This window comes from Ailuropoda melanoleuca, chromosome 10 (assembly GCF_002007445.2).
Source record: "Ailuropoda melanoleuca isolate Jingjing chromosome 10, ASM200744v2, whole genome shotgun sequence".
NCBI lineage: Eukaryota > Metazoa > Chordata > Mammalia > Carnivora > Ursidae > Ailuropoda > Ailuropoda melanoleuca.
In genome coordinates this window covers 78,933,148-79,077,326 of record NC_048227.1, presented here as the reverse complement: position 1 = coordinate 79,077,326, position 144,179 = coordinate 78,933,148, and the positions used below count along the sequence as shown (strand labels likewise).

Sequence of the window (144,179 nt, the reverse complement as noted above, 5' to 3'; positions counted from 1 at the left end):
ATAGTACCTCTACATATATTTAGAACCACATCTATATTGTAATTTTTGCTTCAACCATCTAACATAATTTTGAAAACTCAAGAGGAGAAGAAAAGTCTATTGTACTTACCCAGATTTTTACTATGTTCATTCCTCCTTGATTTTCTTTTTTTTTTTTTTTAAGATTTTATTTATTTGACAGAGAGAGAGAGGGAACACAAGCAGCAGGAGTGGGAGAGGAAGAAGCAGGCTCATAGCGGAGGAGCCTGATGTGGGGCTCGATCCCAGAACGCCGGGATCACGCCCTGAGCTGAAGGCAGACACTTAACGACTGAGCCACCCAGGCACCCCATTCCTCCTTGATTTTCTAAAATTCCTTTGTGTATCATTTCCTTTCTGTTTAGGGACATTTTGTTAGGCTTTTATTGTTCTTATTATATGTCAGTTGGCAGTGAAGTCTCTTAGTTTTCCTTCACCTGAAATTCTCTTGATTTTCCCTTCATTTTTGAAGGATGTTTTCACTAGACAAAGGATTCTATTTTTCTTTCAATGCTAGCAAACTGGTGATATTTTCAGATTTTTTTTTCAAAAGTTCCTTTTGAACTCTGATTTCTAATGAGAAACTCAGTTTTTTAAATTCTTTTTCCATTTTAAGTAAGGCGTCATTTCTCTATTTTTCTTCCTTCCTCACTTCATCCCTCCCTCCCTCTCTCCCTTCCTTCTTTAGTTTTCAGTTTGACTATAATGTGTCTTAGTGTAGATTTTTGGAGTTTAACTTATTTAAGTTTTGTTCAGCTTCTTATATCTTTTATCTTTTGCCAAATACAGGAAGTTTTCAGCCATTATTTCTTCAAATTCTTTTCTGCCTTGCCTTTGTTCTTTCCTCTGGGACTCTGAAGATACAAATGTTAGATAATTTGTTTTAAGTCTTTTAAGTCCCTAAGGTTCTGTTTATCTTTTTAAAAATTTTCTTTCAGGGGTGCCTGGGTGGCTCAGTCCTTAACCGTCTGCCTTAAGCTCAGGGCCTGATCCCAGGGTGCTGGGATCGAGCCCCACATCAGGCTCCCAGCTCTGCTGGGAGCCTGCTTCTTCCTCTCCCACTCCCCCTGCTTGTGTTCCCTTTCTCGCTGGCTCTCTCTCTCTGTCAAATAAATAAATAAAATATTTAAAAAAAAATAAAAAATAAAGAATAAAAATTTTCTTTCAGTTATTCAGACTGGTTAACTTCTATTGTTTTATCTTCAAGTTTATTGATTCTTTCCTCTGTTTATTCCATCCTTTTATTGAGCCCATCAATTAAGTGTTTTATTCTGATTACTGTATTTTTCAGTTTTAAAATTTCTGGCCCTTTACAGAAAAAAGTTTGCTGACCTCTGGAGTATAAAATTGATATAGTAGAGAGGGTCCACTTAAACTTAGTCAAAATTTGGTTTCTTAAAAAAAAAGTGTGTGTGTGTGTGTGTGTAATACACACGCACACGCACACACATATATATGCACACACATATATATAGCTTTGGTGAAATTGATTAAGAATAAATAGAGACATACAATTACTAGGAATAAAGATGGAGATCAAGAAATAAACACAAGAGGGGCACCAGGGTGGCTCAGTCGTTAAGGTTCTGCCTTCGGCTCAGGGCGTGATCCTGGACTTCTGGGATTTAGCCCCACATCGGGCTCTTCCCCTGGGATCCTGCTTCTTCCTCTCCCACTCCCCCTACTTGTGTTCCCTCTCTCGCTGGCTGTCTCTCTCTCTGTCAAATGAATAAATAAAATCTTTAAAAAAAAAAAAAAGAAAAAAAAGAAATAAACACAAGAGAGATTTAAAAAATAAGAGGGCACTATAAACGACTTTATACCAATACATTACAAAACAGATAAAGTGAATAATTTATATGAAAAATGCAAATTGCTAAAATTGACTAAGAAAGAAGTAGGTGATTTCTGCTAGTGGTGTTATGGTTGGCTAGATATGCTCAATGATCCTTCCACTAATATAAGTTATTGGATAAAGTAAAACATAATATTTGGTTCATTTTTTGGCTCATTAGAAAACAAGATAATCATTAAAAATGAAAGTGAGTTAAACCCAAAGTAGTTGGAAAATAGGAAAAGGCTATGATTCTGAGACAAGTTATGGATTTCAGGTAAATAAAGTTAAGAAGCCGAACCTAAGACTCTGGCATAAAACCGGGAATCTTTAATGTATGGAAGTAGTCCTACCTAGGTCAGTAAATTCTGATGGTTGCTCTAAGAAGTGAGTGAAAATCCTCTCTGGAGGAAATCCTTCCTAATTAATGCTTCTGGATTAATTAATCAAACACATGGGGAAATAAGCCATTTTGATTGAGAAACTGATTTTATATTCAAGGACTTCAGATATTAGAATTAGCGGGAATGGAATGAATGCTATGAAATGCTTAAAGAAATAACTATGAATTAAAGTGATACATAATAAGAAATATGTAAAAAGATATAAGGCAGGGGGCACCTGGGTGGCTCAGTCAGTTAGGAGCCTGCCTAGGGCTCAGGTCATGATCCCAGGGTCCTGAGATCGAGCCTGGCATTGGGCTCCCTGCTCCATGGGGAGCCTGCTTCTCTCTCTCCCTCTGCAGCTCCCCCTGCTTGTGCTCACTCTCTCTCTCTCTCTCTGTCAGATAAATAAATAAAATCTTCAAAAAAAAAAGATAAGGCAGATAATAACCTTAAGGAGCTATGAAATACCATTATTGAAATATATAACTCAATGAATAGTTCAAGAGCATGTTAGTTACAGCTAAAGGAATCATTAGTTAACTGAGGAAATGACATGTATTTTGTCAAAGACAGACAAGGACAGAGAAAATATAAATGACAGATTATGAAACCTGAAAGATTGAATGATAGTATCTGATATATGTCTAACTGGAGTCTCACAGATGGAGCAAACAAAAAACAAAGAACCAAACAAAATCCTACAGTTGGGAAGCACAGTAACTGAACTGAGGAATTCAGTAGAGAGTTTCAAAAGTGGACTCAACCATGCGGAAGAAAGAATCAGCAACCTGGGGCTGGGAAATTACCCAGAGGAGCAAAAAGAAAACCAAAAAGAAGAAAGCCCTTGGGAATTAAGGAATATAATGAATAGAAATAATATTCTCATTATGGGAATTCCAGAAGGAGAAGAAAAGAAAAGGGACAGAAAATATATTTGAAGCAATATGGCCAAAAACTTCCCAAGCTTAGGGAGAGAAATGGACATCCAGATCCTTAAGGGCCAAAGGACCCCAAATAGCTTGAATCTGAATACGGCTACACTGGCACACATTATGATTAAATTGTCAAAGTTCAAAGACAAAGAATTTAAGGGCAGCAAGAGAAAAGAGAGAAGTTGCATGCAAGGGAACTCCCGTAAGACTATTGGTGGATTTCTCTGCAGAAACTTTTCAGGCCAGAAGAGAATCGGATAACATATTCAAAACAGCAAAGAAATGGAAAGCACAGTAGATCAATAGTTGCAATAAATATAAATGGCCTACTCCATCAGAGAAAAGAAGACTACATTTCCCAATATATGCAGTTTACAAAAGCAAAAAGCACAAGGATAAACACAAAAACAGTAGGATTAAGAAAAATTATTTAACAAGTAAGTATACCACATTAGGGTAGTTATATCAATATCAGCCCTTATAAATACTAAGGTGAAAAGCCCTAATAGGGATAAAAAGTGTCTAAAAATAATAAAAGCTTTAATTAACGGGGCAGAGCTAACAAATCTAAATAGTCCTAAACAAAGTAGGAAAATTCAAAATTAACAGAACTACAGAGAAACAATGAAGAAATCTATTATACCTCCTCCTTCACTTTTTAGTTCAAGCAGCACAAAAGTAAATATTTAGAACACAATAAACAAAATTTATTTAATAAATACAGAAAGGATCAAGCACTGCAAAACTAGAGAATGCACATTTTCCTTGAGCATGCATACAAGATTTAGAGGGAAAATGTTAGAAGAATGTTTTTATGCCCTCTAATGAAATATTGCTTAGAAAATATGAAGGAAAAAAAAACCCAGCCATAGTCTACATAAAGTCAACCAGTTTTAATTTAAAACCTCTCTGGAAATAACATTGTTAACTGTTTAAGAAACACTCAAAACCAATCAGCTAATGAAGGTCTAGTTAAACTCTATAAACTCCACTACACAATAGGTGGCATCCTATCTCAGCGTTTCTTCCCTAAAAACAAGAGCACGGTGTTCAGTGCTAAAAATCTTGTAGGTTTTTTTTCTTTTCCTTTTTTTTTAAACCAATTTAAAGGAGATTTTCTTTAAATCTTAAAAGATAAGGAATTATTTCTAACACATAAGCTACATTCATCAACTTTTCATTGAGTCACAATAAAAACAGAAATTACATTGTCTGTATTTCTTAGTTGCCTGCCCATCATCCATGCTACCCTTGTCCATTCTTAATGACCCAGACTTTGGAATATTTGCTCTCCTCTATTGGTAGCAGCCATGTGCTTCAGGTGGAACTGACTCCATCCTAACTCCAGAGATGGTGGGCACGACTTTAAGTCAGTCAGCCTGATGCCATTCTTTTTGTTTCAGTGAAGGGTTCAGAAATGGGCAGAAACCCAGTCTAAACAATCAGGTGAGGACTTCCTCTCTTTCAGCCTATAATCCAATTTGAACAGCACCTGGAAGGTGGTGCCCCGGATGGGAGGCCAGACACTGATGCAATATTTTAATACTTCGCAGGATGATACAGCTTTGATACTAAGAGGGATGCCAGGAGTTTGGTTCATTCATTCATTGTCAGTCAGTCAGTCAGTCATTCAATAACAACTTGCTCAGTGCTTAATAAATGCTGAGCCTTGAGAAAGAGTAAAATCTTATTCAGCATAATGTCACCCTGAGGACGTTGAAATAGTTGATAACTTCCACACTTAATTAGAAACAAAGATCATCTCTTAAAACTTCATCCTTGTATCTAGGAAGACTTTTGTTGTTTCAGTCAGGAATTTTCATTCCAGAAAAAGAACAAGACAATGAAAACATTGTATGAAAGGTTTCTTTCAAACTTTTCTCAATTGACAGTTTTTACCCCAATCATCATAATGCTGAGAGGCTTCAGAAACACAAGTGACTCTGTGTTCAGACCAAAAACTTGGCCTCGGGAAGATGAATGATCGGACCTACTCACCATATGATTATAAGGGTCAGGTAGTTTAAAAAGAAATTACAATCTGAATTGAACCAAGGATGAACAGTATTGCCATTGAGCTACAAATCCCAGCTAATAAGCACAACCTTGTAAAGAGAGGTTAGTGTTTGGGAAACTGCATGTTCTTGAAGAAGGGCAAAGCTTTTGCAATATAAATAGTTGTAAGTGTACTAGCTTTCATCTTTGATGCCTTAACCCTCTGTATTTAGAGTTTTTGTATCCAGAGCCAGATAGAGAATTTTAGAAGCTCTAAATACAGAAAAGATTATGATGATAACCCCACATGTAATTGAAAAGAAAATTAATTTTTTCATAAGGTCATAAAACTCATGTAAATATTGAAATTAAAATTACTTTCTTCTAGATTTTCTTACTTTGAAGTGCTGTATAAATTCATCACAGTTAAATTTTTCTTAGTCATTCCTGGTTTGTCTGCTTTGCTGGCATCCTAAGCACGCACTTAACCTGGTGAGTCATAATTCAACATTGATGACATTACAAATCTATTAATCTTTCTATAATTTCTAAAATATAGATGGAGAAGAGGAATGTTAGAGAGGAATTTGATCACTCACAGCAAATAGAATTCTTTGATTTGGGTCCTTCAGACATTCTTTGTGCATAGTTCTACAAAGGAACAACATTTAATCCCAAGTATATTACACAATGACAAGGTAACATGAGTTTTAGAAAGACAAAACAGGTCTTAGTGTGGTACTATGCAATGTTTAGTTTATATTAAACGTGATTGGAAGAGACACTTACATGTGTACAGCGATCACTGAGATTCATGGGTCAGGTGTTTTCTGACTTGCTTTTCTAAGACTGGTAGTTATGTGCCTCAGAGAATGAGGTGAGGTCTAGCCAGTCATTTTTGGCTGAATAATGAATGCTTAAAGGTCCACTCTTTCCTAATCTCCAAAGCTATTATGATTTATAAAGTAGCATGAGCTAACCCTTTGTTTTATAAAGTAGCATGAGCTAACCCTTTGTTTTAATCATTGTATTAAGAGCAAATGTTCCAACAGGACATTTGTATTCTTTTTTTTAATCTAAAAACCTCTGTGGGCTCTGTGGAAGAGAGCAAAGAGAAATTGACTCTTTTGTTGAGTGAATCATTAATTGGAAAATATGTCATATCAAGATCTTAAGGCATAAGTAAATATTACCCTCACTGAAGGAAATATAAACTCTTTCAATGCTTACCCAATACATATTTAATACCTTACCTTTTCTTTCAATACTTTAAATTTTTGTTTCTCTGATTGACTGTTTCCAAATTATATAAATTTAATGGTGTTATTGTCTTTTACAAAACAATACTACTACTTAGAAGACACTATTCTTTTTTATTGAAACATACACAACTAATTATTAAGGAGAAACAAACACAGAGAGAGCAGTGGCATAATTTTATCTGTTAAATAGCATTTAAGTCACTGTTTAGTATGTGGTACTCTATTTTGGGTCATCAATTATACTAAGTTGTCTGACTTTCAGCGTCTTTGCCCTTGTAATTGTTTTAAAACTATTGAAGGCTGTTGGGAAAGCATTTAACAGGGAGAAGACAAGTACTCTTTCTTTCTTCTTTCTTTCTTTCTTTCTTTCTTTCTTTCTTTCTTTCTTTCTTTTTAAGATTTTTCTTTTTATTTATTTGAGAGAGAGAGAATATGAGAGGGAGAGATCATGAGCAGTGGGGAGGGGTAGAGGGAGAAGCAGACTCCCTGCTGAGCAGGGAACCCAATGCAGGACTTGATCTGAGTAGAAGGCAGAGGCTTAGCCTAATGGACTGAGCCACTGAGGCGCCAGACAGACTTTCAACAGCAATATTTAAGGGGGTAAAGCTAAGTTGTTGTCTCCATTTAAATTATAATATGCAACTAGAGAATCTCAAAAGGAATGAGAACACTATTATTGAGCCACAATACCTCTTAGTTTACGTTAGCATTCTATCACCCATCCCCTAGGCCACTTTCTCTTAACCTGCAAAGAGGTTATTTCTTGTTACTATAACTCTCTTCAGTGGGTATTGACTTTAGTTCCAAAGCAGAAGCCATCAGAGGGAGAACTGCACGCTCCTTTCTTGTAAAAATCATTATAATGTAAGAAAAATTGAGCTGGGTGGGTTAAATAGGCAGAGGACTTTATTCAAGACTGTTGCAAAAGGAGAGAGAAATTGAACTCAACTGTGAGGAAACAAAAGGCGGAAGAGTTTTTAAGCACTGAGAGGAGCTAGTGGAAAAGCAGTGGAGGGCATCAGCAGCGGGGTGTGGGAGGGTGGCGTAGTGGGGGGGTGGGGGTGGAGAGTGGCTGGGGGGGGGGGGGGGGTGGGGCAGAGGAGGGTGTGGGGGGTGGTTGTTGGTCAATATCATTAGGCCCCTTGTGTTTGCTAATTGTGCCCACTGAAGTTAGGCTCCTATCTTCCCACAGAGATTCGGAGATAAGGGAAATTTCTTGATGATTACATTTCAAAGCTATGACTCACAGATCCTTGAGAAAGATAATCGTGGGCTCTAAAAGATGTATATTTAGAAGGGACAGAGAAAGAATTTGGGATTAAAAGCTTGTTTGCTTGCTTGCTTGCTTTCTAGTTGGTTTTTTTGTTTTTTGGGGGTTTTTTTTGCTTTCCAGGTATGAACTTTATTTTGATTATTTATCTTTATTTTTTAATTTAAATTAAATTAATTAGCATATAATGTATTATGGGTTTCAGAGGTAGAGGTCAGTGATTCATCAGTCTTATTGATTATTTTTTAAATTGAAGTATAACTAACATACAGTGTTAGTTTCAGGTGTACAGTATAATGATTCAACATGCATTGCTCAGTGCTCTATGATTATAAGTTCTCTCAAGTAGATGCTGTATGACAAGGGATGTCAGAGGCCCACAGTCAAGAAGAAACGGGTCTACAGTTTAGTCAAGCTGAGGAGAACTATTAAACACCACTAATTGCTACCATTTGTTGAGTTCTGTGTGCCAGGTATTGGGCTCCATGTTCTACTTACATTTACTGGTAATCTTCCCAGTCTTACTCCTTACCCTTTGGAGTAAGTGGTATTATTGCCCCATTTTATAGATGAGGGATTTTAGAGATGAGGAATCTAAGGCTCGAAGAGTTTAAGTAACTTACCCGAAGTCACACAGTAAGTAGGTGCCACGGCCAGGATTTTAACCTAGGAACCCTGCCTACAGAGACCGCACATCAGCAGACCATCCCACTTCATCAGTATTTCTATTAAATCTTCAGGGTAGGGGCCCTATGATCATTAACAAATACTTCTAGAGAAGCTTCCTATAAAATATTTGCTCTTATGCAGCACCTGGGTAGCTCAGTCAGTTCAGCATCTGACTGTTGATTTTAGTTCAGGTCATGATCTCAGGGTTGTGAGATCAAGCCCCACATCAGGCTCTGCGCTCAGCATAGAGTCTGCTTGAAATTCTCTCTCTCCCTCTGTCTCTGCCCCTACTCCCACTAGTGCACATGCTCTCTATCTCTAAAATAAATAAAATCTTTTAAAAATAAATAAATAAAATATTTGCTGTTGTCAAGTCATCCTGGGAAGAATGACAGCCCTTTATCACTATGACAACACAATATTTACCATCAGGACTCTGGGGTTTGCCTACAAATGCCATAACATATGCTTCTTAGTCTCAGTTTTGGAGGAACCCCAGTTGTTCTAGCTCTATATTTGCTTGGATCCTAACTGGCAAAGATGAGGAAAGATTAGGTATAATAAGATAGACATTAAAAATGTAACCTTGGAGTGCAAGGTTGGTTTAACATCTAAAAAGCAATTAACGTAACATACCGTGTTAATAGAACAAAGCAAAAAAATCCATGATCAGCCTAATAGATTCAGAAAATGCATTTGACAAAATCCAGTCCCCATTCATAATAAAACTCCTTCATCTTTAAAAAACTCAAAGCTAACACCATCCACAGTGATGAAAGACTAAATGCTTTGCCTCTGAGAAAGATGTCCATTCTCATCACTTCTATATCACCTTGTACTGGTATTTATAGCTGTTGCAATGATGAAAAAAAGAAAAAAAAAGCATCTAGATGGGAATTGAAGAAGTAAAACTGTCATTACTTTTTACTTGCAGATAACATAACCATTGATGTAGAAAATCAGATGGAATCTACAAAAAAGCTCTTAGAACTAACAAGTGAGTTTTGCAAAGTTGGAGGATGCAAGATCAATATACAAAAATCAGTTGTATTTCTATATAATAACAACAAACATTCTATAAATGAAATTAAGAAAATAATTTTATTCACATTAGCATCAAAAAGTAAAATACTTAGGAATAAATTTAACAATTTAACAAAGAAGTGCAAGACTTAGACACTGAAAACTAGAAAATATTGCTGAGAAAAAATAAAAATAGCTAATAAATGGTGATGCACTTTGTGTTTATTGATAGAAATCTTAATATTGCAAGATGGCAATTATCTTTAAATGGATCTATAAATTCAATGTAATCTCTACCAAAATCCCAATAGGAATTTCTGTAGAAATTAGCAAGCTAATCCTAAAATTTGTGTGGAAATACAAACGTCGCAGAATAGCCAAACAATTTTGAAAAAGGAAAATAACATTGGTAGATTTATGCAACTTGATTTCAAAGCTTATTGTCAAGGCGTACTCAAGACAGAGTGGTATTGGCACACAGAAAAGGCATACAGATCAATGGAGGAGACTTGAGAAACCACATATAAATCCTCACACTGTGGTAAACTGACTTAATTCATTTGAACTTCATCAAAATTAAACACTTCTGTGTCTTCTGCACCTGTCCCTGCAGGGTCAGTTTTTGTTAAGTCACAGCCTAAATGGGAACCAGACAGTAACTAGTGTTGGACAGACTGGAGCCAGGTGGGTGGGCCTCCTTTTTTTTTTTTTTTTTTAAGATTTTATTTATTTATTTGATAGAGAGAGTGAGCACAAGTAGGCAGAGCTGCAGACAGAGCGGCAGGCAGAGGGAGAGGAGAAGCGGGCTCCCTGCTGAGCAGACAGCCCGATGCAGGGCTCCATCCCAGGACCCTGGGATCATGACCTGAGCCAAAGGCAGACACTTAACCAACTGAGCCACCCAGGTGCCATGGATGGGCTTTCTTTAAAAAACCCACAAAATTACCAGTAGAAAGCTAATTATAAAAGTGAGTATCTAGAATGAGAAAATGAATCTCAAATAAATTACAGTGTTTTTAAAAAGCTGAAAAATAGTACAAACACCAGAAAATCTAGAAAAATAATAGATGGCGATGGTAGTAAGGTCGCCGATGACCTGCCCAACACCACTATGACAATTTTTTTCCTACCTTTTTGGGCAGCACACACTTTGATGATCTCTTTATATGAAAAATTTTGTAATATTTTTTCTAGAAACTAAAACTCTAATTCCATGATTGATGGAAACTAAGAGGTGAGAAAGCTTGCTTGCAACCTCATCATTCATTACTGGTGATACCACATCTGAGGTTCTTGCTCAGGCAGGGATCAGGAAAATCACGGCAAAACTCCAGCCTGGTTCTATCATTGAGCATGGATGCTGATGACCCCGGCCATAGAAGACGGTCTGCTTTGGTTAGGTCTTTGCTGCCCTTCTTCCCACTGGGCAGCACCTGAAAAGTCATGGTGCCCCGCAGACAGGGAGACATCTCCTGGGCCCTTCCTCTTGGAGTCAAAAATAGGGCCTGAGGCTGTACTTGAAGGCACAGGATGACAAGGAGGTATGCCTGGCAGCCTACAAGGTCCACTACAGTCTTAGGACCACTTCCAGATTGTAGAGGGTGACCACCAGACTGGGCAGCACTTCCTGCCTCCTGCACATGGCTAGGGCCACTTCTTCTTCCTTGGTTACCCAGAGCACACAGCTAGCCTTAGAGCAGGTGCAACTGAGAGACTAAAGATTAAGCTTTGTTAACAGTATGGTAAATCCATAAATCCACTTCCGACCACAGCTAACATCTTTCTGGAGGGTATCTGTGTACCTTGCCAAACAGATCCTCAAAGCTTCTCTGTCAGATGATTAGAAGGCAATTAGAAGCAATTTGCTCTTATTAGCGTACATCCCTACAAAAGATGTTGAATCAGTGCACACCTCGGGTTTAGTTGAGTGGAGATAGGCCAGTGGACAGACTGAGCAGGGTGAGAGGGGTGGTGAGCGGAGAATCGAAGGAAGACAGGCAGTAGGGAGGGACAAGTGGTCCTTTGGGGAAAAACCCGCAGTAGCAGTAATATTGTCTGGCAGTTAGATTCATCGACCATCGCTCAAGTGGCTTATTTTACAACAGGAGGCTGCACTAGAAAGGAAAGAGAACAGAACAGATTGCAACAGAGCCTACTTCTCTGCTGTAAGAACTTCCTTTGAAAGAGCTGGACACGGGGAGAACCATGCTTCCTAACAGGCAGAAAGGGCAGTCGATACCGGAGATCAGGAGTCATACTGCAGACAGAGAGGGTCTCGGACAAGAGATAGAAGAAACGAGAGCATGAGAGGGGTCCCAGGGTAGCACAGGCCGGGTCCTGATCAACATGGCTGTGGGCATACCTTAGCTGAGGTAGCCAGCATCCTTTCAAGTCCAGGAACCTAGAGGCAGGAAGAAAGAGCTCTGGCAGTGAGGAGGGAGGGGGAGAACCCAGGAGATCACACTGAAGTCTTTATTACCCCAAGAGTCCCTCAGCATGCCTGTGGACCTGTGTTTAAGGTGCTGGAGATCCACGGGCAGATGGCTTTCCTGAAGGCCGAACATCAGCCGGTGCGAAGCCAGCTATGATTTGGCTCCAACTGCATGCAACACACTTTTTTCTCTTTCCTGGAAAATTCTAGACAGACACAAGAGGGGAAAGACTGAGATTTTGTTACTTGATAAATTAAAGCTATTTATCTATCCATCTATCAAATGTAAGACTAGAAGTAACCATACAAGTGAGATACTACTGTTGGTGGGATTTAGAGGAACACCGGGGGATATATTTTGAATCACCTTTACACTAAGAATTCTCCAGGAACAAGCACCTCTGTGGAGAGTCACCTGGTTCCTTCCAGATCAAGAAATGACCAGCAATATGGTCTCGATTCTGCAGTAAATAGCCTCTAGTGATGAATGAGGAGATGTTAGTGTTCTGTTTCCCACAAGGGCCTCCTAGACCTGTGGCAGGGGTGAAGCATGCCATGGCCATCCATTGGCTGGCCAGCCGAGAGAGTGAGAATAATGAAGCTCATACCTTCTAAATAACACCATCAGGTAAGTTACCACTGGGTACATAAAAATAATGGTCGTGAAAATATCTTTACTGATTTTCATGTTTATGAAGAGAGTCCATGCTTCCTTTTAAACAACATAAAAATACAGAAAGTAGAATACAGAAGGTTTCCAGTTATCTCCCTTCCCATGAAATATCGTGTGATTTATATCCTTCCAGAATTTTTTTATGTAGATAGATATTCCACATCTATATGTATGTAACTCAAATCTTTCTAAGTTTTCCAGGCTATGGGGATCACCTTTTACGTGAATAATCAAATAAGATAGCTCCAGTCCCCATCCTAAGTAGCTTTGGGATCTGGCATTTTCTCTAGTTCTTTCAGACATTCCTGAGGATGATGCTAATACAGTGGGTGGTTGTTACCTGGATCCTGTTCTGAAATTAACTGCTAATCAGTTTGTATTGGCTCCTCTTTACCGCTGCTGACATCTCCAGTTTCTCTCTGGTTTTTTTTCTTCAAAACCTGAACGTGGTCTCACCTCATTTTCCAAGACCCTCGTTGGATACTGTTGTGTGGCATCAAATTTTACTGAACGTTTGGGATTTTGGAGAAGATGCAGAAATTAACCCTCGCTCGTGTTATGCTTTTACACTTAACTTCTGCTTGGTTATAGTTCATGGTCCTGCACTATTTATGGGCAATTATGAATAATTGTCATTATGGTACACAGCATCTTTAATGGCTAAATTCATAGTGTGCTTACGAGGGGCCCCGCGTTGTGCTGAGAACCGTTGATGCGTTACCTTATTTTATCTTCACAACAACCCTGGGAAGCAGGTATTATCACCATCATTATTTAGGATAGAAAACTGAGGTGAAGGAAGGTAGCTTCTCTGTGGTCACCCAGCTAACTAACATATGGAGAAGTTTTGAATCCAGGCTGTGTGACTTACAGTTCCATGTTCTCCGTCACTGTGCTGTTCTGCCCCCACGCCTTCGTACTTATCAGAAACATTGCCCATCCTAGTGATTACTACTGTCTTTCGCAAACATCAGTTTCACTGAGATGTCACTGAGATATCTTATCCGGCAGCTCTGGCCTCTCCTCTCGTCTACATCTTCATTTCTCAAAACCTTTTTTTTGTTTTGTTTTCTTCTTACAGTCTCCCCCCAAAACAATCCCCCCTTTCTTCAATGGTCATTCCAATCTTAATAATCTTGAATGAGACTGAGTGTACCTTCATTTTCCTTTAAGACTCACCTTGGCATTAAGACACATCAATGTCTATATTAAACTCCCTCAGCTCTATGATTTCTCTGTTACCTCTTTTTTATTATTTTCCAGGCTGAAAACTTTCTGTTTCTATAAGGGCAACTCACTGGAGGACACTAGAAATCAGTCTCTATACAAAGCATGAGAAAACCCCAGAAGCCACAGAAATACCACATGGAAGACTTCACGTTTGTCGTGCTAGGCATCCTCGGCAGTGTCGTTGACTATGAGCAGTGTGTGTGCAATGAACTGGCTTAGTGTAGACTCTGGACGTGAATGCTTTAGAGCTTTGTCACAGGGCATTTGTTTTCACAAATACACATTTATCGTAAAGTGTTCACAGAGACACAATTATCTAGTGTGATAGATGCCTGCAGCTGATTGGACAAATCTTACCGGGTTTTTCCCTTCTCTTTCATAGGGCACAGGGAACATTTCTAACTTCGAGTGAATCAATAGACGTGTGGATCCAGATGGAATGATACTAGCTTTCCTCCATAGTATCCCAGATACTTGAAGATCTTGAAAAATCTATCGTAATGTCACAGATGCTTTGAAATTCGATTCTGAGACTTCTGAACCGATATCTTCCAAAGAGGCTTTTTGACACAAATGGAAGCATCTCCTTGAAAACAAGGGTTATGCGGCATTTTTTTCTAAAACAACTCTCACAATTTAGTAGTAGGTATCAAAACTGAACCAAAAGGCATGTGCTGTGTGACCAGGATCCCAACCTGTATCCTGGGACTTAGAGAACTTTAACCTGGGAAACAAGAAAAGATGCTGTATCACCAAAGATGTTAATTGCCGTGGAATAGCAAGAACTTGGAGGCGCGATATTATACCCTACACGGTGGAGCCGTTGTTTGAACTATTGAAAGCCGGCTTGATTTTACATTATGCAGAACGTAAAGATTTTATCGAAGTATGAAATGATGTTAAAAATGTGATGTAAGTAGAAAATAGGATACGAAATCGTATGTTTCCTTTGCCTACAACAATGTACATTCTGTAGGTCTATGTTCTGGAAGAAGGAATAGACCTTCTTGGAAAGGTCGTTCTCTCACTCCTATTCTTCTTCCTGTCTTGCCCCGCTGCCCTGAGTCAAGGAGTTTTACCTCAAATACTAAAGAATGGTGACAGCCACCATTCACTGTCCACGGTAACAGTTTCACAACTTCTGGGCCATGTAGACCCGTACACTTCTCAAAAGATACAGAAATTGACCACACAGTAGGACGAGGACAGAAATTTATTCCCACTCTGAAAACCCTGAAGAAAGTTCCAATCCATGCCTCGTTGCCAAAAGACGAAGGCACTGTACCTCTGATCCCTTGCACCAGGGTTTCATGAAGTGTAGTTGATAAACCCTGAGTTGGAACAACCTCTGATACTTGCTAAAATACAGATTTCTGAGCCTATGCAAAACCTACAACACTAGTTATCCCCGCGTGGCCTGGGAATCTGCATTTTAACAAACTCCCCAGGAAATTCCACTGGACTGCCCTGCACGAGACCGTCCTCCTCTCGCACTGCCATCCCTTCACCTCCTCCAGGACTCCCGAGTTACTGGCACTCTGGTGACCTCTGACCCCCGGCCCTGGGTTCCCTGGTTCTGCCCCTCAGCTCTGCTATCTGAAGCCCACGATCCTTAGGAGACCTTGAACTTCTGTTTTTTATACTTCTGCTTTTCTGCATGCTTTCTAGCGCCACTTGGCTTTCTGGGGAGAGGTGGGGTTTGTTGGGAAGCATTCTGCTATACTCTACAGCTCATCCCCTTCTCTGCCTAACACTCTCACTCTCATCCTCAACCACCAGCCCCTGGAAGAGGCACGAGGACTTGGGGAGGATCCTTAGCACTCAGCAATTCTTTCCTTGCCAAAAACCGCCATTGTCTATGTCATATTCCTCTTATGAAATATGTCTGTCATTCTATGGCACCTCTCCCCAACCCCTTTCAGGTATAGATGGTTTTATTTACTTATTTGATAGAGAGAGAGAGAGCATGAGCAGGGGGAGGGGCCGAGGGTGAGGGAGAAGCAGACTCCCCACTGAGGAGGGAGCCCAGACGTGGGGCTCGATCTAGGGATCGTGATCTGAGTGGAAGGCAGATGCTTAACCTACATAACGAATCCACCCAGGTGCTTCCCAACCCTTTTCAGGTATAGAAAAGCAAAAACAAACAGACAAATACATTAATTAATGTTAAAGGTATCTTTTTTAAATTTTAGCCTACCAAAAATGTTAGGAAGAATCATATAACCCTCAAAAAGAAAATCTTTTCCTGATTCTCTACTGAATCACCCATCCAACAATAGTATTTATTTAAAAGAGAATGCCAGTAATATTTTACAAATTCCAAATCGGCCTTGCATTTAAAGCCTCCCTAAAAAAAACAAAAAACAAAAACCCCCCACATCATTAATGATCTTTTCTATAAAAACAAAAAGAGAAAATCTTCATTTTGATTTCTACATTTATCTTCCACGTTTTCAGAAAATATAAATAAAAGTGTGAAAAAACAAGATAACATGATACACTTGGGCAAGGAAATCCACACTAGTTAGCCAGCATGTGCTAACGAGTACCACTTCCAAATCCCAGTGTAATCCTTGGTCCACTTCACCAAAAGGTAGCCCTGACCCAAAGAACTCAGTGACTAATTAAAGATGAGATTCTCTTATCTCTATCTATTCATACATATAGAAAGCAGTTCACTTGATAACAAGACTGGCTGCTTTGAGATTTCCCCCCCTGCAGGTATTCCTGGGGGTCCCCTGTGGACACAGTTCCTCAGAATATGCAGCTGCTGATCTTCCCCTGCCTGAGGAAGGGAGGTGATTCACCAGAATTCTGTCCTGAGCATTCCCCCACTACACATTTTCTTTTAAGTAAACTCAATGCCCAACATGGGGCTTGAACTCATGACCCCAAGATCAAGAGTTGCATGTCCTACCAACCGAGCCGGCCAGGTGCCCTCCCCTGCTGCACATTCTGTGAATGTTGAAGTGTGGATGTGTGCTGTTTTATGATGTCCTCCTTGTTTGTTGGTGCTTGATTGTGTTTGAATCTTCACAGGGTTCATGAATCCATCACCTCTCAAATAATAATAATAATAATAATAATAATAGCAATACTAACTGATAGCATAGAATAAAAAAAAAATCAAACACTTTGACTTGAATGGAGAATTTGACACCAAAACCTTAAACAGGAATTTCTACTATGGAACATGAATTCAGCCGAGTTCCTCAATGAGTTCTGCAGAGAAAAGGTCACTTTCTCTTCTTAGCTTCATTAGAGTTCTCCCAGGAATCAAACAGATTACGGGTTCAGTGGAAAGCTTCGGGGAGCAGAGTAATTCTCCTTTCAATCCAAAGACCTGCCTGATGACCTCAGTTCAATAGCTTCTGTGTCTTGTTGGCCCATCTTCCTTTGAATCCCTTCCAGGTGTGCTTTTTGGCTCCGGCAGACGTACGTGACCGTGGATACATCTGGCTATGCTTACAGAGATGCATTTGTAATCTTAGCATTGAAAGATCAGAAAACTTGTCTTAACTGGTTTATAGTTTTGGGGATATTTGTGTGGCATTGTAGCCCTTCAGTATATAACAGTATTCTCTGTTTAAAGAATCAAGCCTGACACAGAATTAATACATATTGTGGTTTCAAATAAGGAAGAGATTTCACAGAAAAAAAAATCAATTCCATTAACTAGTCCAGGAAATAACCTATCTAAATATTGAAAAGCACATGCATGGTAAACCAATAAATAACAGAGATTCAAATATCTAGAATAAAAGCACAAAGGATAAAATATTAGAAAATATCAGATTTGCTTTCTAAACTTCTAGTGGTTAACCTTTAAAGAGAATAAAAATAATAAGACATTTTCTGTTTGTAGCCTCAGATTTTGTTTAAAATAATATTGCACAGTGATGATTATTACTACACCATTTGGCTCCATTTGAAGAAAGAACATGATTGAATGAGCAACTTTTGACATTTGAAAATCAACACTGTTTACATTTGAGAAAATTCACCATAGGTTGTTTATAAACAAGTAAAATTTATTCTCTGTTCACATTACCTCCCTTCAATTATATTTTTTCTAAAGTTTAATAACTATAAACTCTCTAAATGAAGCCATATTTCCAGAGCAGGCAATGATCACCATTCTTTTATGTTATACTTGAGTTCAAAACATTTCCCCATTTACAAATGACTTGAAAGGCTAACAAAAGGTGAGGCAGTTGGGAGGTTCATCTTCAGGAAACAAGTTAGGAGTGGAGAAAAAGATGGTTGTGAATTTATATCCAGAAGATACAAAGAAAAGAAACACATAAAAATATCTTACTCAGTTAACCTATTGACTTTTTTTTAATTTCTTTATTCGACAGAGATAGAGACAGCCAGCGAGAGAGGGAACACAAGCAGGGGGAGTGGGAGAGGAAGAAGCAGACTCATAGAGGAAGAGCCTGATGTGGGGCTCAATCCCATAACGCCGGGATCATGCCCTGAGCCGAAGGCAGACGCTTAACCGCTGTGCCACCCAGGCGCCCCAACCTATTGACTTTCTAATATAGAACATGGTATTAAATCTTGTCCACCACAGAATACATTAGGATACAGATGTTTGACCAATCTGAACTTGGACCTTTAAAACTTCAAAGCAGAATGAGGTGGTTCCGCTGTAGACTGAGTTTCATGTTTATATTTATACCCTTCCTCCTTTATTTTTCGCCCTCATCTTCTGAAAAAAAAATTTATTGAGTAACTAGTATGTTGTCAGTTGATGCCTGTTTTATCATTTTCAGTTTGGAGAGAGCAGCTGAGTGAGTTGGTCAATGAAGGGTCTCAAACACTCATTTTCCAGGATTTTCAATTTGGAAGGGGGGACAGAGGCAGGAGTAACTCACTCCTGTTGGATGCAAATGTGAGCAGGGGTCAAGTCTTACTACTCCATGGGTCAGAAAATCAACTTCTTTCTCTTGTATTTCTGAAGATGCCCTAAGAACATACATCTGGAGCTCCTCTCTGGCTTGAGCTTGGTAGAAGCAGGGGCCCAAAGACCTAAAAGCTAGGATGTGTTGATGTTAAGCACTTGCTGTCCTACTATACCTGTGGTTTTGTCTTACAGCCTTTCTCCTCTTCAGTTGCAATACTCCATCCCTTCAACAACTTCGCTATCTTTACTTATATGCATTTTAGGGTATATTTTAGTATTTATACATTTCATATTCCATTTTATTTTATATATATATATATATATATATATATATATATATATATATAAATAGAGAATCAACACAAGANATCAACCCAAGTTCATCTTCTTCATTCAAAGTGAGGAATTCTCTAAAGGTTAACACAGTCTTTCCTTCCTCAACCCCCCTGAGACTTGAATCTCTTTGTCTTCTCTGAGGCCGTTGACTCTGTTCCCCCCAAAGCACCACTGATTGCTCTAATATCTGTATACAGATTCTTGCATTAGCTCATACAAAATTAATTTAGCTCAGATTTCCTGGAATACAATAGCCTGGGTACCTACTAGAATATGCCATATGAGGCACAGGTGCATGCGGGATCTTTTTTCCAGGAAAATGACATACATTAAGATTTTATATGAACTCAGCAAAAGATGTCCCATGTCCTGAAAAGACACAAGCCTGACAGCTTGGTCTCAGGGCTGCAGGTAGAATGACAAACGAAAGGTGTGCTGACCTACTCTCCGTCCTTCCATGCAGGTTCACATACTTACTTCCATTTGCCCCTGGGCATACCTTAAAACACTTCTCTCTAGAGAATTGGAAACAGTCTAAACTGGTCATAAAGGGCAAGCTGGTCTCCATAAAACATTATATAACTATCTCAAAGAAAGGAGAATTTGAGATTTTATATGAAATGCTGAATTGCAAACATGTATTCACTGTTCCATTAAATTAAATGTCCATTTAGACAATAACAGTAATCGTATCCTCATCCCTAGAAGATAAAATGGGAAATTGATCCATATTTTCTTTTTAAATTTTGTATCTTATTAAAATAAAAAAAAACCTTGAGAACTAAAAATGTATTCTATTTTGGTAGACTATTGATTCCAAGTGATTTTTGATTCTCTGTTGTATCACTCCACCACCCTGACAGCTGCATTAATCTAAAGCCAACAAGTCTTTTCTAGTGTAATTGGTTTGGTTCATTTGCCATGTGGAGATTCGACTTTAGTCAGCCAAATGACAATCTTATGGCATATTTAAAACCTCCATATGTCCTAAGGACAGAAATAACCTTCTTCTTCATACTCTAGTCAAATAAATATTTCCTAGTAACATTTCTCAGGACAATATTGCTTCAGTTAAAAAACCAACTGCTCTTTTGTATTCTTTTTAATACAATAAATGAGTATGCTTTGATCCGTGGTCTGGCGCAACAAAATCTGTAAGAGGGAAGCAAGGAATAAATCTAACTGGGTCACATTCTTGTTACTTAGAAACTCTAGCATTCTTCTCCACTTTAATACTTACAATAACAAACACAACTTCTCCTTTTTTAGTGAAGAATAACCAAATAAGCATCATCTTTTTGTGGAATTTAAGCTAACATAAAAAGACCATTTTGGCTAAGTATCCAAGGAGGAATAAAATTCTTAAAAGACTTTGCACTCACTCTTCTTACTGGGGTTTTCTAATGTTACTTGGTGTAAGAGTCTGGTTTTTTAAGTTTAATATTATGAGAAACGGGGTTCACAATGTCTAAGTTAAAAAGTTAAGTGAGGTTGGAGGAAATGCTGAAGGCGGATGAATGGATGGAGTTGTGAAATTTACATGCCTCTTCCCGTTTTAGAGCTCTGAAAAGGGTTAGTTTCAACATGGAGGTCTGTGATATCTAAATAAGATTTAAGTAGATAAGAGATATCAAATTTGGGTCAAAGCAAACCCAGTCTAGAAAAATGTGAACCTCAGGAACTTTTCAGTGATTTCAATGATTAAGTGATTTCAGTGATTAAGAGCCAGATGAGTGCCATAGGCATTAAGAGGAATAGAACTGAAAGGGAGGGGCACTGTGGCACACTCCAGCTCCAGATCTGAAGAAATGAGATTTCATGGCTGATACTACTGGGGATTATAAAGGCTTGGGGGAGGGGCGCTTGGGTGGCTCAGTGGTTAAGCGTCTGCCTTCGGCGGCTCAGGTCATGATCCCAGGACCCTGGGATGGAGCCCCGAGTTGGGCTCCCTGCTCAGCTGGAAGCCTGCTTCTCCCTCTCCCACTCCCCGTGCTTGTGCTCCCTCTCTCGCTGTGTCCCTCTTTGTCAAATAAATAAAATCTTTAAAAACTAAATAAATATAAAGGCTTTAGGGAGATAGCCAATGATAACAGATGAAGGTTTTATCAAGATAAAAGTGACTAAAGTTTTAGGCTAAAATTTCTTCTACTCCCTTACTAACTCTACAGATAGTTATCGAACACTTACTGTTAATTTGCCAGGCACTGTTCTTGGATCACGTGACACAGTAAATGCATCAGAACGAAATCCTTGCTCTCAATAGACTATATGTTCTAGTTGGAATATAGACAATTAAAAAAAATAAATGAAATCATCAGCATGTTCAGTGATGGTAAGTGTTAAGGAGGAAAAGGAAAAAAGAAAAAGCAGGAAGGAGGACAGGAAGTATAAGAGAGAGTCTGAAGTTTTAGATAAGGTGACCAGGGAAGAGACTAGCAAGTGAAAAATTCTTGAAGCAGGAGGCTACCTGCATATTTATTTCATAGCTAATACTTCTGTTCCTGGAAATATAATGGACTAAAAAACTGTGAACACTTCCTTTAGAAATATCTTTAAATGCTGGATATACAGTAAATGTCGCCTGTATTATATTTCTACATCTATGTAACAAATTACCTAATGGCTGAGCTTAGCGGTAAGCATTTCTTTATTTCTTACAGCTTTTGTAAACAAGAATCCAGGAGCAGCATTTCTGCCATCTGCTTCCAAGTGGCTCCCTCACATGGTTGGGAAAGTTGATGCTCGTTGTTGGTGGGAAGCCTCAGTTCATCCCCATGTGGGCCTCTCCACAGGCTGCTTGGATGTCCCTATGACATGAAGCAGGTTTCTCCTAGAGCAAACCATCCCTGAGAGAGGCCAAGATGGCAGCTGCAATGTTTTTATGACCTACCCTTGGAAGACATACATTGTCATTTCCACGTTACCTTAATGGGCACATGGTGTTAACAACCACGATTCAATGTGGGAAGGAACTACACAAAAGTGTGAATACCAGAAAAAAGGATCACTGAAGGCCATCCTGGAAACTAGATACAACACTACTATATAGGTGTGCACTCAAGAAATAAGGAAAAACAGATAGAAGAAGCTAAAAACCTTAGAGTTAAACAGCACAAAATTAAGTTACCCCGAAGGGATTTGCCTACCAGTCTCCATCTTCCTGGGTCTGAGGCGTAATCTAACCAGAGTAGTTATTAATCATTAAGGCTTACATTCAGAAAGATAAGGATTTGGAATAAGAATCTAACACTAGAGTTGGACCCCTGAAACTGTGACACACTTAGCAAAAAGGGAACTAGAAAAATCCGCCCACTGAGAAAGGAAAACAAGAAGGGCCACTTTTATTGGGCTGAGTGCGATGGAAAAAAACTTGTTCCCTAAGAATTAATAGCCACAGTCAGACCCTCACGTAGCTTCAGGCATGGACTTACACTTCCTGCAGGCACCAGGAGTCCCAGACTAAAGAACTTTTACAAAAAGTGGTCCTGAATTGGTAGCCTTGAAGTGTGCGGCAGAATCAATTATTAAATCCTCTCTAGAGAAACAAATTTTCAAACCATGGCTTCTATGTAATATATACTTATTGGATATGAGCATCCATTACAAAATTATAAAACACAAAAAAGAAGCAAAGGCTATATGGGCGAGACTCAAAGAAACAACAAGCTACAGAATTGAACACTCAGGACTTCAGATTAAAGGATTCTGAAAATAAAAATATAATGTAACTCTTTTTAAAATAGTAAAAGAAATTTTAAAATGAAACAAACATATAAAAAATGATCACTCAGATTTGAGAAGAAATAAAACAGTAACAACTATAAACTAGGGATAAATAATAATCAAAATTACAACCTCATTGGGGCCATCTATGTGTCACATGTCAGAGTGAGGAGGTAAACAAATCCTGTCCTTAAAAAGCAATTATAAAGTTGGACAAAACATATGATCATTTTAATAAGCACAGAAAAAGCATTTGACAAAATTAATATCACTTTTTGATAAAAATATCTCAAAAATTTAGAAATAGAAAAAAGTTTTTTTCTCAACTTGATAAAGGGCATCTATGAAACACCTGTGGCTGTCATCATACTTAATGGATGAAAGACTGAATGTTTCTTCCCTAAGACCAGGAACAAGGTCAGGATATGCACTCTCATTACTTCTATGCAACACTGTATTGGAGGTTCTTGCAAGAAATAAAAGACATCCAGTTTGGAAAGGGAGAAGTGAAATTGTATTTATCCAGATAACATGATCCTGTATCCAGAAAGCCCCAGGGATTCCATTAGAACTAATAAACAAGTTCAGCTAGGTTGAATACAAGATCAGTACACAAAATTCATTTTTATTTCTATACTCCATCAATAATCTGAAAATAAAATTAAGAGAATAATTCCATTCATAATATTATGGAAAATACTTAAAAGCCTAGAAATAAATTTAATGAAAGAATGCAAGATAGGTAGATAAAAAACTAAAACTTGGCTCAGAAAATATATGGAAGATCTAAATAAATGAAGAGACATTCCATGTTTATGGATTGGAAGATTCAATATTAAGATGACAATTTTCTCCAAATTCTCCCTAGCAGAAGAATTTCAGAAACCAACAACCTGATCTTAAAACATTTGAAAATGCAAAAGACCAGAATACCAAGAACAGTTCTGAAAAAAAAAAAAAGTTGGAGAACTTAGAATTCCTGATTTCAAAGAATAATAGAAAACTATAATAATAAAGACAACATAGTATTGGCATAATAATAGACCTATATAAATCAATGACACAAAATTTAAAGTCCTAAAATAAAGCTTTCCATTTATGGTGAATTGACATTCAACAACAGTGCAAAGGTAATAGCTTGGGGAGAAAGGATAGTCCTTTCAAAAAATCATGCTGCGACAACTGACTATCTACATGCAAAAAGAGACTCTAGACCCTTATCTCACACCATACACAACATTAATTTAAATGGATCACAGAGATAAATGTAAAAGCCAAAATTTAAAAATTTTGCCCATGTGTGTTGTTTGCTTAGTTTTCTATGTATTTGGCACATATCTAACCTTAAATTCTCCCAGAAGTATAAATTCCCTCTCTACTTCAAACACATCAGGTACCCCATCAATTTCAGAGTTTTGGAAGTTCTTCTGGAGCTTTCTGTTTTGTGCCAACGTGGACTGATTTCTTTCTATGACTGAGTTGTCATCTCTGGATCTCTCCATCAAATTCTTGGGGGGGGGGTTCTTCCTTTGTCTCTCCCATGTCTGAGACTCTGATTCATGGTTCCACAACCCTCTAATCTCTTGCTTTCTTCCGTAAAGAGTATTTCTGCAAAAAGATGAAAAAAAGAGACAAATTTCTGAGTTTTTCCAAGTCTGGAGATTCTTTATTGGCCCCTTATCCTTAATTGTTCATTTACTGGGTTTAAATGTTTAGGTGGGAGATAATCTTCCATAAGAAATTTGATGGCTTTGCTCTAATGACTTCAGGTTTCCAATCAGCTATTAGAAAGTTTGAGCCAGGGGCGCCTGGGTGGCACAGTGGTTAAGCATCTGCCTTCGGCTCAGGGCGTGATCCCGGCGTTATGGGATCGAGCCCCACATCGGGCTCCCTGCTCTGCTGTGAGCCTGCTTCTTCCTCTCCCACTCCTCCTGCTTGTGTTCCCTCTCTCACTGGCTATCTCTGTCAAATAAATAAATAAAAAATCTTTAAAAAAAAAAAAAAAGAAAGTTTGAGCCAATCTGACTCTCACTTTTTTTTTAAGATATATTTATTTTTTTATTTATTTGAGAGAGAGAGGGAAAAAGACAGAGAGAGAACGAGCAAGGTGAGAGGCAGAGGAAGAAGCAGACTCCCCACTGAGCAGGGAGCCCGATGCAGGGCTCTATCCCAGGACCCCTGGCTCATGACATGAGCAGAAGGCAGATACTTAACCGACTGGGCCACCCAGGCGCCCCCAGCTCTCACTGTTTCATGCGATGTTTCCCCTTTCTCTAGCAATTTTCAAATTGTTTTCACCCCATGTTTAGTAATTTCATGAAGATGTTCTCTGGTGTAGTTTTATTTTCATCCTCAGTCCAGTGAACCCACGTTTACAGTTCTGGGAGATTTTCTTCTCTTTCCTTTTTTTTTTTTCCCCTAAGATTTTATTTTTAAGTAATCTCTACACCCAACATGGGGCTCGAACTCTCAACCCCAAGATCAAGAGACCTACGCTCTCCTGACTAAGCCAGCCAGGGGCCCCCTGGGAGATTTTCTTGACCGACTTGACAACTCCTCTCCTCTCCTCTCCAGTCAAATTGCTCTGCTTTCTAACACTGGAACTTCTATTATTTGGACAGAAATTTCTTTGCTGATTTGGTGTTATTAAAATTGTTATTTAGCATTTTATTCTCATCTCTCTCTCTCTCTCTTTTTTTTTTTTTGCTTTATTTTTTTCTAGGTTTTTGTTTTCAACATTATCTTCCAAGTCTTCTTTTGAGCTTTTCTTTTATGGTATTTTATTTTTAATCTCCCAGACTCCTTTTATTATGTGATTGTTCCTTCTTAATGGCATCCTGCTATTATTCCACAGATGCTATATTATTTCTTAGCTCTCGGAGGATATTAATGATAGATTTTCGTTGTATTTTGTTTTCTCAGGAATAGTTTCAGATTCCTCAAGTTGCATAGTTGCATCGTTTTGATAATTTGTTTTATTTTTCCTTCAGTCTCCGTCTTTCATTTTAGAATAGTAGAGGATTTCCTCAAAAACTTATGATCCTTTGCAGCTCACTCATACTGAAAGCTGGGGAATTCAAGGAAAAGTTCTAGAAGCTAGTGGGACTTGTACACTTTGGTCTCATGGTGGGGTGATCTGACTGGGCAGTTTTATTAGGAGGTCCTCAACATCAATATCTTTAGGCTGAATAGATTCTCCAGTGAATAACCTTCTACCTAGAGGATATAAGTGAGAGCTCAGGGCTCTAGAAGCCAGAGGAGAAAGAAGGACTATAGTCTGACATTCTGTACTTCACTTATTCTCCTTCTTTCCTTCCAGAACTCCTGCCCTCAGTGCTGCCTAGTCCCCTCAACCCCGTCTCCACTTAGAGTTTCTCTGTTACACTTTCTGGAGAGTAAACCTGAAGTGTGGGGCTGGAACAGAAGAGGGGTCATGAGGCGCAGCTGAGTGGAAGAGACGGGGGATGACCCCAGCTTCCTAAATTTCCAAACACCCTTCATATTTTCACTGTTTTCCCCACCCATCCGCTCCACTTGCAAGGATATTGAGTCCTCAGGGCTAGGCCGTTTGGAGATTCTGGGATTTAAGTCACCTTTTTCCTGGTCTTTCTCTATTGCCAGGTTAGGCTTTAGTTTCCTCAGATTTGCTAAGTCATTAATCATTGATCCAGGAGCTTTATGGCTTTTGAAATTTGGTGCTCTTTTCCCCCTTTACATTCTCTTTTTCTTTGTGGATGTACGACTTTGAAAAATTGTGTCAGTGGGTTTCAGGAAGAAGGGACCCCAGGCAAATCAAGTGTTCAGTAGATCATCTTTACTCGGAAATGTGTTCTATTCTTTTTTTTTTTTTAAGATTTTTATTTATTTATCTTTCAGAGAGAGATAGAGAGAGAGGACAAGCAGGGGGAGCAGCAGGCAGAGGGAGAAGCAGGCTCCCGGCTGAGCAGGGAGCCTGACGAGGGACTTGATCCCAGGACCCCGGATTGTGACCCTAGCCAAAAGCAGACACTTAAACCACTGAGCCACCCAGGCTCACTGTGTTCTATTATTCTTTATGTCATTTTGTGTGCCAGAATGTTTTTGTACTTTAAATTAATTAATTGGAAAGATTTCACGCTCAGAAATAAGGACATTCAGGACAAGACTGGTGGTGGGTCATAAGGCAGGGGATTTATGTATCTCAACAGTGACACCATATTGTCAGAGCCCCCATTCTCTGCCACACAGAGAAATTATGTTTCTCCTGATTGCAAAATAAATAAATAAATAAATAAATCCCTATCCTTTTCTTGATAAAATTATATATAATAAATAAAAATACTTTTTTGAACTTTTTTTCTAACATACTTAACTCCACTTTTTTGAGAGTCAATATTGAATAGTGATTTAGTAAATTAGGAATTAAAAAGCAATAAAAAAGAACCCAAGCATTCACATTTTAAATTTTCAGAATTAATGATTAGTTCCAAAAATGACCTGCTAGGTCCACAGACTTGTGTTTTGGCTTTCTTATAAATGGATTGCTATTTCAAAACTCTCTCAGGAACTAGATCTTTCCATCAGGTCAGAGGGCAACACGACGCAGCTCATGGGAAAGCAAGTGTTTTGCAAGTGATGTTAAATGCCTTCAGGAAAGCCTGCAAGTCTGCGAGGGGCTTTATTCATGCAAGTCCAGCTCAAGGGTCTCAAGCAGTCACCACTCAAGAGACAAGGGACTGAAAGTTGTGTCTCGGATTTCAGCGTGCGCCTGGATCCCGGTAGCCGCCTTTAACTTCTGCACGCTCGTTGGCCAGCTTTGGTGAAAACTCACCCTTCGGGTCCAAGCTGCTGGTTTGGTTAGTCTGCTGGAAAATTATGTGAAGCCCAGCTCATCCAGGGAGGTTGGGTGGGGCCCCTTCGCCTTCTCACTCTTTCCCTTTGATGTTCTTTTTTTCTGGAATCTTCACCTCTGTATTTACGGTTAACGACATGCTGGAGTAGACCACTTCTCTTGTAACCGTGTTATTGGAGTCAGCCGAGGTCAACAGAACTCTTTGCATGCTTTTAATTACAGGGTTTTTAAATGGTTTTTTTCAGCTTTCCTGTACTTTACTTTCAGTCACTTCTGCTGTACTTTTCTCCATCTCCACGCTCCTTCTCCACTGACATCTAATTTAGAGGGAAGCCTCCCTTTCATTAAAGACCAGTGGAAGGGAAACAATAGATAACTTCTGGAGTTCTTACTTACAAGTGTGAATTCACTGGACAAAAGGAATCCATTTCAATTTCTTGAAATGGAATATATTTGCTGTGCAAGAACAGGTGCACTGGCGGATGCAAACAAAAAACGGCATGGCTTGACTGACATTCCACGGTTTTGTTCTAAAGAAATTATTTCTAGGAGTCAAGAACAGTTTTGTCTTTAGGCCTATTTATTTATTTTATTTAACTTGTACTTATACAGTCCTTCCTAGTGTCAGTCTTCAAAGACTTTGTAAATATGAGCTCAGTCTATGAGATAACTATTAATGTTACCCACATTTTATAAGGGATAAAAAATGAGACACAGAGAAGTTCACTAACTTCCCTAAGTTTGCACAGCTGGCAAGTGGCAGGGCTGAGATTCAACTCCAGGCGGTCTCTTACTCCAAAGTCCATGCTCTTAATTTTCTAAAAAACTGACCCCATACCGTGTTAGCTATAGGTATACTCTGCTTGTAGAAAGAGAAGGAAGAAAGACAGGGAAAGAGGGAGAAAAAAAAAAACAAGGAAGGAGGGTGAGGAAGAGACCCACACCGGGTGAGGAAGAGACTCATAAATGACAATGATGAGTCACTGTCATCACTATCATCACCAGCTGGGTTTATTTAATTGGAAACCACGTATTTAGAGAATGTACCATTTGAAAATGCTTCCAATATAATCCTATTTATGCCGCAAAATACCTGTACTTGCAGGCAGTGAAATAATGCCTTAAAATCCAAATCTGCTTTAAACCAGACATTTGAATTTGCTGAGTAGACTAAGATTGTGGGGGAATATTTCAGGATATGCAGAAGCTTCTCAGTAACTGGCTGAGGGAAAAAATGTGTGTCTGAAGAAAGGATTCCATTTCTACCATGTTCCTAAAAACTATATTTTGTTTTCAAGTGTAGCCTTGATAACTGAGTTTAAACTTTTGCAAAAATGTGTTAAATGGATATTCGAAAGATACTGTCGGTGCAGGTATGTTTTCTAGGCACAGAGAGCTATCCCATAACACGTACAGAGTCTCAAACGGGTGGTTAGGAAATGCATTGTGAAATTAGAGACGCATTTTAACCGTGTGTGTGTGTGTGTGTGTGTGTGTGTGTGTGTGTGTGTGTGGTGGAGGCAGGGGGTCTGGAAGGTAAGGTCCAGATGCAGAAGAAATCAGACTGCGGAAGTGAGGCCCGAACCCTGGGACCCAAGGAATAATTGTGTGTGAAGCAATTTGGGTAAATAGAAGACAGGAAGAGATGACAATGTTTATGTAACAAAGCTAATCATTCAAAATGTCGTACCCAAACACTCACTTGGTTGACTGAATTTACTTCCTAATAAATTAATGTGATAATTTAGACAGCTATGCTTTGGGGTATCATGTAACAAAACGCATTAGTGTTGCAGACCTCTAAGAAGATGATACCCTGGTCCTGCTCGAAACGGCACATCTCCATTTGTTTCTTTAGAGCTTAGATGCATTATTTCTTTCTGGTGGTTTACACTTTGTGTCTTGGCTCCACGAAGAGTATCTTGATGCAGTTCTCCCTTATATAAATACTCTTCCCCCAAATTTTTGCTTTGTTTTTGTTAGTCTCCATGTTCCGATAATTCTTACCACATGGAGCAAAACATTTCAACACTTTATTTATTTAGGAAAATGGAGGCCCTAATTTTGTTCTTTCATTTGGTAGAGCTCAAAATAAGAAAGTGATAGTACTTCAAAAATGGTTTTATATTAAAGGAAAATGTGTTCCATATCCACCTCAAAAGGGGGGGGAACCTGTCATGTTTTTGACTACCGAGAGTTTGATTCATCTTCTAATGCTTCCTGAGTAACTTCAATCGCTAGAATGCAAGGTCCATGAGGAGACAGATTTTTTGTTTTCTGTGAGTTTTGTTCAGGGAGATATTGCCAGTGTCTAGACTTACAGGCACACAGGTTCTCAAAAGTATTTGCCAATAAATAAACAAACTATCACCCTGGGATGCAATTTAAATTTAAAAACTCACAAATTTCAAATAAAAAATATTTCAAGAGATTAATCCCGGTGAATTAAGGAAGTGTCCTTTTATAGGGCTGTGTAAACATGATGGTTTCTTAGAAAGGTTTGGCTTCACAATATATGTGAATTTTCTTTTTATGTTTGCTTATTTAGAAGTTCTCACAAAAATCAGCTGATCTGTAAGTTTTAAACATTGGTAAAAATACCAAATCTTCCATATCCCAGTAGCTATTTACAGAAAGCTGAATTAACTTCTTCATTATAGAATCATATACATATAGAATGTATACTGTGAACGTTTCTTTCTATCAATTGGATTGTTTTTCTTAATTTTCAACTGTTCTTTCTATAAAAATCACAATTTGCTTAGACTTTCTGATTTTAAAGGTGTGGTGTTCCCCAACCTAAGCTCTGTCCCGTACATGGAGATCACCTTACTGACCAAACTGCATCAAAGACTGCTCACGAATCTGACCTCGTATCTAATACATACTTTCAAAGTTTATTTGAATCCTTAACTTTCTTTTAGATGAGCTCTGCTCCTACTATCTTTCATCTGCACTAACTTGTTTTCCCCTCCCATCAACAGGGTAGTTAGCTGGACAGAGCTGTCTTGGATAATCTAGTTAAGTTTCTGCTTTCTGTTAAAACATCCCAAGCATCTACTCTCTGGGTTTAGAAGGAGAGCTTTCTTTTTTCTTTTTCTTTTCTCTCTCTCTCTCTCTCTCTTTTTTTTTTTTTTTTGAGCGAGGTGGAGGGGCAGAGCGAGAGGGAGAAGCAGACTCCGCGCTGAGCAGGGAGCCCGAAGCAGGACTTGATTCCAGGACCCCTGGATCATGACCTGCGCCCAAGGCAGACGCTTAACTGACGGAGCCACCCAGGAGCCCCTGGAAGGAGAGCTTTCTATTTCTATTGTGAAAAACCACGAACTAGCTAAATCAGGGCAATGGCCATAATTGACGGAGAGTTACCTTGAAATGGGATATTGAGGGAGGTGGACTCAGAGCAGGCTGCGGCCACGTGATTGGTGTTGACAGGACTCAGGCATTCCCCTTGACCCTATCCCTTACTTCTCCCTCTTCTGACTCATTCAGTGGGATTCAATCCGCTGCTTTTTCTAGTTCTTTCTTTTTCCACTCTTGGACACCAAAAAAACATATGGACTTCATACCCCCTTAGACACTTTTCAGGTAATTTCTTCATATTAAAGGGGTCACTTGCTTCATTAGGTAATTCAGAATTGGCGATAAATATGCTTTAAGAAATTACTATCATTGGGTTTATCAGTTAGCCTAACTTCGCCACTCTCAAATAACATGCTGTTTATTACATGGGGTTTGCTTTTGTTCCCAGTGAATTAGAGAATTTCAATTAATGTTCTTTACTCGGCATTACTTATTATTTCCTTGGGAAATGAATTGATCCAGGAATTTCTGTAAGACCGAATTAAGGTGTCACTTTTAAAGAGAAAGGAAGAGTGGAGCAGGGGATGGTCTGTTCTGGCTGTTCGAATTGTTTCCTCTTTGTGGGAGGCAGGTCAAAGTGATCCCATAGGTCAGGACAATTCTCTTTCCTGGAATACTTAGACTTCTTAAATATTTTTTACACGGATAAACCTACCCTCCAAGGGTAGATATTTTGGAAATATTTTCAAATCAAAACACTGGTTATGATAGTGAAAAAAGCTTTTCAGCAATATGAGAGATACAGAAATAATATTTTGATTTCTCTGGTTTATATCCCAAATCATGGTATTTTTTTTACTTCCTTAGATTTTTTTTCTGACCTTACAGACCTGCAATATAAGTAGCAATAATAAAACCTTGTTAGTTTCTTTAAAAGACAAGTTTTCAAAATATTTCATACACATTAACTGGTTAATGCTTTTAGTCACAGTCAGAATTATCCAAATGTTTTCACTCTCTAATGTCACTAGCAGTCACAAAATAAACCTACAATTTGGAAAAAATGTGATCATAACTTTTTGCTGCTGTGAATTCTAGGGACTAATTATGGACTTGAGAAAGAGAGCTAGATTATTTATTTTTTCTAAGTTGTTCCTTAAAAGACATTAACTCTCATTTTATGTTGTGTGAAGTTTGAGTTTTCAACACCTCTAGTTGCGTTTCCCTAACATCTAAAAAAAGGAGAAAAATGGATTGATAATTTCCATTCCCCTTAACAGAAATAATTGAATTACCTTAAAGCGTGTATGAGGGGGACAGAGAAATAAAATATAAAAAGATGACTCACTTCCTTCAATTTCACTCCAGCTTACTTCACCCCTTCACATCGTGTCCCTCACCGTTACATTTTCATATGTTCCATTGCCGTACGATCAATTTCAGCATATAACCATTCCTCTGGGAACTCAATAACCGTGTAAAGTTTTAGAGATTTGTGTCAAAGAAAGGTCCAAACATCTGTAGCAAATTGGTTTTCTGTGGGGTTTTTTGTTTGTTTATTTTACTTTTACTCAATAAAATACTACCAATAGAATGGTTTGATAAGAGATAAAAAAAATTTCTAGGACCCATAACAGTTTGTGGTAGTAAAAAATATTCCCTATTATAAGGGATTTCTTCCTTCACGACTGAGAGAAGATTCTGTTGTCTTGCTTTTATATAAGTTGAAAAGCAATTTTCTTCCTCAATTTCCTCCAAATAGACAACACTACTGACCTCATAAAGTTACTCTGAAGCTTAAGTGAGACAGTTCATGTAACATACTTGCAGCACTCAATAAAAGTGCTATTATTATTGCGATGATCATTATCCTTATTATGGTTTTACTCCCAAGAGTTACAATACCTGGTTCTGTCCATAACCTCCCCTTAATAGTTATTCTTTAGTCTTTAAATGTCTCAAGCTCACTGTTGGAATTTGTTTTTACCAAATACTAATTTCCATAAACATGATGGAAGGAGAAAAAGTAGAGAAGAAGAAGGTATTGTGAATACAGTGGTGTTCTCCCCAACGGTGGGGCTCTTTAGAAATTACCCACTGGTCGTGCTCCTGTTTCTCATTATTACCGGTAGTTTTAATCCTGAGGCTAATTTTGTGGTGGCCTGGGGTTTTGATAGACTCTGTTTTGGTAAACTCTACTATAAGTGAGGTGACAGTAATTATCTGGTCAATTACAGCAGTGACAGTCAATCTGATTATTTAGTTCAAAATATATAGCTTTTAAAAAATTATCTAGGTGAGGGAAAAGATGACTTTTAAGACCAAATTGCATGTATGTGAGGCTAAATTAATTTACCTTTAATGTCAAAGCTAATTAATCTTTAATTTCTTTAACTTCTGATATGGATCTTTAAATGCAGAAATTTCCAAAGGATTAAGACTAGAGCTTCAAGGGATGTCTGGGTGGCTCAGTCGGTTAAGCGTCTGCCTTCAGCTCAGGTCATGATCCCAGGGTCCTGGGATCGAGTCTGGTATCGGGCTCCTTGCTCAGCGGGAAGCCTTCTTCTCCCTCTGCCTGCCACTTCCCTTGTTTGTGCTCTCTCTCTCTCTCTTTCACTTTGACAAATAAATAAAGTGTTAAAAAAAGACAAGAGCTTTGATTTACGAATGAAGGGAAATAAAAGCTTGCAGCATAGGAAACAAATACACACATTTTTCTTCTTCTTTTTCTTTTTTTTTACATACATATGTGTATATATATATTTTCCAAGACAATGATATGGTTCATAATAAATACTTTGTGTTAGTTACATTGCTGTAATGATTTTTTTAATCCTTTTGAGTTACAGTCTCTCCGAGGGCAGGCACACAGTCCCTTCCTGCTATATGGCGGTTATCATATTCTCACAGGCCCTCTTCCTTCACCCCTCACCCCAGGTACAATCTCTGCAATGAGTTTAGTTTTTCAAAAGCTGAGAGGAGCTGTAGACTTTAGGCTTTTGGTTCTTGGTCTTTGAGGACCAGGCTAAAATCTCTGTAGAATGAATTGCAATATTTCAAGGGGGTGAGGTGGTTAGAGGTAGAACAAGCAAAGGACAAACTGGGATGTCAATGACTCGTCCTGCCTCAAGTGCCATGAAGAAAAGGTACAGGGCGCCATGAAAAGCTATAACACATTATCCTTCCGACAACTCCATGAAGCAGGTATGCGATGCAGGGGACAGACGCAAGTGGACCTAAACTAGGCTTTTGGGGGTTGGGGAAGGTGGATTTAGACACACAGACTCTTTAGAATAACAAACTAACAGCAATTGTAAAGTGTAATTTTGAACATGGCAAAAACAATCCCACCAACCAAACACACAAGTATATTCCCTTTACATTCTCTCAGTCCCTATACATGGCCACATTGTGACATGATCGTAATCATGGCATACAGATTACTTTGCATGGGGTTTTTTCTTACTTAATGTATTATGATGGGCCTTTCCCTGTGTTTCCATCCTTATAATTAGCATTTTTGACTACAGCAAGAGATTCCTTGTGAAGTGGGCCATGATTGGCTCAGCTATTCTGTGGTTGGACTCTGGTGCTTTCCAGCCTTTCACTATCATAAATAATCCCGCACAGCAGCCTTCTCCAAAGAGCTCCTGACTTCCACTGAATCCAGAAGATAAATCCTCAGGGGCCAGAATTTTTGTGTTAAGAGGCAATGTAGTAGGAAGACCATAGGGCTGTGGGTCACACAGAACTGGGCTGGGTTTCCCTGTGGGGGAATCTGGCTCCATTCCCCTGTGGGGCTTGGTCTTCAATTCAGTGTTTTCAACCTCTGGCTCCAGTCAACCCCTTGAGGCAGAGCCTTTGAACTTGCTGTTCCTTCTGGAGCACGTTTCCTGCGGATATTCCTGAGTGTCTCCCAGGCAACATCCAGACCTCAGCTCAGAAGTCGTCTCCTTAGAGGTGCCTTCCGGTGCTGCCCAACTCTCCTGTGCCCAAGCTTTGGCCCATTACCTTTTTTAAATTCCCTTCTAGGTTCCTATTGTTCTCTGGAATGGTGTTGGCCCATTTCTTGTCACCTGTTCACTGTCTCCGACAGAGTTGTGGATGCAGGAGGGCAGGGAAGGGTCCTGTCCCCTCCGGCCGCAGCTTGGACGCTCCCGGGGACACTGGCACCGTGACACCTCCCCTCTGGGGTTTCCCACTTGCCCCAGCCCCACTGCTGCATCCTTCTTCTTTACCCAAGTATTGATTAGAGAGATTCAGGCCTGTATTTAACACTCATTCCCAGAATATGTCTTATATTTGCCAGTTTCCACATGGAAAAAATAATTGGTAATTATTCCACTTTTTTATTTAAGGGAAACTCTTTTTGTTACTTATTGTGCCTAGTAATGACTGTAATGACTTCAATGAACTTTTTGGATAATTATGTTTTTATATTTCTATATCTGGTCTTTATGGGTTTTTTTCCCCATTATAGTACAAATTTCTCTAAATTTTTCCAAAACCACGTGCGGAATTTTGGAATCAAGTGGTACTGAATCATCTCATCCTCAGTATGGAGCCAACTTCGTATTCAGTTTTGAACGGATACTGGTTGCTCATTTCATCTAATGGCGCAGGCTTGTTTTTTAACTGATGGCCATAGAAGTATAAGCACACAGAAGCACAAGTACTTACTAAATGTTCTGCATAGCCAGGAGGATAACATCTGGGGGCCCTAGGCTTGGGGAGAAGAACACTGTGTTCACATTGCCTTTTTCTTCTCTACTCTTTCTCCAAACAGGTTTACAGAGGTTAGAACTTGGTGAAACCAATACCAAGGTTGAGCATGAGACATCTAAAACAAGTAACTGCTAAGAGAAGGATATGGAAAGACCCCAACTTTGTTATTAATGGTGCCAGGCACCCAACCAACCTGCCTGTATCTAGTAAGACTTTGTAAAGCCAACCTGGATTTTATAGCTAGTAGTGGGGACAAGTATAGAGAGAATTCAAAATGGCACCTGTGAACAATTCGCTTCTCTTTAAGACTTATTTCTCCAGCTGCAAGATGAGAGTACTGACCAGGTTCCTTCCAAAACTGACATTTCTAGGATTAACTCAGCACATTTTATCACCCCTCGTTTCTCCTCCTGTAATCACTGACATCTAATGTCACTTCATCCCCAGAGAAGGGCAGTTTGCCAAAGTGTGAGGACATGGGTATTTTCAATAAGCTATAGATCATTCTGATGAATGGCAGAATTCCAGGGCCTATTGCTCTCATCAATACCCAAACAACTTTTTAAGCATGGCTTTACAGCAATATAGACTAAATACTAGCATAAATCAGTTTCTTCCCTACAACATTATTGATAGACATCATGGTTCCCTGTAAAGGGAAATTTTAACAGAGGGTCATTAGTGATAAAAAAAGAATACTACTTTTTTTTTCTTCCACAAACTTTTTTTAGTTGAAATAATTTTATTTTGGAGCATAGTTTATAGATTATGCAAAGTGTAGGTTTTGCGACAGAGAAATGGTTTGTCAGCTATTATTTTTATTTTCATGTGTAAGAGCCTAAGAGTGATTTCCAATGCCAACTGACACTCCATTGCAGATAACCTCAAGAAGTCAGTCAAGCCCATCTCAGATAAAAGTAAATGTACTATAGCCCCACCTTCTCCATTCACCCACAGTCATCATTACTATCTCCCATTTTTACAATGAGGAGTATATTGTTGGGCTGATAGTGGGTCATAGCATCTTGCTTATACAAAAAATATCAGCTTTATTGGAAGGAAGTGTCATGGTGAGGATTTGGTGGCTTTAAAAATTATTATTTTGGGGGTGCCTGTGTGGCTCAGTTAATTAAGTGTCCAACTCTTGATTTCAGCTGAGGTCGTGATCAGAGTTATGACATGGAGCCCTGAGTCCACCTGGGCATACAGCCTGCTTGAGATTCTCTTCCTCTCCTTCTGCCCCTCCCCCCTGACTCACTCCCGCACAAGCTTTCTGTATCTCAAATAAATAAACGAATCTTAAAAAACAAAAAAGAGGGACACTTGGGTGGCTCAGTCACTTAAGCATCTGCCTTTGGCTCAGGTCATGATCCCAGGGTCCTAGGATTGAGCCCCACACCAGGCTCCCTGCCCAGCGGGGAGTCTGCTTCTCCCTCTGCCTGCTGGTCCCCCTGCTTGTGCGCTTGCACACTCTCTTTCTCTGATAAATAAATAAATGAAATCTTTAAAAAAAGAAAAATAGTACTTTTTATTGAAGGTGAGGTAATAAATATTTTCTACGAATATTTATTAAGCATCTACTGCATGTTGGCCCATACTCTTAGAGAAGGCATTTACAACCAGGAACCAGAAGTGGTTCCTGGTCTAAAAAGGCTAATGGAGGAAAACAGTAGAAAAAATATAGAAGTAAAAGAAAAACAGGAAAGAAGGAAGGGAGGGAGGAAGTAGAAAAAGGAAGGAAGGAAGGAAGGAAGGAAGGAAGGAAGGAAGGAAGGAAATGGGAAAAGGAAAGGAAAGGAAGAAAGAAAAAAAAGAAAAGAAAAGAAAAGAGAAAAAAGAAAGGAAGAAACCAAAGTTCTGTTTTTGGCTTTTCTGTCCCTGTCTATAGTATTAACTTGAACCAGTGACCAACTTTCGTCTGTTAACTAAGCCCATCCACACAACAGTGAGAAAATGCTTCAGCTTCCCTGTTTGAATGCTGGACAACTGCTGAGATCACTTACATAAATATTTTTCTTTGAGCTCCCTAGAAGACAGGAACTTTATAAATATTTAGTATTATTGTTGCACCTTAGGTACAAGTAGACAGGAAAATTATGATACTCCTCTATTTACATAAGAAACAGCCTATTTCAGACAATTCCAGTTCATGCCAAGCAACTTTGCATCGGTTTGTTAGTGTCCCTTGGGCTTTCCTTTTTCCTTTCTCCTCCCCCCCTTGCAGCTGATGAATGTGGAAATATAAATAAACCTTCACAGCAGAGGGTAGGAAGGTGAGGAAGCTCAGCCTGGGGGTAGTCACACTCGCGGACCTCAAGCTGTGTATCAGAATGGGTGAGGATTCAAAATAAACATTAGATTTAAAATTCCTGATTGAAAAGTGTGAGAAAATGATTCATTTTAACAATGAGTAATTTGGTTGCATGTTCTGTACTTGAGTAAGACCTTGCTGAATCTTTAGTTTTGTCTGTTCTGTTTCTTTTTTGGATACACGTGGTGAGAAGAACCCTAAAAAAATGGGATTGTAACTGGCATGTTTAGAGTCTGTTTGTTTCAAGTGGAGTCTTCCAAAATTAATTTACCTGTTTCTTTGCAAATTCTTGTCCCACAGGCTGTTCCTCCAAGATTTTAATGGGACGAAGTTCCAGAATGATGTTCTCAGAATGCATACAAGGGTTATTTTTGGATGGTGGACTTTCAGGTGATCTTTTTAGTTTACTTTCTTATTCATACTTCCCCACATTTCCTGACTTTTTTTCTTCTAAATAAGGAGCAAGTTATCATTTTTACAAAAACAATAGTTTTTGTAAATAGTTTTGAAAAATAATAAAATTGAAACCCCTTACCACTGATTTCATTCTTCTCTCTGCCCAAGTTTCTAAAGGACATCTACTTTCTTCTTGCTTTCCTTGCCAATTGAAGACTAGCAGTTATGCAGTAATTCATTTCCAAATTGGGAAAGTGAGTCCTCTGTGCCATTGAGTAGGCAGTCGGTGTTGATCTAGGGAGCTCAGGCAACTAATGAACTACACTTCCATAAAATTTTCTCTTTTGTCTTCATTTATGGGGATAATTCAAACCAAAGCGGAGTGGGTCTCTTGCATATGAATTATGCTAGTAATGTTCTGTTTATTGACCTAATGTCAAGATGATTTTAATAGTTTTAATATTTCTTGAGCACTCAGGGTGTTTTAGATACAAAGTCAGTTACAGACAAACAAAAGACAATAACTCCACATTCAATGACTCTACTTAATGAAATAATAAAAACCATTTAAGACTTTCTCTTTTGTGTATCCATGTGTGGTCGTCTTTTCTATTTTTGCTTCAATACAAATGCAGAGCAGAACACTCAACATATCTGGGGGCCAAGCTTTCTCCCCACTGTCCAACTTCCTAAAGAGGATGCTTCCAGGGGGATCTGCAAAGGCATCTATTCCTTTTTCTATAAATATTTAGTAAGCACCTGTTGCATGCTGGTCCATACCCCAGGTAATGGATTTACCACTGGAAACCAGAAGGGGTTCCTGATCAGAGAGGCTAATGGAGGAATACAAGCATATCAATGAGGCCTGGATGCAATATTTCATGAACACCACTGTGGAGGGACCAATGTCATCTGGCAGAAGTATCAAAGGAAGGATCAGAAAATATTTCAGAGGGGAGAAAAGGCAAATGTAGCAGAGTGATGTGAAACGGCAGGACTCTCTTTTGAAAATTCTAGAGGTAATTTTCATGTGTCTAGAGGGCATGAGGTGAGTGAGGTGAGAGTGATGGAAGGTGGCACCAGATCATTAAATGGGGAGCAGGTTCTAGATGTGAATTTAGGACTCATAGAACCAACCTCAGGAAGCAGATAGGGCTGTGGGTTCCAGGCTCCTCCATGCTAGGAATAAAAGTAGGGTCACAAAGCAGGAAGTTTGCCTTTGATTGCTCTGGAATAATTGAGGTCCCCTGAAATCCTGCCCACCGTGGTGAGTGTGCCTCACATGGTGCCAAGACCCATTCCTCTTGGCCTCCACATCCACCGTGTTGTTCCTCTCTCTCCACATGCCTCTTCTCTTCATGGCTGGAGCCAGCGGCAATAGCCAAGACCCTGGTACTTGTAGGCACTCAACTCTTTCTTGCCTTGTCCCACAGTTTCAACAGCCCTCTTCTCTGATGCTGGCCTCTTGTCATGGCTAACCCTGTAGACTTCCGTCCCTTCTCTCCTTGGGATGGGTCCCTTCTCAGGACACCCTGGAACCCTCTAGTCAGGAGATCCACTTGAAGGTCACCTCCCAGATACGGTGACATGTGCCTGAATCTTTGGGAGAACAAAATTTTGATGCAGGCTGGTGACTTTGGAAAAGTTCTAGGAAAAGAAATGGAAAGAGAAAATAGGAGGAAGAAAACGCAGGCTGCACTATGACTTGAAGAGAGAGAACAGGATGTACATATGGGTGGCTCCAAATTCAGAGTAAAGTGTACATATTTGTAGTATTCTTTTTACCTCTATTTTTTCAACTGAAATCCTCTATTATTTTTCTATTTTGTATTGTTTGTATGTTTGTAAGCCACCTTAGAACTTTTTTTGAAACGTGGCAGAATATAAATACATGACTAAATAAATAAAGAAGGTAATTTATAGTCCCGGCATTGAGTACCTAGCGTTCTGAAGACAGGAGTGATGCGGTCAAAAACACTTTTTGCTAAAACACTTTTTGCTAAACGCGACTGTGGTCAGAATTTGACACAGCAGGAAAAGAGGATTTCAAATTATAATCTAACTTCCAAGTGATGCTTTAACACTGACTTATGACGGCAAAGTAGTTGGCAGTATTTGTCCCCTAAACACCAAACCCGACCCAGGGGGAAGGCATGCACCAGGGCGCTGACTCCTGCCATCTGGAGCGAGACTTTCCCAGCCTTGGGGCTCCCACAGGGCGAAAGGGTGGGAGAAATGTCCTGGAGGAGGTTGGATGGTGTCGCTTTCGGGGGGGTTAGGGAGATTGATGGGTACAATGGCTTCAGAAAGCCAACTGCAATGGTTACCCCAACTGGGACTTTCTTTCACGGTTCCTCCACCGAAACCCAGGATTATCCCTTTTGATCACTCAACTCCTTCCCCTCTCGGCTAGGCTGAACTTGCCCTCTCTCATCAGTTTCTCCTTTCCCCGGGGACTGCCCCCCCAATCCCGCCCCAACAAGCGCCCACGTTTTCCCAGAATTAGCGTGCTCACTCCTTTACCCTCCGCCCCAGCCCCCTTTTCTCGGCTTCTGCCTCCTCCACCCAGGACGCCCCCCTCTTGCCTCCCCATGGAGCCCAGACCTCGGGGACCCAGACCCGGCTGCGGGGCCGCAGGTGGATGGGCGGGAAGCCCGACGGGCGGAGGGTAGCCCGCGGCCGGGAGCAGAGCGGAGCGGGTGGGGCCCCTCCCCGCGGGCGGGCGCGCGGCGGGCCGAGGGGGCGGGCCCAGGGCCTTCCGCGCGCCGCCGCCGCCCCTCGAGCCGCCTCCTCGCTCCGCCAGTCGGCGCGACCCAGGTGCCGGCGGGCAGGAGGAGCCCGAGGATGTGCGGCTGGCTGCTGCTCCTCCTCTGGGGGCTACTCCCCGGCGTGGTGGCAGGGGGCTTGGACCGGGCCCTCCCTCACCGCACCCTCCTCGACTCCGAGGGCAAGTACTGGCTGAGCTGGGGTCCCCGGGGCGGCCGGCTCGCCTTCCGCCTCGAGGTGCGCACCGCCGGCTACGTGGGCTTCGGCTTCTCGCCCACCGGGGCCATGGCAGCGGCGGACATCGTCGTGGGCGGGGTGGCCCACGGGCGGCCCTATCTGCAGGTAAGCGCGTCCCCTCCCGGAGCCCGTCCCGCCGAGCTCCGTCCCGTCTCCCGCCCTCGGGGCAGGCGCGAGTGCAGGCGCTCCCGGGGCCGCCCGGTGAACTCCGCGGCCGGGGCTGGAAGCCGTCGCTACCCGGAGCCCTGCAGCCCGAACCCCGCACGCGCTCCCCTTGGAGGTCGGCTCCCGCTCCCCCGGAGCCAAAGGCGCCCGCCGCTGGGCTCCGCGCCACCGCCTCCCGGCCCCGAGTTCTCGCCCGGGGAAGCTGAGCACGGGTGACCTCGGGAAGCTTTCCGTCTCTGAACACTTTCCTGTCCCCAGCGCCCCACTTGTTAGATTCCCCTACATACACACCTGCCACACATCCCCATTCATCCCTCCTGGGAAAGGAGAACGACCCTTTGGGGACCTAACGGGAAGACAGTCAAGGTTGGAGGGACCTGTGAGCTTTAGCGCTTTGCTGTCTTGCTGTCGAGGACCAGGATCCCAGAACTCACCAAATCGTAGCTCTTCTGGAGTCCCCAGGCACGGAGCTGAGGTCAGCTGCCTCATCTGAGAGATGAATGCAAGGTCCCCAAAAATCATTTAGGACCTTTGCTATTCTGGGAGCCGGTTAGGATGCCCATTCAGAGACCCGCAAAACTTAAGAGTTCCCCAGGCAAAAACCTCTAGGAAGTGGGGAAACTTTTCGCTTATTTTAATAGCTAACAAAGTTAATTTGACGGCTGCCTATTTGCTTTGAAAGAGTCGGAGTAGATACGATACGTTGCCTGTTCATAGATACCTTTATGAACAGGAGGAGGGGGGGAAGAACTTAAGAAAACCAGAATGATTAGGTGGTTAGGTTTTCTGGACATCTTTGTTTGATCTTGACAACATTTGGACGCTTTTCCACAATTACATAACATCGTGGTGATTATACTCTGTTACTTACAAAAGTTCATCCCGAAATACTGCCCTTTGCTGAAAGTCTCTCCTTCCCAATGAAAACTCCTTGCTGTTCTGGCATTGGGTTAAGGTTTTGATGATATTAAAATCAATGCACGGGTGAATACCAAAGTGCCTTTCTCAGTAATCTTATTCCTGACTTCTAAGTTTGATTTCCACAACTTTCTGGCTGAGATGTCATCAAATTTTAACTCTGATTCTGGCACTGAGCTATCTAGAAATTAAAAAAATGACAGTAATAAAAGCTTCAAAACCATCCTGTTGTCTGTTGTTTTCATAAATTAATCTTTTTCTCCCAAAATAAGTATTCTGCAACTACAGTAAAATTAAGTTTTATGAGGATTGTGCTTTGTTGAAGTCATTGATGTATAAATTTCCTCCTGCGGCAGCATTTCAGGCATTAAATTTGTAAACCAAGAATTTTATTCCAGGCACAGGCCTTACTAGATGAATAATTTAACTCTCTAATGATAATGAAGAAGAAAATACCTTATTTAAATACCTAATTGAGCCAAGTCTTTTTGTTTGTTTGTTCACGGTGGGAGAGGCAATGTGCCCCTTAACTATCCTTGCATGTTTTGTTGAAAGGGACATGGAAAATCTTTCTGTGATAATATCATAAGACAGGGTATACTTTAAAAGATAACTTGATATTGTTTCCCCCCAAAGAGTAGCATTTCTAGAAAGCCCATCCAATTTGATATCAAATGAAAGACCAAGAGTAGAGTCCTGTTTCAACATGCCATAATTGGCCCACCACAAAAACAGACTTTGTTAAACTACAGTGTTTTCACACTGCTGGTGGTTCTTCATAAAGATTGCATAAAAATTAACTAAGTGCTCTCTGGATTGACTTTGAGCCCTAGAAATTTTCTCAAAGTAATCAGTGAATACCTATCACTATGAGATAAGCCTTAGAAACGGTCACTTTCCCAATATATTTAATGAGCAGGAAATAAGATTTTCCCCTCATTTTTATTCTAAGGAAATAAAATCCTTATTTTCATCTATAAATGATAATTATTTTCTTAGCAGATTGACATCCTTTACTGTTCCCTTTCCTTAATCTTATTCATTCTAGGACATATAAAATACACTAAAAATTATGCTAATCAGTTATATGGAAAGAAAATGGACTAAAACCTCTTTAATAAAATGAAAGACACCAAACACTAAAAATGAAAAGAAATGCATCAGTTCCATCTGGGTCATCCAAGCTAGGTGATTTTCCAAAACTTGAAATCGAATCTTCTCTCTAGAAACTATTAATTTGAGAGTGTTCACACAGTGATGTGATAAGGATATCCTAAGCAACTATACCAAAAGTTGAATAGGGTTCTTAAACAGTGTATGTGATTCAAGTAGGAGACTTTGGATTCGATGTAATTTTACTCCCAGCGAGTATGAACTTTGCAAGACAAAGCATTGGCATCCACGCACTGAGATGTCATAATACTCTACATTGACACCGAGGTCACCTCCCCTTGCTGCTTTTTTTTTCCCGTAAATTTTATGTCCTTCTTATTTAATTTTTAAAAACTTGACCTTCAGATATTTTTTCTGTCATTGCTCTGACTTCTATTTTTCTGGTTATCTTAAACTTTTATATTAACTCCTGAATAACTGTGTGAGAATAAATTCCAGCCAACCAGTAGAGAATTATTGGTTAAAATAGGTGCTACAAACCCAAATGCCTATAGAGGTCACACAGCGAGTATAAAAGACTGACGAGCTTGATCCCATGCAACAGACAGTAGAGAGGATGGAGGAAAAACGGGTTTTGTGACTGAGTTACTGTTTTGTGGGAATGCAAATGGGTATTGGCAGATCTTTTGTTTTTGTTTTTGCTTTTTTTGAGAAAGATGGAAATTTAGATGTGCGTAAATAAAACCTGATTACGAAATACTGGCCACACTTCAAGTTTGTACAAAGCACCATGTAGAGCACATATATACACAAAATTTTAGTGGAGGTGAGAGCCCATGGACAACTTAATCTGGGGCCAAGAGGGAAAAGGCTAAGGTTAGTAAAGAATCAACCCGAATTATGAAAAGCCACGAAAGGCAGAGAGGCAGGTCCCATATCTCTTCAAGCCTGGCTTATTCTGTGACAAGAAATGTCCAGTGTCAGAGGGGACCTTGCCCGTTTCTTTTCTTTCTTTTTTTTTTTTTATAATCTATTATATAACACAACACCCCAAAACATAGTCGCTTAATACAGTGACAGTTTGCTCACAAATCTGCAATTCGTGGAGAGGCTAAGTGGGGACATATCTCTGCTTCACTTGATGTCACCTCTAGGGTGAGTGGTTAGAATCATTGGAAGGCTCCCTCTGTCACTTGCCTGACTGGCAGCTGCTCTTGGCTGGGGATCTCAGTCCCCACTCCACGTTGCCACTCAGCTTCCCCACAGCTGAGTGGCCGGGTCCCCGTGGTCCCAAGAGGCCCAGGCAGAAACTGGATAGCAGCCTTTTATAACTTAGCCTTTGAGTCATGTTTGCTGTAGTCACATCTCACTGGATTCATGAGGGAACATAGACTCCACCTCAGGATTACATCATAAGGGGTTCACAGGGGAATGAAATATATGCATGTGGCCATCTTTGCAAAATACTTGCTTCCACACCCATCCCCACTGACTTGTCACCGTCTCCTTCCTATGAACACCTTTGAGTACGTGTCTACATGGGTCCACTCTCTCTTGACACTACTGAGATTGGGAGGCAATATTCACTTATTTGCCTTCTTTCGTTTTACACACACTCTCTCACACGACTCACAAGGTGTTAGTGAAGAGTTACTTCTATTCCACACTCCCCCGCCAATAAAGACTACTGAAGTTCTACAACTCCATATTTTTCAGTGGTTGCCAGTCACAGATTCAGAGTTGGACCCAATGAGAATACCTCCAGAGGGCAGTGTGACATTTGCTTGTAGGCTTGTGGAGCGAAAAATCAAATTCCGATTTTCTTGTCTCAAGGCAATAGGCTTGGCTACCGTTTAAACTATACCCAGAGGGGAGGCTTTATGTCCATTTTGTAACCCACTGACCCAGTCTGGAGACAGTTCCTCAAATGGTGTATAACCAGGTCTGATCAAATGGGAAAGAAAAGAGAAATGTGGTTGGGAAGTGAAGCCTCAATATAATCTATCAGTATAATCTATCAGATACACTGTTGTGGAGCGGCTCACACTTGGGGTAACATGACCCCTGGGATGCTGCTGAGGTCATTTCTGCACTGTCTTTCACAGGATTGCCAGGGGCGGGGGTGGGAAGCAGTCTTTCCTCTTGCATTGGCTTTTGAAAACCTCACTATTTTGTCTCAATGAATTAACTCTCACTTCCCTGATGGATTCATGTCCTTGCCTTGTACTTTGCCCCTTTTTGACACAGTGCAATCCCACCCCCACCCCAGCCACTTAGCAACTGTGAGTCCCCATTTGAGTCAAGTAATCTGGGTTGATGAATGCCTAGTTTGTGTGAGTTAGAGAAGAGGGCAGCATTGTTGGATATGCCGGTTGAATTTGCACAAAAATTGATTCACTCTTCCTTTGGGGGTAGAAATGGCTAGTGAATGGAGGCTGAAACATATGTCATCGTTTGTTACAGCCTTGCTTCTGGGCTGTCTCTAAAACTGAAACATTTCTGTGATGAGAAGTAAGTCTTCAGCAGCAGGGTAATTGCTGCTGGGCTGTTCGCTGAGGAAGTGCTTGGAAATTGTGCTGTGATTTGAAATCACAGAAAACAGTGAGCATTCTTTGTGGTTAACGATGTGCTGCTTTTAAGCGCACCCCAGCCAACGGCAACAAAGAAATGTTTGGAAAGCAAATTGAAAAAGCTGTAAGGGAGCGATGAAGAGAGTGTACAGCCCTGACACAGCTCAGCTGGGGCTTTGTTAAGAGATATTTATAAGTCTTCAGATTATGCCCCCCCCCCGAATTTCCAGATGACGAAGGGACCTCTCCAAGCTTCGTGCTTTGTGCATTAGTAATAAGGACACGTGAGCCAGTGCAATGCCCCTCACACGATGAGACTCTTCAGCTGTGTGGCTCTCCCGGGCACAGCAGATGATTTCATAATGCCAGCCCGAGGAAACAGGGCAGACCTAAGAGCCAAGGGAATAATGCACCTGAACTGACCAGCAAGTTCAAGGCTTCAAACAACCAATGGCATATTTCTGGATTCTTGGAAGGAAGGCAGAGTCCACTTCAAAGAAAGTGAATGGTGGCTTATTGATTCATTTTTTGTAATAGAGCCCTAGTACAATAAAGTTGCTGGCAAAAGGAATGAATTCATTATACACCCCCGTGTTTCTGAGAATGTTTGATCCATATGAAAAAAAAGACAAAACCGTGCATATGGTTGCCTCACAATGCTGTTTATTGTAACTTTTAAAAAAATAATCAGTACAGAATTTTAAATAGACAGTTGTTTCCCCAGGAAACTTCTTCCCAATCTGTCTTTCAAGTTTGTTACATTCTAGAGTAGACCAAAAAAAAAAAAAAAAAAAAAAAAAAAAGCTGCTCATAAGGATAGCATATAGGGAATTCTAGAAAAATAACTTCAAATGCGTAATTTTTGTTAACTGTAAAGGTAGAATGATATATTGAGTGCTATACAAATAATGGATAGAGCAGATTTAATTTGTTAGTGAGGCTTTTCGTATTCATCTCATGTAGCCAAAAATTATGAGAAAACTTTATAAACGGTTATTGCTCTTACAGGTGAAATGTTGCTGTTCTATGTATTTACTTGCTGCTCTTACGAGCTCGGAGTTCAGGGGCGCCTGGCTCGCTCAGTCTGAAGAACAGTGACTCTTGATCGCAGGGTCATGAGTTTGAGCCCCGTGTTGATCCAGAGATCGCTAAGAAATAGACGAACTTAAAAAAAAAAAGAGCTCAGAGTTCAGTTGATTCCCCTCAGGTTTTCTAAATTTCCCCACACCCCCAATTTTACAGGTGAGAAACAGAGTCTTATGTACCTATTAAATGGTTTGTTGGAGACCATGCAGATCAGCAGCCTGGATTCGTTTCCTCTGAGTTCTGGTTTGCTGTTCTTTCTTCTCCTGCAAGTAAACAGTAACTTACATAAAAACATATGCCAGTTTTCTTCCTTGATAGTAAAAGAATATGTATAATAGAATACATTTTAAAAGTGATTGGTAAAATAAAATCATAGCACTTCTCTTACTACTTTTTTCCCACTACAAATGTCATAGACATTTATTTCAATGATACGATTTTTCATTCATTAAGTTCTCAATATATGCCATACATTATGAGAAGTCCTTAAAGTGTGTACTCTCATGTAATTCCCACAGTAGTCCTGTGAGGTCAACGTCTTATTTCTCCCATTTTGTAGATGTACAAACTTGAGGCTCCAGGTCACACAGCAGGGGAATCATTTGTGACTCTCATGAGTGAGTAAAACACTTACCTATGAGCAGTGAACGTTGGAATGTTCATTCTTTCGTTTAACCAATATTGACTGAACTTTTGTTGACCAGTTCCAAATCCTAGGGACATAGCATTGAGTGAGATGAAGCCAGTGGTGTCATGGAGCTCAGATTTTGTTGGGGGATAAACAAATACATAAGAAAAATATCAGAAAGTGCTGAGGTTTAAAATAGAGTGATGTGATAAGGGGAAACCATGTGACTGTTTCAGATTAGAGTGCTTATAATCAAGACCCGAAGGAAAACAAATGTCCCAAGTCTTAAAGGTTATCTTTGGAGATTAATCATAGTGTTTACAACTCAAAATATTATATACTATGAAGAAGATTATCTGGCATGTGCATCAAAGAAGTTAGTAGACCTTGAATATAGGAAACTGCTTACCTGGAAGAAATATAATTAATGTTTTAACAAATGTGTCTGAACCACATGAGCTCTCTTTTCTGTTTCTGTGGCATTGCTACACAGAAACTGTAAGCTCCTCTAGAGTCTTTCAGGCTTTGATCTAGAGACTTGGTGATTTTATAGAACTTTCTTTCTTAATTCTAGGTGTGAATGTTTTTCTCTTATACTCTGTGTTCTTTCTCATCTGCCATAATATTAGAGAGCTAAAGAACTTGAAGAAGCCAGATCAGCAAAACACACATGACTGTGGCAGATTTCCAACTTTTGGGCAATTTTTAAATGAAAACACGGAAATCTCAGTTTGTTAGAGAAAACTAAATTGCTGAGAAACTGAGAAAGATACTTCCTATGCCAGAAGTCCCCAAACTTCTCTGCACATTAGCACCACTTGGGGGTCTTTAAAAAATTCCAATGCCCAGGTAACTGACCTTCCTCCCCCGTACCAATTAAATCTCATACAATCTCAGGGGGTGGACATAGGCATGAATAAATTTTAGTTTCCCAGGTGATTCTGACCGGCAGACATGTTTGGGAACTACTGATAGACCTTATGTGTTCAGGCTCTTTGATAAGAATCAGGTGACTCCTTTGTGGTCAACCTACAGAAGCTTGGAAGATTCCAGGCATCTGGCAGGGGGATGCCAAGGAGAATTCCATACCAAGTCATTTAGAGTGCATTTGAAGTTTGATGTTTGAAGCAAGGGCTGGCATATGTGTGGATACTGAAAATTATTTTATAAAATAGAAAAATAAAGTGGATTTTCCTAAAAGGGAAAGGCTTCTGAGATGAGTTTGACATAGTTATTGATAACTCTAAGTATTTTTTCAGATTTACATGCTGAAGCAAGAGTAGCAACGGAAGGACTGTGGGTAGTGGTGTATTTCAACCTATGCTGAACCAGAAATCTCTCTCTTCCTCATAGCTTTCTTTCATTTCTATACACCTTTTGTCAGTTGGTTCTAGCTGCTGTATTTCTAGGCAACAGGAATATCTGCCCACACAGAGTCTAAAATTCATAAGTTATATATGGTTACAGGGCATCAAAGGAACATTAATAAATGAAAGTTCTGGATAATCTCAGCCTGTATTTAAGCCAAGAGAAATGTTCTACTTTAAAATCTTTTATTAGAATTCACAGTAACAAAATGGACTCCCTTTGTATTTGGAAAAATTCTCAAGTATCTTTCCAGTTATGTAAATAGATATCTTCTCCCTTCCTTCCTCTGTTCTCCAAGGGTCCTAGTAAGTAGTGAAATGCCCTGAAGCTATCCCTGCAGAAGGGAGAGGGGGAATAGTAGCGGGAGTGGTAGATAATTAGTATTTTATTAGGGTCTGGATGGAACATTTACAAGTTGGTGACTGTCAGTGTTGCCCCATCTTCCCGAGGTACCAGGGACGACAATTCCATGTGCTTGGCAGGTCATCAAGAAATGCTTGCGGAATAACAGCTGAACACTTAAAAGCAGGAATTCTTGGTGTGAATCCCGGGACTGCTTGCTGCTTATTGGATGTGTGGTCCCTGGCAAACTCCTTAGCCTCTCTAAGTGACACTTTCCTTTATGAAGAAGGGACCCCTGCTATCTAAAGCATGGGGTTTTAGTGAGAATTAAACGAAACAGGCGTGTAAAGCTCTTCAGCAAATTATGTGGCGCATTGAAAGTACTTGAATATAAGATGTTACTATAATCGATCAAGCAATCAGAGAAATGTCAGAATTAGCAGGAGATGACATGGAGACAAGTACGGCAACTTGGGGAAGAGGCGTCTGCTCAATGTAGAGATGGGGGATATTGATAGCATTTTGTAAGAAAATTTGAGGAAAAACTGTAATTCGTTTGTGACTACTTTGCCATCATTAATGACCAGAGACCAGCCTGGTTTCAATAGACACAGATTAAACTGACAAGACAGCATTTTCTTTTGCATTTGATTTGCTGGACGTGTACTTGAAGTATTAAATAAACGGTACATCTGAATGGCAGTAAGGGAATTGGCAGGGTCTCTCATTTCTTGTACGAGATGGACTAAGAAAGTCGAATTAGGCATAATCATAGATATTTAAACATTCATACCCAAAATATGTTGATATCAGACTGGCTACATTAGACTAAGGGATGAGGACTCAAAGATGGTGATATATTAAAATAATGAAAGGAAACTAAAAGTTAAAAATTCACTAAGAATACACATAGAATTAAACACGTGGTTAAAAAATGAGTTGTGTATATATAAAATGTGTAAAATTGAACTTAATTAGAATTCCTATGGAAAAGTTCTAAATATTAGGTCATTTTAAACTCAGAATGTGTGCTGGCTAAACACACAGATGCAGTATTAGCCTATACACTCTGCTGTTTACATCGAGGGAGGTAATATCGACAGATACTCTGCACCAGGCTGCTCACATCAGAAGATGAGTTCTAGAATAACATTTTTAAGAGATCTAAAAGAGGATTACAAACATGGTTGAAATGTCTGGAAGTTGGGGTTCCCTGGGTAATGGGAAACAGCTGTCAATGTTTTGCCTGGAGAAAGATTAGAAAAACGTGATCATTGTTTTTGAAATGGTGGACAGTCTTCCTCAGGAAGTATGGATTAGATGCTCCCTGTTAGGCTCCAGGAGGACGGAAAAAAGGCCCAATTAATATATTAAAAGGCAGAAGATTTTATTTAGTTCAGTATAACAAATGCATTTCTGACAATGAGAGGTCTTAAAATGGGATGAATTGCCTTGTGAAGTTGTAAATTCATGAGCTTTTCACTAGAGGTATTAAATACTGTGTCATCAGCTCCTTAAAAATATTTTTGAGAGGGGCGCCTGGGTGGCTCAGTTGGCTGAGCGTCCCACTCGGTTTTGGCTCAGGTCATGACCTCAGGGTCATGAGGTCGAGCCCCAGGTTGGGCTCCTCCCTCAGCAGGGAATTTGCATGAGATTCTGTCTCCCTCTCCCTCTGCCCCTCCCATATTCGTGCTCTGTCTCTCAAATGAATAAATCAGTCTTTTAAAAAAACTGTTTTTGAGAGAATTCCTCCTTTGGTGGGAGCTAGAATCAGGTGTCTTTCAGGTTGTCTTCCAGCTTTATGGTGATGCTGAAAATAACTTTATTCCACATTCATGCTTCTAGGTTATTCAAGAACTCAATAGAAGAGAAGATATTAGCAACTGTATTGGAAACTGTCTATGTTGGTTTTCACCCTGCCTCAGAAGTTGCCCCCTGTCTGTGGACAGGCATGCACTGCCCCATGAGAGTGGGTGTGAGACTACTTCATCTCCCTCCTGTGTGTTTCAGTATATTTGAATTATGTATAGTGAATGTGTATTTGAAATCTGAAAAAAAAAAAAAGAAAGAAAAAGACTACTTTGTGACTTGTGTATACTCAGAAGAAGAATGTGGAGGGCTTCCAGGGGGAAGCTGAATGTGAAGTTGGTGAGTTTCTGAAACTTGGTGGTGGCATTATTTTGATTTATCTCCTTCCAGTCTGCATATTCTCTGTCTTCTGACCTCCCCACCCCAGGAAGATGTCTAGGTAGGCACCTCAAGATTAGCCTCATTCACCCTGTTTCTTTCCCAGCCTTCCCAGTCTCAGTAAATGGCAGCTCCTGGTAGCTCCAGTCAAAGCTGAGGAGTCTTTCTTTTGTCTTCTCTTTCCTTCGCCCCACATATGAAACACATCTTCAGGTCCTGTTGACCCTTCCTCTCTAAAGGCTAAATCGAAAACCTGCCCCCTTCCCTTCAGTTTTACTATTACCACTCAAGTACAGACCACCCAGACCACTACATGACTCCTGTATCTTTTTTTTTTAAAGATTTATTTATTTGAGAGAGAGAACACGCACTAGTGGGGGGAGGGGCAGAGGAAGAGCATCTTCAAACAGACTCCCCTGTGAGTGCAGAGCTTGACGTGGGGCTCAGTCCCATGACCCTGAGATCCATGACCTGAGCTGAAACCAAGAGTCGGTCGCTTAACTGACTGAGCCTTCCAGGCACCCCATGACTTCTGACTTCTGACCACCACTCTTATTCCTTCTTGCCATCCTCTACATGGTAGCCACAGTAATACACACACACACGCACACACACACACTTTTTTCATGTCAATCAGAATATGTCACTTGCTGCTTAAAGCTCAGATGACTTTTATATAAGCTTAGTATTAAATTTCAACTCCCTACCCTAACCTGTAAGGTATCACAAGGTCTGGGGCTTCCTTTGATCCCTGTTGACCTCTTTCCTGGGCATAATATAGTTCAGCCACCTGGCTTTTATTTGCTTCCTCAAACTGGATACCCACCCCCACTCAGGTCTTTTCTCATAACTGCCCTCTTTTCTGGAATCTGCTTCCTCCATAACCTCTTGTGTCTGGCTCCTAATTGCAGTTTATTTCTCAGACTAAGTATCATTGCCTCGGTAGTGGCTTTTCTGATCACTCAGCCTTAAGGCTTTCCAATCACTTTCTATAATCTGTTTTATTCTCCTTTAAGTATTTATTATCTAAACATTTTGGTTATATTATTATTAAAAATAATTTTTAAATTGTCTTCCCCCTCCCCTCAACTAAATTATAAGTTTGATCAGGGTAGGGACTTTGCTACCCCGTATAGTCATGTGCCCTCAGCCCTGCAACAGGCTGAGAAATACTAGTTGCTCAGTGAAATATGTGTTGGAAGAAAGGGGAAGGAAGGAAGGAAAGGAAAGGAAAGGAAAGGAAAGGAAAGGAAAGGAAAGGAAAGGAAAGGAAAGGAAAGGAAAGGAAAGGAAAAAGGAGGGAGGGAGGGAGAGAGGGAGGAAGGAACCAGTTTTAGTCTCAAAATTTACTTCTTGCATACAGTGGTCATGAGTAGTTAAGTCACCTAAAATTTTAAAAAATTGAAATGGTGGAATAGGATGAGGGTAAAATAACATCTTATTTCTATGATAAAACCTGAAATTGCTGGGTTTTTTTTTTCCATTGAAGTTTATCATTAACCTAAAAAGTCAAAATGTTAATTTTACATTCTATCTCTGGTAATTCTATAATGATAGCAAAGTATTAAATTACTCTGCATGAAAACTGGACTGAGATCATTGGCTGTTGGGAAAATCCAGGATGTGTATTTTCAGAAGGTGGCGCTTGAAGAACAAACAGATTGCTGAGGGGGTGGGGGGGTCCCTTATTGGAACACAAGCTAACAGGGCTCCTGTTTTAGCATTCCAGCAGCTATTTAACAGATCCCTTAGTAGACCTAAAGAGTTTCAATTTTATCTGAAGTGGTTTCTAGAAGGCAAGGCCCCTTCTGTTTTGACATTCTGCTCCGATTTCTAGGATTAGTGAAGAAATGACTTATTAAAACCCGCTTATGCTGAAATCTGAAGATTATGTTTATAGAGTTTGTTTATACAGTTTATGATATTTTTAGGATCAAAGATTCCCTTTAACACAAAAATATTTATTATTACACTACTGATATTATTAAACCACCATAACACTTATTATAGAAATTGATATCACAAAGAGGAATGTTTGAAGTCACAAGGCTTTTGAGATTCAGAAAGAAGAGGAAATGCTACAAGCACCTGTTGAAGAAAGTGATGGCAGATGGTAACATTTTTCTCAAGGTTCCCCTGCAGCTGTGCTTACATTCGGTTTTCCAGGCTGAACCGGGTTTATTCATATCTTTTATTACACCCAGAAGAGTTTTCACTTCATCCTGCTTATCACAGTACCAGTCAAAGCTTTTCTGTTGCAGAGATTTTATGCAAGAGAGAGAAAAAAGACTGACAATGAGTAAGAACCAATTGAACATCTGTGTAATCATGTTTTTTTAAAAAGAGGTCGTAGCAATCATGCAGATTTTCAAAGCTGGCTTTTTGGATGTTAGTTTTAAAGTGGCAGTCAGGACTCCTGCTTATCACGCCAAGTGATAAATGCCAACGGATGCTCAGGCTGACTGACTGACTTTACTCTCGCCACACAGCATTTTGAAAGCTCAATGATATATTTCATCCTTTTTTTCAAAGCCTAGCATTCAAAAGGCAAAATATCTGTGAGAACATGTTTCATTTTTATGACACGACTGCAGATTAACTTTATTGCTGGAGTCTAATTATCAACTCAGATTTTCAAGGGTAACGGGTAATATTTTATCTTTAAAAGGTAAAACAAGTCAAACACCTAATTAAAATAATAATCCACGATAAAAGCAAAAAATAATACCTTAATGACAGTTCATATTGAAGTTGATTTTTTTTAAGATTATTTATTTATTTCTTTATTTGAGAGAGAGAGAGAGTGAGTGAGCACAAGCAGGGGGCAGAGGCAGGGGGAGACGGAGAAGCAGACTCCTCGCTGAGCAGGGAGCCCATTGTGGGGCTTGATCCCAGGACCCTGGGATCATGACCTGAGCCGAAGGCAGACGCTTAACCGACTGAGCCACTCCAGGTGCCCTGAGGTTGATCTTAATATAGATATTTGAGTTAAAATATGATTGAAATCCACATAAAGGGTCACCTAGGTGGCTCAGTCAGTAAAGCATCCGCCTTCGGCTCAGGTGATGATCCCAGAGTCCTGGGATCGAGCCCTGCATCGGGCTCCTTTCTCAGCCGGGAGCCTGCTTCTCCCTCTCCCTCTGCCATTCCCCCTGCTTGTGCTGTCTCTACCTGTCAAATAAAGAAAGAAAATCTAGAGAAAAATCCACAAAAGCTATTTAGCTAGAGTAACATAACTTGATGTTTCACTTTATAGAACATTAAAACTGAAAAACATAAAGAAGAATGACTTCTGCAAATTTACATAATTGAAACATCTTCAAATTTTATTTTTAAACTTTTACAAAATCTTTACAGAATCATGATTCTCTGAAACCTCCTCAACCCTCTTGTCTTCATAAAGTCCATTTTTAAATGATACTTAATTGGAGCTTACTTTTATTTATCAGCATTTTATGTCAATTTATAACATGTGCAATACATATCCTACAATTAGATTTTTACAAGGGCTGTAACACCTGACCATGACAGTGAGAGTGCGTTGTGATCAATATTCCTATTTTTATTGTAAAAGTGCTAGAATACCAAGCACTATAGGAAGCTGGCTGAGGAATGGCTTTTATCACGGCTGCTTAGTAGTGCTGTGTCTGGCTCTATTTGCCAAATGGGAACTGCAATGGGGGCATAGGGGTGCCATTCTATTTTAATGGTAAAGGTGAAAATCAGGTTGTAAAAGCGATCTGGGAGAATGTCATAAATATCTTAAAAGTACTATACAGTATGGTTTTGTGAATATAAATTTCTAGGTGATATTCTTGGTATTCAGCCTCCTAATTGGTTGATGTTTTACTGTCAATTTCATTCTGCAGGTTATTTATTTTTTTCCCAAAGGATAATAGTACAAAATAACGATTCCGTGTGATTATTCACTCAGATAACGTGCATCCCTTTGTCTGTTGGGAAACTGCTAAACTCACTGAGCATACTTTTTAGGTTGAGCCGATCTGCATGAAGGATTTTCAAGATTGACTGTTCTTCAGGTGACTTGCTTTCTTTTCATCTCTTCTTTCCTCCCTCTCATCCTTCTTCTCTTGCTCCTGGCAAGAACAGTTGAAGGATAGGAAATTTGGGACCCAGATTTTTTTTTTTCCTTTTTCTCCCCTCCTGCCTCACTTAATTTTGCACTTTAAAGGTTTGCCAATTTGCCATTTTTATTATTGTAAAATATCGACACCATTAAGACTATGTTTGGTTAACTCACGTATTTTTTTAATATAGGTTGAAGAAAGAAGGAAAGTGCTGCTGGGGAATAATTTTGCTCCCACCAAGTTAAACTGTTTACATACTACTAAGATGTGAATATTGGATGATGGTTCTTGAATTCTTATCTTTTATTTCCAAAATTATTCCCTTAGTTAGAATTAGCAAAAGGAAAGGCAGGATGCTCCTTTTAAAATTACACATATTTAATAAGCATCTGCAACATGCAAGTCACTCAGGATATAAATTCACATTAGAAAACATTCTGAAAAAAAGTTTCTCTCTCTTAGATCTTTTTTTTGGGGGGGCTATTTTTTTGTTTATTTATTTTTTGTTTTGCCTTATTTCTTTAAAATAGGTAGGGAATGCCCTCTTAGTGTGAAAGGATTTCAAAGAGCTGTTGCATGCATAAACTTTTTTCTTCTAAATGCTGATGTCAGTTTCATAAGATTCATGTCCATTTAGGGGCTGAAAGGTCACAACAACGTTCCCAGATTTAAGTGCCAGATGTATCTATGTGGCAGATCATGCTGACTCAAACTCATGCTAGCATCTGGTTAAACACATTCCACACCGATCTTAACCATATGTAAATGTAATTGAGAGCAATTGAGGAAATAATCTGTCTCCCTCTTTTTGTTCCAGTTATAGTGCAAACAACTATATTAAAGGTACAAATTTATAACGGGATTGATAAGATTAGCGTTCTATTTCCAGGCAGTTACCACATGGTTGAGAAGATAATTCTATGTCTAGAATATATTGCAGGCTACATGGGAATGCAAAAGAGAAGTAAGGATTCTAAGAGGGAATGATCACTTCCAGTTGGAATGATCAAAGAAAACTTCATAGAGGAGATAGAGTCCTGAGTCTTGGAAAGAAGGGAGTGTTTCAATGGAGTTAAGTTTCAATGGGTGGAGTTAGCGGAGAGGATTTCTCAGTGGAGTGAAGAGAGAGTAGGGGGTATAGAGAAGAGTGTGAACAAAAGCAAAGAGATGGAAAACGGCAGAATTTGAAGGGAATAATAGATAATAGAGATCATGTGGTAGGATTAATGACAGACACTCTGAAAAACCAGGTTAGGCTAAACGGTAGAAAAACTTGAATCTAAATTATAGAACTTTGTACTGTATACCATTGAATAAACTACAGTGACACATTGAGAGTGATTTTGACATAAATAATGTAGGTGGTAGTCTGAAGTGGGGTAGAAGAAGTTGTAATAGAGTAGAAGTAAAAGATGGGATATTTTTCAAAGGCCGAGCTGATAGGATTGTGGAAGTGTGAGTAACAGAGGAAGAAGTTAAAGAAGACTGCAGTTTTGAATTTGGGGAGATAGCAGGATACTGAAAGAAATTCAGGAAAACGAATCTTACAGACAAAGGATGAATACAATTTTGGATATATTGCACTCGGAAAGGACACTAAGACTTTTTTTTTTTAATATTTTATTTATTTATTTGACAGAGACAGCGAGAGAGGGAACACAAGCAGGGGCAGTGGGAGAGGAAGAAGCAGGCTCCCAGCAGAGCAGGGAGCCCAATGTGGGGCTCGATCCCAGGACCCTGGGATCACATCCTGAGCCAAAGGCAGACGCTTAACGACTGAGCCACCCAGGCACCCTGACGCTAAGACTTTTGAGTAGAATTATGCAATAGACTTTTGGATATGCGATACTGAATGAAGGTGGTGATTGGAAACTTGTGGAGTAGATGAGATTCCCAAAGAATTAAACATGAAGAAAGGAGATAATGTCAAGGACAGAATTTGATGTTTATGCTTAGAGAGTGGGAATAATGGAGATAAACTGTCAGAAGTAGATAGTCAGTAGTGGGGCTGTCCAGAAGTGGGGAGTGTGGACATCCTTGCCTTATTCCCAAGACTGACTTCTTCCCAAACTTAGGGGAAGACTTTTAGTCTTTCATCATTAACTATGATGCTTATTGTAGGATTTTTTTATAGATGCTTTTTATAAGGTTAAGAACGTACCCTTCTGCTGCTAGTTTACTGAGGATTTTACCATGAATGAATGTTTCAAATGGTTTTTCTGTATTTATTAAGATGATTGCGTGGTTTTCTTTTTTCTTTTTTTATTTTTATTTATTTAATTTTTTTTGTGGATTTTTTTAATGATTTTTTATTATATTATGTTAGTCACCATACAGTACATCCCCGGATTCCGATGTAAAGTTATGCTTCATTAGTTGCGTATAACACCCAGTGCACCATGCAATATGTGCCCTTCTTACTACCCATCACTGGTCTATCCCAATCCCCCACAACCCTCCCCTCTGAGGCCCTCAGTTTGTTTCTCATAGTCCATAGTCTCTCATGTTTCATTCCCCCTTCTGATTACCCCCCTTTTCTTTATCCCTTTCTTCCCCTACCGATCCTCCTAGTTCTTATGTTCCATAGATGAGAGAAATCATATGATAATTGTCTTTCTCTGCTTGACTTATTTCACTTAGCATTATCTCCTCCAGTGCCGTCCATGTTGCAGCAAATGTTGAGAATTCGTTCTTTCTGATAGCTGAGTAATATTCCATTGTATATATGGACCACAGCTTCTTAATCCAGTCATCTGTTGAAGGGCATCTCGGCTCCTTCCATGATTTGGCTATTGTGGACAATGCAGCTATGAACATTGGGGTGCATATGGCCCTTCTCTTTACTACGTCTGTATCTTTAGGGTTAACACCCAGTAGTGCAATGCCTAGGTCATAGGGTAGCTCAATTTTTAACTTTTTAAGGGACCTCCACACTGTTTTCCAGAGTGGCTGTACCAACTTGCATTCCCACCAACAATGTAGGAGGGATCCCCTTTCTCCACATCCTCTCCAACAATTGTTGTTTCTTGCCTTGTCTATCTTTGCCATTCTAACTGGCGTAAGGTGGTATCTCAGTGTGGTTTTGATTTGAATTTCCCTGATGGCTAATGATTTTGAACATTTTTTCATGTGTCTGTTAGCCATTTGTATGTCTTCATTGGAAAAGTGTCTGTTCATATCTTCTGCCCATTTTATGATTTGTTTATTTGTTTCTCGTGTATTGAGTTTGAGAAGTTCTTTGTAGATCTTGGATACCAGTCCTTTATCTGTGGTGTCCTTTGCAAATATATTCTCCCATTCCGTGGGCTGTCTCTTAGTTTTTTTGACTGTTTCCTTGGCTGTGCAGAAGCTCTTTATCCTGATAAAGTCCCATAAGTTCATTTTATCTTTTATTTCTCTTGCCTTTGGAGATGTGTCGTGAAAAAGGTTGCTCTGGCCGATGTCATAGAAGTTGTTGCCTATGTTCTCCTCTAGAATTTTGATGGATTCCTGTCTCACATTGAGGTCTTTCATCCATTTGGAGTTTATTTTTGTGTATGGTGTGAGAGAGTGGTCAAGTTTCATTCTTTTGCATGTAGCTGTCCAATTTTCCCAGCACCATTTATTGAAGAGACTGTCTTTTTTCCACCGGATGTTTTTTCCTGCTTTATCAAAGATTAGTTGCCCAAAGAGCCGAGGGTCCATTNAAGAATTCCCCAGGAAAACTGTCCGGGACTGGAGTTTTGTTATTTGGAAGGTTGTTTACCACTGACTCAATCTTTTCATAATTAATTGGCCTGTTTAAGAAATCAGTTTCTTCCTGTTTCAGTCTTGGTAGTTTATAGGTTTCCAGGAAGGCCTCCATCTCTTCCAGATTGTTTAGTTTTTTGGCATATAGCTGTTGATAAAAGTTTCTAATAATCCTTGCAATTTCAATGGTGCTGGTCGTGACCTCTCCCTTNACTTTTTCATTCATAATTTTAATAATTTGGTCCTTTCTCTTTTCTTTTGGTTAAGTCTTGCCAGTGGGCTGTCAATTTTATTGATTCTCTCAGAGAACCAGCTTCTAGTCCTGTTGATATGCTCTACTGTACTCCTGGTTTCTACTTCATTGATTTCTGCTCTAATCTTGGTCAGCTGCTTCCTCGTGCATGGATTAGGCCTGTCCCTCTGTTGCTGTTCCAGTTTCTTGAGGTGAGAATATAGAAACTGCATTTTAGATTTTTCTATTCTTTTGAGTGAGGCTTGGATGGCTATGTATTTCCCCCTTAGGACTGCCTTTGCAGTATCCCATAGGTTTTGGACCGTTGTGTATTCATTCTCGTTGGTCTCCATAAATTGTTTAATTTGTTTTTTGATTTCCTNCTTTAAATTGATTTTTGATTTCCTGGTTTATCGAGTCATTCCTGAGCAGGATGGTCCTAAGTCTCCAAGTGTTTGAGTTTCTTCCAAATTTTTCCTTGTGGTTGAGTTCCAATATCAGAGCGTTGTGGTCTGAGAATATGCAGGGGATAATTTCAATCTTTTGGTATTGGCTGAGACCTGTTTTGTGTCCCAGAGCATGATCTATTCTTGAGAATGTTCCATGGGCATTTGAATAGAATGAGTATTCTTTGGTTCTGGGGTTTGGTGTTCTATATATGTCTATGAGGTCCAGCTCATCGAGTATGGCATTCAAAGCCTTTGATTCTTTGCTTAGTTTTTGCCAGGGTGTTCTGTCTATTTCTGATAGTGGGGTGTTGAGGTCCCCTACTATTAATGTATTTTTATCTAAATGTCTCTTTATTCTGGTTAAGATTTGGCTTGTGTATCTTGCTGCTCCCCTGTTGGGGGCATATATATTTGTAATTGTCATATCCACTTGTTGAATACTTCCTTTAAGAATAATATAGTGCCCTTCTGTATCTCTCTCTANATAGTCTTTAGTTTAAAATCCAATCTATCTGATATGAGAGTTGCTACTCCAGCTTCCTTTTGAGGTCCATTTGCATGAAAGATGGTACTCCATCCCTTTACTCTCAGTTTGAATGCATCTTTGGGTTCAAAATGAGTCTCTTGTAGACAGCAAATGGATGGGTCATTTCTTTTTATCCAATCTGCAACCCTGTGGCGTTTTATGGGAGCGTTCAAACCATTTACACTGACACTGAACACTGAGAGATAGAATTTTAATGATGCCATGTTGCCAGTAAAGTCTTTGTTTGTATCGGTTGTGACTTTCTGCTCTGTATCACTCTTGGGGCCTTTTTACCTTTATAGAGCCCCCCTTAATATCTCCTGNATGCATCTTTGGGTTCAAAATGAGTCTCTTGTAGACAGCAAATGGATGGGTCATTTCTTTTTATCCAATCTGCAACCCTGTGGCGTTTTATGGGAGCGTTCAAACCATTTACACTGACACTGAACACTGAGAGATAGAATTTTAATGATGCCATGTTGCCAGTAAAGTCTTTGTTTGTATCGGTTGTGACTTTCTGCTCTGTATCACTCTTGGGGCCTTTTTACCTTTATAGAACCCCCCTTAATATCCCCTGTAGGGCTCTTTTCGTGTTTACAAAATTGGTTAATGACTGGCGATTCTGGATCGTCTTTATTTCTCCATCAATTCTGAATGACAGCCTTGCTGTTAAAGGATCCTTGGCTGCATATTTTTCTCTGAAAGAGCTTTAAAAATGTCCCCCAACCGTTTCTCTCATTCCAGGTCTGTGTAGACAGGTCTGACGTAATTCTGATACCTTTGCCTTGGTACGTGAGAAATTTCTTTGCCCTGGCCGCTTTCAATACTGTATCCTTGGATCTAATATTTGCGANATGTGAATTGCACTATGACGTGACGTAGCATAGGTTTGTCGTGGTTGAGCTTGGGAGGGGTCCTCTCTGCCTCTTGGACACGAATGTTTGTTTCCCTCGCTAGATTAGGGAAGTTTTCAGCTACAATTTGTTCAAATATCTCTTCTAGACCTCCGTTTTTCTCCAACCTGTCGGGGATGCTGATGATTCTGACATTGGATCGTTTCATTGAGTCAGTAATCTCCTGTAACATACATTCGTGGGCGTGGATTTTTTTAAGTCCAGCTTCTATTTTCGTTTTTTCCTCTACTAACCCATCCTCCAATTCACTAATACGTTCCTCTGCCTCATTTACCCTGGCCGTCAGAGCCTCTAATTTTGCCTGCATTTGGCTCACAGAATGTTTAATTTTTCTGTCAGATTCTCTCTTATTTCTGTCCTTAGGGATTCCACATTCTCAGTAACATTTTCGTTAATACTTTTTTCAACTCTGCTCATCATTTTGACCAGTGTTACTCTGAATTCCATTTCTGATAATTTGGTTACATCCATATCCATTACTTCTGTGGCAGAGGCCACAGACTCATTATCTTTTCTTTGCTGGGGGGGGGCTTCTCCTTCTTGTCATTCTGATGAGGAGAGGTTGTGGGGTTGTCCAGAGCCCAAATTATTCTGGGACCCAGGCCGTGCGCCCTTGTTTTNTATTGACCAGGACCCAGGCCGTGCCCCTTGTTTTATAGGGATCTTAGGGATGTGGGCTTCTTCTTTAAAGATTTTATTTATTTATGTGGCGTAGAGCCAACCAGCAAGAGAGGGAACAAAAGCAGGGGAGTGGGAGAGGAAGAAGCAGGCTCCCAGCGGAGGAGCCCGAAGAGGGACTCCTTTCTGGAATGCTGGGATCAGGCCCTGAGCAGAAGACAGGCGCTTAATGACTATGCCACGCAGGCATCCCAGGATGTGGCCTCTTGATTTTTCAGCCTGCCTTCTGGGGGAGGGGCCTGCCCGCCGATACTCACGCAACCCTGTTTGGGTAGAGTGTCCGTGTCCCCTGCGAGGGAGGATGGGGATGGGCACGCTGTGAGCCGGTATTTCCAGTCTGTCTCAGAACAGAGGGATTGCGGACTGTTCTCCACTGATGTTCTGGCCACTTTAACTCTGTTTCTGTTGGTGCTGCTCGACCCTACAGTGTCCCGGAATGTGCGCCCCACACCCGGCGTCCCAGCCCTCACTTCCAGGGCCGGCGCGTCTCTGTCCTTTGTGTTTCTAACACCGCCAGCCGCCAGCTGCACACCCGGCGTCCCAGCCCTCACTTCCAGGGCCGGCGCGTCTCTGTCCTTTGTGTTTCTAACACCGCCAGCCGCCAGCTGCCCCCGCGCGCCCTCCTGGAGCTCCCGGTCTCAGTCTGTTTCCAGTGAGCACACTGGAGCTCCGGAGTTCCGTGAGATGGCTGGTGGCGCATGCTCCCGGCTCACGGTCTCAGTCTGCTGTCTCATGGGTGCCGGTCCGCGAGTCCGCCCGCTCCCCGTGCAGGTGGCTACCGCTTCCCGGCGCCCGAACGCGGTGGCTCCCTCCCCCTTCCGTTTATCTTCCGATATCTGTGCACGGTTTCATGGTTCCCCACTTCGTACCTCAACACCCAGCGCTGGAGATGTTCATTTGTAGAGATCCAGGTGTATCTTCCTGCGTCTCAGGCTGATTCCGTGGATGTTCAGGTTGGTCTGGTACCTCTCCAGCTCGACTCGGGACCGGCTGAAAAAGGGGTCCCCTACTCCTCTGCCATCTTAATTCCTCCCAGTCCGTGGTTTTCTTTTTTAGACCACATCATTTTTAGAATATGATGAACTCATTGATTGACTTTGTAATGTTGAACCAACTCTGCATGATAATGATATATTATTCTTTTTTTAAAAATCACTAACTTCTATTTGCTAATACGTATTTGTGTAATGTCTTTGATTTTGGTATCAAGGTATTGCTGGCAACAAGCAACGAGTTGGGCAGTGCTCCTTGTTCTTTAAGTTCTCAAAGAATTTTGAAGGGTTGATATTACCTCTTCCTTAAATATTTGGTAAAATTCCAAATGAAAGCAACTTGACTTAGAATTTTCTTTGTAGGAAGGTTTTCACCCGCAAGTAGACTATAGGGGTATTCAGAGTATCTGTTTTCCTTAATAAATTTTGTTGGTTTGTGTCTTTCAAACTTTGCCTGTTTCTCATCTAAATTATCCAAGTTTCTTACATCTAGATGTGCATAATATTATTAACCTTTTTATGTCTGTAGGATCTAATGTAATATTTCCCTTTTATTTCATTTACATCTCTTTGGTTTCTACTTGTCCCATTTGGTCTTTGTTTTATATTTCCCTTCTCCTGCTTTCTTTTAGATTATTTTTTTTTAATGATTCCAAAAAGTGAATATTATTAGGATAGAAGGAGGGCAAGATGTGAGCTATCATGTATCATAACTGAAATTCTCTTACAGTGAGATGCGTGATCATAAGCTGAGGTGAGGAAATGCTGGCATCTTAAGCAGAGGAGGTTAGAATATTTGTCTCGAGAGGTCTCCTGAGAAAACAGTAAGGGATTAACACGTGGATTTCAAGCATTAGGAAGGGCCCAGCTCAAGGAAACATGTAACTGATAATACTGTCTTGATAGCTAAGCTATGCTATGCTCAAATCTGAAGACGTGTCAAAATAGTCCTTAAGAACTGGAAAATGTGGAGAAAATATAATGGAATTATGGTGGTACTTAGGATATTTCACGTTTCAGTTATAATAAAATCCATTCATGTTTCCCTCCATAAGTTTATAGATACCAGCATCTTTTAGACAATCACATTTTGCCAAGAGTCTAGAGCTTTGACCTAACTGGCAGCTGTCTTTTCACAATATTGAACACTCAGCGGTTTGCATAGGGTAGACGCGCTCAAGGGACCCTCAGGGAGACCTGAGTGAAGTTTCTCCCATTTTCTCATAGCTAAGTTATTTGAAAAACCAGAAAAAGGTAGAATAGCTGAAAGGAATGGTTACTGGTGAGTGCAAATAGAGGGAATGAAAAGTTGGCGAGCCAGCTGGATATTCTGTGGGACTAATGGGTTTGGAAACATATTTGCAAGACTAGGCTAATTATTCTGCTCTTTGAACTGATTGCATTTTGTGTTATATTCTTTTTGTTTGCAAAAACTGTGATTGCTTGAATCATGTAGTGAAATGTGAACTCAGTATAAAGGCACAGTTTATCCGAATCCCTCGCTGTGTTTGGATATTGTTATTTCATCTACATATTGAAAATCTGTGTGATCCAAAGTGGGCAAATCACAGTATGACAGGAATATTTCATCTGAATTGTTTTCATAGTTACAACCGGTTCTCAGAATAAATTTTTTGACAGCCCCCAACTTGAGAGGTAGAAAAAATAACGTTTTTAAAAAAATAAAACAAAACAAAAAACCTTAATGTAGCTATTTTTTGTAGACAGAAAAATACAAACTAACCCATACTTTTCCTGCAGTGGCCACTACGGTGTATAGCAGTGAAGAAGGATACAGACTTGAGTCAGACTGGTTTTAAATACTGGCTTTTCTACTTACCAGCTGTGTGATTCTGGACAAGATGCTTAACCTTCTTTTAAAAAATATTTTTAGTTATTTAATTTATTTTTGAGAGAGAAAGAGAGAGCATAAGCGGCAGGGGCGGGGGGGGTGTTAGTGGGAAGGGAATGAGGGAGAAGCAGACTCCCTCTTGAGTAGGGAGCCTGATTTGGGACTCAACCCTAGAACCATATGAGACTTGATCCTAGGACCCTGGGATCATGACCTGAGCAGAAGGCAGCCGCTTACCCAACTGAGCCACCCAGGTGCCCAAGATGCTTAACTTTCTTATGCTTTACTATCTTCATCTGTAAAATAGGAAGATAGTTTTATCTCATAACCTGAGGTGAAGGTGGAAAGGAGTTAATGTGTGTGCATGTATTAATACATGCTTAAACTGGGCCTGGTGTGTGGGATGTACTCAGTGAGTTGTAGTTGTCACCGGGGTGGAAAAAAAAGGTTAGTTAGGCCCTGTGCATCACCAGTAATGGGTTTGAGCAAATATCTGGTTGTCAAATTTACACATACTTGATAGCTACCTTAAAAAGATAGTAGGAATAAAAATGCCAAATGCCATCCATTTGAGTGTACATTTACCATTTAAGTTTTTTTCTGGTATACTTTATTTATTTATTTTGCTAAGCATGGCAGTCATTTCTTCAAATGTAATTTTGGTGTTAGTAAAAATAATTGTGTTTATATTTCAGCATGCATTTTCTAAATCAGCCATTTGTGGCTTTTTAAAAATAAAGTATCGTCATGTACGGATTGGCCAGTACAATTAAGGCAAATCTGGTGTCTTAAGTGATGAAAATTAGCAAATTTGGTGTCTGTAAGTGATGAAAATTAGCACCGTGAGTTTTATAATATAGTAATATGTTAGTAAGGGCCAAGTGGTAGGATAGTAGGCAAATGATAAAATATAGCAAGTAAGTGGTATATGGTGCAGGGAAGTATTTTGGATAAAAACCAAACTGCATTGCAAAAGGGGAAAGGAAATTAGCATTAAATGGGCAATAACCATTGTACGCAGTTTCTCCTCACACACTGTTTCATTTCTTTATTTTTCAAAATCCATAAAATAGGTATGTATTATCCGCATTTTACTAATGGTAGAACAAAAGCTCACAGAGTTTGACTTTGACAATTCTCCAAGGCTATTTAGGGGTAAAGCTAAGGGTCAGGTCCTCACCATTTGACTTCGAAGTCCATGACCTCTCTATTCCATTTGTCTACCTCCCAGAGGTGATCTGTATACCACTGATCAAGTTTAGTACAAAAATCATAGCTGATTCATAAAAACAAAATTTCCCCAGTTTTTCAATATCCGGTAATTCAACGAGGTTCATTACTTTACATACTTTTCCATCGTATTTTATTTTAATAAGCATTTGCTATTAAAGCCCATGTTGAAATGACCTATAACCTCAGGTTGAGTCTCTTTGCTTTTAGGGGTGGTACAGGGAAGCCCCACCTGGTATAACAGTGGAAAAAGTGCTTACTTTGGGGTTGGTTCTATCTTTGTCACAAACTAGTCAGTTCATTTTGGGGCCAGCCATTTCACAGTGTTGATGTTCCTCTTTTTGTTTGTATAATGAAAGAAAAGTACTAGGTGATCTTGAATGTCTGTCTTTTCCATCTCTTTCAATGCTCTAGGGTATTGTAAATCCATATCCCATTTTCCTGAAGGGTTGGAAGTTCAAACACAGACCACTTTTATAGGGAACTGATTTCCTAGTTGGGATATTCTAGCTCCTTGAAAATTCCCAGGACTTTAAAAATGACTATAGATACAGGACTTTGTAATAAGCAAACCCAGAATCAGTTTTTTAAAGTCCTATAACCATTCCTAATCTAAATTCTTTTCACTCTGAATCTGGGGTGTCCTAATTTTTCTTTCCCGTATTTTCTACAGGATTATTTTACAAATGCAAACAGAGAGTTGAAAAAAGATGGTCAGCAAGATTACCACCTGGAATATGCCATGGAAAATAGCACCCACACAATAATTGAATTTACCAGAGAACTGCACACATGTGACATAAACGACAAGAGTATAACGGTAAGGAGTCTATGAGAAAACGCAGGCATGAACATATTGTATGCTTACGGTTGTGAAACACTTTGTAGAATAAAAGGAACAAATATTTAAAAATAACCTTTGAAAACAAAGTCACAAGTCTGTTTTAGAATATCTTTGAGATCTCTTTAGAAACCACAGAAAATCTAAGACTACACATTTCAAGAAAGGCAATTTTTGTGTGAATCTCAAATTTTCAAGGGCCATTTAAAGTGAGTATGATTTTATCTGTAAGATTTCTAGCTTTTTCTGTATAAAGTTTGAGGATACACAGTAGATAAAGGTTGGTAAAAATGTATTACACAAGAGGGAATGATGATACTGAATATCAGGGTATAATTCATCTGATTTGTGACTGGTTCATTTTTGTAAATTTCTAAAATCGAGATGAATAGTAGATTGATTAAAATTGCTTACCGACATGTTATACAAGATTTCTTATTGTCAGACTTCATGAAAACATTAATATCTTTATGCATATGCAAATTAAATATTTAGACAGTATATAATTCATGTGGTATTTGGGAAGTTTCCATGAATTTCTTGGATCGATTTCATTTTGTATAGATCAATCAAATTATGTTTTTTTATTTGATAAATCAATGCTTTAAAAATGGGAATGTAAAAATCTGAAGCAGTTTTGATTAACATTCAGCATAAAAAGTAAAAGAGGAGGCAAAAAACACATGCAAAGACATGGATCACTTTTTATGTAATATACAGTGCAATTATATTTTAATTGGAAAAATAATTATAGTCATTTGACTTATTAAGAAAGAATATAGCTTTTAAAATAAATAGCTTTTGCTTTATTATTTATTTTCAAAGTTCTTATTACAAAGTTCTGGCAAAGACACCTTTATCTGTGGGAGGACCGAACAATTTCTTTATACCTCAGCAAGCCCTCCCCCTGCCCCAGCATCCCTTGGGCAATCTCTCTTGTTTGCTAAGTGGAAACCAATTTCACCTGACAGTACTTTCCCTAGTTGGGATCCCCTAGTCTCTTGGAAATTCCCAGGATTCATAAATGACTAAAGCTAGATTCTAGGATAATAAACCCCAAATCAGAAATTCCTCCCGTGTTTGCGCTGTCAATTCATACATGTGACTGGGCTAGTGCCTGGGAAAAATCTATTACGAACGTAAAGATGCTGACCTGGAAAGTCATTTTAACTTTCATTCTCTTTATTGATTTTCCCTAAAACGTTGCATGGCATTACAACAGGTCTTAATGTTCTAGAATCCTTGCATCTTAACAAGAATATTTGCTTGGTAACTACGGGTTGCTAGTTTGCAGGCCTAGCATGATGATGATTGACCGTTGTCATGGGCATAAAAGCATAACCCTGAGTCAGTTGCTTGTAGCTCTCTCTTGGAAGACATAATCTTGCGTGCTGAGAGAGACTGTTTCATCCAAAAAGAACCTCGTCTATTTGGGTATTTACTGATTTAATCAAATGGACACAATTAATGCTAGAGACCATACTGAGGGCTCTAAATGTCATTATTCTCTTTTCTTCATGTCTCTATCCTGCTTTCACTAGAGTTCCCTAAACTCAGCTCAGTGGTAAGGAAGGTGCTCTCATGAGACCTAATGATTCCCCTGTCTGATCACTAGGAGAGCACGGTGAGAGTGATCTGGGCTTACCACCATGAAGATGCGGGCGAAGCCGGCCCCAAGTACCATGACTCCAATCGTGGCACCAAGAGCCTACGGCTGTTGAATCCCGAAAAAACCAACGTGTTGTCTACAGCCATATCATACTTTGACCTGGTGAATCAGGACGTAAGTTTGTTTCAGGTTTTTTGATTGAAAGAGTGGGCTTATTGAAAGCGTGTAAGAGTGTTTATTTACACTGCTGTGTTTAATAGTGTGACTTTGTGTCCCCCTCCCCTTTTTATTAAGACAGGTCCCCATCCCAAACAAAGGTACGACCTACTGGTGCCAAATGTTTAAGATCCCTGTGTTCCAGGAAAAGCATCATGTAATAAAGGTATGTGACTCACTCATAGGCTGAATTGAATGTGTGTGAATGGAGGAGAAATTGTTGTTAAAAGGAAAATGACTAAAAAAATAGAAATGATTTTCAAGTATATGGAAGTTACTTCAAGAACAAAGAACTGGCTTCTCTGACTCACACCCTATCTTAGGAGTCACTGAATTTAGAGAGAAATCTTGGATTGTAGACAAGATTTTGGTTTTTGTCTCCTAATTTTACATTTTAAGGTAAAAGTTTTGGGATGCATTTGAACACTACTAGTTGTTTCTTCTTTTTCAGAAAATATTTTATTTATTTGAGAGAGAGAGAGAGAGCACAGGCATACCTGTGCACAAGGTGGGAAGAGGGTGGGCAGGGAGGAGCAGAAGGGGAGGGGAAGGGAGAAGGGAAGAAGCTCAAGCAGGCTCCGTGCTCAGCGGGGAGCTTGATGCAGGGCTCTGTCTTAGGACCTTGAGATCATGCCCTGAGCCAAAATCAAGAGTTGGGAGCTTAACCGACTGAACCACCCAGAAGCCCCAACACTAGTTATTTCTTAGGCAACACTGTGCAGTTGGAATTGCTGGAGTTTCCATTTAAATGATATATTTGCATATTAATAAATTATATTCAGGAAGATTACATTCCCCACCAATATTGTTTGAGAATGTCTGCTTCATTGTAAATGTTGGATATTTTCATAAAAACAATTTTTATAGTGATTTTTTGAAAATAGGAAACCAGGAGAATTCGTGGATTCCTACAGAATTAAAAAATTCAGAATTGAGTAAGAAAGAAGCCCAGTTTGCCTGTGGCCTGTAATTCCCTCCCACCTCTACCAGGAATAGTCTCCCAAAACTTTTGCATCTAGTTAGTGAATGAACAGTATTTTTATGGAATTTCATGTCCTTGGCTCTGCGCTAGGAACCTTTTGGTAGTTCCACAGAGGCTGAATATGTAATCCTTGCACTCAAAGAGCCTACAGTAGGAAAGTAGGAAGAGTGTCCTAGACACAGCAAAGAATAAGATAGAATTCAATCGGGCATCCAAATACTCTAAACATTCAGAAGGCTGATGTCTTCAGCTTTTGTCAGCCCCCATATGTAACAAAGCAGAGTGGATGTGAGAAGGGAGCAAACTTGTAGATTCTAGAATCCAGAGGGAAGAACATAGATTTGACTCTCAGGTTGTCTTTGGAACTAACTACACGCTCTCAGATAAGTAGCTCTGGGGTCATGCCCTGGTTTCTTGTCTGTAAAGGGTGGTCCCTCACCGAAACATTTTGGCAGAGATGGAAACACTGAGTACATTCTATAAAGTGTCTTAAATTTGTTTATTTCTGATATATTTGTCTGGTGGCACAGAGCTGTGTTTTGTTTACACATGTGATTCATAACTACTTGCAGAGACAAGAGGAGTAGGTTGAGGGAATGTTTACTGAATCACTAAGTAGTCCTGAGTATTTGTGGAGTATTTGTGCAATCAGAAGACTTACCAACAATGAGACTTCAAATGAGCCACTTATCTCTATGCAATGTTATTTTCTGTTTCTTGCATGTGCCTTAATACCATGCCTAAGCACTTCCCTTATGCCAATGAAAAACCTTTCTCAGAAAAGAGAATGGTATATTTGTATATACTAGGTGTCATATAGTACTGTGTGTCGTGTGTCATTTACAGTCAATTTAATGGGAACTCAGCTTCAGGGACAAATGTAAAAAACTACAGGGTCAGAAATGAAAGCAAATGTTTCACAAAATGGGTCCCTTGATCATTTTTCAGCAAATGCTGATTGATAGGATAGGAAGTCCTTAACCACTTACATTCATGCATTTTTATTCCTAGTCGTTATTAATGCTAATAATTAAGTTGAATGGAAAAAAAACTGTCTGCTCTTAAGGGGAGTCAATATATGTTCCAACTCTCTATGTAGGACATTTACTTGGTATCCCATCTAAGAATTTTCCTTTGCATGCTTATCATAGTAATACTCAGGTCTGTGGGCATGCATTAAGTATTTGGAGTTCTAAAAAATAATGAAAGTTCTTTACCCCTAGCAAGAGGGGATTTGAGAGAGAGAGGAGTGGTTATACAAAATTTGGGTGCTGCAGGAGCAGAGGGCTGGTGGTTGGAATTTTAATTTCCATTCTTTCTTTCTTTCTTTTTTTTTTTTTTTAAAGATTTTATTTATTTATTTGACAGAGATAGAGACAGCCAGCAAGAGAGGGAACACAAACAGGGGGAGTAGGAGAGGAAGAAGCAGGCTTATAGTGGAAGAGCCTGATATGGGACTCGATCCCAGAATGCTGGGATCACGCCCTGAGCCGAAGGCAGACGCTTATCCGCTGTGCCACCCAGGTGCCCCAGCATTATTTCTTTTTTTTTTCTTTCTTTTTTTTTTTTTTTTAAATTTATGTGTCAGAGAGACAGCCAGCGAGAGAGGGAACACAGCAGTGGAGTGGGAGAGGAAAAAGCAGGCTCCCAGTGGAGGAGCCCAATGTGGGACTCGATCCTCGATTGCTGGGATCACGCCCTGAGCCGAAGGCAGATGCTTAACAACTGTGCTACCCAAGCGCCCCTAATTTCCATTATTTCTTAAGACCACGTATAGAGGGGCGCCTGAGTGGCTCAGTCGTTAAGCGTCTGCCTTTGGCTCAGGGCGTGATCCCGGCGTTGTGGGATCGAGCCCCACATCAGGCTCCTCCGCTATGAGCCTGCTTCTTCCTCTCCCACTCCCCCTGCTTGTGTTCCCTCTCTCGCTGGCTGTCTCTATCTCTGTCGAATAAATAAATAAAATCTTAAAAAAAAAAAAAAAAGACCACGTATAGAACAGATTCCTGAGCTTGCTGTTAAACCCTAAAATGCGTTTAAGGTTGTTAAGTATTATGAAACATTTTACTCAGAAATGAACCTAAGCAGGATAATAGACAAAAAGAGAAGGGGCGCCTGGCTGGCTCAGTCAGAGGAGCACGTGACTTTTTGATCTCAGAGTTGTGAATTCAAGCCCCACGATGTAGAGATTCCTTAAAAATAAGGTCTTAAAAAGAAAAAAAAAAAACCCAAAAAGGGAAGAGAAAGCTTTACTTAGAAAATAAATTCAAAATATTTATATTGTATAAATAGGGGCGACTGGATGGCTGAGTCGGTTAAGCGACTGGCTCCTGATTTCAGCTCAGCTCATGATCTCAGGTTCCTGGGATCCGGCCCTGCCTGATTCCCTGTTCAGCAGGCGTCTGCTAGAGGACCCTCTCTCTCCCTCTCCCCCTGCCCCGCCCCTCACTTGCTCTCTCTCTCTCTCAAGTAAATAAATAAATAAATAAATCTTTATTTATTTATTTATTTTTAAAGATTTTATTTATTTATTTGACAGCGATAGAGACAGCCAGCGAGAGAGGGAACACAAGCAGGGGGAGTGGGAGAGGAAGAAGCAGACTCATAGCGGAGGAGCCTGATGTGGGGCTCGATCCCATAACGCTGGGATCACGCCCTGAGCCGAAGGCAGACGCTTAACCGCTGTGCCACCCAGGCGCCCCAAATAAATAAATCTTTAAAAATAGAGATTGTAAAAATAATTCGGGTTGTTTTTGTTTTGAGACAGTCTTAAAAAAAAACAGTTTTAATTTGTGGCTTATGCCAGTTAACAATAAAATTTTAATACATTTCCACAGTAGAATTCATAGATCTAAAACTTACCATAAGAAATTACCTAATTTCCATTCTCTTTCCCTTAGCAGAGATGATTTCTAGTAATTTAAGAAAAACATATCTTCTTTTCATAGAATCAAAGACTCCTATGTTTTGGAAAAGCCATCAGTGTGGTGCTTGTCCTCACTCCTTATTTTATGTCCCACAAATCACTGGATCAAAAAGCTGCAGTTCTTCTCTGATAAAAAAAAAAAAAAGTACTTTCTCAGAAAAAAGAACATTGCTTTTATATTGTATTATATTCTGAGTCATTTGCAGCGAGTTTTAAGAACATATTGATGATAGTAATATTGTGAGAAATCAATTTTGTTGTCTGGACTCTTATTTCAAACAAAGAAAAGTGTGTAATTGCAGTCTAAATGTTAATAGTATTGCCCAATATACATTTTGTAGTTGTAATAACTATAAAACCAAGCAGATAAATAAAATATATCAGCGGCTGTTTGTGAATATAGTCAATGCAAATGACTAAAATTAAAAAGATTACATTTTTAATTTAAATTTTAATCATGTAATGATAAAAATTATTTACTACCAAAAATATGAAATAAGGTGAATATTTTCTAAAATTACAAACTAACAAAGGTAAATAATTTCTAAAAGTATAAACTAACAAAGGTCAATAATTTCATCTGCAGGACTAATGGGATTGTGATAAAAAGTATTGGTGGTTTGAATTCACTTGTGATTCTAATTTATTGATTTGTATTTTGATTTTTGTGAAAAATGTTTAAAATTATGATTTGAAAATATTTGTATTTTCAGATGACAGCAGATCACACTAGAAAACAGATATGGAGATTATACAAAGAAAACTCTTAGTAACTTATACTAAAACCACACTTCTCAAGTGAGACCACCTCTGTGACTCCCTCAAGACCCACTGTCCAGCCTATACCTCCATATTTGAATATGACCCTATTTAAGCTTTGCCAAATAAGTAACTTTACCTTAAATTTAAATTTTTGGGAGAAAGTGAGTCTTTCCACTCTCTTTAGTCAATAGTGATATCATTATCACCTGATAGTAACAATTGGATATGCTCTGCTAGAAGCTGGGGTTATCAGTCGGTTTAACATACTGGGTTTGTGCATCTTTTTAATGGAGCTTTTATTGTCAGAGAATTCTCTCATAGATAAACTGAACTCCTAACTCCCTTTAAACATGATCTATCTTATTTGATTTAATAAATAATTGTTGATGGCCTATTATGTTAAAGAGGAGAAAAAAGAAAAACAGCCGGGTTAGCTCATCATCCCGTAGCCATCTGGCCTTAAAGGCCCACCTTTCCAATAGGGAGGCAGTAAGCCTCGTGGTCTCATAGGCGGATTCTGTGCTCTGATGGGCCAGATCTGGACACTTTCTTTCCATTTTTTGTCATTTATCCATGGGAAAGTGATTTGTCACCCACAGCTCCATTTTATCATTTAAATTCTAATGGTAACTTCCTTATGGGATTAGTTGGACTGAAGGTTACGTAGGAGTTAAAAAAAATTTATTACCACTTAGCACAGTATCTGACACGTAGAAAACTCTTAACAAACCCAATTATTATTATCAGGCCTTTTTATTCCCCAAGTGTTGCTGTCTGAATGAATTTTCATTGAAAACTGCTGTTTAGTGAGGAGACCCAGAAAAGGAAAGAGCGTCATGCTAAAAGGTTGACCATTGCTGGGTGTTAAGAGAGGATTACCTTTACTTCTTGTGTGACCTCTAGCAAATTATTTACTTCCTTGCGCCTCAGTTTTCTCATCTGGAAAATGGGCATAATAGTTCTCACCTAATAGGATTGTTATGACTATTAAGTGAATCAAAGGAATTTAACATATGTATTTAGAACAATGCCTGCCATATAGTGTTTGTTAAATAAAGCAAGGAAACAAAATTATGTAGATCACTAGCAATACACCATCGCTAATCCATCAATCATCTTGCTTGGTTTCTGGGTTGCTGAGGGATCCTGAACCAGTCAACTCTTTCTCAATAGTCAGAATTCCAAATAAAACCTAGATTGTCCCTTATTTCATTTAGGGCGGCCACCTTCTGTTGTAGAGAAATGTGAAGTTGGGATAAACAAAACGCTCTCATCATTCTTCATCAATAGATGCAGGAAGAGAGATGCTCTGAACTTGCTACTGAACAGAACATCTTTCTTGCCATGATACTAGATGCTGCTGTTCTTTTCCATTGGTGCCATTCATAAATCTGAATAATTTAATTTGGGGGAATGTTTCCTAGGACAAGAACATCTAATAATAATTGATACTGAATGACTGTGAAATGTTCTTGAAGCCAGAGTACTGTATAGCCATGAAATAGTCATTCAAAAATGGATTTTCCTGTCCTAGACACATGGCATGAACATTTGGGTTTATGTACCATGTTAAATAAATGTTGCTGGTCAGTTTCCCTATTATGTTTATTTCTCTTCCTCCTTGTCCTCCTTCTCCCTTCTCTCCCGGCTCGGCTCTGGCTCTTCCTCCTTTCCTCCTCCCTTCCTCCTTCCCATCCTCCTCACCATCCTCCTCTCCTTCCTGCTCCTGCTGCTGCTGCTTCTTCCTCTCCTCCTCGTCTTCCCTCCTCTTCCTCTCCTCCCCCTTCTTCTTCTAAATTAAAGGACACCATCACATGGGAAACTTCAGCATTAACATATCTGGAAATGTCAAGTGTGATGGAGGATTTCTATTTCTGAAAATGTGTAAGACTTCCAGGTTAAATTTAGTAAATTGTAAGAATTTTCAGTGTCAAACTACATGACTTGACAACTATTAGAATGATCTCTTCTTTTCAGTATATCTTCTTCCTCTTTCCCCCTGAAATGATATCCCAAAATGTATTTTCATTGATGTGATTTTTCTTCCCTGATGGAAATAGCATTTTGGTTTGTCTTCAGGATGCATTTCCAAATATCATGTGTTCACCTTCAGTTTCACTTCATTAGGTGGGAGACTAGCAGGCGTTTGGTATTGACCTTTGACTGAATGGTTGTATTTTCACCCATTTACATTCAACTCTCTTGAACTTTTTTGGCTTACCGATGTTTCCCTTTGTCTTTTTACCAATTTAACCATTTCTCCTAAAGCAAATCTTTGGATATTTAGCTAGATCAATTGAGTGTGTTGAAAGAAATTAACTTTCAAAGTATGCCTACTGTGAAAATACTTTCCATTCCTTTTAAATATTTGGCAACACTTAATTTGGTTATTAAATTTTTAATACCAATGCATTACCCCTGGCACTGTGCATTTTGTCACCCATGGACAAAATGGGAAATTCCTTATGTTCTAGAAAAATTATGCTGTAAAATCATAAGAATCCTCTTCTTTAGGAATTTGTCATCCAAAGTTTATAAATACCAAAAAATTATATCTGTATAATTATATAGATATGTATGTATATTTCAGTGTATCTGAAATTTTATATATCTCTTATCCACTAGAGGAGATGAAAATATTTGGCCATTCACATAAAAAAGTGGGTAGAACTCTGCTCCTAACAATAATGAGTTGACTCAAATTAGCACATTTTAAAGATTGCCGTCTTAGATTGTTCAGCGTTGCAAAGTTCTTTCTAGATCTTCTTAAGTTACATCTACTTGACAGAAACATTGGAGATTGTCTAGCTACTTGGGTGTTCTTAATAGCCACTTGAGAGTACAAGGTAATTGAATTCACTTTGAAAGCATGTCTTTTCATGGAAGTGATTTATTGCTAACTCTGTCACTAATTAGCTTTCCGACCTTTGAGAAAGTACTTAACCTCTCCCTGGTCCTCAAATTCCTTGTCTGAAAGATAAAGGGATTGGACCCGATGATTTCAAATGGCTCTTTTTACTTCTAAATATCTATGATTTGCTAAACCTAAAAGTGAAGGCTTGCTGGGGTAAGAATGCTTAGGACCCTGTTGCTTCCCTTGAAGTTTAAATGTCCCTCTCTTTAGTCCCTTGGGCCTGGGCTCTCCTGGAATGTATTTTGAAACCTAGATCTCCATCTGTAAATGGAGATAATTGTACTTGTCTCAAATGGTAACTACCATTATCAAATGCAATAATATTCATGGAGTTCTCTTATCTTTGGCATATGTTAGATAGCTCATAAATAGAAGCTATATTTCCAATTTACATTGGATTGCAGATACCTCTAAATCTTGGAAATAACCTAAATGAAATAAATCTAAATAAATGAGTAAATAAATCTAAATCTTGGACATAATGTCAGTTTTAAATAAGGATAGAAATTAAAAGTGCCATTGTGAGCAAAGCTTAGGGGTTGGTACAGTGCATAGTAGAGGCTCTGGAGATAGGGAGGAGTCGTATCCTAACTCTGCTTTTCATTAGCTTGATGACCTTGGGCAAACTTAACTTTCAGAGTTTATATCTTCGCTTGTAAAGTAGGAAAAATAATTTCCAGGGAAGATGAAATGAATACAAGTGAAAACACCTGTTGCATGAAAGGCTCATAATTGCTCATTTTCTTCTCTTGATGGGGATTATAGAGATGGACGACTCAAACTTCATCCAGTACTTTCTCATACTTATCAGGGCTGCACTGAAACCACGGTAGGAAGTCAGTTTCTATTTTATTTTGAAGAAAAGATTCTCTGGGAATTAGATTTCATAGCTTAGCTTCCATTTTTCTAACCCAAATGAAATTTAAGCTAATTTCCTCCTGTTCTTGTCTAAGTAAGGATAAAAGCCAGCTGGTGACTATGCTCTGGGAAATATTCTTTCACATTCTTAGGTCGCCCATCAGCCTTCCATTCTATGGCCTTAAATAACACCATTTCAACAGACAGAAAAAGATATTTATTTTTCTTTGTTGCTCTCCTACCACCCAACTCGACTCCCAATCTAGTACATTTTTTTAAAAGTAGTCTAAAAGTTTGGGCAACAAAATTGAAAAGCATTAGCACATGTATTGATAATTGTTGGCTATAAAAATTGGTAAATAAATTAATGAACAGCCCTTTTATCGAAAAGTCTAAATCTGTACTAGGATATTTATGTTGAATTCTGGGTGTTGAAGGGAAAATAGGTGTAAGAAGAAGTGTGGTAATACACGGATAGGAATGCCTTTATTTAAATGCAGGGAGGTATGTAGGTAATGTACTTATCTATTTTTTACTATTTTAAATACATTTTCCTGTTAGATTTCTCACAACCTCCCACAAGGCAAGTTGAATTAGCACCACCTTCCAGATGAACACACCGAGGCATAGCTGTATACGTAATTTGCTTAACACTATTACAAAATTCTGTGAGGCAGAGCCAAGACCGAGCACAGATCTTTCTAGCAAAATTAGTGAACCTTTCTCTTTACAATTCTACTAACCCAAGCCTTCTAGTTGATATATGCTGCAATGAAAAATGATTTGGGTGAGAGATGTCTAATAGCTTATATCCAGTCACAGGCCCTTTGAGTCAGTTTCTCAGAGCCAAGGCTACTTTTGATCCTATAGGATCAGGGCAGAGACCAAAGGTTCTATGAGCAAATTCCACCAGAACCTTCCAGAGATATCAGTTCAAAGGTCCTGGGAACTGACTTAGACCTAGTTGGGTGGCATTTGAGCACACAGAACTCTGCTGTTTTCACGCTTGGGGTTTGAAAATATTCATTAACAGGAAATGACACATATAAAGTATCATTTGTGATTTAGGAAATCATTTAAATAAGACTAGAATTAAAATGATTAGGTGAAAGATTATGCATATAAAAAGGCACAGAATGTCAAATCTCAGAGACAATGTTAGGGAGAAAGGAATTGGAAAAAAATTTCATTGAAGAGAGTAGCCACACATCTTGTAACATAAGGATCATTGGGAACAAGACCATAACTTTCTGTTTAAGCTGAGTTACAGTCCTCTTTGGAGTGAAGTGAAAATAATGGTAATGATATATTATATTTCCCTTCACTGTGACAGTCTATGAAAAGGGACTTATGGGAAAAAAATAATAACATTTTAATTTGGAAGTTCAATTTACGGCATAACACCCAGAGAAAAGTTTCCTGAAACCAAGAAGAACTACGTTGTTGGAGAAAGAACTAGAGGTACTGGCATCTCAGCATGGCCTAAGAGCCAGACCAAGAGCATGGGTTCTAATCCCACACTAACCATTGGTCAGCAGAAAGTTAATGCAGCTACACGACAATGCTTCTCAAGAGATTGATTCATGTCAATAACACAATTCAAAGACTATCAGTCTGTAACAGAGAGGTGGTTCTGAGCGATCTTTAGCCCTTAAAATTCTATGACTTTGATTAAATATTGGAATTAACAAAACTGGAAACTTACAAATAAATTTATAAATTTGATACATGTATAATATTTATAATAAAATAAACTGTAATAAAACTGTAATATGATATTTATAAAATAAACATGTAATAATGTTTATAAAATAAACTGTAATAAACTGTCCTAAAAATTTGTAAAAGAAAGGAAGAGAATTTTTGTGTGTGTCCCCACAGGATGTAATATGCCAAATTTAGCTTGGTGTCTGTTTTCAATGTAAAAAATTACACCCTTATCAAAACAGGATGGCATCCATTGTTTCCTTTTTGATGCAATAATGAATTTTTTTCTAGTTTTTATGAATGAGACTTTGAGAAATGAGCAGGAAAACATTACATACGTGGTAGAATCTCACTTTAAATCAATGAGATATCTATTATTTGAGTTTATAAAACTCACAAATCAGAGGTCAGCTTCAGATAATCCTAATCAAGTTATAAAAGACTGCACAGTGTGTTCTTTAAAATATCAAGCCTTTCTTGGTATGTTTAAAATGAATGTGTTTCTACACATAGAAATTTAATAATATATTTATTTTACAAGGAAAAATATTACTCTAGCATATCAAAAACATTATGGTTGAATGTTGCTTCACGGAGTCATTGTATTTTTCTGGATTCATAATCTAGGATGAATCCTCTGACTAGAATCTGTAGGAATGGGGTCCAGGCCCTTATGTTGGTGGGTGGCTGTAGCTGTCATTTGGAAAAGTTCCCCAAGCGATCTTGATACAAACTCCTTGACTAAGGATCATTGTTTCATATTTATTAAAACTTCCCAGGAGCCTGGGGAAGACTGTATCTAGGTTCTGTTTTATGGCACTTCCTAAAATGTGCTTCACGCTAAGTAGCATCAACACCCATTTCTATAGTAATACGCTGTTTTCTTCCACAAATGTTCTAAAAACTGAACACATAGCGCACATCTACTGTCGAAATACACCACTAGTTGTCTACACATGAAAAAGATTTAAGCAGTTTATGGTTTTGAGATAGGTCATTCCCTGATGCATTGCATATTTCTTGTAGATGCGGACACGCAAAAACACCAGCTGTTTCCTGGAACCACAGCTGACTTTCATTATAAAATTTCCACATGAACTAATTCAGATATAAGGGATACTTTCTTCTATGAAGGGAAAAGATTTATGGCCTAGTGAAATATATACATCGAAGTTAACTCTATACATTAATGTTTACAAGGTAATGGCCCCACTTTAGAAACTGTATACTGAAGGCGACTTTGCTGACTGTAAATGCATTCCATTACCAAATAAGAGAGATCTTTGTATCACTGCAATCTCACTGAATTGTATGTGGAACTTTAAATAGTAAGTAAAGGCAAGACCAAGTAAATAACAATTAGTGATCACGTAAATACTACCCGTAGCCTCCCGGCTTTCAGCTTGGCCTGAGGAAGTCCTGAGAGTATATAGGAGAGGCCCTTGGTGGTATGTTTCAGAAATCAGTGTACTTGATACACTATATATCTTAATCAGCTGGATACATCCCTTTGCACTACCCTCCCAATTGCGAAGAAGAGTCAATGAGTGTCTAATGAGCGCCTGCTTTGGACAGCATTCAGGACTATGTCTTTTAGCACATACAAGGCAATATGAGACAAAGTCTTTCACCCCAGGGACCTCCCAGTCCAGATGGGGAGAAGAGATGCCACCTGAATAACAGAGAAACCCCTAAAACTGTCAAGTGAACGTTGCTGTCAAAGTATATTGTATAGGCGAAAGAAAGGAGTGGCGGTCTGGACACCATCTCCTGCTGTATGGAAAGAATAATTTGGGGAAAGTACAACTAAATGGATCTTAGCAGGGTAGGGACGTGTGGCGAGGATGGCTAGAACACAACCTCTCTGTTCACTTGCTTAAGCACCAAAATAAAATAAGATGATGAGAAAACACTTATTGAGAGCACTGTACATTTCATGGATCATCAATCATCAGAAAAAAACCTAGAAAGTAGGTAGTATTATCATCCTCGTTTTACAGAGCAGGAAACCGGAGCCTGGAGAAGTTAAGTAACTTGCCCATTTTTGATAAGTTTCCTGTTTGTATAATCCCCTTCCCCTCCAGGGAGACAGCGTATTTTTAAAATAAACATGTGTGAGCACTTTTGCTAGTTTAGCCTCAAAATATGAATTCTAGGTTTGCAGAGAGCGGCAGTCATTGGCTAAAAAGTAAGACTCTTGCTTCCGTGTTAGAGTTCCCAAGTATTACACAATTGTCTGTGCGGAAGTCCCATCTGGTCCCACATGTGGCAAAGAATACTTGATGCTACAATTAACATCTGCTCGTACTAGAGCCAACTCACAGCTGCTGGCTGAAGTTTAAATCCATCGAATAGTGATGTCAGATTAGAATGCAGAAACTCTGCCGTTACTTGTTGTCAGGGTAACTGCATTTTCTGATCAGAGAATGCCTTAATCATACCAAAGCCCCTAGTGTGAAATGCTGAAAGGGACTGCAGACTGTGGCCTTTAATACCTAAATGGGGTCACTGATTTTTATCTTGAATGATACCATTGTGTAGCTTTATCCCCAGACATGAACTTACCAGTTTTACTTAATGTTAAAACTCTGGCAAGTTGCGTCATATTCTCCAAAATAGAAACCAAGGCTACCTCTTAATTGCACGATATGCATATAACCATTTAGTTCTTTAAAGAAAGGCTGCAGGCAGTTCCTCAGAAGAGGGTGATGGCCTTTGAATTCTTGTGGAAATGAGGGGTCTTCCTTAGAGCTATAGACACTGGAGAGTGATTTGACTGTTGAGTTTGTTGGAAGTCCGTTCCCTTGTCAATGTCAGTTACATGTTCTTAATAGTTGAAATGTATGTAATGTATGTGAGCTTCTTCATAGAAGTTTATATTATTAAGGTTTGCATTTTATTGGACCATGAGCCTGATAAAGATCTCCAGAGATAATTTACGGATGGCCCAAGATTGGAAAAAATATTGCTTTGAAAGCACCCAAAAGACATTTTACAGAATAATTTATTTTTTCTTCAGCTTGAATTAATAGTCACATGAAATTCATATGTGATATGATATGCCTTGAAAAAAAGATCACAACCATTAAATTTTATCCCTTATTGTTTGAAAACATTTTATTTTATTTTGCAGAAAATGAAGTCCGATGAAGAAAGCTGCTTTTCTCATCCAGTTAGTTAACTGAAACCAGGTTTCAAATTTAGGTCATCATTATTGTAATTATTAAAATTTCCCACTTTCTAAAATCATCTTTATAAATGAAATTGGATATTTTCTCCATGATAGCTATTTTAACTTCATGACTTCAAGGCAAAATTCTCCTTTTGGATGGAACTGAACACCGGTGTTTCATCACCATCAGTAGCCTGGCCTATTATTGAATATGCCCCTTGGCTTTTCTCTTACCTTTTATGATCTTGGTAACACTATATACCCATATGTAGAATAGAAATAACAATTCCTATCTTCTCAAAATTACTCTGAAAGTGTTTTAAAAATATTGAATTTTAGGGGCTCCTGGGTGTTTCAGTCAGTTAAGTGGCCGACCCGTCATTTCAGCTCAGGTCATGATCTCAGCGTCATGAGATTGAGCCCCACATGGGGCTCCACACTCACCGGGGAATCTGCTTGAGATTCTCTCTACCTCTCCCTCTGCCCCTCCCACTCATGTGCTCTCTCTCTAAAATAAATAAATAAATCTATAAAAAATATAGAATTTTAGATAACAAATTATTTGTCGATTACTCATTATGTAACGGGCACTGTGCTTTGTTTCTTACTCATGCCATTTTGCAGATTATAAAACTGAGGCTCAGAAAAAAATAGATGTTCTGCCTAATGTCACGGAGTAGTATTATAAGACATCATGTAGGGGCACCTGGGTGACTTAGTCGTTAAGCATCTGCCTTTGGCTCAGGTCATGATCCCGGGGTCCTGGGATCGAGCCCCACATCAGGCTCCCTGCTCAGCAGGGAGTCTGCTTCTCCTTCTGCCTCTGCCACTCCCCTGCTTGTGCTATCTCACTCTCTCTCTCAAATAAATAAATAAAAACTTAAAAAAAAAGATATCATTCACTTAGTCTAACAGTGAGAACTTGCACAATGCATTTAATTTATAGAAGTCTAAATTTGGAGGTCCCTGTCTTCCTAGTCACTTAGAGCTGGTTTCAAATCCTGGCTCATTTACCACTTATATGATCTTGGGTAATTTAAACAGTACTTCTCTGACACTTAGTTTCTTCATTGGCAAAAGGGAGATCCTACCTATTCACAAGATTGTTGGGAAAATTATCTGAAGATCTTTATAAAGCACTTGAAGCAAGCATGGTGGATATGAAATAGTGTCCTTCTAGTGTCACTTTTTGTTTACTCTGACACTCAAAACATTCTGTTTGCTTTGGGCAACATTTTATTTCATGGTTGCAAGAAAATGAAGTCTAGTGAGTTCATTAATTGAAACTGGAATTCAAATTTAGATCATAAATCATAAATTGCTACACTTCTTTTCAACATATGAAATATAAAACAATTTCAAGGTAAAAAAAATACACCCAAGATTTGTATCCTTTTCTGCTGTCATCTTTTAATAATCTAGACTGAAATAATTTTTAGAGCTTTGGAAAAGCTTTAAATTACTTAGATGTAATTATCCAGTAATTTAGAGCAGTTGTGAAACTCATTTTGATTTCATTGACTTTTTTCAGGCATTAAAAAGGGAAAGCCTTGAGATAGATTTGTTTATATCCAACTGGATTTCATATGGTATGTTAGTTTTTTATACCTTGGCTTTCTCTATTTCTACTCTCTTTGCTTTTTATTTCTATATTCATTTTCAAGATAAATCTTAGTTCTTCTAAGAATGAGCTGCCAGATACATTTTATTTGTTATGTAAGACAAGGTCTTATTGCAAGAAGTTGTAAGATTTACAACTGAATTAAATTTGCAAGGTTAGAGAGCTAAGTTCTTTTTTTAATGATAAAGAGGAAATGTCAGTACTGAGTAATATTTTCCACTCATATAGCAAATAAAATCTTCCAACAGATTGTTGGTTCACATTATTTCAAAGTATATTTATCCCAAGTTGCTAAAAGATATTTTATGGAATGATGTACTTGTTCTTCAGCTTGAATGAATAATCATATGAAATTCATATGTGATACAAGGTGTTCCTTAATGATCCTGAAAAGAGATAACAAATGTCAAATTTTTATCCCTCATGGTTTGAAAGTTTAGGGAGTTTGTACTGTACACTGTTTCTTGAGAGAACTCTTAGGGGACGCCTGGGTGACTCAGTCAGTTAAGCATCTGCATTCGGCTCAGGTCATGATCCCAGGGTCCTGGGACTGAACCCCTTGTCAGTCTTCTTGCACAGCGAGGAACCTGATTCTCCCTCTCTCTCTGCCTGCTGCTCCCCTGCTTGTGCCTTCTCTCTGTCAAATAAATAAATAAATAAATAAATAAATAAATAAAATCTTTTTTTAAAAAAAGAGAGAGAGAACGCTTAGGGTTTTTTTTCTCCTTTTTAAATCAATTTTGTATGAAGTCTGTGTCTACCTGCACTGACCTTGACGTAAGATTTGAAAACTGCATTTAATTAAGTGACTTGATTTGTTTTTTAATTTAAATGCTGGAAATTAAGCAAAGTGTTATCCAATGTGTATTTGTTCCATTTTTAATGTAATATATACTTGTTACAAGGAAAAAACTGAAGTGTATAATAGTGGTTATGTCCTCCTTTCTCCAAATTCCAGTTTGGAGGTAACAAAAGTTAACGCGTTTATTTGTGTCCTTCTGTAACTTTACGTTCAAGGAAACACAAAATTACATAGGATTTTATTGAGTTAATCACCTTTCTTTTTTTAAGGAAAAGAGGATCACGGTACATATTACTTTGAAATTTGCTTTTTCAAGTTACCACCCATGTCTTTGCAGGTCAAAATATAATACATTTATTTAAATGAAATCCCCTCATATGTATAAACCACAATTTTTGCTGCCATTTACAGCTGATTTACATTCAAGGTGACTTAATTTTTTTGCTGCTGTAAACAGTGTTTTAGTAAATATTCTTTTATGTATATCCTTAGTAGTTTCATTTCTATAGGATAGATTCCTAAATGCATTGAGTTAAGGTTGTAGGCATTCCAAATTTTAATATATTTGTCAGATCACTTCCTAAAATTCACATACTGGCAATGTGTGCGTAGTTCCTCATTCCCTCTCAAGACTGAGTATTGCAGTCTTTTAAATTTATTGGCTACTGATAAGTGAAAACTGATATTTATGATTATTTCGCCTTGCTTTTCTCAGAATACCAGTGAGACTGAGGCTCTTTTTATTTATATTTCCTCTTCGGTGAATTTGCTGTTCAACCAATTCATTTTTAAAAAATCCTTTTACGGGGGCACCTGGATGGTTCCGTCACTAAACGTCTGTCTTAGGCTCAGGTTATGATCCCAGAGTCCAGGGATCAGGGCCCTGCCTTGGGCTCCCTACTCGGCGGGGAGCCTGCTTCTCCCTCTCCCACTCCCCCTGCTTGTGTTCCCTCTCTGTCTCACTCTCTGTCAAATAAGTAAAGAACATCTTTAGAAAAATAATAATAAAAATCCTTTTATTGAATTACATACATATAATTTCACAAACGCTAGTATACAACTCATTGGATTTTCGTAAGGTGAACTAACTCACGGAGTCAGAATGAAGATCAAGAAGTAGAAGCCTAGTGGTCCCCCAAAAGGGGCCCTCAAGACCTCTTCCACGTACTGCCTCTCTCCGGACAAAACCACTATTCTGACTTCGATCATTTTTGCCTGTTTTGAACGTTATGAGCTTTAGACTCTTTTCGTGTCTGGCTTCTTTTGCTCAATATGATGTGTGAGTCAGCCATGCTTTTGTGTGTAGAAAATAATGGGCTCATTTTCATCTTTTTATTGAGTTTTATTATCTGAATATACCACAATTTTTTATTTATTTTCCATCAGTTAGCTAGATCTGTGCACCAAACCACCCCAAAATGCAAAGGCATTAAGTAAATGCACACTTATTGTAGTTTACAGTCAACCAGGGGGTTCTTCTGTTTATTACTTTGCTTACTCCTAAGTCCGTAAGCAGCGTGGGGGAGGGTAGGAGGTACGTTAATGGTGGCTGGGCTTTCTCCTGCAGTGGGGAGTCAGCTCCTCGCAGGCTGGTCTAGGAGGCCTCAGATGGGAAGCAGGCTCTCCTTCATAGTATGTATCATCTTCTCCAGAAGTCTAGATGGAGCTTGTTCAGATGCTGGTGGCAAGATTCTCAGTGAGAAAAATAGAAACTCTAAGGCTGATTGAGGCCTGGTCTTAGGACAGGCACACCACTACTCTTGCCCCAAGAAACAGTTCTCACCTGGCTACAAGACAGTTTTTCATAATAGTTCATTCTTTTTCTTGTTGGATAGCATTCCTTTGTATGGATATAGCACAACTGGTTTATCCATATTCACTTGATGGATATTTGTGTTGTTTTCATTTGGGGACTATGACAAAGCTGCAATGAACGTTTGTGTACAACTCTTTGGATGAATATGTTTTCTTTTCTCTTGGATGTACACCTTAGAGTGGAAGGACTAGGTCATATAGTATGCAATACGTTTACTACTTCTAAGGGCCATCAAACTGTTCTCCAAAGGGCTGCCCTGTTTTCCAGTCCCAGCAGCGAGGTATGGACGTTTCTGGTGCTTCACGTCCTCACCATCACCTGGAATAGCCACTCTTCAAATTTCAGCCGTTCTAATAGTTGTATCTCATTGTGGCTTAAGTTTGCATTTCCCTAATAACCAAGGATGTTGAACACCTTTTCATGTGCTGATTTGCCATTCGTATATTTTCTTTGGTGAGCTGCCTCTTCAAATCTTTGTCCATTTTTAAAATTGGATGTTCTTTTTCTTATTATTGAGACTTGAGTATGCTTTAACATTCTGGATACAATTTGTTTACCACACATTTGATTTGCAAATACTTTGTCTTAATCTGTGGTTTGTCTTTTCTCACTTAACAGTGTTTCTGAAGAACAGAAGTTCTTAATTTTGGTAAAGCCTAGTCTTTTTTTTTTTTTTTTTTTTTTTTTTTTTTTTTTGTGATTATGCTTTTGGTGTTGTAACTGAGAAATTTTGGCCTAACTCTAGGTCACAAATATTTTCTTATTTGATTTCTCTAAGCAGTGTTTTTAGTTTTTAGTGTAGAGGTGTTATACAATTTTGTCAAATGTATTCCTAATTATCTAAGATTTTTATGCTATTTTAGATGGCATTGACCTCCAGATTTCATTTTCTGATTATTACCAACGGGTACAAATGATTTTTATATATGGATATTGTGTCCCTTAAACATGCTAAACTCACCTATTAGTTCTAGCTGAATTGTTATGGATTCAGTTGGATTTTCTACATGGATCATCATGCCCTTTTAGAATAAAGACAGTTTTATTTCTTCCATTCTGATCTGATGCCTTTTCTTCTTTCTTTTTAAAAATTTCATTCTGGGGACTCCTGGGTGGCTCAGTCGGTTAAGCATCTGCCTTCTGCTCAGCTCATGATCCTGGAGTCCTGGGATTGAGTCCCGTATCTGGCTTCCCCTTCAGCAGGGGAGTCTGCTTCTCCCTCTGCCCCTTCTCCCCCTGTTCATGCTCTCTAGCTCTCTCTCACTTTCTCAAATAAATAAAATCTTGAAAAAAATTTTTTTAAATAAATAAATAAAAATTTCATCTGTAGTGCACTGTATAGAACCTGCACTGTAATGATGAATAGGAATGGTGAGAGTGGATTCCTTGCTTGTTCCTTCCCTTAGGGTGAAAATAGTCAGTGTTTTATCATTCAGTATGCTGTTAGTTATAGACTTCTCTGTCACTCCCCTCAGGCTGTTTCTGGTTGTCCCACAACTCACTTAAAATTCATTTTCTTAGTCTGTTTTTATTTTGGATAGTTATATTACTCTATCTTCAAATTTGCCTATCTTTTCTTTTTTATTATCTACTCTGCTCTTAATACTATACACTGTATTTCTCACCTCGGTCATTGTCGTTTTAATCTCTAAAAGTTAGATTTGAGTATCTGAAAAGTATGTTCTCTAGCATATCTTTACTTAACATATTCAGACTTTAATCTGTCTTCTAGAACATATGAAGTACAGTTATAATACCTGTTTTAATGTCCTTATCTACTATTTCTATCATTTGCATGTGTTCTGGTTGGTTTGGTTGAATTTTGTCATACGGGTTTTATTTTTCTGATTCTTTGTGTGACTAGTAATGTTTGGTTGGATGCCAGACATTTTAAATTTACCTTACTGGATGCCAGATATGTCTGTATTTCTAGAAATATTTTTGAACTTTGTTCTGGGATGTAGTTAAGTTACTTGAAATCAGGACTTTTGAGTCTTATTTTTTAAGCTTTGTTAGATACTCATTTTACCCAATGCAAGGCAAACCTTTCTGAGTACTTTACCTAATGCTATGTGAATGACAAGATTTTCCACTCTGTTGGGGAAAGGCTCTATTCTCTGCATTGTGATATTTCTGTCATTGTTTCATCTAATCCTTTAGAGTAATTTTCACCTGGTCTTGGGTAGGATTTTTTAGGGTGATTTTTACCTCCTTGGAATCCCAATCTGATCTCCTCAACTCAAAGAGAATGCCAGGTTGTGCCTGAGTTTCACTTTTCTGTGCAACAGCCTAGAAACTCCCTCTGGACAGTCATCTGAGGAAATCATAGGACTGACCTCATTTGTTTCTTGTTTCCCAGAGATCTCCTTCTCTGCCTGATGTCCACTGCCTTGAGACAATGCTCAACCTCATTCCTTATTAAGAAACTGCAAATTAAAACCACACTGGGATACCACCTACATGAATCTCCATATGAAAATTAAAGAGTTGGCAAGATGGGGAGTAACTGGAGCTCTAATATACTGCAGATGGGAATAGAAAGTGGTACCACCATTTTGAAAAACCATTTGGCAGTTTCTTAAATCATCAAACATACATTATCATATATTCTGGCTATTCTGCTATTAGCTAAGTAGCTAAGAGTAATGAATGTATATGGCCATACAAAGACACATAAAAGAGTGTTCATAGCAACTGTCTTTATAACAACCAAGAAGTAGAAACAGTCTAAATGTGTATTAATAGGTGAACGGATAAATAAATTGTGGTATACAAATGCAATGAAACACTACTCCGCAATTAAAAAGAATGAGCCACTGGTACATAAAACCAACATAGATTAACCTGAAAATAATTGTACTGAGTGAAAGAAGCCAGAAAAAAATGAGTAGAGATCATAAGATTCTATTTTTCATAAAATTCTAAAAAATGCAAGTCATCTATAGTGATATGAAACCATCGAGCAGTTTCCTGGGATGAGAATGAAGCAAAGAGGGAAGACAGTGAGGGATTGCCAAGGAGCATGCGGAAACTTTTGGGGATAATGTGTATATGCATTATCTCAATTGTGGTGATGGTTTCATGAGTATGTCTGTATGTCAAAACTTAACAAATTTTATACTTTAAATGTATGCAGCTTAGCGTATGTCAAATTATACCTTAATAAAAGTGAAAGAAATGTTGTCTTCGAGAAGTTTTAGGTCAGAATGATATTTTTCACATTCAGTAATTCTTCCTTAAATTGTTTGTTTTTTGTTTTTTAATATGCTATTTAACTCATCCATAGGGTTTTAAATTTCAATTATTTGTTTATTTCTAGAAATTCTGTTTTGTTCTTTTTCAAATATGCTGGTTCAATCTCTTTCTTGCTCGTCTTTCCAAGCCCATCTTTTATTTTTTAAAACATTTAAGTATACTAAATAACATTTTAAAACTGAAATATACATAGTAATTTTCTATTTTATGCTTAATAATACCAATGACTCAAGTCCTTGGGAATCTAAATATGTTGTGTATAGTCTGTTTCCCCAAGTGTTTGTTAAGTTTTGCCTAGTTAATGTAATCCATGGAAATCACAAGGTACTGGATGAGAGGATACTCGTCCAGGAAGTATTATATTTGTATTTGCTTTTGCCAGTGCCAGGGGATTGCAACCCATGAGGGATCCTTTATTTTCTTGGTTTGGAATTTCCCCAACCATACAGGACTATAAATTTGAATCCTACTGTCCCATGAGGGTGGACCTCTGTTTACACATCTCCAGGGGAGAATATTGTTATTATTTTCTTCTACCCATGTCTTAGTCAGCTCAGGCTACCAAAACAAAATACCATAGACAAGTAAACAACAGAAATTTATTTCTCACAGTTGTGGAGGCCAAGATCAAGGTACTGGCAGGTATGTTTCATTCTGAGGCCTCTTCCTTGGCATGTAGACAGCTGCCATTTCACTGTGTGCCCATATGAACTCTTCTTTGTGTAAGTGTGGGGTGAGGAAGGGGGGGACAGCATGCTCTCTGGTGTCTCTTAGGAGGGCATTAATCCCAGCATGAGGGCCCCACCCTCATGACCTTACCCAACCCTAATTACTTCCAAGGACCCCATCTTCAAGTACCATCTCGTTAGAAGTGAAGGCTTCAACATATAAATTTGAGGGGGGTGGTATACAAAAACATCTGGTCCATGATAATCCAGAACTATAGCAGAGACAGACAAGCTTTTTCATTGGCTGCCTTTGTTAGTAGTTAGATTTTTTTCTAGTCCACCATTTTACTAGATTAGTATGAGCTTAGAGGGGTTAGGTTCTATGTTTAAATGAAGGGTGCAGGAGAAAGAGGTCTATGTCAAGTTCGGCCCTGCCTCATTTGATTATTCTATCCTGTGACCATTGTTCCTGGAGACTCTAGGATCATAGTATGCCATATGTTCCCACAGAAGCCTTAGTTTCTGTTTTTATCACTCTGATTTTTACTTTATATTCTTTTTCCTTTACCTTTGGGAAATCTTCCTTAATTTCTTTGTGAGCTTATCAATACATTCCAAGACACATTTGTTTTAAGTTTTGGGAATCCAGATGTCTTCCAACTGAGAGGTGTTCTGAACATTTAGTTCTCCTACTAGAATCTCAAGTTCCAATGGATACAATTCAGTTTTGCCAGATTCAGAATGAGAAGGCTGGATTCCATGACCAAAGGCACAGAACAGGTATTCCTGGTAATGTTCGGGGATCTCGTGATAAGACCACGAGAGCATGAATTGTAAGCCAAGAAGGGGGTTTCTCTTGAGACAAAGAGGGACTACTGGATTTCAATTGGACAAATGGCATGATTTGTTGTAGAGATTTTAGAATACAGAGGATTAGAGCCAGGAGTTTAGCCTGGACATGTTGGGACAAAGTATGTGAGAGGGAAAAGCAGCCTCAATTGGGAAAGTGGCCTTGGAAATAAGGAGAGAATGCTCATGAGAGTTGTTGTGGAGGTGGAAATTGAAACCCTCCCAACTATCTTGATGTTAGGGGTTAGGACTTGTAAACAAATCTGAAAGAAGTGATGGTTCGTGGGGGAGAGAAGATGATGAGTTGCCTTTTGGAACTATTATTACAACTCGATTTATCAGATCCTTTGTAGGTTTCTTCTTTCAACTGCCGAGAAAGGAGGTTGGCCACATTTCTAAAACTTGCAAAATTCTCTTTGAATATCTGTGCTGATTGTAAATTATGACATTTAAATTGAGTGTGGCTTTTATCTGATTGAGAAAAATGTGGAATAAATCACCCATGCTTTTTATGTTTCCTTCATAAATAGATCCATTTTAATGTGATTTCTGTAACTACAGACCTGAGAATATTTAAACTCTGATAAAAAGTATTAATTGCAAAAGTTATTTTAGGTATTATTTAAAGGAGTTGGCTAGCATATTTAGGAAAAAAGGCACATCAGCCCTGTTTAGACTAACAACCTGAGTTTGTACTTGGCACCCACCTTGCTGGTCACTTTGGCAATTCAGGTCACCATGAGTATCTAATAGGAACGGAGATATGTGCTGGATCAAGTGCAAAGATGACTAGCAAAGTAGAAACAACAAGATGTTAACAAATTCTGGATGGTATTTATACAAATAATGTTATATTTTTTTCTCTATATATGAAATTTCTAAAGTAAGCAAGGAAACAAATAACCTCAAAGATGAATGAAACAGTGGCTTTGCTTTCCAGAAACCTACATCTCGAAGAGACCTATTTATTTAAATAGCAGAAGACAGCAGGAGACTTAAGAGCTTTGAGAAGGTGAATTCAGTATGAAACTGTTTACAAAGCTAAGCAAAGGCCTTGTGCAGTAGGGGTTATCCTCCTAGAGTGGAGATTCACTCACAGAAGCCCAGTGTTTAACTCAAGTCCTAGCGTGAGCACACTTCAGTTTGTCCTCTTTTCACGGAATTGCCCTAAAAAAAAAACATTTCTTTTTATAGAGATCTCATGTTTAAACACGTAGACAATTTTCATATAGTTTCACTCATTTATGGAACATTAGAAATAGGAAGATCGGTAGGAAAAGGAAGGGAAGAATGAAGGGGGGGTAAACAGAAGGGGGAATAACCATGAGAGACTGTGGACTCTGGGAAACAAACTGAGGGCTTCAGAGGGGAGGGGGGTGGGGGATTGGGATAGGCCGGTGATGGGTATTAAGGAAGGCACATATTGCATGGTGCACTGGGTGTTATATGCAAACAATGAATCATGGAACATTGCATCAAAAACTGGGGATGTACTGTATGGTGACTAATATAACAAAATAAAAATGATATAAACACGTAGAAAACGAGAGAGGAGCCGGAATTACAAAAGCCATCCACTGGTATTCATTTCTTTGCTTAACTTTCTTGAAGTACAAAAGACTATTTCGTACTTGTGGTCATGGTTATTTGCATTGGGTGAGGTCCAGCATAGATAGCCTTTTTCATTTCTTTTTATCATCCCTTTTCATAACCAGAAGGCAAAACTTAATTTAAAAGATCAAATGGCTCTTTGGGACATCTGGGTGGCTCAGTCGGTTAAGCACCCAACTCTTGATTTCGGCTCAAGTCATAATCTCAGGGTCTTCGGATTGAGCCCCCCGCCCCACCCGGCCCCGTCCTTGGGCTCCATGCTCAGCAGGAGTCTGCTTGAGGATTCTCTCTCTCCCTCTCCTTCTGCACCCCCACCGCTCATGCTTTCTCTATCTAAAATAAATAAATAAATCTTTAAAAAGCAAACAAATTAAATAATCAAATGGCTGTTTGAAACAGACCGTAACATTAAAGTACAAAATTATTTTGAGTCTATTTCAATTCCTTTTCTAACCCTAACTCCCATTTCATACCCCCACTACAGCCTGTTCAGATCAGAAAAGAGGCAGGCACAGTCACCCAGAGAATGGGACTGAATGATCAGCTCTGGGTGCAGAGCAAGCCTGCTACACAGCAGCTGTGCCCCTCTGTTCAGTTTACTTAACTGTACCTCAGTTTCCTTCTCTGTAAAATTTAGACAGTTACACCTACCTCCAGATTGTGTGAAGATGCAATTAAATAATAATAATATATTAATAATAATAATATTTATAATATTATGTGATAATATGTGCAGTGTGCCGGGTACAGATAAATATGCTCGCGTGGTGGCTATTACTGATGCCATGGAACCTACCTGTTTTCTATGGGACTCGTCTTTTTGCCTGACCAGAGAACGAAAGTCCTTCACCGCCTTGCCATACTCATCCTTGGATTTTCAGCCCAGGGCGCAGTTCCTCAGGGTGGTGCCTAGTGAGTGTTTGTTGGTTTAATGACTCGAATCTAGACTCAAGTCAATGATGGTGAGTTGTGAACAATGCTCAGAAAAATCTATCTTATCCCCCGGAGAAGTGAACTTCGTGTGGCAGTGTGGATTATGTATCTAATTTAAGGACCGAACTGAACAGTTCTGCTGTGCTGCTTGTAGACACTTCCTAGAGAGAGCCAAAACTCAATACAATAATGATTTGAAGACCTGTACTTATTGTCCATTCTAAAGCAACGTTACTTTATATCTTAGAGAAAAACACTTAACATCAGTTTCTCCTTCCAGTATAAGATAAAACAGAATATCCCTTACATTTGATTTTCACTTAAATTTAAAGAGCAATGAATGCTAGACCTCTGGATAAAAGCCAACATAGAACTATGCATGAGGCAGTGTTATTAATTTGTTTTGCCTCCAGGTAGATATAATCTTTAAACTGTGCCCGAAGGAATAAAAAATGTCATTCAATGATTATTTCCCTACTCTTAGAAGAAAAAAAAGATGGCTCATTTATTAAATTTCTTCAGGAAATATAATCCCTAAATTATGAAAAATAAATGCTAAAATAATACACTTTATTTAAAACTGCCAACATTATTATGATAAATTCTATATAAACACAAGTACTAGACCTTTCAGGATGTGAAAATAAGTTGTTTTTTTTTAAATTTTTTTATTATATTATGTTAGTCACCATACAGTACATCCCTGGTTTCCGATGTAAAGTTCGATGATTCATTAGTTGCGTATAACACCCAGTGCACCATGCAATATGTGCCCTCCTTACTACCCATCACTGGTCTATCCCATTCCCCCACCCCCCTCCCCTCTGAGGCCCTCAGTTTGTTTCTCATAGTCCATAGTCTCTCATGTTTAATTCCCCCTTCTGATTACCCCCCCCTTTATTTATCCCTTTCTTCCCCTACCGATCTTCCTAGTTCTTATGTTCCATAGATGAGAGAAATCATATGATAATTGTCTTTCTCTGCTTGATTTATTTCACTTAGCATTATCTCCTCCAGTGCCATCCATGTTGCAGCAAATGTTGAGAATTCGTTCTTTCTGATAGCTGAGTAATATTCCATTGTATATATGGACCACAGCTTCTTAATCCAGTCATCTGTTGAAGGGCATCTCGGCTCCTTCCATGATTTGGCTATTGTGGACAATGCAGCTATGAACATTGGGGTGCATATGGCCCTTCTCTTTACTACGTCTGTATCTTTGGGGTAAACACCCAGTAGTGCAATGGCTGGGTCATAGGGTAGTTCAATTTTTAACTTTTTAAGGGACCTCCACACTGTTTTCCAGAGTGGCTGTACCAACTTGCATTCCCACCAACAATGTAGGAGGGATCCCCTTTCTCCACATCCTCTCCAACAATTGTTGTTTCTTGCCTTGTCTATCTTTGCCATTCTAACTGGCGTAAGGTGGTATCTCAGTGTGGTTTTGATTTGAATTTCCCTGATGGCTAATGATTTTGAACATTTTTTCATGTGTCTGTTAGCCATTTGTATGTCTTCATTGGAAAAGTGTCTGTTCATATCTTCTGCCCATTTTATGATTTGTTTATTTGTTTCTCGTGTATTGAGTTTGAGAAGTTCTTTGTAGATCTTGGATACCAGTCCTTTATCTGTGGTGTCCTTTGCAAATATATTCTCCCATTCCGTGGGCTGTCTCTTAGTTTTTTTGACTGTTTCCTTGGCTGTGCAGAAGCTCTTTATCCTGATAAAGTCCCATAAGTTCATTTTATCTTTTATTTCTCTTGCCTTTGGAGATGTGTCGTGAAAAAGGTTGCTCTGGCCGATGTCATAGAAGTTGTTGCCTATGTTCTCCTCTAGAATTTTGATGGATTCCTGTCTCACATTGAGGTCTTTCATCCATTTGGAGTTTATTTTTGTGTATGGTGTGAGAGAGTGGTCAAGTTTCATTCTTTTGCATGTAGCTGTCCAATTTTCCCAGCACCATTTATTGAAGAGACTGTCTTTTTTCCACCGGATGTTTTTTCCTGCTTTATCAAAGATTAGTTGCCCAAAGAGCCGAGGGTCCATTTCTGGGTTCTCTATTCTGTTCCATTGGTCGATGTGTCTGTTTTTGTGCCAGTACCATGCTGTCTTTGTGATCACAGCTTTGTAGTACAGCTCGAAATCCGGCATTGTGATGCCCCCAGCTTTGTTTTTCCTTTTCAACAGTTCCTTGGAGATTCGGGGCCTTTTCTGGTTCCATACAAATTTAAGGACTATTTGTTCCAGTTCTTTGAAAAATGTCCTCGGTATTTTGATCGGGATAGCATTGAAAGTGTAGATTGCTCTGGGTAGTATGGACATTTTAACTATGTTAATTCTTCCAATCCATGAGCATGGAATATTTTTCCATCTTTTTATGTCTTCCTCAATATCTTTCAAAAGTGATCTATAGTTTCTAGGATATAGGTCCTTTACGTCTCTGGTTAAGTTAATTCCAAGGTAACGCATGGTTTTTGGTGTTATTGTAAATGGGATGGATTCCCTAATTTCTCTTTCTTCAGTCTCGTTATTCGTGTATAGAAATGCAACTGATTTCTGGGCATTGATTTTGTATCCTGCCACCTTACTGAATTGTTCTATAACTTCTAATAGTTTGGGAGTGGATTCCTTTGGGTTTTCCATATAGAGTATCATGTCATCTGCAAAGAGAGACAGTTTGACTTCTTCTTTGCCGATTTGGATACCTTTGATCCCTTTTTGTCTTCTGATTGCTGTTGCAAGGACTTCTAGTACTATGTTGAATAATAGTGGCGAGAGTGGGCATCCTTGTCGTGTTCCTGATCTTAAGGGAAAGGCTTCCAGCTTTTCCCCATTGAGAATAATGCTTGCAGTAGGCTTTTCATAGATGGCTTTTATGAGATTGAGAAATGTACCCTCTATTCCTACACTCTGAAGGGTTTTAATCAGGAAAGGATGCTGTATTTTGTCAAATGCTTTTTCTGCATCAATTGAGAGGATCATATGGTTCTTGAGTCTTTTCTTGTTGATATGATGTATCACATTGATTGATTTGCGAGTGTTGAACCATGCTTGCATCCCAGGTATGAATCCCACTTGGTCATGATGGATAATCCTTTTAATGTACTGTTGGATTCTATTAGCAAGGATCTTGTTGAGGATTTTGGCATCCATATTCATTAGAGAAATCGGTCTGTAATTCTCCTTTTTGAGGGGGTCTTTGCCTGGTTTGGGGATCAAGGTAATATTAGCCTCATAGAATGAGTTTGGTAGCTTTCCTTCTGTTTCTATTTTTTGAAATAGCTTTAGGAGAATAGGTATTATTTCTTCTTTGAATGTTTGGTAGAATTCCCCAGGAAAACCGTCTGGGCCTGGAGTTTTATTATTTGGAAGGTTGTTTATCACTGACTCAATTTCTTCATAGTTAATTGGCCTATTTAAGAAATCTATTTCTTCCTGTTTCAGTCTTGGTAGTTTATAGGTTTCCAGGAAGGCCTCCATCTCTTCCAGATTGTTTAGTTTTTTGGCATATAGCTGTTGATAAAAGTTTCTAATAATCCTTGCAATTTCAATGGTGCTGGTCGTGACCTCTCCCTTTTCAGTCATAATTTTAATAATCTCAGTCCTTTCTCTTTGTTTTTGGACAAGTTTTGCCAGTGGTCTATCAATTTTATGGATTCTCTCAAAGAACCAGCTTCTAGTCCTGTTGATCTGCTCTACTGTGGTTCTGGTCTCTAATTCATTGATTTCTGCTCTAATCTTGGTCAACTCCTTCCTTGTCAGTGGGTTAGGCCTGTCCCTCTGTTGCTGTTCCAGTTTCTTGAGGTGAGAATATAGAAACTGCATTTTAGATTTTTCTATTCTTTTGAGTGAGGCTTGGATGGCTATGTATTTCCCCCTTAGGACTGCCNAGCCATTCACATTGACACTGAATACTGAGAGATAGAATTTTAATGATGCCGTGTTGCCAGTAAAGTCTGTGTTTGTATCGGTTGTGACTTTCTGCTCTGTATCACTCTTGGGGCCTTTTTACCTTTATAGAGCCCCCCTTAATATCTCCTGTAGGGCTGGTTTCGTGGTTACGAAATTGGTTAATGATTGGCGATTTTGGAACGTCTTTATTTCTCCATCAATTCTGAATGACAGCTTTGCTGGATAAAGGATCCTTGGCTGCATGTTTTTCTCTGAAAGAGCTTTAAAAATGCCCCCCCAAGCCTTTCTCTCATTCCAGGTCTCTGTAGACAGGTCTGACGTAATCCTGATACCTTTGCCTTGGTACGTGAGAAATTTCTTTGCCCTGGCCGCTTTCAATACTGTATCCTTGGATCTAATATTTGCGAATTGCACTATGACATGCCGTGGCGTAGGTTTGTCCTGGTTGAGCTTGGATGGGGTCCTCTCTGCCTCTTGGACACGAATGCTTGTTTCCCTTGCTAGATTAGGGAAGTTTTCAGCTACAATTTGTTCAAATATCTCTTCTAGACCTCTGTTTTTCTCCACNTTAGACCTCTGTTTTTCTCCACCCCGTCTGGGATGCCAATGATTCTGACATTGGATCGTTTCATTGAGTCAGTAATCTCCTGTAACCTACATTCGTGGGCGTGGATTTTTTTAAGACCAGCTTCTATTTTCGTTTTTTCTTCTACTAACCCATCCTCCAATTCTCTAATACGTTCCTTTGCCTCAGTTACCCTGGCCGTCAGAGCCTCTAGTTTTGACTGCATTTGGCTCATAGAATTTTTAATTTCTGCCAGATTTGCTCTCATTTCCACCCTTAGAGATTCTATATTCTCATTGACATTTTCGTTAGTACTTTTTCAAGTCTACACATCATCTTGACCATTGTTACTCTGAATTCCATTTCTGATAATTTCGTTACATCCATATCCATTACTTCTGTGGCAGAGGCCAGAGACTCATTGTCTTTTCTTTGCTGGGGGGGGGCTTCTCCTTCTCATCATTCTGATGAGCGTTTGCAGGGTTGTCCAGAGCCCAAATTATTGACCGGGACCCAGGCCGTGCACCCTTGTTTTATAGGGATCTTAGGGATGTGGGCTTCTTCTCTAAAGATTTTATTTATTTATGTGGCAGAGAGCCAACTAGTGAGAGAGGGAACACAAGCAGTGGAGTGCGAGAGGAAGAAGCAGACTCCCAGCGGAGGAGCCCGATTAGGGACTCCTTTCTGGAACGCCGGGATCAGGCCTTGAGCAGAAGACAAGCGCTTAATGACTATGCCACCCAGGCTCCCCAGGATGTGGCTTCTTGATTTTTCAGCCTGCCTTCTGGGGGAGGGTCCTGCCACGCCGATACTCAGGCAACACTGTTTGGGTAGAGTCTCCGTGTTCCCTGCGAGGGCGTTGGGGATGAGCACGCTGTGAGCCAGTATTTCCAGGCTTTTGTTCTCTGGTGGCTTCCCCTGGCGGTCTGCTGTGCTTCTTCTGAGAGTCAGAGCAGCAGCGGCCGAAATTCAGCCTCTGTCACAGAACAGAGGGATTGCGGCCCGTTCTTCACTGATGTTCTGGCCACTTTACCTCTGTTTCTGTTGGTGCTGCTCAACCCTGCAGCATCCCGGGATGTGTGCCCCTCACCCGGCGTCCCAGCCCTCACTTCCAGGGCCTGCGCGTCTTTGTCCTTTGTGTTTCTAACACTGCCAGCCGCCAGCTGGCCCCGCGCGCTCCCGGAGCTCCCGGTCTCAGTCTGTTTCCAGTGAGCACACCGGAGTTCCGGAGTTCCGTGAGGTGCCTGGTTGCGCGCGCTCCCGGCTCACAGTCTCAGTCTGCTGTCTCGCGGGTGCCGGTCTGCGAGTCCGTCCGCTCCGCCGTGCAGGTGGCTACCGCTTCCCGGCGCCCGAACGTGGTGGCTCCCTCCCCCTTCCGTTTATGTTCCAATATCTGTGCGCGGTTTCACGGTTTCCCGCTTTGTACCTCAATACTCAGCACTGGAGATGTTCATTTGTAGAGATCCAGATGTATCTTCCTGCGTCTCAGGCTGATTCCGTGAATGTTCAGGCTGGTCTGGTACCTATCCAGCTTGACTCAGGGGACCGGCTGAAAAAGGGGTCCCCTACTCCTCTGCCATCTTAACTCCTCTATCTGAAAATAAGTTTTTGATAGTTTTAAAATATACAGCATTACATTGATTATTTTTATATGTAAGTTATATTGGAGTAAAAGAAAACCTAAGTTGTTTTTCTTTCTTCTAATTTGGGGTTGTGGCATTTTATCGTGAGGGTCATCTGTTAGTAATTGAATTCTGTCCTTTCATGGATGGAATTATTAGGCCTTAAACTGTAAAAGAAAAAAAAAAACATGCACAACAACAACACAACAATAAAAAGCAGACTAGCAACTGTTACTTCAAAGGAGACCAAAAAGGGAAAAAAAACAACCCAGTGAGACAGAAAACGTTTGATGCAGAACCAAGGAAGTTCTCAGTGTCTTTTCTGGGACCCTCCCAGCAGGAGCTGGGCCTGTTCAGGGGGGAGCCACACAGTCTGACATCTGCCATTGGGCTGTGAGGTCTTGACAACAGGTTTGGGGTGGAAAGTCTTTTAGTTTTTCTAAGAGCCTAAAAACTCAGAAGATATCATTGAATTTTCAGAGGATCAACATGTCTGTCCTAGAAATCTAGTCCCAAATACATCTTGGTCAATTATTTCTCTAAATAACAATTTTTTTTAAAGATTGTATGTATTTATTTGAGAGAGAGGGAGAGACAGAGAGCACAAGGGGGAGGAGAGGGAAAATGGGGTCCCCGCTGAGCAGGGAGCTCAACATGGGGCTCAATCCCAGTACCCTGGGATCATGACCTGAGCCGAAGGCAGACACTTAATGATGGAGCCATCCAGGTGTCCTCTAAATAACAAATTTTAATTTAAAACACTATGAGAGGAAGTAGATTATTTTTCATTGTGTAGGGAAGTAAACAATTTTGAAGGCTTTTGGAGACTTTGCATTGTATGATTAAGTATAATAGCATGGCATATATATAATACATACGTAATATCATAGACAGATTATGCATAGGAAATATGAAAACCATTTGATGCATGCTTTGTATTTACCATGCACCGTGAGGGGTTTTCCAAGATCACATGTAATTGTCACAATCACCTTGTGAGGTAGGAGATAGAGACTCACATATTAATTAACTTCTCAGGGACATTCAGCTAGTAAGGGACGAAACCAGAATTTAATAAACATGTTATAAAATTAAAATTTATTCACTGTAAAAATTCAAATACTGAAGGACATGAAGGGAAAAGCAAAAAGCTCTAACTTCTACCATTCACGTTCTATTCCCTATAAACCAAATTAATATTTTCTTGTATTTTTCTGAAATTTTCTATACTTATGCAGTCATACCCCTTTATGTCTACTTCTGTGTATATTTTCATCCCTCCCTCTCTCTCTTTCTCTAAATATATATATGTAAATATGTATGTGTGTATATGTATATATATATATGCGTGTGTGTGTGTGTGTTTTTTCTTGCTTTTATTTTTAGACCTCAATGGGATTACCTTATATATTTTGACACTGGCTTTTTACATTTCATGGTATGTCCTGGAAATGTACCACTACAGTATGTATAGAACTCTCTTATTCTTTTATGACTGTATGGTAGTCCATGGTTTAAATTTAATATAATTTAATAAAGAGCAACTTTAAATTATTTTCAGCCTTATGCCACTTATGAACACTTCGTACTAGTCTGCTTTGTGGCCATAACAAAGTACCATAGACCAGTAGACTAGGCGGCTTAAACCACAGACGTTTATGTCTCATAGTTCTGGAGGCTGAGAAGTCTAAGATCAAGGTGCCAGCAAGGTAGGTTTTATTCTGAGGTCTCGTCTCTTAACTCAGTAGTCATGGCTGCCTTCTCACTTCGTTAAAGATCTAGCCCTTTACTTGACATAAATGTTGCAAGGATTTTCGTCGTCATTTTGGTAATTTAATGTTTACTTATCTTCGCTCAGCTGAGTGCTGCTTCTGGTTCTTTCTTCTATTACCCTTTAATTCATTTCTCCAGGATAAGAGGTGGGTCACATAAAATAAAGTTGTAGTGTCTCTGTATTTTACTGCATAAGTCTGTCTCCCTTGTTGCTCTGGGATGTAGAACTATGTTCCTATGAGAAGTAACCCCCTTCCTGCAATCTTATATACCATAAAACGTGTTGATCCATGTGTGTCTCTCCGGTCTACGTCGGATTGGCAGAAACCCATATATACGCCCACCTTTGATATACAACTGCTGCATTGAAAGGCATGTGTTGACTAATAAAACTGTGGGGGAAAGTTTTCTGAATCATATTCTGCAGTATGAAACAGTAAAATCATATCTACTTTATATGAATTTTCAATTCCATGAATTGCCAGGGTTTGAAATGCAGATTAACCTGAAAAACAATTCAATTTACCATTTAAAAACAGATCCTGCCTATAAAGATGTAAGCAATAGCATACTAAAAAATAGCTAGCACGATTTAGTCTTAATGTTATATTTTAATTACAACAGATAATTACAACAAATAATAAAGGCCTTGAAGAAGTCTCCTCCACATAGTGAATTGTCAACAAGTGGCAAAACAGTGAATTGCTACTCCAGGGAAGAAGAAAAACTTTCATGCATGCAATAATTGCATCCAATAGAAAAAAAATGTTATATGTGCTAAGTTGCACAGAACTGAGTATAGTTTTCAACTGCTTGATACAAATTACAATATGCGAAACACATTTTCTCCTTTACTTTTTACAGTGAACTAAAAGAAGTTGATTTGTATTTTTGTTTCGTAAATAAGAAAACTGAGTTTCAGTAAAGTTAAGCAATCTGTCTCAGGTCATACAGCTAGTAAGTGCCAGATATTGAATTCCAAACCAAGTCTTTGCCTAATGTTACCACATAGCCGTGTCTCCTGAAAGAAGCTTAGAGAAACAAGGCAAATGTGTGCCAAAATAATCAGACATGGCATCCAGCGAAACAAAACCTGGAATCTTTTTTTTTTTAAATTTTATTTGTTTATTAGAGAGAGAGAGAGAGAGCACCAGCACAAGCAGGGGGAGGGGGAGAGGAGAAGTAACCCAATGTAGGGCTCCATCCCAAGACTCGGGGATCATGACCTGAGCCTAAGGCAGATGCTTAATCAACCTGGCTCACATCCAGGTGTCCCAAAACCTGGACTTTCAAGAGTGGCTAGGAGGACATATTGGATGGAATAAACGCTGAACAAAACCATGGCGGGAAGAAGGACATGGCGGGAAGGTGGAGTAGGCAGGGATTCCTGTGGCTGAGCATTCACACATATGGGACTGTGCAGTTCACGTGCAGCAAACCACATAAGATCCTGAATGTCAGAAATAGAAGTGTGGACTTCATCAGCTACAGGATGGGTGGGGTGGAGCCATTGACCATTATCAGTTAGATTAACAAGATGAAAAGTGATTTGGTAAGATTAGTTGGGAGAGGGAGCATTGTCCAGAAAGCAGCCTCTTAAGTATCCAAGAGGACAAGTAGGCGGCTCCTGATGTCATCCAGGTGGGCTGTACGACCTGTGGACCAGAGTGGACGCTGTGCCTAGACAGTAACTTGGAGAACATTTTGAAGATGAGAAAGATAAATTAGGATGAGTCATGCTTTGGCATGCTCTAAATATTCAGGGTCCTCATGAAAAAAATGTGGTTTTCAAATGCAGTATAGAACTCAAATACTACTTTGGGAACTTCTTTTTGTGTTTTTCAGAAGTATGAATTAACAAAGTTTCTGACTTCATCCAGATTTGGGTAGTCCTCTCAGTGTTCGTGGTCTAAAGAGGAGAAAGACAAAAGGTGGCCGAAGAAAATAATTGTCCTTTAATAACTATCAGCATCAAACTCATTTTTATTTCAACTGAATGTTGCTTGGGTTTATTTCAAGCAAATCCCATAGCCCAGAGATTTACGATGTTTCAAGAGCTATAGCTTCATTTTTGAACTTTGCCTTTAACATTGTGTGGTCCTCAACCTTAGGCTATTTTCCCTCATGGTAGAAAAATAGCAGCCTGAACTCATGAAATAGCACTTTCTCTTTCATATGTTGGGAGGACAGCTCTTCTGTCAGCCACCATGTAAAAGTCCCTGTGATTTGGCCAACTTAGGTTCATTTCAAGGATGGGATCACATAGATGGGTTTAGGCCACTCAAGGGAAGGGGGAATCATTCATAGCCAAATGGTGTGGCTAAAAAATTCAGGACCCTGGTAAAAAGTCTTCTGGGGGAATTGGTGCTGGAAGGCAACCAAACGTTATAGTTCTCTGCCCTTAACTTCTCTAGAATATAACTTCTATTCTTTTTCTAGAATATAAACTGGGTGAATGTCAGATGCATGTTTGATGTATCTTTGTTTACTTCTTGGCATCTGAGAAAGAGCCAAACAGGTGGGGTACTTTTTGTCTTCAGTTAATTAGTTGAGTGAATGCATGAATGAATGAATGAATGGAGGACATCTCTGAGAGAAGATTTTCAGAGCAAAAAGATAAGGAAAATTTATATTCAAAACTGTGCATAAATACATACAAGAAATGTCAATGTAGCTAAGTTTCTTTTGGAGAAAGGAGGGAGATCACATTTCAGAAAAAGAACTCTATAGAGAAAATACTGTCTTATACATAAAAATCTGAAAATTAAGTCCTATGTAAATGGACATGGTACACAGAAATATATATTTCATATCATTACATACTTTGTAATAAAACATGTGACCATGGCAATATTTTTTTTTTGCCTGTGTATTTGTAACATAAAAGTCTTAAAATTAGATTTCAAAATACTGGAGTTTGTGAATGGATTACTTGTATAGATTTGTTTGTTATCTATTTGGGCGCAATGTTAAACATGTATTTAGAACCCAGGATCCAACGTACAATAAAAATACTCACATCATTCTCTGAGCACCTACAAGGTGTGTCGTGCTTCAGAAGTGCCAGCTATTTGATTCTCAAGCAATCTTATAAGTGAACCTTATTACCACTGGCTTACTGATAAGGAAACTGAGCTAGAGGGTAGTTGAACAACTAGGAAACAGAGATAGAAAGTCACGTAATTATCAATTCTTTTTTTGGGGTGGGAATAATTAAGACCTGGTCTTTTAGCATTTCATAATAATGGCAGTCATATTACAGTACACAAGTGGATCAAATCCACATGTTGTACACCTGAAATTTACACAGTGTTATATGTCAGATATACTTCAATAAAAATAAATAAGTCAATAAATAAATAAGAAAGTAATGGAACAAGATTTAAACCCCCAACATTGGATTCAAACCCCCAAAAGTGTTGTCCAAAAAATGATCTCCCATTATGCTGCATGTATTACATTAGGTTCTCAGACGCAGTCCCTTGAGACACGGATTTATGTGCTTATGACTGATTAAGGAAGTGCCGGGAGAGAACACGAGGCGGGAGAGTAAGACTAAGGAAGGGGAACAGTCAAACAAGGGCGTTATTGCATTGTACTTCCAGCTTTAACCTAATCCCATGTCTTAGTGCACGTGGGGTGCTGTAACAGAATATTAGAATGAGTGGCTTATAAACAACAGAAATTTATTTCTCACAGCTCTGGAGTCCAAGATCAAGGTACCAGCAGATTTGGTGTCTGGTGAGATCTACTTCCACATAGATGACCGTCTTCTCACTGGGTCCTTACATGACGAGAGGGGCAAGGAAACTCTATGGGGTCTCTTTTATAAGGACACTGATCCCACTTATGAGAGATCTGCCCTCATGACATAATTGAACTCCAAAGGCACCACCTCCCAACACTATCACCTTGGGGGTTAGAGTATCCGTATATGAATTTGAGGAGGATACAAATATTCAGTCCATAGCACCCATGGAAAGCATAAATTTTGTCTAGAGTCTGTCCCATCTGACCCAAAGTTGCTGGACATTCATACCGCCTTCCTCTCACCTTCCTCAGAGTCATGTACATTTTCTGGCATTTCTTGCTCCCTGCAAAGTGAGCCCAAGGTCAGGCCTTTGAAGAAAGGCACAGGTACGAGTGTTGAGAAATCAGGCCCCCCAGAGCCTGGGTGACCGGTACACAGAAAAGATTCAGTGACCCTGAAGTGACCTTGGTAGAGCACAGACACTGTCTCATTTACTCCCCTGCCATTAAAGACACGAATATATCAGGGTGGTGGTTAGGAGCCCCGATGCCTGATCTGGGTCACCAGTGGTCCAAATCCGGGCTCCGACACTTGGGCAGGTTTCTTAACTTACGCGGGCATTATCTTCTGCATTTATAAAATGTGTGATAATTCTATTGCCTAAGCTCATGAGGTTGTTTGGAGGATTAAATGAATAGATATACATAGAGATCTATAGATCCATAGATCTATATTCATTATTATATTCAGCTAGTCTATACATGGACTAGAGCATTCGAGTCTGATCGAAGGACAGCTAGTGTGCTGGACTTGCTCAGTCACGTCACACAGCTGTTCAGTGGCACAGCCAAGAAGCGAACTCAGTCTCCTGACCTCCAGGTCTTTCCCTACTCCTTGCTGGCCATCTAGGTATTAATTTAACATTGCTTAAAGAAGCTAGGTGACCTCTAGTTTATTGATTATCTCAGTTAACTGAATGTTAATATTTGTTAATATAGGGCTAAAAGCTACCTTAGGGTTCATGAATAATCTATTAAAAATTCAAAGAACAAGAGACACAAGAATGCCGTTACAAACTTTCTCAAAAACAATTTTCTGCTTTGTTTGTGTTTATATTCTTGAGGGGTTTGGCAAAAGAATCTAATTACTTCACATTCAGAAATAAATGACTGTAAATCATAATATTTTAAGTCTCTCGAAGGTACTTGCATATTCATTAAGTAAAACAGTCTTAATGGTGCTCGTTTGGGCAGTGCATACACCAAAATCGGCTCATACAGAGCAGACGAGCGTGGTCCCCGAGCAAGGATGACATGCAAATTTGTGAAGCGTTGCACATTTTTCAACGATTTACTTCGGGCATAGAGGATTAATAGGAATGTAATTCATAAATCCATGGCCCCATTCTGGTATTTTATTGTGACATTTATAGAAATAGAGAAATAATAACGTCCTGGCCAATCAAAACTCTCATGGTTCTATACTGAATGCCTCTTCTTCAATAATCCATTTTGCCTCCAGTGTCAAGAATTGACAAAACTTCTAGTATTAATACAACACCAACAAAGCTGCCAATATCAAATTTTGATACTGTATATTTTCTTGAGATTTAATAGTTGCTGTGACTAGACAAAAACGAAACAAAACAAAACATGCTTTAGTGCTTTTAAATAACATTATAATAAGCTAACACTCTGAATTGCTACGTAACAACGCCGAATGGAGGAAGAGAGCGTGTCCTGGTAGAGAGTCGCTCCCTAGCCTGCTTTGTGTCCAGAGACTGCCGGGTTCTCCTTGCCCCAGTGGGTCCCAGCCCCCTCGCCCTGGGGCTTCAACCCGAGCATCTGTGAGTATTTGTGGTGCTGGAGTTGGATCCTCTACCACAACCTCAGGGGCAGTGCGATTTGGGGAATTTTTCTTTCCTTAGGCCTCTGAAGAGTTCACGGCTTCACAGTAAGTCTGGGCAACACAGCTGTCACCTTGCAACCAGATCCAATCTGAGTAAACAGTTCTCACTGCAATTTCTCCTTTTGAATAAATTGGGAATTGAAACTACTTTGGTGTTATCGCATCAAGAGCCCTTGAGACATTACAGTTGATTTCAAAACAAACATTGTAGTAATAAAACTACGGAGTAGAAACATATAAAAACACAGAAAAAAACCATAAGGTCTGCTGTTCTGATAAATGTAATCACTAGCTTTTAGGTTGAACTGCACTTTGAATATGCTAAAAAGGAAATGGTAAGGTTCTGAATTTATGGTTTCACAGGCATCATATTTTAAACAAATACCAAAAATGAAGAACAATGACACTGATACATGTGATTGGATTCTAATACCGTTTGAAAATATCTTTATGGCCCAAATGAATGAAAACCAAAGTTAGCCATTTGGTTTAGAAATCATAGAGACTGATGCTGCCTAATTCTATTCCCTGATGAGGGCCCAGGGTTAAAGGCATGACACGTCTTCAAACCATGTTGAAGGACAAGTCCCTGGTAGCACACTTCCCTTGTTCACAGTCATTATTCTGCTTTATTAAGTGGGAAACTCGTTTTTCTACAGGAGCAAGAATACTAAGATCTATACCACTAATTTATTTAATATGACGTCATTGTCTACAGTTCTATTTTTGCAGAATGGCACAGTGACATACAGGTAACATTTCACAACTGTTTTCAGCATAGGAAACATGGGTCGATTCTGATACATACTTGTTACTGATGGAGCAGCAGATGTCGCTTGACTGCTGAGGGTTGTGGTCATGGTCATTGTCAATGGCTTCTGGTGTATGTTTTGTGAAACTGAGGTGAGGGAAGTCAGTTTTGTAGAAACCCCTGGTGTTGCTATGGGTGTCAGGACAGTGACTGTCCCAGTCTTTGAGACTGATGAAAATGGAGTAGTGGACTGCTTCGCAGTGCTGGTAGCATACTCGTTTGTACGGCCGGAAGTCACAGAGGTGATATTCCTTGGAAGAATATCAGAAAACATTAACACTAGAGCTATGGCTTAGAGAATTACTATCCCCCTTCCCTGGGACTTTCCTGGTCACATATAAATAAGTCTTAAAAAATAAAACCTCAAAATAAGCCAGCCTTAATACTAAATACCTATGTGGAATATATCAGGAGTCAGTAAGCAAGGGAGAGAGACATTTGTGTGTTTATAGGGGGTGATTATATTTCCCATCTTGCTTTTCGAGGGCATTGATTGAAGGAACTTTGTTATTAATGTACCCAGATCCAGTTAAGAATTGTAAATAAAATGAAAAAGTAAAATGAAAACAAATAAAATAGTTTTATGTGGTAAAAAGTTCCTAAGAGATTATTATGAATTAAGGACATTGGAGTTAATTAAAAAAAAAAAGTTCCTAAGGGGGAAAAAAAAGACAATTTCAGATACCACATGTATAAATACAATTGATGAATTGATGATATATATTTATTTGTGTTTGATTCTAAATCAAGACTCTTGGGTGCAAATAACGGAAAGCCAACCTTAACTAGTTTTGGAAATAGAAAGGAATTGACTCATGAAATAAGAGGATAGATTGAACAAGTAAGCCAGAGAAGGGCAGGGATACAGCTGGTTGCAGGAACAACTTAAGTATTCAAGCCCTGCTGAGACTATCTTGTCTTGGGAACTTTTCTGTGTACCAACTTTATTGGATCTCACCACATACTGACTTCTTCCACAAGGTCCAGCTTCCAGAAGGTGATAAGTTCTTTTTCATAATTTTAAAATCCCAAGGAAAGATTGATGGGTTGGGCACCCATTCCTGAACTGGTCCCTTATGGCTGACAGAGCATGGCCACACATGAAGATGGTAGCTTCCATAAGAAATCAAGATTGTGGTAGGGGGTAAATTATTTCCCAGAAGTCTCCTTCCCTTCATTCCTTCTCTTCATCTCTATTCCGCTTAACTATCACTTCCTGAGCTTTAGCTGCCAAGTCCATTCAAGCTGGGGCCCCTTGACACCACATCAGCAAGTCAAGTTGTGCTTTGAACTCTGACCTTTTTCAGAGTGGATTACTTGTGAGACAATGATACCATTTTCTTGCTCAATTTGGTTGTCTCTTATAAGTGGAATATATTGTTATGCTAAAAGAGATCTCCCCATTAGGGATGAGGATAAGGAAGACAAGACAGGTGGATACTATCTACTATCTTACCATAGTCCCATGAACATATCAGCATGATTTTATAATCATCTGTCTACACTGCCAGTTCTGGCTGAAATGTTTTCATAGGCAGCATTGCATTAGGAGCCAGCTGCCCTCTGGATAACCTCTGTCAGAGATGGTTTACTGGCTTTTACGTGGACATCAGCCTGTGCCTGGGGTGGGTATGTAAAGCACGGTGCCAGGAACAAGAATGGGCAGGAAGAAAAGTGCTGGAGATTTACCAAATTTCCAGCTCATTACACATTCCACCCATCACCTCTCTCCTTTTGTTTTAATTTTTAATTTGTTGAATTGCATGTTGTTTTTGGAGAGTTATGTTCTACTCGTGTTTCAACAAGCAACATCTTAAATAGGTAGACTTGGAAGAATAAGTATAGGAAAATTGCTCATAAGAGCTCTAATAACCTCCTGTTTTTCTCACACTGAGCTCAGTATCCTTGGACAAGTTAAGAAGGGAACTCCTCCCCACCCCAACTCCTTTTTTTACCCTCCAAAAGTAAAAACTAAAGTAAGATACACATATACTTAGCTATAGATAATAAAACTTATTTAACTCTCTCAAGGACACTTGCATATTCATCAAGTAAAATAGCCTTTAGACTAAGTAACCATATGGAATTATTTAACCTCAATCATGCAAGAGGAAACAATGTATATTTATAATACGTTTGTGTCTCAAACAAATGCAGGGATATTCATGACCTAGGTGTAAGCGTACAAATCTGTGAATTGTGAGTTTATGATAAAAAAAATTGAGAGTGGAGGATGTATTAGTTTCCTAGGGATGCTATGATGAGTGACCATAAGCCAGGTAGCTTGAAACAGCAGACATTTGTTCTCTCACAGCTCTAGAGGCCAGAAGTCCAAAGTCAAGGCATCAGCAGGGCCATCCATGTTCCATCTGAAGGCTCTAGGGAAGAATCGTTCCGTGGCTGTTCCAGCTTCTGATGGTCTCCGGTTTTCCCAGACTTGTGGCAGCCTGGGTCCAATCTCTGTGTACTTCACATGGTCATCTTCTCTGTCTGAGTCTGAATCTTCTCCTCCTTTCTCTTCTATAAAGACACTAATCGTTGGATTTAGGACCCATCCTAAGCCAGTGAAGCTTCATCTTAACTAATACCATTTGGAAAGACCCTCTTTCCAAATAAGGGCTCGTTCTGACGCACCAGGTGGACACGAATTTTGGAGGGACACTCTTCAACCCAGTACAAGGGAATAAAGCAAAAAATATGCTTCTTTATTGTTATTGTTGAGGCAATTGGTATTTGAGGTTTGCAAAACCATGTGGATTCTTAAGTTTGCCAATGCTCAGTGGCTTTTTGGAGAAGTCGTTTGGAACAGAATCCTCTTCCCAGTAGGGGTTGGTGAAAGGCCATCAGGCAGGCACAGTTTTGTCAAGGACCCCAAACATTTAATGAGAGAAGGATAATAAACATTTCCATGAAGAGTTTTTTTACCCCCTATTTTGAAATAGTGCCTTGGTTCTAAGTTCTAAGGAATTCTGACACACTTAGAAGCTCTTTGTCTTATCCCCATCTCATTCTATTCTATAGAACAAGGTCACACCAAGTAAGAGTCTGGATCATTTCATTATTTTATATAATTAAAATTCCCCCCCCAATCCTTTTGTGTCCAACTCTGCCCTCATGCAGCTACCAAGGGAGGAGAAATTCTTACCTCTCTTACCAAAACAATTGAGTCATTTACCAAGACTGATTAGGGGCGATACATAGATTTTAAAAGGTTCACCATGGGAGCAAAGTGCTTTCATTTTCTGAAACTTGTCCCCTGTACTGAACAGGTTATGCCCATCCTTAGCCAAGGAACAGAACAAGGAGTAAAATAAAGAAAGATTGATGCATGGAGGCACAAATTTGAATCATGACCTTTGAGCTCTTATATGAATAGTTGTGAAAGTATCTTCAGTATCCCAAGTGGAGGATCACAAGGGGAAGATCACAGAATCGATCACCACAGTCGTGAGGGTCTGGGTCAATTGTGAGGGGCTGGTGCACAAGCTGTTTCAGGGAGCCTCCTGGGAAGAAGTAGGAGGTTGAGAGACTGACCAGGTGTGGAAGAACCAACAGAGCAGGAAAGAGGGACAGAAAGAGAGTTTCAGAAGGAGCACAGTTCTGGGTGGTTTTCAGTGCAGGGTGAGACAGTGGGATTGGGTTGCTGAAGTGGGATGCAGGGTAGGTCCCTGGCATTGAGACAATCAAGAAATTAAGAGGCAATGAATTTGACTCAGTCTTTTTGATGGAAAAGCTTCATGGAAAGACTTCATTTCCATTCAATAAATAGTTATTAAGCAGTCTGTGTGTGGCAGGGATTATGCTAAATAAACTGACCTGGATTAGAGGGTAAAAGAAGACGACAGGTCATGAGAACAGTGCAATATTTGGGAATTTTCAATTCCCAGGTTCCGTTTTATGGTGGATGTTAATTTCCACTTTGGTCTTGGCTATGCTTAGCAGCTCTCTTTTTTTCTTGTTTTCTTTTATACTGCTAAGTCCTCTCAAGAGTAACCCAAAGTTTCAGTTACTTGAACTAACTGGAGACTCTTTTGCTCTTATAAATCCTTTAGGTTGAAAACTTCCACCTCATCCCCATTCCATCTGTGATTTCGTTTCTAGACTGTTCCTTTGCTGTGCATGGGGGCTAACAGATAATCCACAGGTGCCAGGCCATCCTTGCCTGCTTCTAATGCATGTGAAGGTGGGTGTAAGTAATTCCCATCTGTTCTGGTCTGTAAATCCCACCTGTGTACGAGAACATAGGAATCAATAACACGGCTTAATACGTCATCAGCTGTTGGTGTCATGGCCACCCACTTCCGTATGCACTACTTTCTGTTCCTTTTTATTTATTTCTTCTGCAGTCATATAGCCAGCCTAAAACAAAAATAAACTTAAATGCTTGTTCCAATCTCAGAAATACCCATTTATCCACATCTGTATACCTTATGTTGCCATGACCTTCTCTGACAATTTTTATAAGCTCCGTATTATTTTTTTGAACAGAGGCAACTTTTGGCATTCCCATCTCGTTTGGGATAATATTGGGACATCTCTGAAGGAACCAAAATAAGTCACGCTGTTTAAGTGCTGCCCCTTAGAAGCAGTGATTCACTCCAGCCTTATTTGTCTCAGAAATATTTTTAATCTAAAAATTAGATGATTATTTCAAACGATGCCATGATGCGAAAGGAGGAGTCTTTCTTGTGCAGGCGATTCCCGAATACACAAGAAAGAGTGATGCTTGCCTTCCAGCTACAAGAAGGATGTGTCGCGGAGGACCACTCTCTCCATCTGTGCACGGCGCTGTCCCCTCTCAGCCTGAGCCGTGCTTGGGCTAAGGAACAGCGGCACCACGTGTGCTGTGACCGCTTGCAAGGCTTGCAGGATGGCTGGACGAAGCAGCGGATAAAGAGGTGATGGGTAGTAAGGAGGGCACGTATTGCATGGTGCACTGGGTGTTATACGCAACTAATGAAGCATCGAACTTTGCATCGGAATCCGGGGATGTACTGTATGGTGACTAACATAATATATATATATATAAAAAAAAGAGCAGCAGTCTTTTTCTGGGTTTGGTAGCAGGGCACTGGCGTCACTCTGCCCTGTAAGCTGGCGGGAAGCCTGTGGGGCATTCTACTCTGTGTGGGGCACCGAGAGAGCCAGCCCCACTCTGGTCAAGACGTTCCTGCTCCTTGGACCGCGTCCCCTGCCCTGAATAGGGTCTGCCTACCCATAGGAGTATCCTCGGGGTTTCACTTAACTATGCCACATGGTCATCTTAAAATTCCTGCTCCAGAAATTCTTCTATTCTTTAGGAGTTTGATAACCTGTATTTTTTCCTCTGATATTTGTGGCGCCTTCTTTCAATAGTTATTCTCACTTTTCTTTCTTTGTTTGTACTTTCATCTCTCACATCCTTTCCATTTAGCCAAGAGCTTTGCTTCTTCCAGGCTTTCATATTTTCTCCTATGAACAGTGCTCAGTTTTGCATGCAGAAAATTCCCTTGTTATCTTATGAATGTATTTTTTTCTTGGGAAAAACTTGCAGGCTGTCCCCTCAGTTTGTAATCTGGAGGTCAGATTACAATTTAATTCTCTATGAAGACCACACCAGGTTTTGAAGAGAGATTTTGTTCTTTGCTCTTCTTAGGAAAGAACATATCAAAAGGCCACCATCAGTCTCATCTCCCTAAGGGCCAAGGGACGCTTGGAGTGGGGTGGCAAGGAGGGCAGGAGACCACCCCTCCCCCCCAGACGTAAGGCTCCCAGTCTTCATCCTCCCTCTCCCTGGCAGAAGCTTCCAGGGCCTGACGCATCTCCTGCAATGACATGTTGCAGCTGGGAGAGTACTGACTTTGGGGTCAGTCCAGCCTAGTCTCAAATCCCCATCTACCGTTTCCTAGCTATGGTACTTGGGGCTTGTTGCCTAATCCTCTGAGTCTTAGTTTTCTCATCTGTAAAATGGAATCAATAACATTAACCTGATAGATTGTTGTCAATATTAAACAAAATGACGAATCCAGTGGCTGGCAGATAGTAGAGTAGGTGCTAAATAAAATACATTCTGGGAATAGTAATAGTCCTAGAATGCATTGGTAGCTTGGAAGCTTGGTGTTGGTTTCAGCACCTACGGTGTTTAAAAAAAAAAAAAAAAAAAGCACTTGCTCCTAAAAGGTTCTTTCAAGAAGTTGACGTGAAGCCCCTTAAAGGCAGGCACCACCCAGCTTAATAACTATATTCCACATGCACATTCTCAGTCCTCTCTCGCTGCGCCTCGATGAAGGCCATTGCTTTCTGTAGCTGCCTGGGCAACAGCCAGCTCTCCTTTGCCCTAAGGGCTCCTCTCTGGACCCACCGTGTGGAGCTCAGCACAGCCTGCAGGTCCTGCCTCAACTGATAAGGCACTTCGCAAACACGTCTCATGTCCCTCTTTTCCAGTGGACATACTAGCGGTGCCCCATCTCCCTTGGAGTGCTGAGTTGCCCAAATCAGTGAAATCTCCCAAGAGAGCTCCAGCGAGGTGTGGAGCTACAGTCTGATGGAAATCCTGGGTTACCCTTCTGTGAGAGGTATTCCGCAACCTTGCCCGAACAATAACTGTCATTTTCAAGCAAAACAGAAAATAGTTTCTGCCTTCAGGGTGCGCGGTCCTTTAGAGATGAGACAAGTGCAAACAAAGCCATGTGCGATGTTGTGTCTGTGAATGTGATGTTAGAAATGTGCGTGTGGGTTAGCCGTGGCATGACTCACAGTGCAACACAAAGGCAAGCTGGGTTATAAAGTGGAACCCCCGGCTGCCTATTCAGATCTCTGCCTACTACGTACCATTTTCCTGTGCGGCTGCTTCCATTTGCTTGTGAGAGAATAGCTAAAAGCATGTTATCTTTATATGCATGTCTAAAGCAGAGAACAAGCAAGGGTTTCAAAATGCATTTGCCTGTCTTTGAGTAGTTAGGGATAAAGGCAAAGGCATTGAGCTCTAAGGCAGGTAAAGTCTTGGAAATTTGGGGACACACCAGGGCTTCTTTAGCAGATGTATGGAGGTTTCAAAGAACCCTGCACTTCCCCTGCAGGTAATGTACTTGGGGACCTCTGGATGCGCTTAGCTGCTTCTGAGTTCCCCGGGCCAAGGTGGGCAGGGATTATGAAGGGAACTCACAGGAGGGACAACGGAAGGAACATGTTCACATGCATTGTGCTGTCAGTATGAGAACCAACTTGACCACTCATTCTCTGTTCACTGGTTTCTACTTTCCCTCTCCTAATTTGAGCGGTATCACAGGAGCACATCACTACAATGTTCTTTTCTCTCCCAAATTCTAATAGTAAGATTCTTATTAGAATTCTATTTTAATCACTAAAATGAAAATATCCATTATTGAGCTCTACTTTGTGTCCAGCACTATACTTAGCACCAGACAAATAGATGATTGATAGATAGATGATAGATAGATAATGGATAGATGATAGATGATAGATAGATAACAGATGAATGAGACCTCTATCACCTTCAATAAGGATGGATAAAGATAATATTTTAAGATGGAAAAGAGGGAGACTGGAGGAGTTTATGTCTATCTACAGCCCTGATTTTTTTTTTTTTTAATGTGGCGGAAAAAAAAAGAAAAGAAAAGAAAAAAGAGGGAAGGGAACCAAGGGCAAAGTCACCTAGAAGAAAGCAGGCTTTGAAACAGCTGCCACACAGAATAAGGAAAATAAAAGTGAGTTCAAAACTCAGATCAATAAATCCTATGATTATTGGAGGAAAGCATTATCTCGTCCTTTTTTTTTTTTTTTAAGATTTACTTATTTATTTGGGAGAGAGCACGTGTGCATGAGTGGGGGAAGGGTCAGAGGGAAAGAACCTCCAGCGGACTCCCAACTGAGTCAGGAGCCCAACGTGAGGCTTGATGTCCAGACCCTGAGATCATGACCTGAGGTGAAACCAAGAGCCAGATACTCAGCCGGCTGAGCCACCCAGGCGCCCCATGGGTTATCTCATCTTTGCCGTTGCCATCATTACCGTCATCATCATTGTTTTCTTCTCCAGAACAAATTGTTTTTGAACCACATCATAACCATTACATAGTTGAGAGCACGATTCCTTTGAAAACCTGATCGTCTTTTATGCTGGTTTCCTGCTCACCGCAGGGGTTGTAGGGCGGTTTGATTCATGGCACCCTCTCTCCTGTGCGCTTGTTCAGGTGGAGCCAGTGATACAGAGAGGCCACGAAAGTCTGGTCCACCACATCCTTCTCTATCAGTGCAGCAGCAGCTCTAACGACAGCGTTCTGGACTACGGCCACGAGTGCTACCACCCCAACATGCCTGATGCCTTCCTCACCTGCGAGACCGTTATTTTTGCCTGGGCCATTGGTGGAGAGGTGGGACCAATGATGACCGAGATGGGACACCATTCGTAGATCATGTTTTTTCCCCTACGGTTCTAATACTTATAAGTAAAGCTCTGTACATTATTTCTGATATGAGGGTGGCTTATTTTTCTTCCCATTGCAAGCCATTCTCTCCTTAAGCCATTTTGTTATACCCACTCTAGATTATGGAGTTCCAGAATGTTGACATATCTTTGAGAATGGTTGGTTTGGGAGTGGAATAGAACTTTTGAGGATGTTCATAGGGCACGTCTCATGGAATTTTCCTTATTCAGGGTTTTTCCTATCCACCTCATGTTGGGTTATCCCTTGGCACTCCGTTAGATCCTTGTTATGTGCTCCTGGAAGTCCATTATGACAACCCAACATACAAGGAGGGTGAGTTTATTCTTCATATGTTTTACCTGTGATTTTTAAAAGTTTTGTAAGTCCTCTCTTAACGTGGTTGAAATAAACACGCATTCAGTGTTAGAAAGAATTAACCTATACATTTGTCATCTGAATTAGGATACTTTCTAGAGTAAAAGAGGATACTATTAAAAATTACACTGGAACAACACTGATTAATCAGCACTGAACCAGGGAAAATGGACACTCAGGGTCACTGATCTGCAAAAAACAATTTGCATCCTACTTTCCAAGAAGCAGGATAATAGATTTTTCTCCTTGTGATATAAATTAGTTCCCAAAACATGGTGTTTATGAACATTTTCTAACTGCACACATGAAAAGCTACCATTCATCATACTAGAAAATATTAATATCTTGTTGTGCGATAGGAAAACCATAAATATGCTCCAGAAATATTTATGCAGTGACACTGTGTAATATGATTTTGAAATGAAGAGGTTTTGTACTTACATTTGATTTCTGAATCTACTTTTCTAAACCTACTTACGTAATATTCCAAAACCAGAAACTTGAAAGAGTCAATACGAAGTTCCCAACAGAAGTAACTCAAAGTTATTTTTTTACACTGATTTGTGCAATTATTTAGCAAATACTGAGCACCGACTATGTCTCCGGTCTGTACTTAATGATATAACGTGAGTGAAAAACACACCAAGCCGGGTGGAAATTATAGTGTAGTGAGAAAGAGAAACTAAAAATAATCACACCAATTAATATAAAATTATGTATGTGCCAATGGTTCCCAAGTGTCAATTTGGTAATCACAGGTAGGTAAGTGAGCCCTGCAGAAAGGAGTCAATTAGTTTCAAAGTCAGTGGAACAAATTTATGAAGGGGTTGGGACTTATTCTCTCCCTCCTTACTATAACTGTGTCAGCAAGGAATGTGTCTTACTCACCTTTCATCCCTGCATGCCTATTGTCGTGCTTTCTAGTCATATAATGGATTCTTAATATTTTTTGCTGATTGAATGACTGTTCGCTGAGTGATTAAAAGAATGGTGGCAAACTATAAAGAAAATTAATCATCAGTAGTTTGTTCTATCAGCAGGTGGTTTCTAAACCAAGGGGCTTCTACCTGTATGGAAATGTTACTGAACTTTACCTGAAAACAATATAAAACAAGGCTTTTGTTGAGTTCTTCTATATTCTAATGAATGACCTTAGAATTTTCCTTCTGTCTGTCTGTATGTTAGATCATTGTGGAATATATCAGCTAGACAGCACTGATACACTAGTGTACAGTTTCTCCCATGGTATACTGTATAAGTCAACACTGGTTGCAGACAATATGGAGACTTATGTTTTAATTGCTGTTTGTGAAACTGAATGTTGTCCTCTATTAATCTTTACTTGTAATTCTTTCCCTTATGATATTTTAAGGAAAATTAATAAATCCATTTCAACTTAATGTAGAGAACTTTTTTTTTAAGAACGCAAACTCACTTTTAATTATATGCTCTTACTCCAGGCTTAATAGATAATTCTGGGCTGAGGTTATTTCATACGACAGATATAAGGAAGTACGATGCTGGGGTGATTGAGGCTGGCCTCTGGGTAAGCCTCTTCCACACTATCCCTCCAGGGATGCCTGAATTCCGGTCTGAGGGTCACTGCACTCTGGAATGCCTAGAAGAGGTATGTGGAACATCAGGTCTGTGAGCTGCTATTCATAGATTCATCAATGCTCTTGGAAAACTATGTTTGGAAAATCCCATGCTTGTTATTATTAATCTTTTTCTTGTAGTCACGCTGTAAAGCCATTATCTATCTTTGTGGCAAGAACTTTGACTGCTTTTTTGAATCTTGAAGTCTGTAAGAGTAGTGTTCTGGACAAGAATAACTTCCAGGATGTTTTTCTTCCTGACCTACGTCCTCTGGTTTTTTTTTTTTCATATTTGACACTTTATCTTTTATAATTTCTACCTTGGTATGTGTGGTCTCTTTTTCATTTCTCGACTTCACCTTTTATCCATATTTGTTTTTTCCATTATTCATTTAAATTTTTTTCTCCTTTCCTCTGCTTTAGAGTTTCCTTCCTACTCAAACCAAAGAGCAAGAGTGCCTAACATAAAAATGCACATTGGATAAGAAAAAACACATGAAAGTATTTAGTAATGGCTACTTCCGTTTACAATTCCTTTTTCTTAAATAAACATATTTCAACATGGATCATATTCTTTATAAATTATAAGCTATTGTATTATAGACAGATGGCAGACTGATGAAGTGGAAAGATTATGCCCTTTGAGTTATTTAGACCATGATTCAAATTGCCATGACATCATTTACTAGCTGTAGGACCACGGGCAATTCATGTAATTCCACTCTTCCACCTGATTTTCTTACCTCGGAAAGTTGGGAATCATTTCTCCTTTTAAAAGTTTCTATTAACAGGTTACTGGAATCTCTTTGCCAGGAGCTTTGATTGACTCTTTACCTCCTAAAAGAAGGAAAAAGAAAGATAACATTTAGGCATGGTCTGGTAGGCCCTCAGTAAGCATTAGGTCCATTTCTTTTAAGCCCACAAAAGTTACTTCACAAAGATAACACTGCTAGGAATAAGTCACGAAAAATCCAAATTCAAAATGTTTGGCTGCTCAAGCATTTACTTAAATTGCTTTAGATTTTCTTCTCAGTTGTCCCTCCAAGTTTCTTTTATGGTGAACTGTCTGAACATGTGCTTGTTTGGACTAATCGTGTCTTCCTCTGCGTGCCCCGCCTGTAGGCTCTGGAAGCTGAAAAGCCAAGTGGAATCCATGTGTTTGCTGTTCTTCTCCATGCTCACCTGGCTGGCAGGGGCATCAGGCTCCGTCATTTTCGCAAAGGGGAGGAAATGAGATTACTGGCTTATGATGACGATTTTGACTTCAATTTCCAGGAGTTTCAGTATCTAAAAGAAGAACAAACAATCTTACCAGTATGCATGTTTTGTTCTTTTTCACTGAATCTTAGAAAAGTCAAGGCATCTATCCACTGCGATTTAGCGAGGTTTTCTCCCAGTAACGTGAGTTGCTCATCGTATTGACATTCTTGAAGCCGCCCACCGTGGGTGGTGTGCAACCCAGGCGGAATGTGTTTGATCTGATTTCCAAAATCAAAACTCACTTTTCTTACCGTTCCCAGGGGCAACTCAAGTTGTTGATTTAAAAAGAAAAGAATAATTTGGATTCTGAGTACCGAACAGTACTCTTACTAGACTTTCCAGTAAACCTTTGGGTTGCAATTCTGGTGATGCAAAAATCAGAGATTTTTTTTATACCATAGGAGAGTTTTGGGAACTCTGATTTCAGTAAAAATGAAAATAAGGATAATTCTTTCATTTGACAAAGGTTTCGAACAGAGCTAATTATCCAGCTTGCAACAATACTTGGGGTTATGGAAGGACAGTGTGGAAGGACAGTGTGTTGAGATACTGATCCGTGGGCCTTCTGAGTAGTGGGCCAGGGAGATCAAATCTAGGGACCAGCACCCAGCACAAGCTGCCTCTGGCCCATGAATAGCCTGTCCATTTCCCTGAGTGGAGAGCCATAAAAAACATGATTTTCTGTGTATGCTGAATTGTTCCAAAGGTTAGAAAACATTGGAATAATAACTATTACTTTGCTTCACAATTCTGTTGTGAAGAAATAAAGATGTGACTAAAGACCTTTAAAGAAAATAATACAACTGAAGAGGGAATCACGATAACTCATATCTATGGCTAACATGTACGAAGTGTTTAATCTGCACTAAGAACTAAATGCATGTTATGTCATTTAATTGCTTCACAAAGCTGTGCAAAATAACAGCGATTTTATATAGTTATTTTTTAAATAAATAAATTGTGCTCAGATAATTTTTTTCCTTACCTAAGGTCATGCAGCTAGAACATGGTGGAGTCTGGCCTGAGAGAACCTTTTTGTTTGTTTGCTTGTTTATTATACTAGCAATCTTAGAATTAAGTAGATCACAGTTCCCCTGGATCAAATTTTTTAATGAATCTGCTCACATAGCAAATAAAACTATTGGCCTACAAATGTATTAGATACATAAGACAGCCTAAAACCCTAATCTGAAAGCTTTTTTTTTTTTTTTATGTTTTAGGGAGATAATCTAATTACCGAGTGTCGTTACAACACAAAAGATAGAGTCCGGATGACTTGGGTAAGAAAATTTTTATTTTTATTAAAATTCATTTGTGGAGAAGGAGGAATAAACTTTGATTTTAGAGGAGAAAAAGCAAAAAGCATTCCCATTTGGAGGCAAAATTCCTGAATGTCATGAGCATGAAACATCATAAAAGTGAAATCAGAGCTATTTTCGCAATTTATCAGATTAACTAATGATTCTACAGCAATATTTACACTATAGTTTATTGACCCTTTCATGAAAAGCTATCCTAGTCTTTTAGTTTTTCCTCCCCAAATCATATTAATTAAATACCTGTGGTCGCAAATGACCATCTGCTTGAGTCCGGATTTTGATGAATCAAGACTTCAAAAGGAAGAATGAATTGTATGACCTTAGAGCTTCTGACCCAAAGAGAAATTCGGTCCCAACAGATTTACTGAAGAGTCCTGACAAACACTCAAGAAATAGACCATTCATGCCTTACATGGTCTCTCTCAGGGAATACCTCCCCACCAACTCATTTTATAAAGTTAGCATAATCTTAATACTAAAAATTGATAATGACAGTATGAAAGAGGTCAACAACATGCACCTGATGGAAATATCTTTGATGGAGTACTGGCAAACCAAATTCTACATAATATAAAAATGTAATGTTAGGACCAATTTGGGCTTAGCTAGGGAATGTAAATTGGTTTCAAATAGAAAATATATTAATACCGCTGTACATTAAGAAGGAAAAAGACATGTGATCAGGTCAATAGGGGTAGAAAAAAGCCTTCATAAGATTTAAGTCAGTCATAAAAAAAGAACATTTTATAAACCAGGAATAGGAGAGAATTGCCTTAACCAGATAAAGCTTAGCTATGAAAAATCTGTAGCAAATATCAAACAACTTGAAATATTAGAAGTATTGCTTTAATATCAGGAGGAAGACAAAGATATTTATTATCATTATTTCCATTCAACATTATACTGGAAAAGGAAAAAAATGAGACATATGGATCAGAAAGGAAGAAGCAAAGAAGCAAAATACATTACTCATGGATATAATTTGCTACATCAAAAAACCTCCTCAAAATTAATATCTAAAACTAACCGTATTTTAGTATATAAGAAACTATCTTGGGGCACCTGGGTGGCGCAGTCGGTTAAGCATCTGCCTTTGGCTCGGGTCATGATCCCAGGGTCCTGGGATGCAGCCCCGCATGGCGTTGGGCTCCCTGCTCAGCAGGGAGTCTACTTCTCTCTCTCTCTCTGCCCCTCCCTCTGCTCATGCTCTTTCAATGTCAAATAAATAAATAAATAAATAAAATCTTTCAAAAAAAATCTATCTCAAGAAAATGCACTTTAAACCCCTAAGTTCTATAGAAATAAAATCTAACATTAGATGTGTTTTATCTCCATGGAAAAAAATTATAAATCATTATTTGCAAAACATTATAGTACACCTAAAGAAATTAAGAGATTGTGTTCATGGAGAGAAAGGCTCCGTAAAATAAAGATAATCTTCTATTCAAATTGGCCTATAAATTTGATATAATTCCAGTAAAAAAAATTAAGAGAGATTTTATGATTTGAGATTCTGGTATCCTAACTAAGAAATCTTTGCCTAGCCATAGCTGTGAAGATTTTCTCTTATTTTTTTTCATATTTCTAAAAAGTTTACAGTTTTAGCTTTTATATGGAACAAGTTGATTCTGAAGTCTACACAGAAGAGCAAAGGGTTAATAATAGGCAGACACTACTAAAAAGTAAAAGATGGAGACAAGCTACTGGATATGAAGGCTTATTTTAAAGCTATGGTGATCAGTAGTGTATTTGGGTTCAGAATTAGAATAGTGGTACATAATAGGAATCCTGGAAACTGACCTACAAACCCCCTATAAGGAAACCTGGTTTAGAATAGACACGGAATCCATTTAAGTGGGAAAGAATGAACTTTCCATTAAAGAATGCTAGCACAACTGGGTATACAATACACAAACAAGTCAATTCCCGATAGATTAAATATTTAAATGTGAAAAGCAAAATCTTAAAACTATTGGGAGCAAAATATATGAATATATTTTTATGATGTTGGGGTAGTAAGAACTTAAAACAAAAAGCATGAACTATAAAAGATGGATGAATTTGACTACTTGAAATCTTCTGGTTACCAAAAAGCACTATTAAGTAAGCAAAAAGACAAGTTTGAAGCTGGAAAAAAAATGCAATACATGGATTAATAAAGCACTAGTATCCAGCATATAAAAGAAATTCCATAAATCAGTAATGTAAGACAAACCATAGAAAAACAGGAACAGACACAAACATTTCACAGAAATAAAAGCCCAAACAGATAATAAACATAGGAAAGGATGTTCAATTTCATTTGAGATCAGGATCGTGCAAATATAAACCAGAATGAGATATTTTTACCCATCAGTTTGTCAATATTTAAAATTGCAATTCCAATGTTCTAAAACTGGCGTCCTCACACACCGCTAAGTGTAAACTTATAAAACCACTTTGGGGAAAAGCATGACATCATCTGAAAGCTGGAGATTCATAGATGCTCTCCCCACTTGCATTCCTGTGACGATTTCATCTTAAGGTTCCTTTTGCAGGAAGAGTTCCAGGAGATAAATATGTAAAATATTCACAGTAACATGTAACAACACGAGAACACAAAGTTGGGAGCAGCTCAACTATTTATCAAAAAGAGAACAAATAAATACAATATAATATGTCCATAGAATATATGTGTAGTACATATCTGTGAAAATTAATGCATTAAAGTCACATGTGTTAACAAGCATGTATCAGAAGAACAAAAAGGGCACGTTAAGCAGACCGTGAGTGGTACGATGTCATGTGTCCCAGTTGTAGAACATACAAAATGAAAATATCATTTAGGGATGCATACATACATCAATGAACAGAATGGAAAGAGTTTGAGAAGCAACAGAATGATAAACAGAAGAGTAAGATAATCCTCATCTTCAGTTAGGATGGGGAAGAGGGAATTAAAAACGAGCACAGCGTACGATCAGTCCACTGGTGTTGGCTTTGTCTCGTGCCTTATATAGGATTTTGTTCACATGAAATATTTTACCTCGGATGTCATACATTATTATTTTGGTGTATATTTGGTGGTCTGCCTGGCTACTGGCCAGCGCAGCTAAACCCCAGCCGCTGAAAATATCAGATGATAACTCACAACCGTGTCATTCACTGGGCATTGCCCTTGGTATCAGGGAATGCCCCACCTGAAGTTATGCTTCCCGAAATGGGGCAGCAAGCAGCCGATGACTGATTCATGGGAAGATACAAATGCCCAGCTCCCTTCCTACAATTTAGTATCACTCCGAATAGCCATCCTAGCTGAAGAATAAATTAAATATTATTTTTACTGAGGCATCATTTGCAGCCTCAGCTTCTCCCTTTGCCCAATCCTGCTTTGCTTATCAAGGGCAAAACATTAAGTTTTGCAACTTGTAAAATCATTGCATTTTAGCCACTGCATTAATTTAGAACTATGAACAATACTGCCAAGTTTTTCACCTTCATTTTTTGAAGAACAGATGATTTGCTGGATACAGAATTCTTGGTTAATTTCTTTTTCCCTGCAGCCCTTGAATATGTAATCCCAGTATCTTTTTGTTACTTTCATCACTTATGATGAAATGTCAGCTGTCATTTGTATCATTGTTCCCCTGTATATGACATGTCATTTTTTTCTTGCTGCTTTCAAGATTTTCTCTTTGGCTTTGGCTTTCAACTATATGACTATGATGTGTCTAGAGATGGCTCTCTTCATATTTATCTTTGGCATTTGTTGAGATTTTTGGGTCTGTAAGTTAATGTTTTTTTCACTATATTTGGGAAGATTTCAGCCATTATTTTTTTTTTAATTTTTTTTAATGATTTTTTTAAATTATATTATGTTAGTCACCATACAGTACATCCCCGGATTCCGACGCAAAGTTTGATGCTTCATTAGTTGCGTATAACACGCAGTGCACCATGCAATACGTGCCATTATTTTTTAAATATTTTTTCTACCTTTTTCTTTCTTCCTTCTCATTCTGGAACTCTGGTTGCATATATGTTGGAACACTTAATATCATATTTTGACATATTTTCTGGGATATTTTCACTTTTTTTAGCTTTTTTTCTTTTCTTTTCTTTTCTTTCTCTTTGGATTGGAAAATTTCCATTCTATCTTTAAGGTCACTGATCCTTCTGCCATCTCAAATCTGCTGTTAAACACATTCTGAGAATTTTTTATACAATGATGGTAACACTTAACCCTAGAATTTCTATTTTCTTCTTTTTTATGTTTTCCTTTCTCTGGTGTCATTCTCTATTTGTTTACTCATTTTTTTAAATATATTTGCCTTTAGTTACTTGAGTTAACTTTTTAACATATTTTTAACTGTTTTTAAGTTTTGGTAAATGCAGCATCCATAGCTTCTCACAATCACTTTCTCCTGGTAACTTTTTTATTTTCTGAGTGCAGATCATAGTTTCCTATTCTTTTTTATGTTTAATAACTTTTGGTTGAAAATTTGACACTATAGATAATATGTTGTAACAGTTCTAGATTCTGTTCTCCTGAGGAGTGTTGATCTTCTTACTTTCAGTAGCTAATTTACTACCTAGATTCAAAATGTGACATCTGTCTTCTCTCTGGTGTCTTCTGATGCTTATATCATGTTTATATCATGACAATGAGATTATAGAAAATTCAGTGCAGTCAGGCAAAGATTCCATGAACCTGACTGTTTGGTGCCATGTTAACCAAACTTCCCCATAATCCTCTGAAATATTCACTGTGAAGGGTAGTTTACATCATATGAACAGAACTCGAAAGAGATTATTAGGTTGTTTAAGAGAGGCAACTTTTAAAGAGATGGAAATCATAGTATTGATTTTTCAATGTGTCTCTACCTTTTTAAAAACCAAATCGTCAGTATATTATTGCTTAGCTTTCAGATTTATTACATTTCAGTATTGGATGGAATTGTATGACACTGGTGGCTTGTGTGCTCTCAGGTCGGAGTTGGTGGAACGCATACTTTTCTAAATAAAACATCTCCATTTTCAGGGAGGATTAAGCACCAGGAATGAAATGTGTCTCTCATACCTTCTTTATTACCCAAGAATTAATCTTACTCGATGTGCAAGTATTCCAGACATCATGGAACAACTTCAGTTCATTGGTGTTAAGGAGATCTATAGGCCAGTCACGTAAGTAGTAAATGAATTTCGTAGTGGGGTAGAATACCTCAGAGAAGGATGGGATTCATTTTCGTATTGGATTTATCACCACATTATGGAATTATCTGAAGTCCTGTTCTGTTTACTTATTTTTAGCTGGGGTGACAACGTGAGCTTCTTGGTTGGTATGTCCAGGGTCCCCAAGACTCCCATCAGGTTCAGTGATTTTCTAAGAGGACCTAAAGGATTCGGCCTATTATTTTATTCATGGCTAATATTTATTACAGAGAAAGAATACGAAGAAAAATTAAGAAAAGGAAAAGGCACATGGGCCAAGTCCAGAGAAAACCCAGTGCAAGCGTCCAAGCACCTTCACAAGTGCATTCACCCAGAACGTACTTAACGCTACTAGCATCGAAGTATGACAACATGCATGAAGTGTTGTCAACGAGAGATACTCATTAGAGACTCAGTACCGGGAGTGTTTATTAAGGGCTGGTTACATAGGTATCCTCTGCCTAGTAAATACTAAAATCTAGACTCCTAGAAGGAAAGCAGATGGTCAACATAAATTGCATTGTTTGTGCAAATAGTCGAGGCAGAATGAGTCACTCTTCATTTAGAGGAAGCTTTATACCAGGATAGAAATTGTTTACTACTTAGGTTTGCTGACACCAGCCAGAGGTCAGCCTTCCAAACAGGCATTTCTAAGGATGGAATTCTCAGGCCTGCTATGTTCACTCGCTCTGCACAATTGCTCTTCATAGAAACTACTTATGATAAAATAATAAACAAGGTATATATTATTTCTGCCCTCTTGGGATTATATTCTAGAGTGGGGGAGGGGTGATAACATAAATATAAAATTTCAGGTATTAGTAGATGTTATGAAAATGAAAGCATGTAGCTGTTGTCAGTAGGGTGGTAAATGCCTCTCTGGGAAAGTGTCTTAGTCTGTCCAGGCTCTGTAACGTAGCACCATAGACAGAGTAGCTTATAAACAACAGAAATTTATTGCTCACAGTTCAGGAGGCTGGGAAGTGCAAGATCGAGGCTCCAGCAGATTCAGTGTCTGGTGAGGACTGACTTTCTCAGAGATGGCCATCTTCTAACTGTTACCCCATATGGCAGAAGGAGGTAGGGAGCTTTCTCAAGCTGCTTTTGGGATGGCACTAATCCCACGAGGGCATAAGACCCCAGGTCCTAATACCATCACTTTGAATGTTAGGATTTCAACATATGAATTTGGGAGTGAGGGGGCACAAACATTCAATCCATGGCAGGAGGTGACGTTTGAGCAGAGACCTCTGTGGTGAGGAGCCAGCCATGGAAAGATATCAAGTGTACTCTTTGCAGAGCGAAGAGCCAATGTAATGACCTTATGGTGGGTATGATCGTAGCGTGTTCAAGTAACAGCAAGAAGGCGAGTTTGGCTGGAACAGAGAGAAATACGGGAGAGGGTAAATGAAGAGGTCTGACAGCAAGAGGGATGTTACAGGTGATATAAAGATCACGTAGGACTTTATAGGCGACATAAAAACTTCGGGTTTTAAGTGCAAAGAGAAACCATCGTAGGACAGAAACAAAGTTGATTTGGGTACTGAATTGAGAAAGGACTCTAGAAGGACCAGATTGGAAAAAATAATACCAACCAGGAGACTGTGGTGATTGGCCAGTTGCGAGGTGAACGCGTCTGGGACAAAGATGTTGGCAGTTGAGCTGATGAGAAATGATTACAAGCAGGTTGCCTTCTCACAGTGACACACACTGGACCCACTGGTTGATGGCATCTCAGGAATGTGATGAAGGAAAAAGAGGAGGAAAGAAAAAATGGTGATGTGTGAGTGCTGTAGGGAAACATTTGAAGCAGAAATGGGAAGTTCTGCTTTGAATATGTTAAGGTCAACGTAGAAAAAAGGATTTTATTCATTCTTAGCAGTACCACAAAGAAGAATTAGGGTGGCTGGTAGAAATTTTGGAGCATAGATTTTGTTTTAATATAAGGAAGAATTTTCTACTGATTAAGACTTTTCAAAATGAAAGAGACCGATATAATTGGGTGAAAGGTACACATAGATTTTTGAGGGGATATGGTTAAGGAGAGAATTAAAAAACATGTCATGAGAATGTGGCCAAATGGATTCACTGAAATAGCGTGTAATTATGATCTACTTTTTTCCCAAAATATTATAGAGATTGTAAATGATGAACTGAGAGCACTCTTCTTTTTAAATTATACTTACTATTTATAAATATGTTCTAGTGAGTTCCTACCCAGACAACCCAACGACCACCAGAACAGAAGTCTGTATCTACTAAAATACAAATAACAAAATGCTTATGTAAATTCGTTTGTAGTTCATAAAGTGGTTCCATATGTATAATTTCCATTAATTTGTTTTCACACAATTCCAGTAGGTAGAATAGGACTTATAATCCCAATTTTGGAGAAGAGGAAATGGAAACTGAGGGATTCAGAAACTATTCCACATCAGATGGCCACCATCAGAGGAGGAGCTAGTGTTCATTGTGTCTCTGATATAGAGAGGGAGATAGATACCTGCCTTTTTATTCAAAATAAATAATTACATATGCAAAAAATAAAGTGATAAAGAATACAAAACAGTATATAAAATCTCATTCTAAAAACACTAGGATTTAGTTTTGTTTTCGTTTTTTGCCCAAAGATTTCATTTATTTACTTGAGAGAGAGAGAGAGCACAAGCAGGGGGCAGGGGCAGAAGGAGAGGGAGAATCAGACTCCCCCCTGAGCAGGGCGCCCCACATGGGGCCCCATCCCAGGACCCGGGGATCATGACCTGAGCTGAAGGCAGACGCTTAACCAGCTGAGTCAACCAGGCGCTCCTATAGTTTTGTTTTTAAAACATCAGTATTGTTCCTAACTAAGACTTAGTAGCGTTTTTTCCTCCTTTAGAATATTTTTTTACAGATTGACTAGAAACTTTTCCCATTCAAGGGTTAATCTGAGAGCATGTTAAAAACAAATGGACATTCAAAGCTGTTTGTTTTATAAGGCGATGATTTAAAATGTATTCTACGGCCTTTGGTGTTCAACCTGTGTAAATCCTCTGAAAATGCCCCACTGCCCAGTTCCAGTGAGGCTCTGTTAGAGCCCACACCTTTGGTCTCTCCCCGAAAATATTGAAGTTGGGTTTTTCATTACTTAAAAAGACACGGAGTTATATGCAACTAATGAATCATCGAACTTTACATCAAAAACCAGGGATGTACTGTATGGTGACTAACATAATATATATATATAAAAAAAAAAAAAGACAGGGAGGATTGCTTCCCAGAACCAGGCCAGTTTTGAGATGTCATTGCCCACATAAAACCACTTAACTACGTGGTTAAATTTATTTATTCTTCAAAAATATGAGTGAAAAGGAGCCTCTGTTATAAAATTGATGTTTAGGCTTTAAATCAGACTTTCAAGTGAGTTCATCCCACCGAGGCTGATGTTTTTGAAAGCCAGACCAAGAAGGTACTGGCTAAAAGATCAGAAAGAGAAATAGCTAGGGTGATTTCTTTCTTTTTTTTTTTTCTTTTTCTGTTTTACTGAAGAGAATATTGCGAATTTGGTTTCAGGATCCCATACTCAAGAGGACCATCCTATAACACATAACCCCTACTCTCCTATTCCATGCCTTTAATGTGATGATTAGTCAGGTGCACTGTCTTATTTTAAACATTCTGTAACAATCCTAGGATTGGAGGAAGAGCTGGTAGAAAAGTAGAGACAACTACATCCTGTCTCAGGATCTGTCTGTTCCAGGGGTTGTGACTTCCCCCTGCCTCCTACAGATCTGGCAAGGCTTAAGGAAAAACAGAAAGACTCACAAAGATCAGATAACAGACGAGATCACCCTTTTAGATCAATTCTGTGTTCTCTGCTGTACCACACGTCGACCTTGTCTACATAGTTCCAATAAGGCCGATGTGATGGAAAGTTCAATGTAATTTATTCAATCGCTAAGAAAGAATCAAGGGACGTGTGTGTATTTTTCCTTTGTAAGAAAAATCCCTTTACGTTTCTAATGTGTAAAAATCCCCCATGCTTGTTACAAAGGCTTTAAGGAATGCGGAGAAAAATGTTTGAAAAAGAAGGCATAAGCCATCACCTCCAATTCTGTTAGAAATAAACAATGCTAACATTAATTGAATGTTATTACAGACGTCTTTCTGTGGGCGTGTTGCAATAAAGATGAATAGATTGCTGTTATAAAGGTGATAATTTGTGCACTGTTTCAAATAACACATTAAATCTTCATTTTGTTTAATTTATATAAAAACACGGGGCATCTGGGTGGCGCAGTTGTTTAAGCATCTGCCTTCGGCTCAGGTCATGATCCCAGGGTCCTGGGATCGAGTCCTGCTTTGGGCTCCCAGCTTGGCGGGGAGCCTGCTTCACCCTCCCCGGCTCCCTCTGCTTGTGCTCTCTCTTTCTCTCTCTCTGTCAAATAAATAAATAAATCTTTAAAAGATTTATATAAAAACATGAAGCTAAACCTGAACGCTTGTTGAACTTCAGATAAACGTGGTTGCTGCTCTTGTTTTTGCTGCAAGAGGTATTATTTCATAAAAGGGTCTCTAATGTTGAGAACACAGATTGTAAAAGACATGAAAATGTTGCACATACGTGTCTCACTACATGTTTTGACTTCAGATCATAAAAGATGAGGACATTCATAATTTCACATTTTCCCCCACATCCCTTTTCCATACCTCCAAATATTTATTACTGCGATTATCATTTTTGGATTTTCAAGACTTTAAATTTTCTCATTTATTTCTCAAATCAAATTCCCACAATATTTAATGCAACGTTAAGGGTTTAATAGATTCAGTGATAATCCCTAATTTTATAGGATTTCTACATTTCTGAGCTCTTTCATTTGATTCATCAGAATGTTATTTCTAAGTTGGTTCATTAAGAAGGGTTTCCAAGTGCTTATGCCCTGCATTTTTGTGTTGGGTTTTTTTTTTATAATATTTGAGAATTTTTGCATTTATATCTGGACAGCATTTGGCTGGAGGTACTATTTTGGGGCCATACCATTTTTCCCCTTGGGAGCTCTCCTTGGATGAATGGTAATATTCTTCGTCTACCTGTAGAATTCGTGAGTTAAACTGACCATATTTCAGTGTTGAACATCTGTAGTAAATTTTCCTGAAACACAACATGCTCTTTCATTACATATATTCACTTATTTTTTTTCCATTTCAAGGAAATTTTCTTATATTATATCTACAAAGTGTTTTCTAATCTGTTTGGAATTTTTCACAAGTGCTTTCTCTTAAAATTTTTTGGAAGGGTTCTTCTTCTTCTTGCTTTTTCTAATTACTTGGTGCTAAATTTGTTTTATCCTAAATTTATTTCCATTGGTCTGCGATCTCCCTTTTCATCTCATTCTGTTGTTTTAAATTCCTCTACATAAGCCCTTGTTTAATTAAATTCATGCTCTTATTACATAAACTTAGTACATGAAATACTTGTGGGAATTCTCTCCCACATAATTGGTTTGTATTTTCTTCTAGAGTCAGCTTTTTCTGCCTCTTTTCATGAAATGAAATATAATTTCTTCTTTCCCTAGGTTTGCAGGCTTGTTATGTCATTTCTTGCTTATGCTGAGCTAATTCTATCTAAAATGTCTCTTTGTTCTGATAAAACATAGGTGAATTCTTGTCTACCTTTTAAGCAAACCTGACAGTAGCCCTCTGTCTCTGCACACCACAGTTTGAGGTTTGGCTGACATATTTGATGTACACACTTTACCGTATTCTGAGGGGAAAGGGCTGTGGGGATAGAGGTATAGAGGTGGGACTGTATACTCTGGATTACAGTGGACGGGTTATTCCTTCCTCAGATGTTATTAAGAAAATCTTCTGATGAAGTTTTCTTTCTTTCTTTCTTTCTTTCTTTCTTTCTTTCTTTCTTTCTTTCTTTCTTTCTTCTTCTTTCTTTTTCTTTTTTAATTTTTAAAAAGGATTTATTCATCTTAGAGAGTGGGTGGTGGGGTAGCGGCAGTGGGAGAGAGAGTCTTCAGCCGACTCTGCACCGAGCACAGAGCCTGACGTGGGGCTTGATTTCACCACCTGAGATCATGACTAGAGCTAAAACCAAGAGTCAGACACTCAGCTGACTGCGTCACCAGGTGCCCCTTTAAAGCTTATCTTTTTAAGTAATCTCTACACCCAACAAGGGGCTCAAACTCACAACCCAGAAATCAAGAGTCACACGCTCCACTGACCAAGCCAGGCAGGTGCCCCCCTGAGGAAGTTTTCTAACTGGCCGGGACTGAATCCCTTTCCATAGAGGAATGTCCGAGGCCTTACATCATGCGGTCAAATCCGTGGTGGCCCAGAAGCTTCTCTTCTATCAGGGAGACAACTTTACCGTGGGCTTCCCAACGTTCCTCTACTCTTGGAGTGTCCAAGGGATTAGGAGTTATACCTTGTTAGGTCAGATTTCCTCTTTAACAATTAGATTATCAAGCGCATGATATGATGTCTTTTTTTCCATAGGCTTGCTGGTGTGTTTTTATTTCTGTTTTACTATTTTATTTTAAAAAATTGCTTGAGGTAGAACTTACCTATGGCAAAACGCACCCATTAGCGATGTGTATACCCTCGTTAACCTCATTACAGACAAGACATAGAATGTTTTCATCACCCCCAAGCTCTCTTCTGTTCTTGGGAGACAGTCCCACCTCCCGCACAAAGCCTCGGGAAACTGCAAATCTGGCGCCTATCATACATTAGTTTAATCTTTTCTAGGTTTTATAAAAATGGGATCCGATAGTATGTACTCTTTTGTGCCTGGCTTCTTGGACTCAGAATGTTTTTGACATTCGTCTATGCTGATGCGTGTATCAGCAGCCCACTCCTGTTTATTACTGAGTAGTATTCCCTTGTGTGGATACACCGAAATCCAGCTATTGGTTCACCAGTTGAAGGACATTGGGATTGTGTCCAGTCTCTGGCTATTATGAAGAAGGCTGCTATGAACAGTATTGTATTCGTCTCTGAATAGACCTGTTTTCCATTTTCTGGGCTAGCACGGAGTGCTGGAATCACTGGATTTGTTTACCTCATAAGACTCTCAAAATACCCTCCAAAATGATGTTTCTTTTTACATTCTTGCCAGTAATGTATAAGAACTCATAAATTTTATTTATTTTAAGCATATGTGATGGCATCTTATTGTGATTTTATTTTCCATTTCTCTTATGACTTACAATGTTGATCCTCTTTTCACATGCTTATTGGTCATTTATGTATGTTCCTTTTTAATTTTAAGTTCCAATTTTTGTCCATTGTTTTGTTGGGTTACCTGTTTTCTTATTATTGAGTTGTAAGAGTTCTTTATATTTTTAAAGAGTTCTTTATACTGAAGCTTTTTGTCAGATATATTATTACCATGAATTTTTCCTGGTCTGTGGAGATTTTCATTTTCGTTTTTTAACGGTATTTTTTTAAGCCCTTTTTTTTTTTTAATTTATTTTGTGCTTTGGATATCCTGTATAGGAAGTCTTTGCCTACCCAAGGTTATGAAGATATTTTCTTGTTTTTTCTTTCCCCTAAAAAGTTTATAGTTTTCAGCTTTTATGGTTAGATTGACGATCGATGTTGAGTAAATTTTTATGTGTTATGAGCAAAATACTGAGGTTGACAGTTTTTTATATGGATATCAAGTTATTCAAGGGCCATTTGATGAAAAAAAACCCTTTTTCCCATTGAGTTACCCCGGAATGTTTGTGGAAAATTGCTGGGTCATATACTATTTCTGGACTCTGAATTCTGTTTCACTGATGTTCATGTTTAGCCTTACTCTAATATCACACGCTGTTATCATAGTTTTATAGTAAGTCTTGAAATAAGACCATGTAAGTCCCAACACTTTGTCATTTGTTGGGACTTACATGGTTTTGTACCAAAATTATTTTGGGTAGTCTAAGTTCATTTCATTTACATATATATATGTGTATATATTAAATAATATATGTATATATTAAATCAACTTGTCAGTTAGATTAAATTTACAAAGGAAAATTGCTCACCAATATTAAATCATAATGTTAATGTAATTTGTTTTTACCAACTACAGTGATACGTAAATAATACCCTCTTATTTATATATGCATCTGGGTAGACATTTACACACTGCTCAGATATACAGAGAAATGAAATTGTTTTAATTTCTAAACCATTCCCAATATTCCTAACCACCTCCCGAGAGCCCCCATGAGAGCAGAACTTGCTACTTCAAGGTTATCTGTTTCTGATTTAAAGCTTAGTCTTTTAAGGAAAAATACTCAGGATAAATATTTACTTTTTCAAGATTTCTCCTCTTTCTATCTCTTCCTTACCTTTCCTCACGGGTAATCCGGAAGTGTGGTATAGGATAGGCTGGAAGGGGTAGGAGGTTTGTTGGTGTGATGTCATTATGGATAGAGTCCTGAACAAAGTCAGCAGGAATGCAGAGGAGACAATAATATGAGTCAAGCTACCATCTCAGAGAGGCTCAGGACCACGTGCCCAGTCAACGGCCCGGTCATGCTGTCTCAGAACGTGTGAACCTTTTCTACATCCTTCTCCATGCACTTATAATGAATTATCAAGTGTGTTTATACCGCTTCTGTTACTTTATAGTGTGAAATCTCAAAAAGAAAATACTAGTTTACTGATTTATTCTAGCAGCAAAACTTCCTAAAGATTTCACCTGTGTACAATACGCTGTTCACTTTCACGGGCGAGGCTGTGGAAAACGCGGCCAATTTAGGCCTACTGAACGCTTTGGTGCGGATTCTGTTGCCACCTTGTGGTGTTTCATGGGATTACAGGCTGATGATTCCCTTCCAGCATTTCTCACTGGTTATGAAATTGATTTTCTTTTTTTTAAGATGGACACCTTATGTCTTTGAAAAGCAAATTTTATTTTTAATGTTTGATTTTAAAACTATTTTATTTTTAATAAAACCTAGTTGTAGCTTTCCATGTATTCAATAGGACATTGTAGGGGCCTCTGGGTGGTTCGGTCAGTTGAGTTGTGGACTCTTGGTTTCAGCTTAGGTCATGATCTCAGGGTTGTGGATTTGAGCCCTGCGTTTGGCTCCCCATTCAGTGAGGAGTCTGCTTGTCCCTCTCCCCCGCTCCCACCCCGCCCCACCCCTGCTTGCTCAAGTGCTCTCTCTCTCTCAAATAAATGAATAAATGTTTTTTAAAGGGAAATTGTGAATATCAAATATTAAAAGTGTAAATTCCTCAATTGGAGGTTAAATAGTTGGTAATTACTGGAACCCCTGGAATATCTTCTTGAGATGTTATGGGAGAAAAATACCTGCTGGTTACCCATGATAATCTCCGAGAAGACCCACGGTTTAGTTCATGTAAATCTTTGTGGTCTGCCAGCACTTACTTACACTTTTCCTTTTTTCAGGAATCAATAATATAAAACTTACATTTAATGAAAAACATCACTTGAGGAGTATCTTTTCAAGCAGATTGTGTCATTCTTCTGTGATTCCTTCTTTCTTTCGTGGACATTAATGTGTTTCGTTAGAGCGGCAAGTGGAAGCAAGAGTATATCTTCCACAGATTTTTTTTTCTCAGTGAAATTTGAAAAATACTCGTTCAGTTTCAGATTTTTGAAATTTATTATCACTTAGGCAAGTCAAAACAGGACAGCCAGCAGGGGTCAGGCTTTTCAACTCTATGGAACTGAAATATCCTGTCTTAAGTAACACATTTCTTCATTACAGCGTTAGCGTTCAATTCCGCAGAGCTGAACGCGTACCAGCTATATCGTTAAGGAGAGCCAAAAAAATTAGCAAGGAATTGTGAGGCTGGGGGAAGCTTTCTGAGTCCAAATTATTTGTCTAGAGTACTACCCATCTGCTACTAAAATAAGGAATTTTTTCAAAAGACTCCTTACTCGGTATATGTATTTCTTCAGGCAATTGCTGGTGAGTCAATCAATCCTTTGCATTAGGCTTTCTATGTGTGTTAAAATGGACAAGTATGAGGTCTATTTTAGAATGTTGGAAAGTAATGGAGAATGTAATGCTTTTGTCCTGAATATGACTAATTGTGGTTATTTTAAACTCAGGACCTGGCCCTTCATTATCAAAAGCCCCAAGCAGTATAAAAACCTTTCTTTCATGGACGCAATGAATAAGTTTAAATGGGCTAAAAAGGAAGGTCTTTCCTTCAACAAGCTTGTCCTTAGCTTGCCCGTGAACGTGAGATGCTCCAAGACAGACAATGCAGAGTGGTCGGTAAGCCCTACTTTGTTTTCCTCTTCGGACAAACCAGATGTCACATTTTACCTAATCTCCAACAGGCAAATTCTAAGGAACAAATAGCCATAAATCCAATGTTTCAGTTGTCTTTTGCCATGTCTGATCACTCATTTGTTCAATAACTGCTCGGGTTGACTGCAAACTCCTGATTCCGCCCCCTGTGAAGGGGGAGATGGACTGATCAACTAAGGTCAGAATGAAGCAGGAATAGGGTGGGATGAGCGCTTCAAAAAGCAACAGAGTCAAATGTCTATCTCTTCTTCCCAAAGGCACCCGTGGCTCTCTTCTCCACCTCCCTCCGAATCCCTAAGACTCCGACTCCCCTGACAGTTGACTCCTTCAGCAGGCACGCCCCTCCCACCTACCCCCTTTTTACCCAGCCCAAGTGGGGGAGCTGAGCAAGACCCTCTCTTCAATCACAATCTTTGGTTTTCAGATTCAAGGGATGACAGCGTTACCTCCCCACGTGGAAAGACCGTACAAAGCAGAGCCTTTGGTGTGTGGGGCCTCTTCTTCCTCTTCTCTGCACAGAAATCGCTCCCTTGAGCTGCTCGTGGGCTGCCTGGTTCTTGGCAGCATGCTGCCCAGCACACGCCTGGGGTTGTCATTCGGTGCCTGGGGACGATGCTTCCTGTGACCCGAACGTGTCAGGTTGAAGACGCTGTGGGCAGGAAGAGTGCGCGTGAGGCTGTGGAGATCGTCGGCTCACACACTCCCTTCCTCCCCACGTCCATCCTTCCCTGTCTACCTGAGAATGTCCATTGGGTTCTCTTCTTTTGCTCTGATACGTCTGATAACATGTATGCATCCCTGATATACAGAACTGGACTGACTTAACACAACCTCTTTTAACAATTTGGACAAAGTCAAGTGGAAGTAAAAGAGTTCTTTATTTCCTTCCATGTTTAATTTTATTGAAAGACTCATTATTGTTATTTCACTTTTTAATTGGTGATTTGGCTTCCAGATTCCTTTCTTAAAATGTTTTCATCTTAAAAATGTAAAAGAAAGTACTCTCTGTTCCACGTTTCTTCCTCTTTATTGTTCTTTGAGTGTGACTTCCCCAATGTGACAATGGTCCTTTCTGTCCTACATAGTGTTCATTCAAGCTCTGCCCTTTTCTGTGAAAAACTGATGGGCCCCTTACCTCAGTGCTTTTCAGCGATGCCCATTCTAGCTTCCCCGTTTATCTGAGTCTACTGGTATTCCCAAACTACCCCAAGCCCATCTCAAAGTATTCCCTTTTCCCTTCCCTACTCAGTGCTGGCCAAGTGAGTGTTTTCCTTGAGCTCTGTCACTGTCTAAAAAGGAAAAAGCTAAGGGAAACACAGAAATGGTGCATAATGGATTGTAGGCTGAGGAGAATATATAGCTGGCTGCAAACCCCGCACTGTGAGGGGTCCTTCATGAGGTTCAGGGTCAAAGGCCGGTTGGTACGAGCCAGCCTAGGAAGGTGTGAGGTCCTTGCAGCACCTCACTGACCGAGTTGGGTGTCACGCGTGTGGCATCCTGGCTCAATTTGAGTCACAGTTGCTATGGTAGATTTATTTTTATATTAGTTAATGAACTAACTTTCCTTAGTAAAATCATCACCAATGGAAAATCTTGTCACTTTTTAGGTTCCCTTTGTGTAGTTTAGCCAAATCTCGCTGTGTGTCCTTTCCTCATTTCATAAACTAAGTCTGTTTGGATTATAATAATAAACTAAATAAAATTAAATGTTTGTATGGTATCTTGTACACTCCATGAGGGACGCAAGAGATTCAGTATTGATGTGTCCTGTCAAATGGATTGAGAATGTTGCATTTTTGTATTCCATTTGTAAGCCCTTTCTCTCCTGCAATGTCTTCAACACAAACTATATTGTCTTTTAAATAAATATTGTATTTTGGAGTGTTTCCTTCTTGGTTCTCAGAATTTATCCACTTAATGAAATGTTTGTAATATTTATGGGGCATATTTCGTAGTTAACTTTACTTGTTTTTATTTCATAAGTTCTGTATTTAATTCTATGATTTTCCATCCAAATATTTGTATAAGAAACATGATAATCCCAAACACTCCCTATTTGAAATTTCATGTTTATTTTTACTTCAGAATGTCTGAATTTGAGATGTCAAAGTAAAGTGATTTCCTTTGGAAATTATGTAATAGTATATTTGTTTTCATTGTTCTTAGTGAGGAAGGTGAATATACAGGCTAGAAAGGGATACATGGCTTTTGGAAGTTTTCAATGGTGGATTCAGGGAATCTATTTTTCCAGTGGATGTTACTAAGAATAAAGCTGACATTCTTCTCTTAGGAATTCTCATGAATGTATAATTTTGAGGCATTGACTCTTTATTTGAAATTAGGATAGGTTACCTGTTGAAAATTTGGTAGGATTCTGATTATATTCTAAGTTAGTTAGCTCTTACAGTGAGCAGACCTTCCTGAATAGCCCAGGCTTTTTACTCTGCCCTTGGTCACGTTGCATGACCTGTTTCCTAGGCTAGCAGGATTGCCTGAGACAAGGGAGGACACAGTCTCCATGTCTAATGGTCCCTGCTTTGATCCTTACTTCAGGGAAGGTGGGGAAAACATATGTGATGAAACCAATATTCATCAAAGCCAGGTGAGGTTGAGGGTATCTTGGAGATGATCACTTTCTCCGAAGGAGTCTCAGGAAGGATCAAGAGAGTCCTAGTAATGATAAGAGAGGTGCAGTCCACAGAGGTAAACCTATTAAGAGCTTTGAACTTCATCTTAATGGCTGTGGAGGCCAATGATGTGTGGCAAACAGAAGGACATAGGGAAGCACTGTAATTGCACTGTACGTAATTGTACTGTACAATTTGCTCACCTGAACTTATTGTTGGATACATAAGCCATTTCCAGTATGATAAACATTGTTGTGATTATAAATATTTCCTTACAATAAATTACTATAAGTGAAATTAAAGTCTTAATAATTATATTTTTCAAAAATTTTGAATTGATAATTATAAATTGAATTTTGATGAATATTGCCAGATGTCTTCAACTTTTTGTTTATTTTCAGATGGTTCAGAATTCTATCAACCTATCTGTCTATCCATCTAACTGTATCTATCATCTATCTATCTATCATCCATCATCCACCTACAGAGAAGGAATGATAATTTTTTTAAAGATTTTATTTATTTATTTGACAGAGATAGAGACAGCCAGCGAGAGAGGGAACACAAGCAGGGGGAGTGGGGAGAGGAAGAAGCAGGCTCATAGCGGAGGAGCCTGATGTGGGGCTCGATCCCACAACGCTGGGATCACGCCCTGAGCCAAAGGAAGACGCTTAACCACTGTGCCACCCAGGCGCCCCAGAATGATAATTTAAATATGGATATGGCAAAATGATAACACTAGAGGACTCTGGGTGAAAGGTTTTTAAAAATCTATTCTTTTTAAGTTTGAAATTATTTCAGAATAAAAAGCTACACATGTGAATGAAATAAAGATCCACTTACAGTGCGATGATCCAAGCGGTCTTTCCCCCCAAGGCAGTAGCCACCGTTTTGGAGAGGCAAAAAGAGAAGCTGGGTTGTGATTATTCCTCATATGCCTCTGGGAGATTATTTTTCAGTTTGTCAGTTCTGACTAAAGATGGGCATATGCCCAGTTTGGAGGTCCAGAGCAAGCAAGGGGCTTCAAGAATCCAGGGAGAGAAGAAGGATTCCAAAAACAAAATAACAAGAGGTCTTGGAGTTTGGAATCATTCAAATATATATATTTCATTTGTGTTTTTCTCTTGATTATATAAACCTGATGGGTAGTAATGCCTATTCACTGAAGGGAATCTAGAAAATATGATAACTTTGAAAAAATAAATAACAAAATCCATTAATCCTATTACCCAGAGAAGACCACTTTTAAACCTTTTGGTACATCTGCTTCTAGGCTATGCCTCTGAAAGGATATTCATGTGAATCCACGTACTGATGTTAGCCTGCACTAGCTTCTGCAACAAATACCAAAATACGAGTGGTTTAACACAATAAGGTTTATTTCATGCTTATTTAATAGTTCAATGTGTATGATTCATTTAGTAAGTGACTTTCCTTCTTAAGGTGATTCAGGTTCCCAAGATAACTACTATTTGTTTCACAAATTTTACTGGAATCCCCGTTGGAGCCAGTCTGTGCACTGGAGTGTTGGCCTTAGAATTGTGAGCAAAACCAGCTATTATCTCTGCCATGACGGAGATTTAGTCTTGTGAAGAAGCTCATGGCTGAGTCACCTGAAATCTATCACCAACACTTCACTTTAAAAAGTGGAAGGGGGGTGCCTGGGTGGCTCAGTTGTTAACCGTCTGCCTTCAGCTCAGGGCGTGATCCCAGGCGTTCTGGGATCGAGCCCCACATCAGGCTCCTCCGCCATGAGCCTGCTTCTTCCTCTCCCACAACCCCTGCCTGTGTTCCCTCTCTCACTGGCTGTCTCTCTCTGTCAAATAAATAAATAAATAAATAAAATCTTAAGAAATAAATAAATAAATACATAGTGGAAGGATTAAGAATAAATGTCAGTCCTTCAAATTGGATAAATTGAGCTTCGTGAAAAGCTTATTCATTCACTTTTCTGTAAACTTGGACCATGAATCTAGTTTATAGCTTAGTTTGATCATCGTAGCCCTGCAAAATCTTGATTGACAGGTGTCTCCAAATCCAGCATAGTCAAACTGATACGTCATGAGCAGAACACAGATCATTGAATAGACTGATGGCAGCATCCCATACTCCACCAGCCAGAGCTGTGTTCCATGGAAAATATGAAAAGTCATGGAAAATTGTTTCAAAGTTAGACAGGCTTTACTACAGAACTTCTCAGAGTTTTTAAAATATAAGTACACATTTGGAAGTCCAAAAGAAGTGATGTTCTGTGCAACATTTCCCAGTGTGCCTTGTTATGAAGGAGTAGCATTCCCCAAGAAACAAGCTTTGAGGCACACTGCTTTCCTGGCACAGCTTGTCCAGGTTTCTGTAACAAGTCTTTGGAAGATTCCAAACTGTTCATGGGCAACTATAAAACATAGCCCGACAGACATAGGCCTTCCACCTACGTTCACTAGTCTCTTCCTTACTTCCTGTTCGATTTTTCAAACAAACACACACTACTTTTATTTTTAAATTAATCTAGAGGTAGTATAAAATACAGAGAGAATTTTAAAAAGGAATTTAGGGGCGCCTGGGTGGCACAGCAGTTGAGCGTCTGCCTTCGGCTCAGGGCATGATCCCGGCGTCGTGGGATCGAGCCCCACATCAGGCTCCTCTGCTGTGAGCCTGCTTCTTCCTCTCCCACTCCCCCTGCTTGTGTTCCCTCTCTCGCTGGCTGTCTCTATCTCTGTCAAATAAATAAATAAAATCTTAAAAAAAAAAGGAATTTAAAAGGGAGTATTAAAAAAGAATATACTAAAATGAATTACATGACATGAATAAAGTATTTGAGAAATGTTGACCAATAAGGCTGTATGTCTTTGGAAAGTTTACAACCTCTAGACAGAGACTATGGTGTGGAACTGATGTAATACAAAAAAAAAAAATTTTTTTTGGAAAGTGTGGGGAATAATCTACAAATGTAGGACACAAGCCTGAACTGAACCAATTTCCTCGTTAATATTTTTAAGTAGCCCCATTAAATATTCACAAGCAAAATAATGCCATACATTTATCTAATGCTTTGGAATTTGCAAAGTGTTTTCACAGTATTTAATGCTTAAAACTGCTCTTACAAGTGAATAGTTATATTCAGAAAAGCTAAGGAGACAGCATTTTATGCCTCAATAATCGTGGGAGACCTGTTTCAATCACTTCACCAACTACATGTGTATGAACTAGATCCAAATTACTTGGACTTACTAAGCTTCTGTTTTCCCACCAGTAAAGTGGGGATACTAATTTCTGACCTTGTAAAGTGGCTCGTGGACTAAAAGTGGCGATGGCGAGAGAGCAGCTGGCACACGGTGCTGTCAATGGAATTTTTCTTCCTTTCTTTGCAAGATCTCACACTGGGGTGCACATCATCTGACAATAATGCAGATTTTTCTCTCCTAACTTTCAGACATAATCAACTAAAATTTGACTTTCACTGAACCACTTTTGCTGAGCAAATGATACATAATCAAATGAATATTAGATTTGGGTGAATTTGACAATCACACCCTCAAAAAGGCTAATGACTGACTTGACTACTTGTTATATCTTCCGTTTCTGAAGAGGAAACACATCGTATTTTGCTTTTTTTCCCCTCCTCTTGGAAAAAATGAGTTCTCACTGAAATGAATGCTAGTTCAGAGTTAAAATGAGCCAATCCACCTTTCTTGTCTTTTATATGATGAGTTTTTTATGTGAATAGCTTTAAATTCTGCTATTTTTTATTGCTTCATGAGCTTTTTTCTTCTGTATTTGATTACGGTAACTTCACCTCACCTTGAGAAATTATTCCATAAGTTGTCTTCTCTTATTAGTATATGTTTGGAAAAACAGACTTTTCCAAATAGTCCTACTAAATATAATGATACTCTGTTAAGCAAAAATAAGGAAAGAAATGGGAAATGAAAAGAGTGGGGTGGGAGAGGAATCTGTATTACAAGGGAAGTATTTCTCCCTATTCGCCACTAGAGGGCGTGCTGCGTATCTGGCTGCAAATCTCGCTCGCCTCTCAGAACCTGCCCTGACCTTTTATACCAACTCTATCTACTTCCTTCCCTATTACCTTTATTGGCATTAATTCTAAATTCAATTACCCGAAGTTTAAACTTTCTGTATCTTAGGGTTTAGCTCCGATGTCAATCTTAGGTCTCTTAGCCTTTTACAGAGAGGATTCTAAGCCTCCTTTTAAGATTTCCAGTTTGGGGGTGCCTGGTGACAGTCTGTTGAGCCTCCGACTCTTGGTTTCAACTCAGGTCATGATGTCAGGATCATGAGACTGGGCTCCGCGCCCCAGTAGGGAGTCTGCTTGATTTTCTCTCCCTCTGCCTCCCCCTCTGCCCCTCCTCTCATTCACACACTCTCTGTCTTTAAAATGAATAAATCTTTAAAAATAAAATAAAATTTCCAATTTATTGCTTCACTATAGCTTGTGTTTCATACTTCACCTTCCATTTTGAAATTGTTTAGATCTTTAACTTTCTGTTCTCTTATTTCTCACTTTTTTGTTTTCTAATTTAATTTCCCCTTTTAATTCTGATCTCCCCACTTAATCATTGCTTCCCAGTCTCTTTATTATTTAGTCCATTCGTTCTTTGTTTAAAAAATATCCCCTCCTAACAGCTGGAAGCTCATCAGCAGAATCATGAGCCGTGGGTGAGACCGCACTTTGCAAACAAGAAGCAGTGGAGGAATTTTCCCCCCAGAACTCTTTGCATCTCTGTCACTGGCTCCCTGTAAAGGATTTCCCAGGACAGCTGAGGAAATTCTCCAAGGCTTGAAGTCATTTGTTAATCTTGCTAGAGTCATAGATCCCATCACTCAGATGGCACAGTGGATTTGCAAGAATGGTGTTGCTTTCCACACGCCAATCAGTAGTGATTTGAAGTA

The 144,179-nt window shown here is 39.2% G+C and overlaps 1 protein-coding gene and 1 non-coding gene across 2 annotated transcripts; both read left to right on the top strand.

Annotated features, from left to right (window-relative positions):
* The first annotated feature begins 41,036 nt into the window (after window positions 1–41,036).
* Window positions 41,037–137,269, top strand: MOXD1 (monooxygenase DBH like 1). Its single transcript, XM_034670781.1, has 12 exons — window positions 41,037–41,362; window positions 66,998–67,144; window positions 68,781–68,948; window positions 69,073–69,156; window positions 116,395–116,574; window positions 116,859–116,961; window positions 118,464–118,630; window positions 119,721–119,912; window positions 121,079–121,138; window positions 126,198–126,340; window positions 136,440–136,608; window positions 137,069–137,269. Exons 1-12 carry the CDS (start codon window positions 41,099–41,101, stop codon window positions 137,267–137,269), a joined length of 1,878 nt encoding a protein of 625 aa, XP_034526672.1. The 5' UTR covers window positions 41,037–41,098.
* LOC117804313 lies at window positions 106,724–106,829 on the top strand. Its single transcript, XR_004628651.1, has one exon. It is a non-coding gene; the product is annotated as a U6 spliceosomal RNA (small nuclear RNA).
* Window positions 137,270–144,179: the final 6,910 nt, after the last annotated feature.

Excerpts from the sequence above, each read along its gene's own strand:
- MOXD1 (XM_034670781.1), top strand. The coding sequence starts at position 41,099 with ATGTGCGGCTGGCTGCTGCTCCTCCTCTGGGGGCTACTCCCCGGCGTG. Across the intron at positions 41,363-66,997 it reads ACGGGCGGCCCTATCTGCAG|GATTATTTTACAAATGCAAA; the intron begins GTAAGCGCGTCC and ends TATTTTCTACAG. Across the intron at positions 116,575-116,858 it reads CCTGGGCCATTGGTGGAGAG|GGTTTTTCCTATCCACCTCA; the intron begins GTGGGACCAATG and ends TTCCTTATTCAG.